Raw genomic sequence first — 106,405 nt, forward strand, 5'->3', positions numbered from 1 at the left:
AAACAGTGAATATCCTTCTTCTCCTCTCAAAAAAGACTTGAAATGATGAAAAAGTCTTGTTCTAGACTTTTATTTGTACTCTCACGTTATTTAATGGAATATTTATGTGCAATTGCCGCTACGGAGAGTGGATATTTGAAGAAAAAAACATTCCATTTTTAAGAGGAGGAGAAACAACACCCTTTGGTAAGGGACTGTGTCGTTCTCTAATGTTGTTGGTTGGATGTTTGTTGTTGTCCCAAGAGTGAACCAAACAGAAATGTTGCACACTATGGTGTATGTGAAGTCGTTCTCAATCTATCCCTATCTCTGTTTCTATCTCCATCTATCTCTCTTTGGATATAAATATCAATGGTGTTTGGCTGATGTCGTGGTTGCAGTTCAAGCAAATGTTTTATTTGAAAAAAAGTAATGAAGTGTTATGTTGTAATTTTTGTGGTCGTATACAGTATTTGATAGTGTTTTAAACAACTGTTTAGTCCACTCAATTGCACTTCCGTCCAGAGACGTGGAATTTAAATAATATTTGAGATGTAAACAATGTAATTAATTCAATAAACCACTGTTTTTTTTAAAACAAAGACAACCATCTTGTTGCATAATTAAAGTGAAAATACGAGGCAGACTTTAAAGGGTTTATTCTATACAAAACTCATTCAATGTAAAATATTTCGCTTGCAAGGTATGACATAGCCTACAAAAAACATTTGGGTCTTAGTAGACAAGTAGCTTTTTCCCTCGAATAGAAGTAAAAAGTAATATATAGTAAAAATGAAATGATGCATGTTCTCTTTGATCAGAGGTAGCCTAGGCCTGAATAATATTTCAAACTAAGGCCTATAGGATTGCCTAGGCTATTCCTTCCCTAGTCCTGTCAAACAGCACTCATGCGATACATCCACGACAGCTCCTCAAGTAGAAACAGAAACATTCACACGCGCAGGAGAAACTGTCTATCTCGTGTTTGTAGGCTATTAGAACATGCGGGTTCTGATATAGGTGATCGTGTAGGAGATAAACATAGTCTAAGAAATAGCTTACAATGAAACTAAATATCTATTTGTGTAGACGAATAATTACTTTGTGGTCTTTTCGGTTAGCAATAAGCTGCCATAAGGGTAAATTATATTATTGTTTACATCAAACTTATGTTCATGGGGGCTATGACCAATTCAACAGAATCACCAGGAAATGTATCCATGCGTCAACAACATGCAACATGCTCATTGTTGACATTTCCCTCCTTGATTATAGGCCTCGTATTATTATCATGACGAGTATTATGATGGACAATATTATTAGTAGACTATTGTTACATACTATTATCATTAGCCCAATCATTTAGATTATGGTTATTACATGGTAATTCCTCATTTACAGCCCTGCTAGTAGTGTAATACTGGTACCTATAGGCTAGTATCGGTGTTGTTGTCATTCAATATCACCAGGAAGAAATAAAGAAATAGACTAACACTACTAGGCTGCACTATCTTGGTTATAAGAATTGAAGACCTACTAATAGGCTAGTATAGTGGAATAATTCCTCAACATTGAGACCACCGAGTTAACCACAATTGTTATATATTAAACAATAACAATGTGTATTATTTCTTGCTGCTAGTGACTCCACTTTCCATGTTATGAAGTTATTTCCTATTTCAAAACATTTTCTATTAACTGCATAATAGCTATAGACTACTCATACTTGATGGTCTAAGTAACAAACCATCCTATTTCTTTAGGCTCCATGACCAACCCTTGTAAAGATGTAAACATGGTGGCAGAAAAAGGCTATATAGGCTTGAAATTCCATTGGTTAATTATGGCATTCCACTCTTCTCGCCCAAATCACAAGAGGACGAGACAGAGCGGAGCCGGGAAAAAATGTGGATTTTGACGTTAAAAGCTGGTTGGTCCATGGAAGGTAGATTGTCGAGGCACGAGAGAGGGCCCAGCTATCGGATGTTCGTGTGATTGATAGCGTGCCTATCAAAATGCGGCGCTGAAGTGCCTTTTTAGGGTTGGGGGTTGAGAGCGGACGATGAAACCTGTAGCCTATGCATAAAATCATTTTGGATATGACTAATATCCTACTTCTGGTAGAAAATTATAGCCTATTGTTCTATAAAAAGGCTAGATATTTTTTTTTTGAAATGCACGTCACTAATCAAACATTACAACAAAACCAAAAAAAACATTACGTCTACAGCCTACTTCACTTATCAATGTGTGTCAGCTGCGCAATTATAGACTAGGCCTGCAACATAAAAGCCTGTAACATAACATTTTGTATTTCACATGTCTATTTCACACTTTTGCCCACTGCATCACAGCTTGGTATATGTTTATTAGAGAGTAGACTGGACTTAAACTGTTTGTCCTAAGAATAATCGTTACTTGTCCTTTGAATGCATGGTTGGTGAGTAAACAGACCTCGGATAGGCTACAACAGACCAAATGATTCTTCACGAGAAGCTATGCAATTAAAGTGACATCTACAGCAACGTAAATCAGAAGAGGATTGGACACGCCGAAGATTTACAGTCCATCCGATTGCATTAGATAATTGTAACACGAAATTGGCTTGTTTCACGAGTCCGAAGTATGATAATTATGGATAATTTGTTGTCTGCCCGTGTCAAGATGGCGTCCGAAATAGTATCAACTGGCTTGACAAATAGATGACCTGAAACGGACCTGCTGCTGTTTTATTGATAGAAGGATAAAACTCATAGGCCAACTCATTGACCTATAGGCTACATACATTGTTTTCAGCCGGTTGAGCTCACCATTCTCAAATCAATGCAAATGCAGTAGGAAGCAATAACCTGGTCCAATGTGCCAATCAAATGTGCCAAATGTTGATTCATCCACTGTGCTCTCCCAAAATAATATCGTTTGCAGGATGGCTGGTATGCATAGGCCTACAATAGAAAAGCTGTAATGTATTAATTGCACACTGCATACGATCAAAATTAGTGTGAATGGGCCAATAATGTCCTTTGTTCTCTTGTTTAATTCCCTCTAATAACGGCAGTGGACTGGACTTACAACATGATAGACTTCTCGAAGTGTGGAATAAGATTTTTCCCTGGTATTACAAACATCTGCGAACGATTAGTTCATAAGACCCTCCTACCCATTTTTTTCTCTCTCCCTGCAGTCTCAACGTGGGCCGGTAGACATGTTGACGTCGGATCAGACGGTTCGAAGCTATCCTGCTGCAACACTGAACGTAATGACGCGGTGCGTTCCACTCGCAATCTGGAAAAAGGATCAATCTTAAGGCATATTTTCTATCAAGCCCATATAGGGAAACTATGGCATCAATTAATTGACAAAGGAGTATGTATGGTTATGCATGTGTTGGTATTTTAAAGGGAGACACAGGCCTAGCCTATTTAAATGCTGCAAAAAAACAACTCTTGCAGAACTATAAAAGCGCACACGGTGCACTCATAACAGACTGCAAACGTACTATATATAACCCACGTGAGTCAAAATCTTTCCATGATGAAGTTATAGATCGCGTTCCTCTGTTCAGACGTTGCCTGCATAAAGCAATGGTTGCGTGCGCCACATCATCGATTGACAGATTGCAACAACATATGATGTGGTTAGCTGATAGGTAAAATACCTATCCAGGCGTTGTAAGATCAGCGCCTGGACAGAGGAACTAGCTCACTATCTACTGAGCTAGGCCTATGATTTGTTATGGTCTACCACTAAAACAAAGGCCTATGAAACTTTGAATCATTGTAAACAAAGGTTATATTCCAACAGTGCAACTTTTGATTAAAAATAAGATATTGCGCTGCAGTGGGGATATATTTTAATATAGCTGGGACAAATATCTGATTACAAAGAGGATAGGGCACAATTAACAAATGATCTAAGAGGCACAGACCGAGTGACATATTCATGCGTACATTTTTGTTTTACACACAATGAGAGTTATTACGCATACGGTTAGAATTTGGCCGCACAAAAAAAACATATGGCCACATCTTTATTGATCATTTAAAAAACACATTATGTAGGTAACAGGACCAACAGAAAAAATAAGTTTAATAATATGCCAGGACAACACATAAGAGCATTTTCCGCCAATACAACCCACTGGGCACAGACATCAGTTCAACGTCTAGTTTTGATTTACATCTGGTTTAGTTGTTAACTAACGTGAATTCAACGTGAAATCAACAACAAAAATGTCACCAAGTCATTGGATTTAGGTTAAAGGTTGGGTGAAAAAAATACGAAAATCCCTATTGTTGATGACTTCTTTCAAATCCAATCAGTTTTCCACGGGATTCAACTTCATCAAATTGAATGTTTTTGTTGAAATTACGTGGACATAACGTGGATTCAACCAGTTTTTGCCCAGTGGGGAGTTAGATGAAATCATGTTTATGTCTCAAGTTTAGTGCCATAAGACTGAGTGGCACGGGTTATCAGTGTTTTCAAAAGCATCAACTGGCACTACATATTGACTTTCAACAATGCATCGCCGTTAAAAAATAACTCAAATTTAGGCAAGATAAAGGACGCATGTCTAGGCTCCAAGTGGAAATATTACTAGGTCGAGATAATTACTTTATTCACCATGATAATTAAATGAAGGATGAGTAAAATCATGGCCTATATGCAACAACTAATGAAAAAAATATATATAAATTCAGTGTGCAACAGCATTGCGAATGTTTTTACTTCACGTTTGCCGCGCATAAAGATGATGCTAGCTTTTTAGAGATCATGAAATCAGTTCGAGTCCAGGAACATCTCTTGACCTGTGTGACCAGAATATTCCGCGACACTTATCTGTGTGCCATCTCCAATCATTGCGAATAATACGTAAAATATATCCCCAAAACCAGACAACGGACCTGACATCAATCGACTTTTATGCGAAACCTCTTATTGGCATACTTTTACGCGCAATGTTGTGCGGAAGATCAGGCCTGTGCCCTGTGTTGCTGTCAGTTGTGACAGTTCCCAGATGGGACCTGCTACTGTATGTGAGATTGAGTTTCTCACCAAAAAAAAAACTCCCTCTCCATCCAAACCGTCCTCAAAAACCTTCTCCAGGCACAGGTCGGTGCGTCGGCTCCCAGGGCTGAAGCTGGCTCGTAGAAAAGCCGGGAGTGCTTGGCATGAAAGGAGCCGCTCCGGGTCTCTGTATAGCGGAGGCCATTATCAGGGGATGGGGAATCGACACGGGCTGTTTGAACACTGATATTTCTTCCTATTGGAGGTCGTGGATATAACGAACCTTATCGAATCCATGGTAAGTAGCCTAAGCTACGCGGATTTCATCATACGTTTTGAAGAAATTTAATGGGACACTTGAATTAATTGTGAATATATAATATGTACCTTTTTATTTTTGTTATAGAGGCTATTTCCTGTCTTGCCTACATGTGATGCACAGTTTTCAATAATGGTGTTGATGGAAGTCAGTCGAAGTTGACTACAACGATGTAACTCCAGAGTTATTGCATAGGCTACCATGTGGAGCGTTGTGCGCTTATTTGCTCGTGGTAAGCCGCTTAGCAGTTGCCTTGTTACCTTGTTATTATCATGCAAAGTAGGCTACACTGGAGTACCAATTTGACACGCTATAACACTGTAATAATAATAGCCTAATAATAATCATTATCATAATAATAACCACAATAATAATAATAACAATGCATTGTCATTATCATTATAGGCGTGATGATTATAATACATAGTCACCTGACAAATCAGAAATATATGGTTACTGAAATTCATGCAGTATAAAGGCCCATATGTGTGTGTGTGTGCTAGCTATAGCCTATATGTTGATGGTGCAGATATTTCGACTTACACAAAATGAACAACGTTGGCATTCAATAGACTACTATAGACCTTTTTAACAGATTTTTTAGGCGGAGCAGAAGTGCACATATAACCTGTTATTGTTTTGACAGTTGAAAAGATCTATGGACAATGAAATAGAAAATATAATTGATCTAAATGATGTTCAATGTAGGGTAGAAATATTACAAATGTGTGTTTTCACATGGGTTCTCTTTTTACATGATAGGCTACACCAACTGCTATATACACAATGTATATTAGGCAAATGACTATCCTAAAATATCGATCTGAAACTCTCTACTCATACTGCATCCTCTATTCGCCTGTGGCGCGCGGCACTACGAGATCAAGTGCGAAGAGAGGATGAGAGGCAGACCTCCCAAGTGGCTGGGGGCATGCGTGTCATTTTAGGGGACTCGGCTGACACTCCATTCATCCCGGCGAGCAGGAGGCGACTGTTCTGTTTTGTCGGTGATAAACATTTAAAACATTTAATAGAGAGCATAAATCCAGTTGGGACTGCTGCACACAAAAACATTGACGGGAAAATGGCTGTGTTTACTCATATACTACCATGTGCGCCTCGCGTCAACACCGTTATTCTGATCTTGTGGGTTTAACAAAATATATAACAATACATAACCCTACCTGCAACCTTTAAACAATGTAGGTAGCACTTATTATGTGTTTCACAATAGGGTACAGTGCAATATATTAGCCTACATTTAACCAAATATGTAGGCTAGGCCTACTGCTACGAATAAGATTCAGTGAGGGAACATATAGATTTGCATGGATTGAGAGAGTTTGAAATGTAAATCTACCCAACCTCTCTGCTTGTAAAACTACTTATTCACGATTGATTGTTCACAGTGCACTGAGGAATGTAGGTCTATCATATCAAGGTGTGTGTGTGTGTGTGTGTGTGCCTGCGCTCAAAGATGCATTTTAGAAAGGTTGCTTTGCGTAAAGTTTGTTAGGCTATGCTGAAGTTGATGTCATTTATGCGTAAAGTTGATGTCATTTAAAACAATGTGCTCGTGTTTGTCTTTATTATAGGCTAAGGTGATATGCGTTGCATTAGTGCTTCCCAATTCTCTAGAGCACTGTGTCTTCGTTCTAAAATTACAACATGTCTTACTTAGGTCTAATTCAATGTTCCCAGTTGGGTTTGTAAAGAACTGGTGTCCAAATAATTAAGGCTGGATACCGTCTATTAGCCATAATAGTAATGTTTTGTTAGCTAAACGCTGTGGATTGACACTGACTGACCTTGGCCAGATTCGAGACATTTTATGCCATTTATTTAAGTGGAAGGCGCGTCGCCGCGGCATGATGAACGGCAGCGGTAGTAGTGTAATATTTCTTCACTGAGAAATAAACAGACCAGGGACATCACAGACACGAGTTACACACAGTATTAACCTTTTAAACTAACCAATTAAACAAAGGAATAGACAGTGCCCGAAAGCTGTTAGATAGGCCTAACCATGGCCAGCACTTCTAAGCATACTTCTTAGATTTGATATAAGCCTGCCTATAATTCTTCAATCCATAATGTAGGCCTAATATAAAAAACGTGCGGTGGTGCGTGTCTGGTCAACTTGGCTGGAATATCAATTCAGACCCATATGGAATGGGAGGCGTATTAATTATACACCCTTCATCAAATCGATATCATAGTTGCAAAAGGACTAACGGTTAAATATTATTCGTTCAGGTTAATGCGTTAATATAGGACAAAATGATCAAATAATCACTATAGTGCTTTGTAGGCTACTCTGCAAATCAGTGGATTTATTTGCTTTATCACACCATTGAATGCAGCATGCATGCATTATTGTCCAAAATGTGGTGTTGAAGGCATATTTGGAAGTACTTTGAAATCACACAAAAAATATTGTCATTTCGATGTGACAACACACAACAACAACTGAATACCTAAAATGCTCATATACCGAAATGCTCATAGGCCCAAGTTATTGAACTCTACATTTTATATCAAACCTTCCAAATCAATGTCCATGCATTTCACATCACTGTACTTCAAGAAACCGATACAAATCCAGCCTAGATTAGAATTATATAGCCTACATCATTCACAATTTTAAACATATTTTGAACACAAACCAATTAATAACATAATGTTGTAATGACGGTGCTTTAGGCCTACCAAATAATTGATAAGAGCGACAGGGACTCGTTCGTAGGCCTATAGCCTACTAACTGTTAATATTATTGCCACTTTATCCCCATATGGGAGTCTTTTAAGTAATTAAAATAAAAACAATTACACATTTCAAAGATGTTCTTCGGTTAACGTTTTTCTAGATGTCTTTCTAAAATTAGGCCTAAAATGGAAAACGGAAACTAGATTTAAAATATAAACATTTTTGACACATTACATGCTTATATAATGTTTTTAATGTGACGTAATAATAAGTCAGGCAACATTTTAGAAAATGTACCACTAGTATGACCCAGTTTTTTAATTAAGCAGACAAAATGTATACGTCTAACCTACCTGTAGCCAAAGGACTATGATTGCATTTGCAAAATCCTGTTAAATTACATGCAACATGCATGAGATAATACATCATATTGCAAATGCTTTTCAGGCCTATTGCTCTTCATTTTGGGTCCAGGGACTGCAGGGGATTTTCTCTTGCTTGCTGTATGAGTGATGGCGAAGCAGCGGTCAAAAGACACCTAGATTATTAGGCTACCCCAAGAGGATATGATGTCATCCCTATTCGGACGAGGTTAATTGACTTCTTAAAGATGGTTCGATTACTCTCAGCATTTATCTCTGCCGACGCAGCTGCAGCAACGCAGATGTCGCCACAGGGTTTAGCCAACAACAGAGAACAAATAATTAAAGTCAGTATTTGGTTGATAACTAACGCGCCTGGGGGTTAAAAACGAAAATGTACAAAGACCTGAACTCTTTCTGACTAGCCTCGACAATTGATGGCAATCAATAGAACTAGGTATTATAATTTTGCTAATATGAATCCTGCATCACTTTCGAATACAGACAAAGCCCTAATCGGTTTGACCAGTTGAAAATGTGATAGAGCATATTATCGCCCTGATACTTACGTCAAACACTGTCCCCCGGTGACCCGTTCCCATGCATGGTATGTCAGTGCGTTGCTGACCGGGAGGGAGTTCAGCTATTTCCTTATCTGTCCAGTGGAAGTGTCCGGGATAACTAGGTCGAGATGACGGCATCAAGCTGTGTAGGTCACAGCGTGTTTCCAGCCTGTGATGCAATACAATAAATATTTACACCCTGTGCCACCTTCCTCTGAAGATTAGGAAAGGGAATTCAGCAAAAAACGAAATCAAAGATGTCCCCTATCTTTCTCTCTAAGTGTTATGATCAAGTGCATAAAGTCTAAACCTTGAATTCAAAAAGCAGAATAGTTTCCTTACTGATAACATTTATTTTTAGGACCAAAATTCTGCATATCAATGTATGTTATTTTTCAGAGGCCCCCATGACATCTTGCCATGCAAGACATTAAAGTGTGACAGAGGGTCAATCCATAAGGTCAATCAACTGATTTTGTTCAACGCCTAACAAAGATCTTTATGCTTATATCAACAGAGGCCATGCTGTGTCCTCTTAAAAACATGGAAAATTAGATCTCTGTAATCTAACACCATTGTTCTGTGCCATAGCTGACCTGAGTTGCTACGCTTTGGTGTTACACATCAGATTGTCTCCCCAAACATCAGAAATAGAACATTGTTTTCATAGGACACAGCGTGGGACCATAGGCTGTGCCTCCCACGAATTCATGTGAGAAAGCGGGTGCACGAGCGCACAGATGCACACACACACACACACACACACTTTCTCATTTTCTCACTCTCTCTCTTTCTCTCTCTCCTGGATCATTAATGAGCATCAGGTCAGAGTGGAGCAGTGTTGTGATGGTGATGGTATAACCCCTGGATGGGTCCCTCCAGCCCCCCTGTCAGTCAGTCAGTTAGGGCCCCGTGAGGAGAGGAGAGGACGCTGCATCCGGGGCCAGGTTCCTCTGTCATCCATCATGGGCAGTAATGGAGAGTTTCTGGAGAAGTCTGTGGCTAGCCTGCGTTAAACCACAGCGATGACAACCATCCACTTTCTACCCCCTCTCACGCCATCTCTCTCTCTCTCTCCCTCTCTCCCTCTCTCCCTCTCTCCCTCCCTCTCTTCACATGTGTTGCTAAGCTTTCCGAAAGGGTTCCCCCTATCCGGTGCAGAGCCGGTGAACCCATATGCAATCTGCCATATTGAACGGGCACTAAGTTAGATCTATGAGTCCCCTTTATTTTCTGTGCACGCCAGTGAGAAACCAAATAACTGTTTTCGAGGCGAGGGTACACAAACGCACACATCAGACACCCACTATGTGTCAACAGGCTACGGCCCGGGTTGATTAATGAGTATGCGGCCCAATGAATGCTTCCTTGTTTTAATTAGGCTGATGACGACGTCACCGTGTTATTTTGACTCTCCCAGAGTCCTAGAGCACTCCTATCAGCCATCACAAGCACATAGGGACCTGTCATACATCAGACAGAAATATATATAGCCCTCTTCAAAATTCTTCAAGCTCTGTCAAATTGGTTGTTGATCATTGCTAGACAACCATTTTCAAGTCTTGCCATAGATATTCAAGCATATTAAAGTCAAAACTGTAACTCGGCCACTCAGGAACATTCATTTTCTTCTTGGTAAGCAACTCCAGTGTAGATTTGGCCTTATGTTTTAGGTTATTGTCCTGCTGAAAGGTGCATTCATCTCCCAGTGTCTGGTGGAAAGCAGACTGAACCAGGTTTTCCTCTTTTTTATACTGAAAAACTCCACAGTCCTTAACAACTACAAGTATACCCATAACATGATGCAGCCACCACTATGCTTGTAAATATGGAGAGTGGTACTCAGCAATGTGTTGTGTTGGATTTGCCCCAAACGTAACACTTTTTATTCTATCTTTTCACTCTGTCATTTAAGTTAGTATTGTGGAGTAACTACAATGTTGTTCCTCCATCCTCAGTTTTCTCCTATCACAGCTATTACACTCTGTAACTGTTTAAAAGTTACCATTGGCCTCATGGTGAAATCCCTGAACGGTTTCATTCCTCTCCGGCAACTGAGTTAGGAACCATGCTCAAAGGGATATTCAATGTCTGCTTTTTATTTTACCCATCTACCAATAGGTGCCCTTCGTTTCGAGGCATTAGAAAACCTCCCTGGTCTTTGCGGTTGAATCTGTGTTTGAAATTCACTGCTTGACTGAGGGACCTTACAATTACAGTGCCTTCAGAAAGTATTCACACCCATTGACTTCAGCCTGAATTTAAAATGGATCAAATTTGTGTCACTGGCCTATACACAATACCACATAATGTCAATGTGGAATTATGTTTAGAGAATTTTTTACAAATTAATTCAAAATTAAAAGCAGAAATGTCTTGAGTCAATAAGAATTCAACCCCTTTGTTATGGCAAGCCTAAATAAGTTAAGGACTAAAACAGTCACATGATATGTTGCATGGACTCACTCTATGTGCAATAACAGTGTTTAACATTATTTTTAAATGACTACCTCATCTCTGTACCCCACACATACAATTATCTGTAAGGTCCCTCAGTCGAGCAGTGAATTTCAAACACAGATTCAACTACAAAGACCAGGGAGGTTTTCCAATGCATCGCAGAGAATGGCACCTATTGGTAGATGGGTAAAAACAAAAACAAAAAAGACACTGAATATCCCTTTGAGCATGGTTCCTAACTCAGTTGCCGGAGAGGAGGGAAACCGCTCAGGGATTTCACCATGAGGCCAATGGTGACTTTAAAACCATTTACAGAGTTTAATGGCTGCGATAGGAGAAAACTGAGGATGGATCCACAACATTGTAGTTGGTCCTCTGTAGCTCAGCTGGTAGAGCACGTCGCTTGTAACGCCAAGGTAGTGGGTTCGATCCCCGGGACCACCCATACACAAAAAAAAATTATGCACGCATGACTGTAAGTCGCTTTGGATAAAAGCGTCTGCTAAATGGCTTATTATTATTATAGTTCCTCCACAATACTAACCTAATTGACAGAGAGAAAAGAAGGAAGCCTGTAAAGAACAGAGATATTGCAAAGCAATTCACTTTTTGTCCTGAATACAAAGTGTTATGTTTGGGACAAATCCAATACAACACATTACTGAGTACCACTCTCCATATGTTCAAGCATAGTGGTGGCTTCATCATGTTATGGGTATGCTTGTAATCATTAAGGACTGGGGAGTTTTTCAGGATAAAAAATAAATGGAGTGGAGCTAAGCACAGGCAAAATCCTAGAGGAAAACCTGGTTCAGTCTGCTTTCCAACAAACACTGGGAGACAAATTCACCTTTCAGCAGGACAATAACCTAAAACATAAGGCCAAATATACACTGGAGTTGCTTACCAAGACGACATTGAATGTTCCTGAGTGGCCTAGTTACTTAAATCGGCTTGAAAATCTACGGCAAGACTTGAAAATGGCCGTCTAGAAATGACCAACAACCAACTTGACAGAGCTTGAAGAATTGAAAAAAATAATAATATGCAAGTATTGTACAATCCAGGTGTGCAAAGCTCTTAGAGACTTACCCAGAAAGACTCACAGCAGTAATCACTGCCAAAGTGATTCTAAAATGTATTGACTCAGAGGTGTGAATACCTACAGTATGTAAATGAGATATTTCTGTGTTTCATTTTTTTTTAATGTGCTAAAATGTCTAAAAACATGTTTTCACTTTGTCATTATGGGGTATTGTGTTCAGATGGGTGAGAGAGAAAACAAATATTGAACCCATTTTCAATTCAGGCTGTAACACAACAACATGTGGAATAAGTCAAGGGGTATGAATACTTTCTCAAGGCACTGTATCTGTATGTGTGGGGTACATAGATGAGGTAGTCATTCAAAAATCATGATAAACACTATTATTGCACACAGAGTGAGTCCATGCAACTTATTATGTGACTTGTTAAGCAAATGTTTATTCCTGAACTTATTAAGGCTTGCCATAACAAAGGGGTTGAATACTTATTGACTCAAGACATTTCAGCGTTTCATTTTTTATTAATTTGTAAAAATGTTTTAAAAAACATAATTCCACTTTGACATTATGGGGTATCAGTGGCCAGGTTTGTAGGTCAGTGGCCAAAAATCTCAATTTAATCCATTTTAAATTCAGGCTGTAACACAACAAAATGTGGAAAAAGTCAAGGGGTGTGAATACTTTCTGAAGGCACTGTATAACCTATGACCCCGATCGTAATCCCCCAGCTACCAGGCATTTGTCTCCGGCAGTTTGACGCCAGTGCAGTAGTGAAGTCCAAACCACACAGGTTAAGCCTGTATAATGCCTCACATTAGATATTGTTCTCTTTTTACTCAGATCAAACGAGGGCTATGAAGGTTCTCTATGGCTCGGCCAATCACTGGTCTCATGAGTTTCAGGTTTCCCTTTCATCAAATCACAGAGCTGGAAAATCCACTCGGGTCTCTCGGGCTGGTCAATGACACAGAGGCTGCTGCCAAGCTGGCCAATGGGAGAGAGGCTATTGTATTGTGAGTATGTTTCCCAGAGTCAGCTGCTTCAGCACCAGTCTACACTTGCTTTCCCTTATGATACATGAGATAATAATTTGGCGTAGTATTGCACTTCAGCTTTGCTTGGCCGCAGTGCTGTTCAAACATGTGTGGAGAACCAGCAGAGTAGGTGTCCATTTTAACCTGTCTAGTTTATTAATGATCTCAAAGTTTGAAGAGATGGAGAGCTTGAGGAACTGTTCCAAATTGCTGGACTGCAACAAGATCTCACGGTTTAATCAATTTGACTTCAGATTCTGAAGTTTATCCACGTTTATCTAAACATCAAATATTGAAGTGTCTCCAAACATCAAATTTCGAAGTTAAGGTTAAGGTTTTGGATAGGGTTAAAACATTATGTTTAGCCATTTATTCTGAATGGTTAAATGAATGGTTAAGGTTTGGGATAGGGTTAAAACAAAAGTGTGTGTCTTCCACTGGGATTGAACATGCTACCTTTGGATCTGGAGTCATGGGATTACCGTTACTACTTGATGGTTGGAAGGCATTCCCCAATAGCCTCAGGACATGGACAGACGTCCAATTTCGAAGTCAATCTTGAGCGATCTGGCTGTCCAATGACGTGGTCCTGGTCCTTTCTAAGTAGTCTGTCTGTCCATGTTGTCATTTGATTTATAAGTGCTACTGATGAATCTAATTTCCACATTTCCTCTCATTTGAAACAAGTTAAGATGTCATGGTCTGTGCATGCCATGATTGTTCATCGATAGGTTTCCTCGCAATTGGCGTCCTTGAAATTAGGCCTATGCTATAGTACCCTAGTGTGCTGCTTGACACAAAAAGTGATTTTGCTAAATTGAATACAGTACAAGTTGAACTGCTAATAATATGTATAGTGCCATGTAATTATACAATGTATTACAATATGTATAAAGTTGAAGGGAGATACTGTATTATGCATTGACATGATGAATAATGGTATTTGTATTACATGCCCAGATTACCATTTTAACAAATAAACAATTGAATCAATTCCACAAATAGAAAATACATTTTATATATACACACAATACAATTGGATGAATAAATACATAATTGAATGAATAAACAAGCTTAGATACATGTTTGGTGCATCCTCACTTAAATGTAGCAGATCTTTCGTTATAAATGATCACACTTGAGTGTGTTTCAAGGCATAATTTATTAGCCTGAATTCTCTCATTTCGATGAGGCTATAGTTTATGTAGGGCAAAATCTATAGGCTAATCAACTATATGGAAATTATAGGCTTTTAATTTTGGAATCATTGTGAGTAGCGGTAGCGTACTTTTTTGATAGGCAATAGGCTATATGTTTAGGGCTATATATTATTTATAATTAGATCTAATATCCTCCATGAAATTAACCATAGGTATATTATGAATTAGGTTAACAATGGTTAGGGTTTTATGTTTTTATTTGGGGACAGAGATGTAGGCTAATCATTTTTGGAGACAAAGTTACAATTTTTAAGTCAAACAACATCTTCGCTTGAGAAGACGATATTTTATTTATATTTTTAGATAATTGAACTCAATTGTGAGTTTAAGATATGGCCTATAGGCTACTATAACCTGACGGACAACAACAATTCGCAACATTTATGATTTCGATAGCTAATTCCTACATGCAACTCACCACTTTTTCCAAAATGTTTCCTTTTTAAGCGCTCATAGACTACATAGCGTATTGATTTAATGAGTGGGTGGCAGATTGATCTGCGACGGAGTGGCCCCACGTTTATTGGTCGTCTTGTCCGCAGGGCTGAGAACCTGAAGTCTCTCCCGGGTGGCCCAAATTCCAGGTGCCCTTACACTTCCACAACACCCCACTGCTTTCATTACTTGCTACAGAATGGTTTTGATCATGTTTGCAACTAACATAAACCCTGACCACACAATTTTGGCGCCCTTTGGGTAAAAGGAAGGGGGCATTTTTACGCTGCCGGGAGAGGGAGAGGGGTTAAAGAACACCAAGAAGTTGACCGTTGGTCGCCATCGCCTCAAGACTGTCAGACATGAACATAACGGATTTTATTGTTTGTGCTTGCCATGTCGTATTTAATAATTCGATGACCAAATGTCATACCAAAATAAATAATTGGTATCCCCCTTGTGTAGTAATACATTCTTAGGCTGTTTAATCTCCCGAAGCTCATGAAGTCATGAAGCTCCCCACATTTAGTGGCAATTTTACACTTATGTATAGTTTCTGCATTATGCACTAGTCACACATAGGCTATAATAGGTTGCACTGGAATGACCAGAAAATTGCACAGAAAGTACAGAACGTTTCATTAGGTTACTCCATGCAAGACATTGCTAAAATACAGGTAACTACCAAAATAAAGGAAACACCAACATAAAGTATCTTAATAGGGTGTTGGTCCACCACTGGCCGCCAGAACAGCTTTAATGTGCCTTGGCTTAGATTCTACAAGTGTCTGAAACTCTATTAGAGGGATGCGACACCATTCTTCCACGACAAATTCCATCATTTGGTGTTTTGTTGATGGTGCTGGAAAACTCTGTCTCAGGCACCACTGCAGAATCTCCCATAAGTGTTCAATTGAGTTGAGATCTGGGTACTGAGACGGCCATTGCATATGGTTTACATCGTTTTTATGCTAATCAAACCATTCAGTGACCACTCGTGCCCTGTGGATGGGGGCATTGTCATCCAATGTGATCATAGCCATGGTAGCCAAAATAATGGCCTGACAAGCGTTTTTATACATGACGCTAAGCATGACTGATGTTAATTTCTTAATTAACTCAGGAACCACACCTGTGTGGAAGCACCTGCTTTCAATATACTTTGTATTCCTCATTTACTCAAGTGTTTCTATTATTTTGGCAGTTACCTGTATGTGCCAGTAAGCTGTGTACAACATATTGTAGGATAGGATACAAACGGGACAGTAGCTATATCCCAATCTCCAATAGAAAACAAAATGCTGTTTGTGTAAGTATGTGGTGGAGGATGAAGGCGTTGGCACAGCACCTTGTTTTGGTGCAGTGACATGAAGTCATAAACATACTGGCTAGACCTCCACCCCCCACTCGCACACCCCAGCTCTACTACTACTCCATCCCATAGACCAGCCAGTGCTCAACCCCCACATAGACACATCTAACCCTATCCCACCCCCATCCCCTCCCAGACAGCTGATAACCAGTGTTTTAAGATTCCTGACAATTTATCAGCAGCACTGGCCAGCTCTCTCTCTCTCTCTCTCTCTCTCTCTCTCTCTCTCTCTCTCTCTCTCTCTCTCTCTCTCTCTCTCTCTCTCTCTCTCTCTCTCTCTCTCTCTCTCTCTCTCTCTCTCTCTCTGTCTCTCTCTCTCTCTCTCTCTCTCTCTCTCTCTCTCTCTCTCTCTCTCTCTCTCCCTCTCTCTCTCTCTCTCTCTCCGGCTCTCAGTTCTGAGTGCATTTAAAAGGGAGAGTTAGAGGGGAGTCTGCATGTGAAAACATGAATGTTGGGGCGACTTGTTTTTAAAATATGAAACACTCTTCTGTTGAGGGTAACCCTACCCTACTTCCATTTTTGATTTAATGTGTCTGCTCTGCTAGAACCCCCTCTCTCGTTTGACATCTGCCTTCTGGTACACTTCCTTTTCAGAAATCAATAACAAAAAAAGACATACAGTATTCTATAGAGCTGGTGTTACACACACCCATGCACACACACACACACACATGCACACACACACACACACACACACACACACACACACACACACACACACACTTTCTCACTCTCTCTCTCTCTCTCTCTCTCTCTCTCTCTCTCTCTCTCTCTCTCTCTCTCTCTCTCTCTCTCTATCTATCTCTCTCTCTCTCTCTCTCTCTCTCTCTCTCTCTCTCTCTCTCTCTCTCTCTCTCTCTCTCTCTCTCTCTCTCTCTCTCTATTATGGAGCCATGTTAGCTACAGTAGCTTTAGCGCTCACATCCAAATATACTCACAGCCTCATAATGAGAGGAAGTATACAGCTAAGCCCTGCTTGTAAAGGGAATCTCCTCTCTTTTGACTGTTGCAGCCATGCAGCCTCTTGCCAGACCATCAGTAACAGGTTATTGGGTTACACCACTAGATTACACTATCACTGGAGCTAGGGCTCCATGTCAACTCTGCTCAAATGGGATGGGACCAGACCTGGGTTCAAATACTATGAGAAATCTTTCAATATTTTGAGTGTTTGCTTAAGCCTATCTGGAGTGCCAGGTGGGCTGGGTTTGCACTTTTGGGACTTTTCTATTGGTTTTGTTGCAACAGGCAAGCTCAATAAATCACACCTAGTTTTTTTTGTTGTTGATTATTTCAAATGGTATTTGAACCGATGGGTTTGCGAGACTCCCTCACTTCAGCAGCCCTATTATAGCAGATGTAATAAACAGGTGGTCGTTTTTATGACATTGACTCCAACGTGCTGCTGATAGCAAAGGTGCTCCCGGGAAGACAACTTTAGATCGCCATGTCGGATAGCAGCTCCTCTATTTCAACTAACTGTACTACTACAGCCTGTTGTGCTCGTTTTAACGTGTTTCTGAGTGGTAAATTGAGCAATGAGAGAGAGAGCGGCCTGGTCATATTGGTCTCATATTACAATATGACTCAGTCATAATGTAGTACTTTGGGTGTTGATATCCACATAAATCAACCAATACACGATATACAATACAAGCTTTGCTAAGACTTTCAAGTACACCCAAATCCTACAACTGCGTTTGGCTACAGTTGTAAATGAAATTGCTGCTCTATGAAATTTAAGAGCCATGAGCACTGTTTGCTGTCACTATGGAAACAAGAGTGGCCCCTGTCGTAATTCATAACTATACATTGCCATAGGTTGCTGATGTATAAACTAGTTTACACACGCAATGCAGCATGTAGGAAATCATCATAATCAATTGCATTTTCTGTCTATGATGTTTTGTGTAAATTAAAATTGATTGATTCTGTATTTCTTTATACACTGATTTTACTCTGAAATGTAGAAGCATATTTCAAAATTCTGGTCTATAAAAAATAAACCACACTATGTTGAGCTTTTTCAATATAATTTACACGGTTTTCCTGGCGTTGGCTGTCCAAAACTCAATAGAACAGATTGAAACAAAACCAAACAAAAGTCAGGAAAGAAATGACATTTTCCAAGTAAACCACAACGATACAACTGTGTTTCACTGTAATCCTAAATTTGAAGGACTTTGACAGTTGTATCGTTGTGGTTTACTTGGAAAATGTCATCTCTTTCCTGACTTTTGTTTGGGTCAGGAAAGAGATGACATTTTCCAAGTAAACCACAACGATACAACTGTCAAAGTCCTTCAAATTTAGGATTACAGTGAAACACAAATCAAATTCACTACAGCCTCTGGGAAGACTCTTATCTTTCTCTGTTACTGTTCAAGACCTCTATTTCCTCTGCTGACTGGAACTGTAAGGAAATGTGAATGGTCTCATTTCAAGGACAGGCTCACTTGATGGAACTTGTAATATAAGTCAATGTGATATGTGACTGCTTAGGCCCTGAATAACATAAAGCCCATTTAGAAACTGAGGGAGAAATCTTGGAGACCTGCATATAGGGTATACAGGCTGTGCCCCTGGATAACAGACAACTCTGTAGTAAAAGTTACATTGACGCCTATAGAAAATGTAATATAAGGGCACACCTGTGGATAGAGGAATTTATTCTTAGGAATAACATTTATTCTAACCACAAAAGTGGGGTGTAGTTTCCTTCTCCACAAAGTGTTGTGGAGATTATTTTATTTTTTCATGCAGGATGAGGTGTAAGCAAATGTAACTAAATACTGACCTCTTGTGGTTAAGAAATGGCTTCAATCCACACAAACCTACTGACAAAGATGGATCTATTGGAGTTTTTGGCACTGGCAGTAAAATTATTATCTTATCATTTTTGATGGATTACATTGTATAGCACTTTTTTGCCTAGGGCTTAACGTTTTTTCTAAACCTATCAATATTTCCAATTTCCCATAGACCAAACAACAATAATCTTGCATTTCTTATCATTTTCTCCTCTCTCCCTCTACACTACAGTCAACCAACCAACCAGTCATTTACATTTACGTCATTTAGCAGACGCTCTTATCCAGAGCGATTTACAGAGCGATCAAACTGAAGACTATGGAACCATGGAGATGGCACCAAGACCAGCATATCACCACTCTGCCCTTAATAATCAATTTCAATATGTAGGCTACATATTGTTTGAGAAATTCATTTGTGAGTTAAAGGGACAATCTGCAGTTGAAACAATTACAAAGCAGGTACCCCGCATCTGTTTTGGCAAAAAGCTGAGGGATGGGCCTGGAGAAATGTAACCACTCTAAAATGCATAGATTTAATAGCAATTTTTTTGTCAACGATCTACACAAAATACTCTAATATATATTTTTAAATGTATGGAAAATAAAACACAAATGTATCTTGATTAGATACGTATTCAACCCCTGAGTCAATACATGTTAGAATCACCTTTGACAGCGATTACAGCTGTGAGTCTTTCTGGGTAAGTCTCTAACAGCTTTGCACACCTGGATTGTACAATATTTGCCCATTGTTCTTTTCAAAATACTTCAAGCTCTGTCAAGTTGATTGTTATCATTTCTAGACAGCCATTTTCAAGTCTTGCCATATATTTTCAAGCAGATTTAAGTCAAAACTGTAACTAGGCCACTGTCTGTTGGAAAGCAGACTGAACCAAGTTTTCCTCTATGATTTTGCTTGTGCTTAGCTCTATTCCGTTTCTTAGTCCTTGCCGATGACAAGCATACTAATAACATGATGCAGCCACCACAATGCTTGAAAATATGAAGAGTGGTACTCAGTGATGTGTTGTGTTGGATTTGCCCCAAACATACAGTAATGCTTTGTATTCAGAATCAAAAGTTAATTTCTTTGTCACATTTCTTTGCAGTATTACTTTAGTGCCTTATTGCAAGCAGGATGCATGAGCTTGGATTATTTTTTATAATGTACAGGCTTCCTTCTTTTCACTGCCATTTAGCATTTAGGTTAGTATTGTAGAGTAACTACAATGTTGTTGATCCATCCTCAGTTTTCTCCTATCACAGCCATTAAACTCGGTAACTATTTTAAAGTCACCTTTCACCATGGTGAAATCCCTGAGCGGTTTCCTTCCTCTCCGGCAACTGAGTTAGGAAGGATGCCTGTATCTTTGTAGTGACTGGATGCATTGACACACCATCCAAAGTGTAATTAATAACTGCACCATGCTCAAAGGGATATTCAATGTCTGCCTATTTTGTTTTACCCATCTACCAATAGGAGCCCTTCTTTGCAAACCATTGGAAAACCTCCCTGGTCTTTGTGGTTGAATCTGAGCTTGAAATTCACTGCTAGACAAAGGGGCCTTACAGACAATTGTATGTGTGGGGTACAGAGATGAGGTAGTCATTTAAAAATAATGTTAAACACTATTATTGCACACAGAGTGAGTCCATGCAACATATCATGTGACATTTTTAGTCCTTAACTTATTTAGGCTTGCCATAACAAAGGGGTTGAATACTTATTGACTCAAGACATTTCTGCTTTACATTTTTTATTCATTTGTAAACATTTCTAAAAACATAATTCCACTTTGACATTATGGGGTGTTGTGTGTAGATCAGTGACAAAAAATCTAAATGTAATCCATTTTACATTCAGGCTGTAACACAACAAAATGTGGAAAAAGTCAAGGGGTGTGAATACTTTCATTTAGAAATCCACAAATTGATGTACAGCTGTAGGATCTCAATTTGAACCAGTTATCTACTGCAGAAATGTGAATTATGTGGATTATAATTAACAGACATTTTTTTAGGGGTTGATAGATTTTTCTTAGGGCAAATGAAGTCTGAAATTTCAAAGTGGAAATTACTAACTTTAGAAGCCTTTTTAAAACTCTAATATACTAAAAGTTTAAAGTTTCCTGCTGTGCAGGAAATGCTCAGCAACAAAAGATTGATCATGCAACATCTGTAGCAACTGCAGATTGCCACTTAAACTTATCATGTATAATCATGCATAACGAAAAATTACTGAAGGTGACAACATAATAAAGGCATTCAACTTTTGATTCTAATCCATAATGTGTGAGCATTTTCCCTAATGAACGTGACAAACTTTCAGTGAGAAGTTGCCAGTGTGAGAATGTACCACAAGATGGTGCTATATCACCAACAATCACTTGTAGAGTACCGGTAGCCTCAATCAATACCATTTCCACTGAACAAAAATATAAATGCAACATGTAAAGTGCTGGTCCCATGTTTCATGAGCTGAAATAAAAAATCCCAGAAATGTTCCATATGCACAAAAAGATTATTTCTCTCAAATTTTGTGTACAAATTAGTTTACATCCCTGTAGGTGAGCATTTCTCCTTTGCCAAGATAATCCATCCCCCTGACAGGTGTGGCATATCAAGAAGCTGATTACACATGTGCACCTTGTGCTAGGGACTATAAAAGGCCGCTTTAAAATCTGCAGTTTTGTCACACAACACAATGCCACAGATGTCTCAAGTTTTGAGGGAGCGTGCAATTGACATGCTGACTGCAGGAATGTTCACCTGTCTGTCTGTAATAAAGCCCGTTTGTGGGGAAAAACACATTCTCATTGGCTAGGCCTGGCTTCCCAGTGGGTGGGATTATGCCCTCCAAGGGCCACTCATGGCTGCACCCCTGCTCAGTCATGTGAAATCCATAGATTAGGGCCTAATTTATTTATTTCAATTGACTGATTTCCTTAAATGAACTGTACCTCATTAAAATTGTTGCATGTTGCGTTTATATTTTTGTTCAGTATATATACAGTGGGGAGAACAAGTATTTGATACACTGCCGATTTTGCAGGTTTTCCTACTTACAAAGCATGTAGAGGTCTGTAATTTTTATCATAGGTACACTTCAACTGTGAGAGACAGAATCTAAAACAAAAATCAAGAAAATCACATTATATGATTTTTAAGTAATTAATTTGCAGTATTTGATCACCTACCAACCAGTAAGAATTCCGGCTCTCACAGACCTGTTAGTTTTTCTTTAAGAAGCCCTCCTGTTCTCCACTCATTACCTGTATTAACTGCACCTGTTTGAACTCGTTACCTGTATAAAAGACACCTGTCCACACACTCAATCAAACAGACTCCAACCTCTCCACAATGGCCAAGACCAGAGAGCTGTGTAAGGACATCAGGGATAAAATGGTAGACCTGCACAAGGCTGGGATGGGCTACAGGACAATAGGCAAGCAGCTTGGTGAGAAGGCAACAACTGTTGCCGCAATTATTAGAAAATGGAAGAAGTTCAAGATGACGGTCAATCACTCTCGGTCTGGGGCTCCATGCAAATCTCACCTCGTGGGGCATCAATGATCATGAGGAAGGTGAGGGATCAGCCCAGAACTACACGGCAGGACCTGGTCAATGACCTGAAGAGAGCTGGGACCACAGTCTCAAAGAAAACCATTAGTAACACACTACGCCGTCATGGATTAAAATCCTGCAGCGCACGCAAGGTCCCCCTGCTCAAGCCAGCACATGTCCAGGCCCGTCTGAAGTTTGCCAATGACCATCTGGATGATCCAGAGGAGGAATGGGAGAAGGTCATGTGGTCTGATGAGACAAAAATAGAGCTTTTTGGTCTAAACTCCACTCGCCGTGTTTGGAGGAAGAAGAAGGATGAGTACAACCCCAAGAACACCATCCCAACCGTGAAGCATGGAGGTGGAAACATCATTCTTTGGGGATGCTTTTCTGCAAAGGGGACAGGATGACTGCACCACATTGAGGGGAGGATGGATGGGGCCATGTATCGCGAGATCTTGGCCAACAACCTCCTTCCCTCAGTAAGAGCATTGAAGATGGGTCGTGGCTGGGTCTTCCAGCATGACAACGACCCGAAACACACAGCCAGGGCAACTAAGGAGTGGCTCCGTAAGAAGCATCTCAAGGTCCTGGAGTGGCCTAGCCAGTCTCCAGACCTGAACACAATAGAAAATCTTTGGAGGGAGCTGAAAGTCCGTATTGCCCAGCGACAGCCCCGAAACCTGAAGGATCTGGAGAAGGTCTGTATGGAGGAGTGGGCCAAAATCCCTGCTGCAGTGTGTGCAAACCTGGTCAAGACCTACAGGAAACATATGATCTCTGTAATTACAAACAAAGGTTTCTGTACCAAATATTAAGTTCTGCTTTTCTGATGTATCAAATACTTATGTCATGCAATAAAATGCAAATTAATTACTTTAAAATCATACAATGTGATTTTCTGGATTTTTGTTTTAGATTCCGTCTCTCACAGTTGAAGTGTACCTATGATAAAAAAATTACAGACCTCTACATGCTTTGTAAGTAGGAAAACCTGCAAAATCGGCAGTGTATCAAATACTTGTTCTCCCCACTGTAGATTTTACACAGAATGCAGTTTGTTGTCAAGAAAGAGTACGGGAGACGAGGGATGGTTGTAACACTTTTTGCATTTTTGTCAATTTCTCAGAGATTGTTTGAGCTACAACATTTAAAATGTGATACAAACAACTTCCATTTGTCTGCTGCAAATTGTTATAGGTATCATCTCACCAAATCAAACAGACAGGGTGTGACTTTGTCTCAAATACATGGAGTGGAATGTTACAATTTACCCCACCTCCCAGGTCAGTTGTAACAGAGATTGTGGTGAAATATAACAGTTTGAAAATATAGATAAATCATGACACGCAACAAAATATTGAAGGTCTTTATTGAGAACATGAGAACAACCTTGCCATGTTTAACATTTTGTGTGGCAGAAATAATTTCATAATAATACAAATATTTTTTTTATTTTTTTATCCTTATTCTAAAATTGATTAAATCGTTTTTTTCCCTCATCAATCTACACACAATACCCCATAATGACAAACCAAAAACAGGTTTTTAGACATTTTTGCACATGTATTAAAATTAAAAAACAGAAATATCACATTTACATAAGTATTCAGACCCTTTACTCAGTACTTTGTTGAAGCACCTTTGGCAGCGATTACAGCCTCGAGTCCTCTTGGGTATGACGCTACAAGCTTGGCACACCTGTATTTGGGGAGTTTCTCCCATTCTTCTCTGCAGATCCTCTCAAGCTCTGTCAGGTTGGATGGGGAGTTTCGCTGCACAGCTATTTTCAGGTCTCACCAGAGACGTTCGATCAGGTTCAAGTTCGGGCTCTGGCATGCACTGTCAACTGTGGGACCTTATATAGACAGGTGTGTGCCTTTCCAAATCATGTCCAATCAATTGAATGTACCAAAGGTCGACTCCAATCATGTTGTAGAAACATCTCAAGGATGATCAATGGAAGCATGATGCACCTGAGCTCAATTTCGAGTCTCGTATGTAAATAAGGTATTTCTGTTTTTTATTTTTTTTATAAATTTGCAAAAAAAATCTAAAAACCTGTTTTTGCTTTGTCATTATGGGTTATTGTGTGTAGATTGATGAGGAAAAATGTTTATTTTGTCAATTTTAGAATAAGGCTGTAAAGTAACAAAATGTCTATCACAGGTTCTTGCTTCTTCACCAGGGCTGAAGACTAAACTGAGCATGTGCACAGTGAGTCACATGATTCTAGCTTGTTCCTGATTGGAGATATTGAAAGTGTTACAACTATCCTGTGTTACAACCATCCTTGGTCTCCCCTACTTATTGAGCTACTATAGGCCAATCAAAATATCAAATTTGTCTAAATAAACTATTCTTGGCATCAACCCATCTGATGCTCCTACAATGAAACAAGGCCCATCCATAGAAGAGTATGAAACACCCACTACAGTGTCAATTACGTCACTGAGAGTCAACTGCTAAATACTATATTTTATGGAGTATGATATGCTTTCAGAGCCCAGAAAGGCCATTTCTCAATTTTCTGTAGCCACATAATACAAAGTAAATATAGATTTGTTTAAAGTGGAAACTGCAATGGATAAAACTGTGCTGCCATACAATAAGAAGCCATTGATTTAACACATTAAGTAGATTATTAAAGTTGGCTGTGTCGAAGACTTTAACAGCCAACCAGCTCTATCAGCAGTCAGTGGAGCTCCTTTGTGTGTCAACAAGGAAAGGAGCCAAGTCCAGCTAAAGGCTATAGAGAAACTTGCATTTCCCTTCCAACTGGTTCATTTACTGCATGCATCACTTGCATATTATTCTACCAGGACAAAAAAAGAAACGGTTATTTTCAGCAAACTTCACATGTTTAAATATTTGTATGAACATAACAAGATTCAACAACTGAGACATAAACTGAACAAGTTCCACAGACATGTGACTAACAGAAATGGAATAATGTGTCCCTGAACAAAGGGGGGTCAAAATCAAAAGTAACAGTCAGTATCTGGTGTGGCCACCAGCTGCATTAAGTACTGCAGTGCATCTCCTCCTCATGTACTGCACCATATTTGCCAGTTCTTGCTGTGAGATGTTACCCCACTCTTCCACCAAGGCACCTGCAAGTTCCCTGACATTTCTGGGGGGAATGGCCCTAGCTCTCACCCTCCGATCCAACAGGTCCCAGACGTGCACAATGGGATTGAGATCTGGCCTCTTCGCTGGCCATGGCAGAACACTGACATTCCTGACTTGCAGGAAATCACGCACAGAACGAGCAGTATGGCTGGTGGCATTATCATGCTGGAGGGTCATGTCAGGATGAGCCTGCAGGAAGGGTACCACATGAGGGAGGAGGATGTCTTCCCTGTAACGCACAGCGTTGAGATTGCCTGCAATGACAACAAGCTCGGTCCGATGATGCTGTGACACACCGCCCCAGACCATGACGGACCCTCCACCTCCAAATCGATCCCGCTCCAGAGTACAGGCCTCGGTGTAACGCTCATTCCTTCGACGATAAACGCAAATCCGACCATCACCCCTGGTGAGACAAAACCGCGACTCGTCAGTGAAGAGCACTTTTTGCCAGTCCTGTCTGGTCCAGCGATGGTGGGTTTGTGCCCATAGGCGACGTTGTTGCCGGGGATGTCTGGTGAGGACCTGCCTTACAACAGGCCTACAAGCCCTCAGTCCAGCCTCTCCCAGCCTATTGCGGACAGTCCGAGCACTGACGGAGGGATTGTGCGTTCCTGGTGTAACTCGGGCAGTTGTTGTTGCCATCCTGTACCTGTCCCGCAGGTGTGATGTTCGGATGTAACGATCCTGTGCAGATGTTGTTACACGTGGTCTGCCACTGCGAGGACGATCAGCTGTCCGTCCTGTCTTCCTGTAGCGCTGTCTTAGGCTTCTCACAGTACGGACATTGCAATTTATTGCCCTGGCCACATCTGCAGTCCTCATGCCTCCTTGCAGCATGCCTAAGGCACGTTCACGCAGATGAGCAGGGGCCTTGGGCATCTTTCTTTTGGTGTTTTTCAGAGTCAGTAGAAAGGCCTCTTTAGTGTCCTAAGTTTTCATAACTGTGACCTTAATTGCCTACCGTCTGTAAGCTGTTAGTGTCTTAACGACCGTTCCACAAGTGCATGTTCATTAATTGTTTATGGTTCATTGAACAAGCATGGGAAACAGTGTTTCAACCCTTTACAATGAAGATCTGTGAAGTTATTTTGATTTTTATGAATTATCTTTGAAAGATAGGGTCCTGAAAAAGGGACGTTTCTTTTTTTGCTGAGTTTAGCATCCAACACGTCTGATTGCAACACTCACAGCAATTCAGATGCTTTAGAGAGTTTCAGTGAATGGCAACATTCAGTATCAGGCATTCATTCATTCGCTCTTGGACGGTTTTCTATTGAAATGCAAAATGGCTGATTTACAACCAACTAAAATTCAAAAACACATTGAAAAACATACATACTAAAAATGTAGCCTACTACTTCAAGGATGCTAAATTGGTATTATACGTTAATCTGGATGTGAACAAACGCTGCTTGTCCGCTAAACTGTAAAAACCATGATTCAGACCCCGTTGATGTACTTTTCCACAGCATATATGAACTAAATCTGTCTGAGACTGAGGGTTTTGGTTTGGATCATTCCCCAATGCTGGCCTCCTCTCTTCACCCTCTACAGTACTTGCATGTAACCATGGTGTTATTTTCGTGAGTGCAGAGTGTGGACTTAATCAATGCCCTTGGTTATTTCTCTGGTTTACAGGGTGAGAGGAGAGAGGGCAGAGATGGTCATACTCTTAGCATGGGGTAGAGTAGGAACAAGGACTCCTCTGTTTTCTGTTTTATACTTACTAAATGTACCCAATGAAAACGGTTTAGAAGCTACTGCCTTTCCTGAGGAGAGCACTTCATGAGGTAGGGGCTAATTTAATCAGCAGATAATGTTATGCAGTTGGAAATATAATAATGATGAGGAGTTATAAGTAAATTAAGATGAGTGCTTTTTGAGGTCGGTTCGATAATAAAAAAATTATAGTGGTTTTCGATTTCGGTTTCGAAATCTTTGCAATAATTGGGTTATGGTAATATAATTGAAATGCAAATAATACTGAATCTATTTAAAGCACAATGTTTAATTTAGTGGCATAAACTGCATAGCAAATAGGCTGAATATCCACCAATCTTTAAAATAACAGATGAATGCAATATTTATTTGGATGGGGAAATTTAAATGAGTGATTCTGTAAAAAAAAAAAAAGATGTCCAGTATCAATTTTGTTGCAAATTGAAAAATGTTATACCCTGAGAGGACGTCCTAATTATGCTAGGATCAAATTCTACAATCAACAACATCATAACACTATGTGATTCAGGGCCGTAGTTAAGTTAAAGTGCCTTCAGAAAGTATATACACCCCTAGACTTTTTCCACATGTTGTCGCGTTACAGCCTGACTTTAAAATGGATTAAATTGAGATTATTTTGTCAGTAGCCTTCAGAAAATACCTTATAATGTAAAAGTGGAATTATACAAATTAATTTTTAAAAAGTCATAAAATATTTAAAGTTGAAATGTCTTGAGTCAATAAATATTCAACCCCTTTGTTATGGCAAGCCTAAATAAGTTCAGGAGTAAAAATGTGCTTAAAAAGTCACATAATAAGTTGCATGGACTCACCCTGTGTACAATAATAGTGTTTAGAATTATTTTTGAATGAGTACCTAATTTCTGTAACCCACACATACAATTAACTGTAAGGTCCCTCAGTCGAGCAGTGAATTTCAAACACAGATTCATCCACAAAGAGCAGGGAGGTTTTCCAATGCCTCGCAAAGAAGGGCACCATTTAGTAGATACAATTAAAGCAGACATTGAATATCCATTTGAGCATGGTGAACTTATTAATTACACTTTCAATGGTTTATCAATACACCCAGTCACTACAAAGATACAGGCGTCCTTCCTAACTCAGTTGCCGGAGGGGAAGGAAACCACTCAGGAATTTCAACATTAAAACAGTTACAGAGTTTAATGGCTGTGATAGGAGAAAATTGAGGATGGATCAACAACATTGTAGTTACTCCACAATACTAACCTAATTGACAGAGTGAAAAGAAGGACATCTGTACGGAATGAAAATATTCCAAAACATGCATCCTGTTTGCAACAACACACTAAAGTAATACTGCAAAAAAATGTGGCAAAGCAATTCACTTTTTGTCCTGAATACAAAGTGTTATGTTTGGGGCAAATCCAATACAACACATTACTGAGTACCACTCTACCTATTTCCAAGCATAGTGGTGGCTGGTTTCAGGATAAAAAGAAACGTAATGGAGCTAAGCACAGGCAAAATCCTAGAGGAAAACCTGGTTCTGTTTGCTTTCCACCAGACACTGGGATATGAATTCACTGTTCAGCAGGACAATAACCTAAAACACAAGGTCAAATCTACACTGGAGTTGATTGCCAAGAAGACAGTGAATGTTCCTGAGTGAAAAATCTATGGCAAAATCTGAAAATGGTTGTCTAGCAATGATCAACAACCAGCAGCTTGAAGAATTTTGAAAAGAATAATGGGCAAATGTTGCACAATCCAGGTGTGGAAAGCTCTTAGAGACTTACCCAGAAAAACTCACAGCTGTAATCACTGCCAATAGTGTTTATACCAAGTATTGACTCAGGTGTGTGAATACTTAGTAAATGAAATATTTCTGTTTTTAATTTTCAATAAACTTGCTAAAATGTCTAAAAACTTTTTCACTTCATCATTTTGGGGTATTGTGTGTAGATTGGTGTTTAATCCATGTTGAATTCAGGCTGTAACACAACACAATGTGGAATAAGTCAAGGGGTATGAATACTTTCTGAAGGAATAGTGAGGACACCGTGGTCTGGACCTCTGTAATTTTTTCTAATTAAAAATATATATATATAAATGAGTCTAGTTAGTTTAGCCAGCTATCTGAACTTTTAGTAATCATGGCCGAATTACGTGCCCAGGGACCCTGACCTCCAGGGGGCCCCCATTGATTTTATTAGTCACTCTCACTCAGATATCATATCTCTTAAATGTAATCTAAAATGTAATCTATGTAATCTCCAAAAGTAATTATTTATCATTAGAGGGCTATAAACAATAACTAGTAATGATGCATACTCCAAGAACGGTTAAAATATCACCTTTCTGATAAAAATAGTTATAAATTGCTGAGGTGTAATCACTTTTGAGGACATAAGCTCAAGTACACAATAGAAATATGATAAAAATATGATTCTTATTTTGTCTGTATTTCCTATTCAACAAAACTGTGTGATAAGGCTTGAAATATAGTATAATTAAATTATAAAACGAATAACTATAAGATTTCACCTTCCTTATTAGTGTAAAAATATATATTTGTATGTCTAGTGTTAGAGAAAATGTGCAGGACTCTCTTGATCAAAACGTCTGCCCCCTCCGCTGTGAACGTCACACGAGAGAGCTCTAGCTTGGCTTCCTAAACTCGTTAGGAACTCGCCTTTTATCTTATTATTGTCTGTCTAGGACAAACAGAAAGTGTTTTTTGTTTAAAAACTATTCATATTTTTAGATTACTGTGATAAAGTTGGTTATAAATCGATCTCTGAATGTGCTCGAGCGACGAAACCTCTCTATCCTGCTGCGCTACGATTTAAGGATTTTAAGGCATGTGCTTTGTTAGCGGCTGTGATGTATGGTCTAGCTAGGAGTTGCTGGACAGTCAGAAGAGCGAATAATGGTAGGAGGGACGGCTCATCTTCAAGTGGTGTCAGATTTCACATCTTAAACAAAGATTATGGATATACTGACAAGATACATGTCTCTCCGCCCTAACAGTGGGAGTCGTTGTCCACAAAGCTACGCGGTGGGCTGGCTAGATCCCGCCTATCCTTTCTTTGGATTGGTGGATACATCTCATTATTGTAATCTCGTTTTAAATTCGATTAGGGTTGCTGACGTCACCGTCTGTATTCAATGGAGACAGATACTACGCTACTAGCCTCATGCAATGAATATGCATAGCCAGCTCGAGACAATTCCCATATAAGGTGCTTTTTCTCAAAATTGCCGGGATGTCACGTGTCCTACTTATATCAATACACTCATAACAACTTAAGCATTAGGAAACTATTATTCGATTAAATAAAACTCACGTATCAAATAAGCCATTATTTTTTTGGGTTGACCAAATTCGACACTCTTGGTGGGCGAAACAACGTAAAACGCCACCTGCTGAAGGGAGACAGATTTTCCGCCGAGTTGGGCCTCTCTATTCCTCTTCATCTCTGTCCTAAATTACACAAGCGGAAGAGATACACTCATAAATCCTTGATAACCAGGGCTACCGCTCGATGCAAGACATTTCGATTAAAATTTCCTCAGATCCATTTTATAAGCGAAAATGTCGAAACGGTACCAGAACCACGCAGATCCTATATACAGGGGATTTATATCTTTAACATGGCATAAATCATGTCAAAATGTGTAAAATTACAGGAAATTAGCTTTTAAAACTGCAAACACTTCTCCCCACCCCATGGCAAAATGTGTAGAATTGCAGGAAATTAGCTGTAAAACTGCAACAAAAAGTTCTGTAAAGCAAAACATATTTGTTTACCTTTTGTTAATAAAATAACAAATATTCTAACAGATCCCTCAGTACATATTTACGTTTTTAATCCCGGTGCTGTTAATGTGAGTTAATGTAGTGGCTAATTGTATAGCTAATAGGCTATGTGTTTGTCGATCAACTGAGGTAAATGAAGCTACAGTAACCAATGTGATAATGGCTGGGTTCATTTTTGCCTGTAGTTGCTGTTCTCCAAATAGCATTTTAGATTTTTTTAAAATTGTATAGAAATGCAATAAATTCACTTAAACTTTCAAAAAAATATCCATCCACCCCCTCTTGACCTCACTCAAACTCAGACCCTGCCTACGGCCCTGATGGGAATATATTTTTATGGTTTGGATTTGTATTTAAGGTTCAAATGTATTTATATATTAATGATTGGGGTGCCCTTGGAGACATTATAACTAATTATATACATTATTTATTTCGTCCTATTTACAGCTTGATCAAAATGAAGGCACTTCTCATTGCTGCTATTCTCTTGGTTGGACTATTGGCAATGGGCAGCGAGGCCATTCCATCAAACCGCTGGTCCTGCTACAAGAAAGTCTTGAAGGACAGGGACTGTCGCAATATCGGCATCACCAACGGAGTTGCGACCATGCGACCCATCGATTCCCTGCAGAACCATTTCTGGGAGGGGAACAAATGCGACATGGTGTGCTACTGTAACTTCAGTGAGCTTCTCTGCTGCCCAAGGTACAGAAATTCCATTCTCCGCCAGTAGGCGGCGCCCATCATCAGCACACATACACAGTCTATGTTAATACCGTTCTGGGACAGTGGATGGCTCTGTGGTACTGTTATGTGCACTGGAGGCCGAATCGAGGCCGGCGGGCAGTTAGGCGCCAATTATAGTTGGGAACGAATTGGATCCAGTCACAGGCTGCCCAGTGAACACTGCCTACATTGTGGTTATCATAAGCCACCTATTAATACAGTCAGGCACGTGTGCCTGCTGCCCTGCAGTGAGCTGTGGTGTGGAGTTGACTTCTGTTTCTTTCACTGGTCAGTTAAAAGGTCGTTCATGCTGTTTTTACGTCATCTCCTTTGCTCATGTAATGCAAATACACTATGGCTAGGCCTATACATGTTGGCTCTGTTTTTAGTCAGCTGTTGAGTACAGAGAAGTGTTTTTCCTTTAAAAGGCACTATATGCTTGGAATCCAAACTCGGAGTTAATCAGTTTGCGAACACAGTTTATCCGTTTATCAAAGAATGCCATTCTTGACTAGATGCTTCCTTCATTAACTAGGCCATTTTCTCCTGAACCGCATGGTCCATCCACTAGAAACTCATGGACAGCTTACCATAGCCTTGGATTCCAGGCTAATAGGGCAATATACTAAACACATGTTTTTTATTTTTATGTTGTTCCAGGGATGTCTTCTTTGGACCCAAAATCTCCTTTATAATTCCATGCAAACCCATCTGAGCCATCACTCGTTTGAATGGACAGTGAACACGGATGGTGCAATCTTCTGAATGGAAACAATGAGAGTAAATGGGGCCAAGGGTGATGGGCCCATCCAATCCAGACTACAGGGTTACATGCATTTCATTCTTCACTTCAAGACAGCTACACAACTACAGATTCAGAAGGCTGGACCTAAAGCAAAAGCACAAGCTTTGAAGCTGGAAAAAATGAGCCCCCCCTTTCACAATACTTGGGCCTACAAATAAAATGCATTATTTTCAGTTTCAAATACAGCAGCTAGTATATTTATTATCTGTGAAGACAATTCAATAAATGCAGCCTGTGTCCCTCCTTTGCCAGGGCTACAGTTCAACACTTGTATATCTGACTTGGCAGACCCTTACTTTGGCATTCGCAATGATGTGACACTCCCCCATTATCTACGCCCAAACGTAAACAGATCTCACTATTTGGCAATAGTAGTAGTTATTGTACATCTAAAACTATTATTCAATAGTAAATACTATGCCATTCATGAGAGACATTCCATTTTATATTCAAGGCTATTAAATGCAGTAAATGTCCGCAGGATCATAAAATGTGATGTTGTGATTTACATTTACATTTTAGTCATTTAGCAGCCGCTTTTATCCAGAGCGACTTACAGTTAGTGAGTGCATACATTTTCATACTGGCCCCCCGTGGGAAACGAACCCACAACACTGGCGTTGCAAGCGCCATGCTCTACCAACTGAGCATGATTTTATATGGATGAAACATGTAGGCTGTACAACTGTATTGTAAATGTGTTTGCAAAAAGATTATAGTATTGTGTGTGTTAAATGTCTTACTAGGCCTAACTAACATAGCACTATAGATAACCTAGACCGGTGGAGCTGTTTTAACAAGTTGTTCTACTGCTCCATGACATCTCCTTGTACTTATCCAATGATTTTGTATCAATTACAACACTGTATGTGAGAATATTAATAAACAGATCGGTTTGAGTGTTATTTTGCCTGCAGGCCTTACTTGGCATATTATGAAACCACCTTTGGAACTGAATTAAGGCTCTTGAGTGGGTAAGATTTATTTACGGATTCACTGTTATTCTCCTATTCTATACAGTCACTGATAATAGAGTCCAGTGACTGTAGAATAGGCCCATAGTGAAGGATGTCAAATCGCACAAGGGGTACAATGCATCTAATCATACTTCAGCCCTCAGTTCAAAGTAAACACACATAAACCACCCATTAAACCACCCATAAACTGCTATACTGTGGTCCTCTGTAGCTCAGCTGGTAGAGCACGGCGCTTGTAACGCCAAGGTAGTGGGTTCGATCCCCGGGACCACCCATACACAAAAATGTATGCACGCACGACTGTAAGTCGCTTTGGATAAAAGCGTCTGCTAAATGGCATATTATTATTATTATTATTATTTTCCCTATGTCTAAAATCATATACAAGTTGAGACAAATCAATCCACTGTTTGCATTGTAACTCGTGCGAAAAACTTGGTACTCAGGATGGTAATTAGAGAGGAATCGAGCCTGCACTCTCCTGCCACCTTTAACACCTATGTTTGACACCCCGTGGATAAAGTCATCTGCTTCCCACAATGAGGATCCAGTATGAATGGGCTCTCGGGCCCAGCGGGTATGTGAAAGGGTGTTTTGTCAGTTGGGCCCATTGGTAAACAACTGGGGGGCTTACAGTTTTATGCTAATGCTGATTGTTTTGTGGTCTCCTTTTGCTTGTGAGGCTATGTGCTTTTACTATGGGGCTGGGTGAGAAGGGCGGTGTTGGTGAGGCTAGAAAGGAAACTTGAGCGTCTACTTTACATCTTTTGTCTTGTTGTGGCCTTTCTTTCATTTGGTATATAACCATTTGGTATGCTATTTGTCCACATTTACTATAGTTTAGCAGCAAATTCAACTCTGACAATTGTTTACAGTGCTTAATTGTGACTTTCCAATTTGCCCAGCTACTGTGTAGGCCTCTGGGGTGGCAGGTAGCCTAGGGGTTAAGAGTGTTGGGCTAGTAACCAAATCCCTGTGCCGACTAGGTGAAAAATCTGTCGACGTGCCCTTGAGCAAGACACTTCACCCTAATTACTCCAGGGTTGCTGTCAATAATGGCTAATCCTTGGCTGTGACCCCACTCGCTAAGGGTGACTCAGGGGGAGTGGGATATGCACATTTCCAATTCACATGTGTATAATACACACTTGTACATGTGTGAAATAGGACAAATGTAAGCACCAACCTAATGGGCAAGTGTAAACAATGGCCTACTATATCATAACAGAAGCCTACTACTATTTGGTGCTATGAAATGAGAATAAAAAACATTACTGTACTGGAAGCTCCTTGCACCTTCTAGGAATCTTCCCCTCCAAGTGCAGCTGCTATGGTGGCCTTCAACATAGTGACAACATGGACGCTCAGGCACATTGACACTGGAGCAGCTGAGGCCTGCAGGAGAAAAGACACTCACAATAAATCTTGACATACAACCCCAACAACACTGTTTACTTTTTTCTCCTCCTGACACACTAAAACCGGTTTGAGCTGAACAGCTCCAGTTCCACTGAGGCCCTGGCTGTGAGAAAGCATTACAGAACAGGAGGAATGAAGCAGGGTTGTGACTTGATGGAGTACAGCTACGACCGGAAGTTACTTTTCGAAAACATAACCGGTTAGGAGAGCATTATAGCTAACCCTAACCCTTTTCCTAAATCTCCTAACCTGCTATGTTAATTCTCCTGACCTGCTGCGTAAATTCTCCTAACCTCCTACGAAAAAAGTAACTTCAGGTTGTAGCTGTATAGGCTACCACCTAGTTTCTACTATGAAGCAGCCTGACTGAGAGAACAATATAATATAATATGCCATTTAGCAGACGCTTTTATCCAAAGCGACTTACAGTCATTTGTGCATACATTTTTACATATGGGTGGTCCCAGGGTTCGAACCCACTACCCTGGCGTCACAAGCGCCATGCTCTACTAATGGAGCTACAGAGGACAACAGTGAAGACGGCTGAAAATTGCTAATGCTAGCCACAAAGTAGGCCCTTTTCATTTTTCAATAGAAGCGCCATAGGTTTCCTTTGGGGGTACACTCTTAGAAAAAAGGGTTCCAAAAGGGTTCTTCGGCTGTCCCCATTCGAGAACCCTTTTTGGTTCCGGGTAGAACCCCTTTTGGTTCCAGGTAGAACTCTTTTGGGTTCCGTGTAGAACCCTTTACACAGAGGGTTATACATGGAACCAAAAAGAGTTCTACCTGGAACCAAAAAGGGTTCTTCAAAGGGTTCTCCTATGGGGACAGCCGAAGAACCCTTTTAGGTTCTAGATAGCACCTTTTTTTTCTAAGAGTGGGTACAATAAAATGGGTACATGTATTGCTGATGCATCAAAATAGCTCAGGAATGTTGCCTAGTAGGTCTATCTGAGAGTGCAGCTAAGGACATGGGGACAGTAGCTAGCAAACACACATTGATGCTGCAATAATGTACATCAATTTGTGAGAATATACATATTTGTCTGTAGTATTGATTGCTGCACTGATTGATTAGGGGAAAATGATCATGCTGGCTGCAACCTGGTCTCAGAGCATTTCATATGATTATGTATGTAAATTCGATACCCCCCATTTACATTTCACATTTTAGTATGATATGTTTAGTTTTGTATAGTATGGTATGCATTAATTTGTGGATGTCCATCACCCATTTCGTATTTACATTTAAGTCATTTAGCAGACGCTCTTATCCAGAGCGACTTACAGTTAGTGAGTGCATAATTTTTTTTTCATACTGGCCCCCCCCCCCGTGGGAAACGAACCCACAACCTTGCCATTGCAAGCGCCATGCTCTACCAACTGAGCCACAGGTGACTATGATATGTTATGCTTTACAATTAATATTATATGCAACGAATTTTCAAAATGTACAATATGTTAAGAATTTTCTTTAGCTAGCTGGCTAACATTAGCTAGGTTAGGGGTTAGGGTTATGTTTAGGAGTTAGGTTAAAGGGTTAAGGTTAGGGGAAGGGTTAGTTAAAAGGGTTAACGTTAGGTTTAGGGGAAGGGTGAGCTGCAAAGTAGCCAAAAAGTAGTAAGTGGTTGAAAATATGCTAATTAGCTAAAATAATAAAGTTGTCCACGATGAGATTCAAACTCACAACCTTTGGGTTGCTAGACATTCGCATTATACCCTACCCGTTTTTGCCTTAAGTAAAAATTTGTCTTATGTAAACATACCAAAAGTAACATATCATACTAATTTGAGTGACCCGGATTTACTTTACTATGTTACGTCTAGTCTATGAGACCAGGCTGCAACAATAGGCTAGGCTAGGCTATAGGCTTAACTAGGCTATATAAAGCTACCACTAGTCCAATATTGCAATGATATCCTGATTTAAGACTGCTTGAAAACAAAAGCTTCAGTCGCGTGGCGTGGCTTTATTTTGCAGAGACATGGCTACAATGTCTGCTGCTCGGTAGTACAACACAAGGCGTGGGAGCACATTGGGGTCGCATCCGCACGCAGCTGACAGCTGTTCCCCTGCTGCGCCTTTGTGCTCGGGCTCTACGGTTATGGTGGAGCTTGCTGTTACATTTCTGACTGGCTAGACTGCACACTTGCACATGGAAACATTTGAGCACATATAAGAGCTCAGGCAAAACGTATCAATGGCTGTGTGGGGTCAATCTGTAGTAACATTGGTAACACTATGTCTGAAATATCGAAAACGTTTTACACCTTTACATGCATACATACATGTTATTTGCTTTGCATGTTGAAATCTAGCTCAAATATCTGCGCATGTTGTTGCAATCTAGCTCAAATCTGATTGGCTTAATTTTAGTTTCATTTCATGATCATTCACTTTGACTACTGGCATCGGTTTATCTCGCAGCTCAAGCATTTTATCGTGTTGTTATTTTCATCAATAACTGTTCATTTCCATTGTTTCCTAAATTATCTGATGGGCTAGCAGTGGCAACGGTCCGTGTTATTATGGATCCTTGGGACGCCCCCCCCCCCCCCCATTGAAATTAACATTTTAAATGGTTACGGTAGGCTAAGGGTTAAGGTTAGGGTAAGGTAAGGGTTATGGTTAAAGTCTGGGTAAGGGTTAAGATTAGGGAAGGGACGTCCCAATGATCCCAGATAGCACTGACCCAGTGGGAACGGGCATCCGACACACAACCCCCATTAAAGCGTTTAGGCTTTTGGCGCCATCTATTTTAAATCCCCACTCCGGCCAATCACAGGGGTTTTCCATTAAGCTGCCACAGACAACCTTGACAGTCTCAAAATATAGACATTCAGCCAATCCAAACGCCGTTCATGGCCTGCGTCCCAGATTCAAATGTAAATGCATAATTTCAGCCAACCGTATGACAAGTGGGAGGAGCTGAAAAAACATTTAATCAAGTTTGTGCGGACTGTCTCCCACTCACAAAACAGTGCGAAGGACTTTGCATTGGCACTCATTGTACTTGTGTGGCTGGATAATAGGTGAGTAAGGGAAATTCTACGCTTCTCAAAATCCTTAGCGTTTTTCTACATGTAAAGTTTGTTTTTAGAATGGTTTTGAACTTCAGGCAAAACCCCTCAAATGCTTACTGAAGGATATCTGTGGTTTTCTATTTTACTCAACTAGCCAGCGAAGTTTGGAAGCGCGCGCTGTGATGCAGTTGCTATTTAGCTAGCTAAAACTTGATGCAATCAAACAAATTTAAATATACTTTATTTTTGTGGTCGTAGCAAGGCACTTAGATTGTTCGGTATGATAAGGAACATTTCCGCCCAGAAAATACTTTTTGGGTACTTCTTTCAGACATAACATGCTAAAATGTAACATCGTGCTAGCTAGTTGGCTATGTTGCACGATGCATTCCATACTTGCAGCCATTGACTGCGCTAGCCTAGCTAACGTCGTTACTAAACTCTTAACTTCGATCAGCCTGGCAGAAATAGTTTAAGTAACCTTTCGGTGTTTTATTTATGACTAACAGGTTTCGTATCATTCTGATGACAAATGTATCAATGTTTAAATGGTTTTCTCGTACTTATGGACAACATTTGTTGGGGGATTTGGTTTAGGCGGGAAACAAAATGGAGGGATGCTTATTGTCCGGGCGGTATGGCCACAATGAAGCAGGAACTCAATCGGATTAGCGCGGTTTCGCGTCCTTGGGCTGTCCGTGGATTGGTTTGCCGGCTTGTTTACTCAGTGGTACCATCCGAATACATTATATATTTTTAGAGGTTTTATTCAATTTTTGCTTAATATTGTTTTTACTTATTTTTCAGAATATAGCAGCCATGCCGGGTAAAGATCCTAATAAGCCGAAAGGAAAGACTTCTTCCTATGCGTTCTTTGTTGCGACGTGCCGGGAAGAACACAAGAAAAAACACCCAGGAACTTCAGTGAACTTTTCCGAGTTCTCAAAGAAATGCTCAGAGAGGTGGAGGGTAAGTTCTGACTGAGCCGCCGCCATGTAAAAGTTGTTTTTCCGGGGGGAGGGGGGCGGGGCAAAGCGTGCCTACGAAACAGTTAGCAAATCGATGTATCAAATGGTGGGGATTTGGAGCAACATGGAGGCTTACGCATTTTTCTGTTTTCCAGACCATGTCTGCAAAAGAGAAGGTCAAGTTTGAGGACATGGCCAAGGGTGACAAAGTCCGTTATGACAAGGACATGAAGGGTTATGTGCCCCCCAAGGGCTCTAAGGCAGCAGGAAAGAGAAAGAAGGACCCCAATGCCCCCAAGAGGCCGCCGTAAGTACTTCACTTAGAACTCTACAGAAATCAATACAGTTGTATATGTTCAGATTTTGGAACTAAATGTGTTCTCAACATTCTATCCCCAATAGATCTGCATTTTTTGTGTTCTGCGCTGAACACCGCGGCAGAATCAAGGCCGATAACCCAGGCATGGGCATTGGAGACATCGCCAAGCAGCTGGGTCTGCTGTGGGGCAAGCAGACTCCCAAAGACAAGCAGCCACACGAGGCAAAGGCTGCCAAGCTGAAGGAGAAGTATGAAAAGGTAAGGTCCACTTCAACTACCACTTATAGAACACTTATCATGGCTGACTAGAACCGGTGTAGAACACATGTCATAAAACATCCAAGTCCATTTTTGTTAACTGAAGTGTTTGTTGTAGGATGTTGCTGCCTACAAGGCTAAGGGAGGCGCAGGTGCAACTGCTAAGAGTGGACCCGGCAGGCCAGTAGTTGGCAAGAAGGCAGCGCCCATGGATGATGATGATGACGACGATGAGGAGGATGATGACGAGGAAGATGAGGAAGATGACGAGGATGATGACTAAACTGCCTGGAAACTTGAGCTGGAGTATTTGCAAAACAATGTGAACCTTACAATGTAACATTTATAGCATTTTGGATTTTTCAGAACATGTACAGTGATGTGCAATGGCTGCAATAATGCATACAGGGGTCATATTGTGCTGTCTTGTAAATTTAACAGCTCTTATTCTCAAAGCACTGCTTGTTTTGTCTTTGGATGGTGGCATGTTCTTTTCCGCCCTATATTGATATCGTTTCCACTGCCGTTTTAAGAAATACAAGGAACAATGTGTAGACGTTTGCAACCCATTTTTAACGTGGAGCTTAAATTGTTTCAGTGTAGAATGATTTCTTTTTATAATAAAATTTTGTTTTGTATATTATGATTAACTCTTGCCTCGTTGATGACTACAAGTTAGACACAGGCTGCGTTTAGACAAGCAGCCCAACTCTGATAATATGCAATTTAGCAGACTCAGTCATGTGTGCATACGTTTTTAGGTATGGGTGGTCCCGGGGATCGAACCCACTACCCATTGAGCCCCCCCCCCATGAGGTTTGGCTATCCTAAGTTGAATGCACCAATTTAAGTCGCTCTGGATAAGAGTGTCTGCTAAATGACAACTCTTTCTGATCAGTCAAAAGCCCACTTGGTGGGAGGAATTCTTTACCAAGAATCCATCCACCTGACAAGTGTGGCATATCTAGAAGCTGACTACACAGGTGCACCTTGTGCTGGGTACAAAAGGCCAATTTCGTCAACAAAATGGCATGTCAAGTTGAGGGAGTGCAATTGCTGACAGCTGGAATGTCAAAGGCCTGCATAGGCACCCCCCATTGAGCATGTTTGGGATGCTCTGGATTGATCAAGTTCCTGCCAATATCCAGCCATTGAAGAGCGGGACAGCCTGATCAACTCTATGCGAAAGACATGATGCAAATGGTGGTTACACCAGACAGACTGGTTTTCTGATCCACGCCCCTACCTTAAAATGTGAACAACCGATGCATATCTGTATTCCCAGTCATGTGAAATCCATGTAGAAGGGAGGCTTTGGTCATGTTGATCAGACTAGCTCGCTGTAAGGTTGACGTTCACCTTATGTGGTAACAAGGTCTACAACCAAACAAGTGAATAGCGTATAGATGGTCTGAGGGAAATGCATGTCTATAATCCTGTAGGTAAGAATCCAACCTCAAATCCACTGCAGTTGGAGTGTTGAGGTATTTGCTTTTGAATAGATAACCATGGTCTCATTTGCATGTTATCTGGGGGAGGGGTGAGGACCCCAAAATCTGGGGGATTTAGTGTAATCAGACCTTAACAAGGTTCAAAAGAGGCATGAATATAATAGGCCTATCACAATTGAGCACAATAAAAAGCCCCTATTGTACAACTTGGATAAATAAAATTGTCATTTCAAGGAAGAGGGGCAAAAGTAGTTGGTAAAAAGGTTCAATTTATTGCCATCAGTACAGTTCCAGACAATGTTTTTTATAAGTTAGATATTTACACCTTCATCCAAGGCCCACTGCATAGCTCAATGTTTTAGAAATACATATATTTACATTATTTAAAAAATGCATACTAATCACATCATACCCCAAATAAAAATATTTCTTAATTTTGCTTTGAACAAATTGGTGTCTGATTCTGGTTGCTTTGTAGTCATCATTCAACAACATTTACATACCAAGCTGGAAATATATAAAAACAATAAAATAAAAAATAAAAACCTTTCTTTATATACCCATTTGAAATTCACCAGTTAGAGCCGATGTGTTAAAAAAACATCCAGTGTTCATACTTGACCATGATTCATGAGTGGACTTATCCATCTAGCCTGGTCCCAGATTGGTTTGTGCTTTCTTGCCAATTAAACACCTATGGGTCATTGTACAAACAGATCTGGGACCAGGTTATAATCCATTGCAGCTTTCAAAAACATAAGATTCTTAGGAACCTAGCTTGAGTGGGCAGTTTATTACACGACTACTAGAAGTGGTTTTGAATTGTTGAAATGTTCAATTCTGCACATTGATTAATGAATCCTCCACCAATGTTAAGTTAGAAAAATTCTCAGACCCCTCAGTAATATCCCAAAGACCCCAGTAAGATGTAAAGATCGAGAGAAGAGAGCAAGAATGTGTAAACATCTACAACTGAAAAAAAGTCAATTCTCCAAGTGTGTACGGAGAAGTATCTTTCGTGGGACATAGTTGAGAGAGCACATTATCCCCTATATAGTGCATTGCTTTTGACCAGGGCCCTTACGTAGGGGTGTCATTTCAGCTAAACCTACACAATTTAAGAACTCTAAAAAGCTATTTGGAGACAGCGAAAACAAGCAGAATTGACTCCAGCCACTATCATCTTAGTTGTAGCTTCATTCCCCTCAGTAAATAAGGGACTTCACTTTCTACAAACATGTCATACAGCAATTAGCTGCTAAGCACTAGCTCAGCACCGGCATTAAAAACGAGTTAAATTTCATGTGAAGTCAAGCGGCAGTTACTTAGCCATCTTCCACCTCTGCACTGTTTTAAGACAAAAGTCATGCTGTTCATTACAGCTGCCTCAGCTCAATGTGCTCTAGCCAGGCAAACAGTCTTTCCACCCACTCTGAGGCCTGCCAGCTATTACCACTAAAACTGCATTTGCCTTTTAATGGGGATTGGAATGATTTTAGTAGCCCATTTAAAAATAGTTGGTGGTGAGCTAGGGTATGGTGATTGCCATACACAATTGACACACCTGCCCATAGGGCTCTGGTGAAAAGTAGTGCACTATATAGGGAAATCGGGTGCCATTTTGGACACAAACAACCTCTCAATGCTGCAGACAGTTGAAGTGCAGTGTTTGACACCCTATCCTGTTGAGTGAGTTCCAGTAGGAGTTAAGTACCCTCTGTGGGGCCGTAGCTTTAAACCGCTACAATATTGTTCATCTCCCACTTTTGTGTGCTCTTGCTGGTGTCACAGTCTGCGATGAAGACCTTGTGGAGAACGTCCGACCGATCCAGGCACCTCCCCGTGGGGACGTGGGTGAATCTGTGGAGGTCCTGGGAGGGAAATGAAAAGGTGAGTTCACTTACAGTACATATATCCTCACATACAGTACCAGTCAAAAGTTTGGACACCTACTCATTCCAGGATTTTTCTTTATTTGGACTATTTTCTACATTGTAGAATAGTGAAGATATCAAAACTATGAAATAACACATATGGAATCATGTAGTAACCAAAGTGTTAAATCAAAATATATTTTATATTTGAGATTCTTCAAATAGCCAACCTTTGCCTTGATGACAGATTTGCACACTCTGCTAATGTAAAAAATAGTAAAAATAAAGCAAAACCCTTGAATGAGTAGGTGTGTCCAAACCTTTGACTGGTAGTGTACATGCTAATAAGCTTTGTTCAGCAGTACCATCTCAAGATGTAGCGCGATAGGAAAACCTCATAATACTGTATTGGTAACAAGGATGGATTCTCTTTCCAACTGTTTACCACACTTTATGAAGCAATCATATATTGAAACTATGGCACCAACCTGAGGTGGTTCATATCTCAGGATTACACTTTGTATAGGACGTTAGCTGCAACGGCATACCTTGAAGTATCTCCATTCTGTGTTCTCGTTCATGTTACAGTGTGTAATGATCACCGCCGACCCGTCTGGTCCTTTCGTCAAGCACTGGTCATACTGCATGAGCTGGTTCACTTCATTTATCCTGAAAAGCTACAAGAGATGTTTTATCAGTAAAAGACGAATAATGTTTATGAATAAATAGTGAGATATATAATCCCAAATGACACAAAGGGCTTTCTGACCTGGTTCCCGCCCATTCTGTGACAGGGTCCAATCTCCACGTTGCCTCCGTTGGTGTGGCCCATACTGTCAATGCAGTAGCTGGTCTCATATCCACGGACCTGGAACAAAGCAATAATGTTCACTATACAGTCCAAATGCACATACACTACATATAAACAAAAGTATGTGGACACCCATTCAAATGAGTGGATTTGTCTTTTTCAGCCACCCCCATTGCTGACAAGTGTATAAAAGCACACTGCCATGTACTCTCCATAGACAAACATTGGCAGTAGAATGGCCTTACTGAAGAGCTCAGTGACTTTCAACATGGCACCGTCATAGGATGCCACCTTTCCAACAAGTCAGTTCGTCAAATGTCTGCCCTGCTAGAGCTGCCCCGGTCAACTGTATGAATGAATGACATTTTATTTTCGTGTCAAATTGCCATTTGGCAACCCATCCCTTATGGGATTAATTGACACATAAACAAACATTACAATAATTCACTGTGGTAATTAAATGATAATTCTTCTGGTGTTCTCTGCATTGCACATCGCATAAAGAGTGAAAAAATGTAATGTAAAAATCAATACATAATAGTAAATAAGGTTATCCAAACATTCATACTGTATATATACACACATACAGAAATACAGTAAAAAAAGAAACAGAAGGCATTTGAAGCCAGTCTGGGAGAAAGAGAAGATTCATGTGGGAGACAAGCCTATACACAATGTATATACACACACACGTGCATTTACCACATAGAAGCTAAATATTTGTACAATGTAATTATAGGTAGCCCTTTTTCTTTGATTCCAGGCTTTACCTAAATATTCCGCAAACAGAAATACACAATGGACAAAAAACCATTTGAGTTCCTCCTCATGGCTCAGCCACATAATGCCAGGGTATATCTGGTGTGCTTTCTGGAATAAGAGAAAGCGTATATCGTGGTAGAAAGGGCCATAGAGGATAAAATGAGTTTCATTCTCTATTTTTTCCAGGTCACAATAGTTACATAGTCTTTCCTCTTCCATTTCACCACAATACCGACCTGTTTCAATACGCAGAGGCAATATCCCTGATCTTACCTGTGCACATAGCGGTCTCTTGCTTTTAGGTAAGTTATACATAATATATCTCACACACAAATTCACCCTTAATTCAACAAAAGGTTCTCAATTTAGGTTTATGATTAATCTCCTCCACCCATTTTTTTCTTCATATTGCATCAACATTTGTATTTTAATCATATCTATGTCTCCCTTAATTTGGTTTTCATACAGATGTTCACAGTCAGACATTTCAGTTGCCCAGGCTCCCCCTATGGATAGATCCCATTAAAAAACTTTCCTAGCTATTCTGGCAGTTGGCATATCCAACAGTCTATTCCAAAGTCTCGGCATACATGCGACCTCCCGAGTGGCGCAGTGGTCTAAAGCACTGCATCGCAGCGCTAGCTGTGGCACTAGAGATCCTGGTTCGAATCCAGGCTCTGTCGTAGCCGGTCGCGACCGGGAGACCCATGGGGCGGAGCACAATTGGCCCAGCGTCGTCCAGGGTAGGGGAGGGAATGGCCGGCAGGGATGTAGCTCAGTTGGTAGAGCATGGCGTTTGCAACGCCAGGGTTGTGGGTTCGATTCCCACGGGGGGCCAGTATGAAAAATAAAAAAATCTATGTATGCACTCACTAACTGTAAGTCGCTCTGGATAAGAGCGTCTGCTAAAATGACTAAAAAATACACGCTTTCCATCTCACCTCACTGGGTTCCCTGCCCATGTCCCCTGTTATTGCAAGTATAGGTGCAAACTTGTGGACACATAAAAAGTAACGTACTGCTCTGCTATGGACATGTTCGTTTTTTAAATACCTCTTAGCACACCACACTCTGGCTGAATAGTCCAGAACAGGACACACGCATGTCTGATACAGTTTTGAATACGTAGCATAACCAATATCTTTGAGTGTTTTTGTTTTTCCTATAACTCCCCCAAGAGCTCTACTTGCGGAGTCGGCCAGGGCAGATGTTCTGTATAGAAAGGTAATATGATCATCAATAAAAATTCCCAAATAAGTAAGTGCTGTTAAATTATTATATATTTTTTTACTTTGACCCCTTTTTCTCCCAAATTGCTGATATCCAAATTGGTAGTTACAGTCTTGTCCCATCGCTGCAACTCTCCTACGGACTCGGGAGAGGCGAAGGTTGGGATCGAACCCGGGTCTGTAGTGACGCCTCAAGCACTACCTTAGACTGCTGCGCCACTCGGGAGGCCAACTGTAAGTGCTGTTATTGTGAAGTAGAAACGTCTAGGAGCAACAACGCCTCAGCTGACAGAACGGGACCGGCGAGTGCTGAAGCGCGTACAAATGGTATTTCCTAGGTTGCAACACCCACTACCGAGTTCCAAACTGCCCCTGGAAGCAACGTCAGCACAATAACTGTTCGCCGGGAGCTTCATGAAATGGGTTTCCATGGCCGAGCAGCCACACACAAGCCTAAGATCACCATGCGCAATGCCAAGCGTTGGCTAGAGTGGTGTAAAGCTTGCCGCCATTGGACTCTGGAGCAGTGGAAACGCGTTTTCTGGAGCGATGAATGACGCTAGGAGAACGCTTCCTGCCCAAATGCATAGTGCCAACTGTCAAGTTTGGTGGAGGAGGAGAAATGGTCTGGGGCTGTTTTTCATGGGTTCGGGCTAGGCCCCTTAGTTCCAGTGAAGGGAAATCTTAACGCTACAGCATACAAATACATTCTAGACTATTCTGTGCTTCTGACTTCGTGGCAACAGTTTGGGGCAGGCCCTTTCCTGTTTCAGCATGATGGGGAAGGCCCTTTCCTGTTTCAGCATGACAATGCCCCCGTGCACAAAGCAAGGTCCATACAGAAATGGTTTGTCGAGATTGGTGGAAGAACTTGACTGGCCTACACAGAGCCCTGACCTCAACCCCATCGAACACCTTTAGATTAATTGAAACACCGACTGCAAGCCAGGTCTAATTACCCAACATCAGTGCCCGACCTCCCTAATGCTCGTGGCTGAATGGAAGCAAGTCCCCGCAGTAATGTTCCAACATCTAGTTGAAAGAATTCCCAGAAGAGTGGAGGCTGTTATAGCAGCAAAGGGGGGGACCAACTCCATATTAATGCCCATGATTTTGGAATGAGATGTTCGACGAGCAGGTGTCCACATACTTTTGGTCATGTAGTGGACAGTAACACTACTCTTCAACAGATGCATATGATGATATTTTAACGAAGTAAGACTGCAATTCAGCTCTTACAGTGGGGAAAAAAAGTATTTAGTCAGCCACCAATTGTGCAAGTTCTCCCACTTAAAAATATGAGAGAGGCCTGTAATTTTCATCATAGGTACACGTCAACTATGACAGACAAATTGAGAAAAAAAAATCCAGAAAATCACATTGTAGGATTTTTAATGAATTTATTTGCAAATTATGGTGGAAAATAAGTATTTGGTCACCTACAAACAAGCAAGATTTCTGGCTCTCACAGACCTGTAACTTCTTCTTTAAGAGGCTCCTCTGTCCTCCACTTGTTACCTGTATTAATGGCACCTGTTTGAACTTGTTATCAGTATAAAAGACACCTGTTCACAACCTCAAACAGTCACACTCCAAACTCCACTATGGCCAAGACCAAAGAGCTGTCAAAGGACACCAGAAACAAAATTGTAGACCTGCACCAGGCTGGGAAGACTGAATCTGCAATAGGTAAGCAGCTTGGTTTGAAGAAATCAACTGTGGGAGCAATTATTAGGAAATGGAAGACATACAAGACCACTGATAATCTCCCTCGATCTGGGGCTCCACGCAAGATCTCACCCCGTGGGGTCAAAATGATCACAAGAACGGTGAGAAAAAATCCCAGAACCACACGGGGGGACCTAGTGAATGACCTGCAGAGAGCTGGGACCAAAGTAACAAAGCCTACCATCAGTAACACACTACGCCGCCAGGGACTCAAATCCTGCAGTGCCAGACGTGTCCCCCTGCTTAAGCCAGTACATGTCCAGGCCCGTCTGAAGTTTGCTAGAGTGCATTTGGATGATCCAGAAGAGGATTGGGAGAATGTCATATGAAACCAAAATATAACTTTTTGGTAAAAACTCAACTCGTCGTGTTTGGAGGACAAATAATGCTGAGTTGCATCCAAAGAACACCATACCTACTGTGAAGCATGGGGGTGGAAACATCATGCTTTGGGGCTGTTTTTCTGCAAAGGGACCAGGACGACTGATCCGTGTAAAGGAAAGAATGAATGGGGCCATGTATCGTGAGATTTTGAGTGAAAACCTCCTTCCGTCAGCAAGGGCATTGAAGATGAAACGTGGCTGGGTCTTTCAGCATGACAAATGATCCCAAACACACCGCCCGGGCAACGAAGGAGTGGCTTCGTACGAAGCATTTCAAGGTCCTGGAGTGGCCTAGCCAGTCTCCAGATCTCAACCCCATAGAAAATCTTTGGAGGGAGTTGAAAGTCTGTGTTGCCCAGCGACAGCCCCAAAACATCACTGCTCTAGAGGAGATCTGCATGGAGGAATGGGCCAAAATACCAGCAACAGTGTGTGACAACCTTGTGAAGACTTACAGAAAACGTTTGACCTGTGTCATTGCCAACAAAGGGTATATAACAAAGTATTGAGAAACTTTTGTTATTGACCAAATACTTATTTTCCACCATAATTTGCAAATAAATTCATAAAAAAATCCTACAATGTGATTTTCTGGATTTTTGTTCCTCATTTTGTCTGTCCTAGTTGACTTGTTCCTATGATGAAAATTACAGGCCTCTCTCATCTTTTTAAGTGGGAGAACTTGCACAATTGGTGGCTGACTAAATACTTTTTTTCCCCACTGTAGCTACTATTGTGTAGTATGAATAAACTAAAATACTCTAGCCTACCTCTCCCCACTCCACGTTTTTGGGGGGCAGTGGGTAGTTAATGGGGATGTCGTAGGCGATTTCTTCCATGAACCACTTGAAGCTCTTGCAGCGGTGCTCCTCTCTGAACTTCTTGAGCTGGCTGATGTCCCCGTAGGCCAGGGTGAGGGTCTCCGGCCGGCTTGCGTAGAAGTAGTCCTTGTAGTCATCCCACCAAACCTCCACCACACGCACATAGTTCTGGAGCAGGGAGGATCAGAATAAAACACCAAATGATGGACAATTATTACTTTCAATGAATGATGTCCTTCAAGAGGAGTTGTCAATCAGTCAGTCAATCCATATGCTACTTCTCATATGGTGTTTTTTCCATAAGATGCTTTATGAGACAAGACAGATACCAGATACATATGATATCCATACAATGAATCCCTATTGACCATTTGATAAACGGCTGTAGGCCTACATGAACTGTGCTTAGCACAATATATCATTACATAATCTAGTCACCCTTGTAGACATTTGAAACTGGCTGAACCATATTGCTTTACAAGGATGAATCCAAGTAAATAAGCAGATGCCAGGTCAGCTCAAATTAGCAAAGTTAAGCTGCCAAGGATTTGCCATAGTGGGCTAGCCTGGTCCCAGATCTGTTTGTGTTGACCTGCCAACTCTTATGGTCATTATGACAATCACCATAGGAGTTGGAAAGAGATTGAAAGCAGATCTGGGAGCAGGCTAAGAGGGGCATCCTGGGTGCTTAGTTTGGCAGACTTGGCACACTGACCTTAAGTGTGGGCGAGGAGCCGATGTGGGCAGGGGGTGGGTTGCCATGCCAGCCCTGTAGGCGGTAGATGTGTCCCACACGGGAGCACGGCACGAAGAGCAGCTGGCCACCACACTGCCAGATCTGGGATCAGATCAGGACAATAGAACATGCTGGAGTTACAGAGATGGTACATACAAAGCAGAAAATACGATAGCATACCAGTACAATAGAGAGATAACATAGTTGAAATCCACAGGAAATAAATAACAGCTACTAATCAATATGAATGACACATAACAGTATCAATAAAGGAACAAACAACAGCCTAAGTACTTTATAATGATGTGAAATCTTTCGATAGGTGATTGAGAGGTGGTGGTCGTAGTGTTTACCTTGTAGGATATCTCAAAGTTCTCCCCTCCCCAGATCTGCAGTCCTGGGTCATAGAGGCCCAGCTCGAAGAAGAAGTCCCTCTCAATGGCAAACAGCCCCCCAGCCATGGCAGGAGACCTGAGAAAGGCCCAAAACTACATTACCCACAATCCACAGGTGTCTCATCCAGAGAGAGGGACAAGAGCTAAAATGTAGCAGGGAAGAAGGTGGATACATGATGAAATGGGGAGAAACATAAGCATTATGACAAAAAGAGTGAACAAGAACATTGACCCAAAGAGTGCGCCCATACAATCCCTATTACCAAATATCATGCTAGCCACCGAAGGTGAAACATTACGGACTTAACTCGTTAAAAAATAGAATAACGTGATAGGATACCGAGTTGTGGAGAAGCCAGAAGAGATTATTGGTGAGGAAATCACACCAAGAGAAACTGAGAAGGAGAATGCAGGACATTAGTGAGAGATTTCAAAGAGTTTAATTTCAAAGGCAAGCAGTGGCAACTGTCAAAAGTGCGATTCTTCCTTCTAGGTATCAGACTGCTAGCAGTTAGTGTTATGCCAAAATGATACCTTTAATTGGTCCAGGCCATAGGCGTTTCCTCAATAGCATGAACTTCGGCACTAATTTACCAGGGCTAATTTCCATTTAGAGCAATTAATAAACCACATTGAGCGCTACAGCTAGTAGTTAATGGGTATTACATAGCTTTCAGAGTATTGTTACATCTACAGACTATTATGAGGTAGCACTTGTGTTTCATAGTTAAAGTTTGCAGATCACTAGTAGTTCAGCATACAATTATACACTATAAAGAAGTGCCAAGCAGTAGTGAGTAAGCCAAGCAAATAGTAATGTACATGCAGACAGCATATACAACATGCCATATCGTATGCTCAACTGTATCATTTGTGCCTCAGTTAGGGGTTGATGTTGCTAGCAGGATAGATTTTTTAGTGCAGATTAATTACCGATAGGGCTCAGTTTTAGTTAATCTCTTCTCCTTCTCCCTGCTACTGAGGGGCACACGCTTCCAGAGCATGCTCCAGTCCCATGCTCCGCGGGCAAAACCATCCTCGTCCCCTCCCCCTTGTGGGTCAATGTGGAATGTCTGGCCATGTATGGAGTCTATGAGAGGGACCGTGCACACCGTTCTAGGTAGGGACAGCCGGTGGGGAGATGGAGGGTTTCATGCATAACACACACACACACACACACACACACACACACACACACACACAAAGAGGGGGGAAAAAACAATACATCTGGGTTTTAGATGGGCATGCATGGCATGAGGATGTTTACCGATAAGGCTCAGTCCTATGCTTTCGCTTAGCCTTCTCCCTGCTGGAGAGAGGGACTCTCTTCCACAGCAGGCTCCAGTCCCAGGCTCCACGGGCCAGCCCGTCCTCATCACCACCTTGCTGGGGCTCTATGGTATAGTCACTGCCGTCTATGTAATCTATCAGAGGTACAGTGCATACCGTTCTGGAAACAGGCAATGAGAACACACAAACACGATGTTACAGTGGGGCAGACCAAATCAAATTGTATTTGTCACATGCGCCGAATACAACAGGTGTAGACTTACTTACAAGCCATTAACCAACAATGCAGTACAAGAAAGGGTTAAGAAAATATTTACTAAATAAACTAATGTAAAAAAATAAAATAAAAAGTAACACAATAAAATAACGAGGCTATATACAGGGGGTACCTGTACAGAGTCAATGTGCGGGGGTACATGTTAGTCGAGGTAGTATGTACATGTAGGTAGGGGTAAAGTGACTATGCATAGATAATAAACGGCGTGTAGCAGCAGTGTAATAACAAAGGGAGGGGGTGTCAATGTAAATAGTCCGGGTGGCCATTTGATTAATTGTTCAGCAGTCTTATGGCTTGGGGGTAGAAGCTGTTAAGGAGCCTTTTGGTTCTAGACTTGGCGCTCCGGTACCGCTTGCCGTGCGGTAGCAGAGAGAACAGTTTATGACAATTTTTTAGGCCTTCCACTACACTAAATGCATATTAATTACTAATCTATATTTAGCATAGATAAACAGTTTACTAAATATGTCCAGGCATTGCATATTCAGCATGGATGGATACACCTATATATACACACACATTTTGAATACAATCTGCACATTAATTAGGTTGTATTAACTTCAATGTATGTCACTAGTTATGTTGTGGCTCTGCTGTGACATAATACAGAGATGTTTCTGGTAGAGACGATTCATGACCTGCACCATTCATTGATGGATGGATCAGAATCTTTTTCATTATTACAGTTCAACAAGTCATCATATACGAAGTAGAAATATTCAAAAATCACAGCCGCAGACCACTCATACCTGTCCTTGGATATGGGGGCCACCAGAGGGGCGTACCAGTTGGCAGAGACTTCACAGTGAGCATCTAAATAGACCAAAACCTATAGACAGGACACACAGCAGCCAAACACGTCACACACTGGAGAGAACAGCTGCTTGACACAAGAGTTGTTACCATTCCCCATCTTTCCATCTATATGGATATCAATCTATATTAGTGGCTCCAGATCAATCCATTCATTCCCCCTTTCCCTTGGTCTCATCCATACACACAGTAAGTGTAGATGTGATGGAGTAGCTGGAACCTACCTGTCCCAGAGTTGCTACATGGGCTCCTATACTCCTGGCCTGGATGAGGCCCTCCCTCTTCTCATTGCGGTGCAGTTTGACCAGGCCGTTCCACTGCTTAATGTACTCTTCTAGTCTCTCCTTCAGGTGCACTGGAGACCGACAGGGAGATTAAATCTAGTTTTATTTGTCCGGTACACAGTTTACCAGGAAGTACAAAAGGTGCAGTGAAACGCTTGTGTGCTAGGCCCCATAACATTGCAGTACAATAAATCAATAAGAGTCTAATCAATAACAAGTAATAGAAGAGGTAGTATGCCTAGTAATAGCCTGATATGTACACAATAGGATATACAGGTAAAAGTCAGTAAATTAGAATATTTTGAAAAACTTGATTTATTTCAGTAATTGCATTCAAAAGGTGTAACTTGTACATTATATTTATTCATTGCACACAGACTGATGCATTCAAATGTTTATTTCATTTAATTTTGATGATTTGAAGTGGCAACAAATGAAAATCCAAAATTCCGTGTGTCACAAAATTAGAATATTACTTAAGGCTAATACAAAAAAGGGATTTTTTAGAAATGTTGGCCAACTGAAAAGTATGAAAATGAAAAATATGAGCATGTACAATACTCAATACTTGGTTGGAGCTCCTTTTGCCTCAATTACTGCATTAATGCGGCGTGGCATGGAGTCGATGAGTTTCTGGCACTGCTCAGGTGTTATGAGAGCCCAGGTTGCTCTGATAGTGGCCTTCAACTCTTCTGCGTTGTTGGGTCTGGCATTCTGCATCTTCCTTTTCACAATACCCCACAGATTTTCTATGGGGCTAAGGTCAGGGGAGTTGGCTGGCCAATTTAGAACAGAAATACCATGGTCCGTAAACCAGGCACGGGTAGATTTTGCGCTGTGTGCAGGCGCCAAGTCCTGTTGGAACCTGAAATCTCCATCTCCATAGAGCAGGTCAGCAGCAGGAAGCATGAAGTGCTCTAAAACTTGCTGGTAGACGGCTGCGTTGACCCTTGATCTCAGGAAACAGAGTGGACCGACACCAGCAGATGACATGGCACCCCAAACCATCACTGATGGTGGAAACTTTACACTAGACTTCAGGCAACGTGGATCCTGTGCCTCTCCTGTCTTCCTCCAGACTCTGGGACCTCGATTTCCAAAGGAAATGCAAAATTTGCTTTCGTCAGAAAACATGACTTTAGACCACTCAGCAGCAGTCCAGCTCTTTTTTTCCTTAGCCCAGGTGAGACGCTTTTCGCGCTGTTTCTTGGTCAACAGTGGCTTGACACGAGGTATGCGGCAGTTGAAACCCATGTCTTTCAAGCGTCTCTTGGTGGTGGATCTTGAAGCCCTGACTCCAGCAGCTGTCCACTCCTTGTGAATCTCCCCCACATTTTTGAATGGGTTTTTTTTCACAATCTTGACTAGGGCGCGGTGATCCCTATCGCTTGTACACTTTTTCTGACCACAGTTTTTCCTTCCCTTTGCCTCTCTATTAATGTGTTTGGACACAGAGCTCTGAGAACAGCCAGCCTCTTCTGCAATAACCTTTTGTGTCTTTCCCTCCTTGTGCAATGTGTCGATGGTCGCCTTTTGGACAGCTGTCAAATCTGAAGTCTTCCCCATGTTTGTGTAGGCTTCAGAACTGGACTGAGAGACCATTTAAAGCCCTTTGCAGGTGTTTTGAGTTAATCAGCTGATTATTTTGTGGCACCAGGTGTCTTCAAAATGTAACCCTTACACAATATTCTAATTTTGTGACACACGGAATTTTGGATTTTCATTTGTTGCCACTTCAAATCATCAAAATTAAATGAAATAAACATTTGAATGCATCAGTCTGTGTGCAATGAATAAATATAATGTACAAGTTACACCTTTTGAATGCAATTACTGAAATAAATCAAGTTTTTCAAAATATTCTAATTTACTGACTTTTACCTGTATACAGTGGGGAAAAAAAGTATTTAGTCAGCCACCAATTGTGCAAGTTCTCCCACTTAAAAAGATGAGAGAGGCCTGTAATTTTCATCATAGGTACACGTCAAATATGACTGACAAAATAAGAAAAAAAAATCCAGAAAATCACATTGTAGGATTTTTTATGAATTTATTTGCAAATTATGGTGGAAAATAAGTATTTGGTCAATAACAAAAGTTTCTCAATATTTTGTTATATACCCTTTGTTGGCAATGACACAGGTCAAACGTTTTCTGTAAGTCTTCACAAGGTTTTCACACACTGTTGCTGGTATTTTGGCCCATTCCTCCATGCAGATCTCCTCTAGAGCAGTGATGTTTTGGGGCTGTCGCTGGGCAACACGGACTTTCAACTCCCTCCAAAGATTTTCTATGGGGTTGAGATCTGGAGACTGGCTAGGCCACACCAGGACCTTGAAATGCTTCTTACGAAGCCACTCCTTCGTTGCCCGGGCGGTGTGTTTGGGATCATTGTCATTCTGAAAGACCCAGCCACGTTTCATCTTCAATGCCCTTGCTGATGGAAGGAGGTTTTCACTCAAAATCTCACGATACATGGCCCCATTCATTCTTTCCTTTACACGGATCAGTCGTCCTGGTCCCTTTGCAGAAAAACAGCCCCAAAGCATGATGTTTCCACCCCCATGCTTCACAGTAGGTATGGTGTTCTTTGGATGCAACTCAGCATTCTTTGTCCTCCAAACACGACGAGTTGAGTTTTGACCAAAAAGTTCTATTTTGGTTTCATCTGACCATATGACATTCTCCCAATCCTCTTCTGGATCATCCAAATGCACACTAGCAAACTTCAGACGGGCCTGGACATGTACTGGCTTAAGCAGGGGGACACGTCTGGCACTGCAGGATTTGAGTCCCTGGCGGCGTAGTGTGTTACTGATGGTAGGCTTTGTTACTTTGGTCCCAGCTCTCTGCAGGTCATTCACTAGGTCCCCCCGTGTGGTTCTGGGATTTTTGCTCACCGTTCTTGTGATCATTTTGACCCCACGGGGTGAGATCTTGCGTGGTGCCCCAGATCGAGAGAGATTATCAGTGGTCTTGTATGTCTTCCATTTCCTAATAATTGCTCCCACAGTTGATTTCTTCAAACCAAGCTGCTTACCTATTGCAGATTCAGTCTTCCCAGCCTGGTGCAGGTCTACAATTTTGTTTCTGGTGTCCTTTGACAGCTCTTTGGTCTTGGCCATAGTGGAGTTTGGAGTGTGACTGTTTGAGGTTGTGGACAGGTGTATTTTATACTGATAACAAGTGCAAACAGGTGCCATTAATACAGGTAACGAGTGGAGGACAGAGGAGCATCTTAAAGAAGAAGTTACAGGTCTGTGAGAGCCAGAAATCTTGCTTATTTGTAGGTAACCAAATACTTATTTTCCACCATAATTTGCAAATAAATTCATAAAAAATTCTACAATGTGATTTTCTGGATTTTTTTTCTAAATTTGTCTGTCATAGTTGACGTGTACCTATGATGAAAATTACAGGCCTCTCTCATCTTTTTAAGTGGGAGAACATGCACAATTGGTGGCTGACTAAATACTTTTTTTCCCCACTGTACTACAGTATTAGATCATTATTGTGCTATGTAAAGTATGACTGTATTTACATATATAAATGCCCCGGTGCACAAAATTGTCCATACAGAAATGGTTTGTCGAGATCGGTGTGGAAGAACTTGACTGGCCTGCACAGAGCCCTGACCTCAACCCCATCGCACACCTTTGGGATGAATTGGAATGCCGACTGCGAGCCAGGCCTAATTACCCAACATCAGTGCCCGACCTCACTAATGCACATGGCTGAATGGAAGCAAGTCCCCGCAGCAATGTTCCAAATCTAGTGGAAAGCCTTCCCAGAAGAGTGGAGGCTGTTATAGCATCAAAAGGTGGGACCAACTCCATATTAATGCCCATGATTTTGGAATGAGATGTTCGACGAGCAGGTGTCCATATACTTTTGGTCATGTAGTGCAGCTAGCTAAGGACACTCAGCAGTTAACACAGACAGCGGTTTCATGGAAACTAATCCATTGGGATTGCATTATGTCAATATTTGCTACAGTGGTTAGCTAGCTTGCAGGAAGTATTGTGTTGTGTGCATTGCGTCTGTGCACTTAGCTAACATCCCATAGCCTACATTGCATATGAAGTGTGACTGGCTCATGACATTTAACTGTGGATGTACGGAGAAAACGCCCTCTTTCCATTTTTGTTGTCACTCCTGTTGGCTCGCCCACGTGGGGGGGTTGGTGCTCTCTGATTGGCTCAAAGTGAAGTTGTTGGTTACTGATGAGAATTGCAATTCTACAAGTAGAAAAAGGTAGGTTCGTCGCTACCGGGTTAGCACGCAGCAGGTACCGCTTTTTTTGAAGCAAGAAAAAGCACGGCCTCCCACTGTGATAAGTACCTATCGGAAGTGAGTGTTTCATGCTTTAACTATAGAGAGAGATTTTTCTGTAACGACCCTAGAATACTATTTTATAAACCATAACCTTGAGTTTAATTCCACAACATCAGTGCAACGATGATGAGCCCCTGACAGAGCTCTATATCGCTTGCAGTCTGTGAGCTAGTCACAACCTTTAGAATTACTTGTGTAATGTTTGGCTGTGGCTGCCTGCTGTAGAACAAAAATGTGCAACAACTGATGTGAAATCTGAGAAATAATGTGACGTCTTTCTCATTCAAAACCCTGTTTCCAACTGCCAGATTATAGCTTTATTGGCCAAACAGTGAAGTGCTAGTGATAGCATGCAGATGGTTTATAATGTTGTAACAGGCTTTGGTAATAGCATTCAGTGGCAGGCTGCATGCTTAATGAGATGAATTCCCCGAGCTCTTGATGTTCTCATGAAGTCAGTGTCCGTTACGTCTCTTTTGTGTTGTGGTGCCCCCTCTTCGGGTGAATTACTCAGCCAGCTTTTCACAATGGTGGACTAGGCTCACACACAGTGCTACTGAGTGGTGGACTAGGCTCTCACACAGTACTACTGAACGGTGGACTAGGCTCTCACAGTACTACTGAACGGTGGACTAGGCTCACACACAGTACTACTGAACGGTGGACTAGGCTCTCACAGTACTACTGAACGGTGGACTAGGCTCACACACAGTGCTACTGAGTGGTGGACTAGGCTCTCACACAGTACTACTGAGTGGTGGACTAGGCTCTCACACAGTACTACTGAATGGTGGACTAGGCTCTCAGTACTACTGAACGGTGGACTAGGCTCTCACACAGTACTACTGAGTGGTGGACTAGGCTCTCACAGTACTACTGAACGGTGGACTAGGCTCTCACACAGTACTACTGAGTGGTGGACTAGGCTCTCACACAGTACTACTGAGTGGTGGACTAGGCTCTCACACAGTACTACTGAATGGTGGACTAGGCTCTCACAGTACTACTGAACGGTGGACTAGGCTCTCACACAGTACTACTGAGTGGTGGACTAGGCTCTCACAGTACTACTGAACGGTGGACTAGGCTCTCACACAGTACTACTGAGTGGTGGACTAGGCTCTCACACAGTACTACTGAGTGGTGGACTACGCTCTCACACAGTACTACTGAATGGTGGACTAGGCTCTCACAGTACTACTGAACGGTGGACTAGGCTCTCACACAGTACTACTGAGTGGTGGACTAGGCTCTCACAGTACTACTGAACGGTGGACTAGGCTCTCACACAGTACTACTGAGTGGTGGACTAGGCTCTCACACAGTACTACTGAATGGTGGACTAGGCTCTCACAGTACTACTGAACGGTGGACTAGGCTCTCACAGTACTACTGAACGGTGGACTAGGCTCTCACAGTACTACTGAACGGTGGACTAGGCTCACACACAGTGCTACTGAGTGGTGGACTAGGCTCTCACACAGTACTACTGAATGGTGGACTAGGCTCTCACAGTACTACTGAACGGTGGACTAGGCTCTCACACAGTACTACTGAGTGGTGGACTCTCACACAGTACTACTGAGTGGTGGACTAGGCTCTCACAGTACTACTGAACGGTGGACTAGGCTCTCACACAGTACTACTGAGTGGTGGACTAGGCTCTCACAGTACTACTGAACGGTGGACTAGGCTCTCACAGTACTACTGAGTGGTGGACTAGGCTCTCACAGTACTACTGAGTGGTGGACTAGGCTCTCACAGTACTACTGAGTGGTGGACTAGGCTCTCACAGTACTACTGAGTGGTGGACTAGGCTCTCACACAGTGCTACTGAATGGTGGACTAGGCTCTCACAGTACTACTGAACGGTGGACTAGGCTCTCACACAGTACTACTGAGTGGTGGACTAGGCTCTCACAGTACTACTGAACGGTGGACTAGGCTCTCACACAGTGCTACTGAGTGGTGGACTAGGCTCTCACACAGTACTACTGAACGGTGGACTAGGCTCTCACACAGTACTACTGAATGGTGGACTAGGCTCTCACACAGTACTACTGAATGGTGGACTAGGCTCGCAGTTCTACTGAATGGTGTTGCATTGCTTGGGCAGGGCCTCACAATGCAAGACTGAGGGAAACACTGGGGGGGGGGGGGGAAGGGTGTTCCACTCCAATGCTTTTCAGTGCCAGTGATAATTTAGCATGACAATGGCACAGTGCTGTTGCAGAGCGCTGGTTCAATTGCTGGACTCTTTACTTGGTAATTGGAGTGGGGGTCCCCTGCTTACTGCCAACTGTAGTCATCTACTAGCCTAGCTGAAACAAAGCAGGGTGCTATTAACCAAGAATAGACATGTTATGCATTTAGGCTTATATCTGAGAAAGTACAGCAGTGAAGTCCTGGTACTCTGCAGCAGAGTGATGTCATGAAGCCTTCTAGTCTAACCTGATTGGCTAATTCAAAATAGAACAAACAAGTCATTTAGCAGACACTCTTATCCAGAGTGACTTAGTTAGTGCATTGATCTTAAGATAGTTAGGTGGGACAACCACATATCACAGTAAGTACATCTCAATAAAGTAGCTGTCAGCAAAGTCAGAGCTAGTAAGGGGTGGGGGAGTCAAGTGTGAGCATTAGTTCAAAACGTTTTTTTATACTTTTTTTACAATGACAAGAAAAAAATACAATATTGGTACAAAAACAAAACCCTATCAGCCTTCTGTTGTATAACTTGTATACCCCATTATAAACCTCCATTGAAAAGTTTGAGGCTCAAACCAAGGCTACCTTTGTTGCTGAAGTCGTCAATCATGACAATCTCGGCCAGGTATCGTCTGGGCGTTCTCTTGATGACGCTGTGGACCGTCCTCATCAGGGTGGACCAGCCCTCGTTGTGGAACACGATGATGACACTGGACGTCAACAGGTTCTCGTCGTAGTGCCAGTACTTACACCTAGGAGGAGTGGGGGAGGAAGATTTCAATCAAATGGCTGTAGGCATACATACATACTGCACATGTAGTGGATAACAGGGAATATTTATATAGATTAGGCTATGTTCAGTAGCTGGAAAGTATTCTTTTTTTTTTTACCAAGTTTGTATAGCATTTCATACATTTAGAAAATACTGCTTTGGAGTGATATAGGACTGTTTACAAAAAGGGGCCAAAGGCGCAACAGATTCCACTATGCAATCTGAAGACGTCAGAATAGACAGCGATTGCTGCTAGCTAGCGCCATTCCAACACATAGCCCCAAGCTCAGCTGCCTAGCTCTCTTGTATCCACCCAGAGCTCTCTGCTAGGCCTCTGTCACAACCCCCATTCCCCTCCCCCTCCACAGGCATGCCATCTGTGAGGCAGGAAGGCAGCCCTGCTTTGTGTGGTTTCCTCTGGCAGAGTGCGCTGTGTGTGTGTCCTGGACTCCACTTCCTCATTCTGAGCGTACTCCCTCACTAGAAGTCCCTGCTGCTCTTCTACCGCAACAACAGCACTCACTACCTCCCATTGCCACATGCCATTGCCTACGTATGGATTTCAAGCCAGCCAACTGCCCTATTAATACAGCTGTGAGTGTGAGAGAGCGAGTGAGTGAGAGATGAGGGGCCGGGCCAGACACTGGAGTGGCATACTGAGGGTCTATTTTTAGCCTTGGTTTGAGCCTTGGCAGATTCCTTTGCTAGTGCCTCTGGGACAACCTGAATGGAAAAGACGGAGCGTCGAGGCGTCTGAGGTCACCGTGCGGAATTCAGTACGGAGTGAGCAGTAAGAGGTTGGTCAGGTCTGGGCTGAACAGAGAACAGTTTACAGCACAGCAGATCTGGAGTATCTGGGAGGGGTTGTTTAGGCTTAGAGACTGAACTGAGAACAGTTTATAGAGCTGGATAGTGTGTCTCAGGGAGGGTTCATTTATGGTGAATCACACAGGGTTTGCCTACCTGTCCAGGATGATTATAACATGAGACATATAAACGGTCTCTTTCTAAGAAGCCTGGCTGGTTTGTGTGCACTGTGACGCATGTATGTTTTGCATTGCAAATGTACATCTGTGCGTTAGTGTGTGTGTGTGTGTTGCTCCCGTCGCATCTCCCCTTTCTCCCCTGCAGTAACATGCGGAACGGCTCCTGTTCTGGTCTGCCCTCCTGGTTCTCACCCACCAACACTGACATGAACACCTCAGATTACAGTCCTGTTGGACCAAACCTTTTATATAAGGTGAGAGCTCACAGCTCCATTAAAGGGAAAGTGTCTTAGCCTCTCCAGGCCTCATAAAACAGATAAAGATCCTCATGTACCTCAAGTCATTCCCTTTTACAGCCAGGGAGGTTTTGGACTGCCACTTTATTATGACCGGCGCAAAAAAGCTTTAACAGTAAATAAAAGGCCCGGAGAGGTCAAAAGAGGGAGGCACTAATGACAGACTGGCAGCATCTGAAATGGCACCCTATTCCCTATATAGTACACTACTTTTAAACAGGACCCATAGGGCTCTGGCCAAAAGTAGCGCACTATATAGGGAATAGGGTGCTACTTAAGAAGTCTCCCTGGAGAGGCTTATATAATGTTGTGAAAGTAAAGATTATTAGAGGGGATCTTATACTGAACTGGGATTCAGTGCTCTTCCCACCCCCAACCCATCCCTGTCTTTAACAGTGTAACTGACGGCTTATCCTTCAGCTACAGTATGCTGGCTTGTGTTTTGAGTTGAGGCGTCGATGAGTTAGAAGGGCAGGGGAGGAAAGCATTAGTCATATCAGCTTCTTGTAAACACTGCAATAGTCTACACATGGGGTAAGCTCTATGGCCGTATTCAAATCTACTGCATTTGAGAACAATTTTGAAGTTGCTGAACTACATTTTATGAATATTCACAAGGCCTATGGGTAATTTGCTCTGACAGTGTGGAGTGTCCTCTGGAAAAAAGTCCAACAAGGATCCATTGCAGAACAGCAGTTAGCCTACATGAGTTTCCACGAAAGCCTCCCTCAGTCCCATCTGAAAACGACACAAATAGAAACATATCCAGTGATGTGCTTGGACCTGGTGTTAATTAACTCAAGGGAGCGTGCACAGTTGAACGGTTTGGGTTGCTGCGGTTGTGTATGAGGGAAGGTCTATTCCAAAGACTGGAGTTCTCAGCATGACAACGCACTGAACTCACTACACTTGGTAAAGGTAATGCATTTCTCCACATGGCACTACAAATCGCAAAACCTCCATACGGATTTTGCAAGCATTTCGCCAACTAATCTCGTGGACAGACTATGTAAACATAAAATTACGCAACATTTTAGTTCTGGGTTAGCTAAGATTATTAGCTAACAAAATCAGTCAGGATGCAGACTGGAGGCTTGGAGAGTGATAGTTGTGTGTGGAAACATTCATCATGTGTCTATAAAGACAACAGTTCTCTCTGTGCTGAGCTCTATGGGGAGGAAGATCAGCCCAACACTAATGAATAACACTGGTGCCTTCACTCCAACAGTCCGTGGAGGTTACTTGTCGCTCTAGGGGCATCATGTGAGTTTCAGTACGTGTGTGTGTGTGTGTGTGTGTGTGTGTGTGTGTGTGTGTGTGTGTGTGTGTGTGTGTGTGTGCGCGCGCGCCTGACAGAGTACAGGAAGGAGATAGAGATAAAACAAGTGTATGCGCGTGTGTAGAGGGCCCTGTGCTGAGCGAAGGTCAGCCATCTTCCTGTGTTTAAAAAAACGCTGCCTGTTGGCAGGATCCTTCCAGACTAGGCAGCTCTAACCCAGTCAGTCACACCCTACCAGAGAAACACTGTGTAATGTATGACAAATAGGCTAGGCTAGTAGCTACCTGTCAACCACACACAACCAGGAAGCCTGGAACATGTAGGCCTAAATCATATGTACAGTACCACACAGACCCTAAATAAACAGGCCTATGCTCTGTCAACAGAAAAATGTATGAAAATCACATCACTAAAAACAATTTAAAAGTGTTTAAAGAAGTGATTTGAAGAGGAGGCTAAGGGTGTAACGTCAATGTTTTCATAAGGCTTACGTAGATTCTGGCAGTGAATAACTTTTAACAGTGTTGTAGTGCTAGTGTCATGGGTGGATATTGGATACATTCAGATATGATATTTTGCGATAACACGATATGGACTGTTCAGGACGGAAAACGCTCAACCGGTTGACTAGTTATCCCAGTCTGACATCAACTAGTCCTATCTATAGACCTACGGCCGTGTCTCGGGACTAGTCTAATTGATACAGGCTTGCTCTTCATCAGAGAATTGTTTTTGTTTACTTACAGAGCCCCTGGAGGCCAGCTGAGCCTGATCTGTGGTGAAAATACTGAACATCCTTGGCTCCTTCCCACAGTTTTATGGGACTGGGGTCAAGCATGCACACATAAACAACACAACTCAGCCCCTCGGCAGAGAGGTGAGCGAGTGTCTGATATTATCTGCCATGAAACTCAAACGAGAGAGTTCCTGCCACTGAATTGCAGTCTTACCCAATGTCCTGAACGGGCCAAAATGAAGTGTAACGGACAAGGCTGCTCAATAGTGACTGCAGTGGGCCATCTGGTGGTCAAAACCGGAACTAAAGATCCTGTTGGGATTATTAACATCCTGATTGCACAACTAAAGTACAACCAATCCACCTCAGCCACATGGGTTTTATGTAATCAAACACAGATTAAGCAAAATCAATATTGACAAATGATTGAGAAAATCGATTAAAAGGGGTAAATATGTTCATATTGACCAAACAGCTCTATTCCAGATAAATATCTTCCAATGTTTGATAATCAGTTTGCAAAATATATACGTGGCAAAGCCTCTGTTCAATAATGGAGTGAGTGACACCTTTGCCTACATCTGCTGTGCCCTGATCCACATAAAGGCTTGTATAGCAGTGTGCCAAATCAGGACACTCTTTGTCTAGAGCAGCTCAAGCCACAGCAAGTGATACACTTTGTCAGTAACTGGTTAGTCCACATGAGTTCTATTTTCCAACGCGGTGCAGTTGACATGCCTGTCAACAACCTCAAACTGACAGAATAATGTACAGGTGCCTATATATATATATATATATATATATATATATATATATATATATATCATGGAACGGTTTACATATGTAGACCAACTAGGCAATGCAGTCTAGACTAGTCTACACATGCATTCTAATATCAACAGTTAGTTCTGGGGCAGTGATGTAGTGGTTCAAATGTGTAAATGCCATCTCACAAATAGAATGTTGCGAAAAAGGTGTTTATCCTGCTCTACAGCCCTGGTCTGGGTGCAGCAACAGTCTCACACCTACTACAGTCCACGTAATCAAATAAAAGCAGACAGTATGTGGGCCTACATTCCTAGGAAGCGCATAACCAAAGTGGGCCCAGCCAGAATCACTCATTATGTTCTTTAGTCTATCATCCATGATCTCCCATACTGACTAGGCTATAGTTAAGTCCACATGGATGTCAGCAGCCCAGCCACAGAACCTAAAGCCGGTACTGTAGCATCCAGCCAGGGATGCCGGCCCTGTACAGTCTCATGCGGACTGTTCAAACAAGAGTGTTCAACAAAAGGTGCCCTTTGTGTTCCTACTGGGCCCACAGCCAGATGAAAAGGACAGAGCAAGGCACCTTCGCCTGTTTGTTCTCCACACAGTATTGGTTCATTGTGTGTTAGCCAGTGCCGGTGTGTGTAGCCCAATGTGCGCACACACACACGGACAAAGCGTTGATGAGGTGACGCCATTCATTCCTATGTATAGACTCAATAGTGCATTGAAGCCAATTGAAATCTGTTTAGATGGCGTCTCATGGAGACATTACGTGCAAAGTTTGAGCTACTCCAGGAAGTGATGCTGCCCCTCTCATTGAGTAAGTCAAGTTGAAGATCGACCGGGGTACTGCAGGCTGCCATTAGCAACTAAATTATCCTTATATTATTATAAATAAATCACTGGTAGCATGATTGTCTTCCCAAAATGTTTTTACACAAAGATTGCAATTTTTCCACATTCACTAGATTGCCTGCAGTACCACGGTCGGCCTTGAACTTCCGTGGCTTCAATGAGAGGGGGCAGTCTTCTTCCCTGGTTTGGCCATATGTTAATGAAGAAATTTAAGATGACTAAAGTTCATATTTAGTTTAGTGTGATTAACACAATGTTTAGCATATTTCTGTAATACACATTTCCAGTGTTCTAGTTGTGACACTCAAGGTGGGGGTTGATGGTCACTAGACTTGTTATGGATTATGCTCATATCTGTTGATAGTGATTGACGCCAGACTGGAGGTACAAGGACATTGTATTGATGACCTTCTGTGGACACTGATTCTGTAGCAGCTGACAAAGCCACTTACTTTTTGAACTGCGAGCCTCTCGGGCTGGTGTTTACAGAACATTTGGTGCTATCTGATTAGAATATGAAGGGCCTGTTTCCAAGAGGCCAGTCAGACATTCTCTGCTCTGTGCTGAAGGCGTCTCCCTGTTACAACTTGGAATAAACCTGATTGATTTGATTAACTTAACCTACGACTGCTCATTTTTGTTCAGCTATATATTCCCATTATACCAAACTTCACTCAGTACCTGAAATGTACTGCTACACAACTCTACACTAGCTAATTACAGTATACTGTACAGTAATAAAACCTATATAACAGTCTTGACAAGAACCAGACCACTGGCAACATGTCCCTATCCCAATAGCATCGGCTATCAGTCATGCATCTCCAGTAATGAATATATCTGTAGCTGCATTCTACTTCTAGGGTTAGGAGGACTAGGCGATCTGATACATTCGTTTATACAATGAATCCAAACAACTCCATGCAAATGAAACCCCAAAAGGTTTCCCCTCAGCCTGAGAACCTTGGGTTGACCTCGCCTCCTATCCTCCATTCCTCATTTGTTCTGCTATGACTGGTTTCTAATCTGCTCTGATATAAACTAAAGCCATAATGCAGGTCAATTGGATTTGTGTTGTTGCATGTGTTATTATGGCTGGCTGGACTTCTGGATTCTAAGCTGATGTTCTATCGTGGGGCTCCCATTGGCACAGAGGTCTCGCAGACTGCCCCTCATGTTATTACATCGTCGCCTGACCTTAAGAGTTCCATCAATGCATACTAACCAGTGTTACAGGGATTCCCATCACTTCGCATAGCATTGGCAAGACTATGACATACACTGAACCAAAATATAAAAATGCAACAATTTCAAAGATTTTACAGAGTTACAGTACATAAGGAAATCAGTCAATTGAAATAAGAGGCCCTAATCTATGGATTTCACATGACTGGGAATACAGATATGCATCCGTTGGTCACAGATCAATAAAAAAAAAGTAGGGGCGTGGATCAGAAAACTAGTCAGTATCTGGTGTGACCACTATTTGCCTCATGCACGACATCTTCGCATAGAGTTGGATTAGACTGTTGAGTGTGGCCTGTGGAATGTTGTCCCACCCCTCAATGGCTGTGCGAAGTTGCTGGATATTAGCGGGAACTGGAACACGCTGTTGTATACGTTGATCCAGAGCATCCCAAACATGCTCAATGGGTGACATGTCTGGGGAGTATGCAGGCCATGGAAGAACAGACATTTCCAGCTTCCAGGAATTGTGTAGAAATCCTTGCGACATGGGGCTGTGCATCATCATGCTGAAACATGAGGTGATGTCGACGGATGAATGGCACTACAATGGGTCTCAGGAGCTCATCACGGTATCTCTGTGCATTCAAACAGCCATCAATAAAATGCAATTGTGTTAGTTGTCCGTAGCTTATGCCTGTCCATACCATAACCTCACCGCCACCATGGGGCGGGCACGCTGTTCACAACGTTGACATCAGCAAACCACTTGCCCACATGACGCCATACACTGTCTGCCATCTGCCTGGTACAGTTGAAACCGGGATTAATCCATGAAGACCATTCTCCTCTAGCGTGTCAGTGGCCATCGAAGGTGAGCATTTGGCCACTCTAGTCGGTTACGACGCCGAACTGCAGTCAGGTCAAGACCCTGGTGAGGACAACAGGCACACAGATGAGCTTCCCGGAGACTGTTTGACAGTTTGTACAGAAATTCTTCAGTTGTACAAACCCACAATTTCATCATCTGTCCGGGTGGCTGGTCTCAGATTAACCCACAGGTGAAGAAGCCGGATATGAAGGTCCTGGGCTGGTGTGGTTACACGTGGTCTGCGGTTGTGAGGCTGATTGGACATACTGCCAAATTCTCCAAAATGACGTTGGAGGCGGCTTACAGTAACAGCTCTGGTGGACATTCCTGCATTCAGCATTCCAATTGCACGCTCCCTCAAAACTTCAGACATCTGTGGCATTGTGTTGTGTGACAAAACTGCACATTTTAGAGTGGCCTTTTATTGTCACCAGCACAAGGTGCACCTGTGTAATGATCATGCTGTTTAATCAGCTTCTTGATATGCTACACCAGTCAGGTGGATGGATTATCTTGGCAAAGGAGAAATGCTCACTAAGAGGGATGTAAACAAATTTGTGCACAACATTTTAGTGAAATAAGCTTTTTGTGCAAATGGGATTTTTCTGGGATCTTTTATTTCAGCTCATGAAACATGGGACCAACACTTTATATGTTGCATTTATATTTTTGTTCAGTATACATAGGCCTATTGTGATAGAGCTGGAACGGTAAACCGAAAATGATCGAGGGCATTTTACTGATAATTACAATAAGTACTCTACATTTCAGAAATAAGTTTGAAATGAAATAATGCCGCTAATAGGATTAGTTACTTGAAAAAGCAATATTACTCATTACATTAAAACAAAAGTAATGAGTCACTTTACAATATTGCTTTGTGTGGAAAGTAACGCGTTATTACTATACTACTTTGCGTTACTTAAACATTGTGGGGTTTTTTGACAGTCATAGGGAGCAAGGCGAGCACTCTACCAAAGATGGGCTGCTGCTCCTACCTAGAGTGCATTCGGAAAGTATTCAGACCCATCCACTTTTCCACATCTTGTTACTTTACAGCCTTATTCTAAAATGGATTAAATATATGTTTGTCCTCAATGTTCACACAATACCCCATAATGACAAAGCAAAACCGGTTTAGATTTTTTTGCAAATTTATAAAAACAGAAATACCTTATATACACGTAAGTATTCAGACCCTTTGCAATATTTTTACAACTTGGAGTCCATTTGTGGTAAATTCAATTGACTGGACATGATTTGGAAAGGCGCACACACCTGTCTATGTAAAGTCCCACAGTTGACAGTGCATGTCAAAGCAAAAACCAAGCCATGAGGTCAAAGGAATTGTCCGTAGAGCTCCGAGACAGAATTGTGTCGAGGAACAGATGTGGGGAAGGGTACCAAAACATTTCTACAGCATTGAAGGGCCCCAAGAACACTGTGGCCTCCATCATTCTTAAATGGAAGAAGTTTGGAACCACCAAGATCTTCCTAGAGCTGGCCGCCCAGCCAAACTGAGCAATCGGGAGAGAAGGGCCTTGGTCAGGGAGGTGACCAAGAACCTGATGGTCACTATGACAGACCTCCAGAATGCCTGTGGAGATGGGAGAACCTTCCAGAAGGACAACCATCTCTGCAGCACTCCACCAATCGGGCCTTTATGGTAGAGTGGCCAGACGGAAGCCTCTCCTCAGTAAAAGGCACAGCCTGCTTGGAGTTTGCCAAAAGGCACCTAAAGGACTCTCAGACCATAAGAAAAAAGATTATCTGGTCTGATGAAACCAAGATTAAATTATTTGGCCTGAATGCCAAACGTCATGTCTGGAGGAAACCAGGCACTGCTCATCACCTGGTCAATACCATCCCTACTGTGAAGCATGCTGGTGGCAGCATCATGCTGTGGGAATGTTTTTCAGTGGCAGGGACTGGGAGACTAGTCAGGATGGAGGGAAAGATGAACGGAGCAAAGTCCAGAGAGATCCTTGATGAAAACCTGCTCCAGAGCGGGACCTCAGACTGGGGTGAAGGTTCACCTTCCAACAGGACAACGACCCTAAAGCATACAGCCAAGATAACGCAGGAGTGGCTTCGGGACAAGTCTCTGAATGTCCTTGAGTGGCACAGCCAGAGCCCGGACTTAAACCCAATAAAACATCTGAGAGACCTGAAAATACCTGTGCAGCGATGCTAAACATCCAACCTGACAGAGCTTGAGATGATCTACAGAGAGGAATGGGAGAAACTCCCAAAAGACAGGTGTGCCAAGCTTGTAGCGTCATACCCAAGAAGACTTAAGGCTGTAATCGCTGCCAAAGGTGCTTCAACAAAGTACTGAGTAAAGGGTCTGAATACATATGTAAATGTTATATTTCAGTTTATTTGTAGTAAATTTGCCAACATTTCTAAAAACCTGTTTTTGCTTTGTCATTATGGGGTATTGTGTGTAGATTGATGGAGGAAAAAATACAATTTAATCCATTTTAGAATAAGGCTCTAATGTAACAAAATGTGGAAAAAGTCAAGGGGTCTGAATACTTTCCGAATGCCCTGTAAATACATTCAGAATCTTGCGAGCTGCCAGTTCTGGTTATAGACCATTTCCACTAGACAGGAAAACCCTATGGGCTTTGCTATCACAGAAGCGATCAATGGCAAATAGAGGTGCACCCTCTATACAATTCTATGGACAGCAGCTGTCATGACATTTCTCCAAACAGCCTCTCAGCTTGCATGAGAATTGAGGAAGCAAGTCGAGATCGGTTCATGGAAACACACCCGGTAGAGGTATGATTCTGAAAGTAACGCAGGAATCGTTTGACAAATTAACTAACAATATTACGCAATTTATGCGTTACTTCACTCCGTTACTCATAAAAAGCAGTCTGATTACATAACGTGTTACTTTTGTAACGCATTACCCCAACACTGGTGATTGCTAAAACGTGACAATTGATAGCTACAGCATTCAAAGTAGTAGTTAATGGTAATGTAAAAATGTTATACATTTATCGTTCAACTTATTGTTAGTGATAATTCAGACAATTTATAGTGATATGGATTTGTGTCCATGTTGCCTAGCTCCTTCGATATATTTTACCCTCATTCTTTAGACGGGTTGGTTTTTTAGCAACAAAACCGACAAGTGCGCAACTAATGGGGCAAAACAGACCGGTTGGCTTAGATGACATGTTAAACTATTTAGTCTCCAATGTTTATTGAAAACAAATACATTTGCACAATGAGCACTTGTCTCAAATACATTGTTACAGTTGTTGGTTTGCTAGCTAGCTAAATCTTGGCATTAAATCAGTCAAAACAAGACATGGTATAAAACTAGCAGTGTTCATTTTGGTACTCTTATATTTAGTCTAGTCTTAGTCAATGTTGTCTAAAATGTAAAGTTTGTTAAATTGTCATTTGAATAATAATTTAGTCTAGTTACTGTCAAAAAGACAACAGTGGGCCATTAGTCACATTACATTTGGATTGCCTCATTAACCTATAGCAAACAAATCACTGACTTTCATGTGCACGAACATACATACCCTTGTTCTACCAACATCCTATTCCCTTCCCAACAGCAGAAATGACAAACATACACAGCAAGAATAATATAAGAATTATCTGCCCATGTAAATAACCAATTCAGCATGCGTAGATGTTGCACATCACATCCAAAAACAGACAAGTGCAGAGAGCGAGAGCTATAGCCTTGCTATTGAGCGAGGCCGCCGTAGGCAGACCTGGCTCTTGAGAAGATAGGCTATGTGCACACTGCCCACAAAATGAGGAGGAAACTGTGCTGCACTTCATGACCTCCTGCCAAATGTATGACCAAAGACATTTCCCCTCAGATTACACAGACCCACAAACTCACAGATCTATTAGGTGAAATACCAGCGTGCCATCACAGCAGCTAGAATTATGACCGGTTGCCACAAGAAAAGGGCAACCAGTGAACAAACACCACGGTAAATACAACCTGTTTTTGTTTATTTCTTTTCCCTTTTGTACATTGTTACACTGTACATAGCCATAATATAACATTTGAAATGTCTATTGTTGAAACCTTTGTAAATGTAATGTTAACTGTTCAATTCATAGGGCTTTATTGCCAAAGCTAGTGAAATGGATAATATACACAAGTGAAATGAATTGCGATTGTGCTTCGCTCTCACACTCTCGAGATGGTGCCGCAAAGTAGGCTATTGGCAAAGTAGTATCGGTTGCACACCTCCATCACACGGTCATGTCATTGCCATCGTTTTCAATGTTCCAGACGCCACACTGACATCCAGAAGTAGAACGGGGGATAATGACTTTCACCCAGGGATGTAGTCGAATCACTAAACCTAGAGTCTGAATCGAGTCCCAAGCGCTCAAGTCACCAATTGTCGAGTCACGAGTCCCTATGGCTGAAGTCCGAGTCCCAGTGCTCGCGTCCTGGTCCAAGTGCTCAAGTCTGAGTCACTGGGTCCACATGAACTCAAAATACAAGTTATTTACCCAGTCAGATAGAGCGTAGTGGGAAGAGGAATTTAGTCAAGTTGTTTGCTATCCCTTTTTCTTTCTGTGCCACCAAATGTTTGCATATAGGCTACTGGTGATGTTATTAGCATATTTCTAAGAAACAAATTGAACTGAAATATCACATTTAGATAAGTATTCAGACCCTTTGCTCAGTACTTTGTTGAAGCACCTTTGACAACGATTACAGCCTCGAGTCTTCTTGGGTATGATGCTACAAGCTTGGTACACCTGTATTTGGGGAGTTTCTCCGATTATTCTCTGCAGATCCTCTCAAGCTCTGTCAAGTTGGATGGGGAGCGTCGCTGCACAGCTATATTCAGGTCTCTCCAGAGACGTTCGATTGGGTTCAACTCCGGGCTCTGGCTGGGCCCCTCAAGGACATTCGGAGGCTTGTCCCAAAGCCACTCCTGCGTTGTCTTGGCTGTGTGCTTATGGTCATTGTTCTGTTGGAAGGTGAACCGTCGCCCCAGTCTGAGGTCCTGAGCACTCTGGAGCAGCTTGTCATCAAGGATCTCTGTACTTTGCTCCGTTCATCTTTCCCTCAATCCTGACTAGTCTCCCAGTCCCTGCCACTGAAAAACATCCCCACAGCATGATGCTGCCACCACAGGGATGGTGCCAGGTTTCCTCCAGACGTGACGCTTGGCATTCAGGCCAAAGAGTTCAATCTTGGTTTCATCAGACCAGAGAATCTTGTTTCTCATGGTCTGAGAGTCTTTAGGTGCCTTTTGGCAAACTCCAAGTAGGCTGTTAAGTGCCTTTTACTGAGGAGTGGCTTCCTCTGGCCACCCTACCATAAAGGCCTGATTGGTGGTGTGCTGCAGAGATGGTTGTCCTTCTGGAAGGTTCTCCCATCTCCACAGAGGAACTCTAGAGCTCTGTCAGAGTGACCATCGGGTTCTTGGTCACCTCCCTGACCAAGGCCCTTCTACCCCGATTGCTCAGTTTGGCCGGGCGGACAGCTCTATGAAGAGTCTTGGTGGTTCCAAACTTCTTCCTTTTAAGAATGATGGAGGCCACTGTGTTCTTGGGGACCTTCAATGCTGCAGACATTTTTTGGTACCCTTCCCCAGACAATTCCTTCGACCTCAGGGCTTGGTTTTTGCTCTGACATGCACGGTCAACAGTGGGACCTTACATAGACAGGTGTGTGCCTTTCCAAATCATGTCCAATCAATTGAATTTACCACAGGTGGAATCCAATCAAGTTGTAGAAACTCAAGGATAATCAATGGAAACAGGATGCACCTGAGCTCAATTTCGAGTCTCATAGCAAAGGGTCTGAATACTTAAGTAAATGTAATATGTTTTTTTATTTTTAATAAATGTGTAAACATTTCTAAAAAAACATATCGCTTTGTCATTATGGTGTGTAGGTTGATGAGGAAAACATGCATTTAATCCTTTTTGGAATAATTCTGTAACGTAACAAAATGTGCAAAAAGTGAAGGGTTCTGAATACTTCCCGAATGCACTGTATGTACATTAAGGCACGGTAATACGCACAAAAAGCTTCTCAAATTATGCGCACAAATTTGTTTACATCCATCCACCTGACAGGTGTGGCATATCAAGTTGCTTAAACAGCATGATTATTACACAGGTGCACCTTGTGCTGGGGACAATAAAAGGACACTAAAATGTGCAGTTTTGTCACAACACAATGCCACAGATGTCTCAAGTTGAGGGAATGTGCAATTGGCACACTGACCACAGGAATGTCCACCAGAGCTGTTGCCAGATAATTGAAGTTAATTTCTCTGCCATAAGCCGCCTCTCCAACGTTGTTTGAGAGAATTTCGCAGTACGTCAAACCGGCCTCACAACCGCAGAACTCGTGTAACCACGCCAGCCCAGGACTTCCACATCCGGCTTCGTCACCTGCAGGATCGTCGGAGACCAGCCACCCTGACAGCTGATGAAACATAACTATTTATGTCTGTAATAACGCCCTTTTGTGGGGAGTAAGTCATTCTGATTGACTGGGTCTGGCTTCCCAGTGGGTGGGCTTATGCCCTTCCAGGTCCACCCATGGCAGCGCCCCTGCCCAGTCATGTGAAATCCATAGAATAGGGCCTAATGAATTTATTTATAGTGACTGATTTCCTTATATGAACTGTAACTCAGTAAAATCGTTGAAATTGTTGCGTGTAAGTATTTTTGTTCGGCCCCAGTGATGTGCTGGGCTGGGCTGTCCGCACCACCCTTTGTAGCGCTTTGCGGTCAAGGTCGGTGCAATTGCCATAACAAGCGGTGAGGCAGACTGTCAAGATGCTCTCGATGGTGCAGCTGTAGAATTGAGGATCTGTGGGCCCATGCCAAATCTTTTCAGCCTCCTGAGGGGGAAGAGGCGCTGCCGTGCCCTCTTCATGACTGTCCGGATGTGTGATCCATGCTAAGTATTTAGTGATTTGGCCGCCAAGGAACTTAAAGCTCTCAACCCACTCCACAACAGCCCTGCTGATGTGGACGGGGGTGTGCTCCCTCGCGCTTTCTCCTATAGTCCACGATCAGATCCTTGGTCTTACTGACGTTGAGGGAGAGGTTGTTGTACTGGCACCACACTGTTAAGTCTGACTTCCTCCCTGTAGGCTGACCCATCGCCGTCAGTGATCAGGCCTAACACAGTCGTATCGTCAGCAAACTTGGTGTTGGAGTCGTGCACGGCCACACAGTCGTGGGTGAACAGGGAGTACAGAAGGGGACTAAGCACACACCCCTGAGGGGTCCCTGTGTTGAGGGTCAGCGTGGTGGAGGGGTTATTGCCTACCCTCACCACCTGGGGCCGACCCGTCAGGAAGTTCAGGATCCAGTTACAGAACGGAGGGGTTCAGTCCCAGGGTCCCTAGCTTGGTGATGAGTTTGGAGGGGACTATGTTGTTGAACACTGAGCTATAGTCTATGAACAGCATTCTCACAGTTATTTCCCCTCTTGTAAAGGTGGGAGAGGGCAGTGTGAAATGCAAATTGAGAATGCGTCATCTGTGGATCTGTTGGGGAGGTATGAGAATTGGAATGGGGCTAGGGTGTATATGAAATGCAGTGGGAGGGTTGAGCAAGACTACAAATTCAAAGACAGACTACTTTTCTATAGCCTACTCAAGGGAGAGAAAAACATAGGAAACCATTTTATTATTAAACTCTACTGTTTTTTTTTTTTGTAAAGCTGGTGGTGACTGCTTAGCTAAGGTGAAGCAATCTCTCCAAAACTCTTGTCCCTCCACTTAGAAGTCAGAGAATTTTGTCTCGTCTCATTTCAGTCAACTGAAATGAAATAATTTGTTAATTTTTGTTCTGGGTCCATTTGGTCAGTTATAGTTTGGTCAATTGCCACTGAAAAATAGGTGTTTGACAAATATTTCAGTCACAATTTGTTCCCAAAATTAACACTAGTAGAAACAAACATTGTTGCTAGCCATCAGACCGTTCAGAATCATAACGCACAGTTTCCGGCCCTGTCGATGTGCGCGCATCATTTGTGACATTGTCAGCCAACCCATCTATAGGCTTACCTCGTCATAAATTGAGTAGCACATTTCAGACAATGAGTCTTACAGAGCGCATAACTAAATCAAGGTGTTGCATGGAAAGCCAGCATTCTACCTACCAGTATACAAGAATGATGCTAAATTTCCACATTCTAAGTGGATAGAATGTGGCCTATAGAGACATGACTTAAAAAAAAAAAATCCTACTGCCTCGGAGCAGGTTCAACTTGCGTGACTGTTCAGAGTTCACTTGCCCCAAGGCAATAGGGCAAAAAATAACTTTATATTGAGTCACAAACTCACACCCTGAGCTCTTACCTTTTGATAGTCATCGAGGCGTGGCTTCGCTATTTTGGTTGTAGCGTTTGTGTCATATTTACATTTATTTTTGAAAGAGTTACACATGCTTGCATTTACTCACCAATTAGACTATAGGCCTAAGTGTTATTGAATATTTAATTATTAACAGTTTTGGTTTAAACTGCCTCGGAGCAGGCTCAACTTGCCAGACTTAAACAATGTGGGGGGGCTATTGGATTTTTTTCCAGTTTTGGTTTCAATAGCCTAACTGATCTTTCTGCCCCCCCCCCATTTTTTAAGTGAAACACAGACCATTTATTTTACTGATAACCAAAATTCTTTAGATTTGAGTTATCAGATCTTTCTGATTCCTCCCCTGTGCATAGGTAAAAGGGCAACTAATACTGTGTATGGCATGTGTGTCAATAGCTCATTTCGGGCAAGTGATCATAATCTTTAGGCAACCAAAAAAAACACTCCTGACTTCCCTGATGGGCAAGTGCCTTTCAGACCTTAATATCAATCCATGCATATATTATGATATTTTAAAATACATTTGTGAGAGGAATGATATAAGATTATATGGGACATCCAGTGAGATATTTAGAAGAGCCAAAAAACATGAGGCTGATGACAGTTCCTTTCCACATGTACCATTCCGATAGGCCTAGCTACATCTTTATTGGGACGACTACTAGTCTATTTAACACAGTACCACAAATCCATACAGTAGCCATCTACCTGGGCTCTAAGCCTCCTACTATAATTACACAAACCATTCCAATAGGCCTATGTCGAAAATAAAAAAGGTATACTATGACCCAGCACTATGTCTATCTGCCTGGATTGGGCTCAGGCCTTAATACTACTTACTCTTCATGGCGAATGTCGCTGATGGTCCTGTCTAGGGAGATCATGTCGCTGGCCACCATGTTGAAGCCAAATTCCTTGATGCTGGCCTGGGCTGCCTCGTGGTACTCCGCTCCAAGGACGAAGGGCTTTGCCCCCTCCCCAGGCCCATCCTGCATCCCGTGGGGCTCCGGCTCCTTGAGCTCAAAGTTCCCCAGGGTCCCCTTCCTTAGGATGGGTGCTGAGTAAACGTTGGTGTGCGGCTTAAAGGTGACATACTGTTTCTGGATGACGTTCTGCTGGTTCTGAGCACCGCCGGCTGGTTTGCCAGGATCCAGCTTGTCATCTCCTCTGTTCTTCTGTCGGATGGAGTCCAGGTTCACCTCAACCCCTTCGACGTGGGGCCAGGGGACCACGGGTTTGAACTGGTCAGCAATGTCATTCTTAGGCAAGAGGTTAGGGGCATCGCCCTCCTACATAGAATCAGAAAGAGGTTAGCTAGGCCTATTGCTTTTCCAAGGCCTAAAATGGAGGGTGTGATAGACTAAGATTATCAAGCAAGTTTAGTTTACAGCTGTAGCTACTAGCCTTTACAAGGCGTAAAAGGGTTAAACAGATGATCATGCTCTTCATCTAGGTTTGCAGGATCAGCAAAGGTCTTAATCTGCCCTACTTAACAGCTCAATTGGGTATCTAGTCCCCCAGCAATTAGTTTACAGTAGAATTCCTTTTCTGGCCACATTACGGTATGCACATGCGTTTATGTTCATGAGGTTCACATAAAACATAGCTAGCAACATTGCATAGTTAAACAAGATAAACAAACAATGCCGTGGAATTTAACATAGTATCACTTATTTGACAGAGGCAATATAAAGCTTCTGTGCGGGTCTTTACAGGTGAGTTTAGCTTTAGGCATGCATTATTAACGTAACTAGCTAGCTTTCCAGGCATTCGTTTTGGCTACGTGTCATTTCAACACTAAACGTTTTTACAAGCTTGGTGGTGTATTTTCATACAATGATAGCTATTGCGAATTCGTGAGTAATAGTAGACAATGTGAACGAGAGACAGCTAGCAGGCTAAAGCCTTCCGGGTATGTTTGATATTATTGTCGTCAAAGCATTTTAAATATGACCTAACGCAAGCGGAAATTCAAGAATGAGTGGGGTTCAATGCAGGAACGCTAGCCAGCTGTAGCTAACGTTAACTGTCTGATTAACTATTTAACGTTAGAGACCAAAATGCACAAGCAAATGGTAGCTAGCAAGACTGTCATGAAGTCCAAATGACATTTTTGCACTCAACGTTACAGTGGCTAGCTAAAATAGACCCAAACGCTAACAATCTCCATGACAACGACTCAGACTGGCTTGCTAACTAGCGACTTTAGCAACATGGTTAGCTAACGTTAGCCAGAATGACATGCCAAAAATGTTATAGCATGCATAGCTACAACAAAACACATAAAAAATGTAATGGTAACGTTAGACCAATAGAAAAGTGGTTGTAATTGAAAACCTACCCGTTTAGCAAAGGGATTTTCGTCGTGCTCTTTCGGTGAAAGGGAAGACCAAAGCGCCACAAGACCTAAGAATGTGCCAATAACTATTACACTACGAAGAATAAATCCAACTCTTAACCTCATTTTGAAAATAAGACCATCTACGAGGTGCTAGCTAACCCCGTTACTCCGTGGCACCCCTGCCTGCCAAAGCCAGTTCCAACCCCAAATCGAGCCAACCGTGCGCCTCTCTTGATCGAATCCCTCGTCAGCATGGAGCTGCTCTCTCTCTGTCAATCACACCGCGCTAATGCGAGCAAAAGTTGTAATATAAGGCATGCCTATGATTTCTAGAACCATGCAATCTTATCGAAATTGGAATGCAGGTTGAAAAGGTAGACGGACACACGGATGTGGACCAATCAAAACCAGGAAACCGCAGGCTTGTTCGTTTAGCTGATCGTATTTGCATAACAATAAAACATTGCCACATTTCGGTAGGTTATCACCACATATACAAGTCTTTGCTATTACAGATAGGTCCTTGATATCCGGGATCCTGGGACGTCCCAACTCTTACGTCAACCCATTGAAGTTGAAATGTAAATGTTTAAGGGTTGGGGTTGTTTGGTAAGGGTTATGGTTTAAGGTAGGGACGTCCCAGGATCCCGGATTGCACTAACATTACAGATTGTTCCATCATGCGCGGAGCCAACCAGGGGCAACATAACTGAACATTTTGTGAATGCCAACCTCACAGATATGTCACCTAGCTTACCGTCACCATGTTTTCAACAGTGCTGCCTTTTGAATATGTTTTGGTACCTCTGGGGCCTAATGCTGGTTTCAAGTATTGACATGTGTATTTCAGTCACATACTGTATGTGATTTTCCATTTTATGCACAAAATAACATGAATCAATTTGAGATGTAAAACATTTTAAAAGCATACTGTAGGCCTCTGCTACTTAAATATCCTGGAGGTGTCAAACTGTTGACTCAAGTGTGTTCCAGAGATATAGGTCAGTGGAGGCTGCTGAGGGGAGGACGGCTCATAATAATGGCTGGAACGGAGTAAATGGAATGGCATCAAACACATGGAAACCATTGATTTATTTGATACCATTCCACTCCAGCTATTACCATGGGGCGGCGCACAATTGGCCCAGCGTCGTCCAGGGTAGGGGAGGGAATGGCCGGCAGGGATGTAGCTCAGTTGGTAGAACATGGCGTTTGCAATGCCAGGGTTGTGGGTTCGATTCCCACGGGGGGCCAGTATGAAAAATTAAAAATAATAATGTATGCACTCACTAACTAAGTCGCTCTGGATAAGAGCGTCGACTAAAATGTAAAATGTAATGATCCCATCCTCCCCAATTAAGGTGCCACCAACCTCCTGTATAGACACACACAACTGACTGGTTCTGATACACGCCCCTACTTTTATTTTTTAAAGTTCTGACCAACAGATGCACATCTGTATTCCAAGTCATGTGAAATCCATAGATTAGGGCCTAACAAATTTATTTGAATGATTTCCTTATATGAACTGTAACTCAGTTCATATAACTGTAAATCGTTGAATATTTTTTGTTCAATATACAATACTCTTAGATATGGAATGAGAGGGTACTAAATGCCAAAATGCTAAATGTTAAAATGTATATTCTATTCTGCACGGCACTTGTAACGCCAAGGTAGTGGGTTCGATCCCCGGGACCACCCATACACAAAAATGTATGCACGCATGACTGTAAGTCGCTTTGGATAAAAGCGTCCGCTAAATGGCATATTATTATTATACTGCCATTTACATTGTTCATATTCTTATCTTTTATTATTCTTATTGTTGTAGCATTGTGGAGAAGGACCATGGAAGTAAGCATTTTGTTGGAATACGTATACCATGTACCTAATACAACTTGAAACCAGATTGAAATGATAGTAAAATGTTACATTTATTGAAAATGTGCATCTGAAAATACTTTACTGATTGTATTTTTAATACCACCCATGGGATATTCCCTTTTTGGCAATGTTTGAATCGCTTAATAGCAATACCCTATATCAGAGATGGGCAACTTTGATGGGGGTGGGGGCCACAAGAAACAGAACTCACGAGGGGCCGCAGTGGCTCGTGGGTCTGCTGCCTCCCTCATGACAGCAAAGAGAACATTTAAGTTTAAAGTACATTTTCTGCAATTCTGCACATTTTGCTATGGGGCGGAGAGAAATTAGCATTTCTATAGCTAATTTCCTGCATTTCTACACATTTTGCCATAGGGTGGAGGCAAACGTTTGCAGTTTTTAATATGATAACCGATGATCAATGGACCCCACCCTGGTTGGTAATTCAACAATGTTTACAAGGTTAGATAGCTGGCCGCTAGACTAACTTACCCATCTAAAAACATTTAGCTGACATGGGCTAATTGACTGACTGCTGAGACACCCAAATTTCGAAATTCTATTATTCTAACTCTCAAAAGGGAGGCCACAAGTTGCCCATTTCTGCCCTATATTAACATAAGGTGTGTTGCAGACAGCATTGAGGTGACTTGACATTCCACATCAGCCTCCTACAAAGAAGCAAAACGTGTTTCATAAAATAAAGTGGGATAGTGATGCGAGGCATGATTTGAAAGACAGTAGAAGGGAGGGGAGATTTGATGGCATGTAAGGTCGGTAAAGTTGTGTGGTACAAGTTGTGATAAAATGTGGTTCCGGAGGATACAAAATGGGAGCTACAACATACATGACTGACCAGTGCCATAACTAACATGATAATATAAAAAGGTAGCCTATACAATATACATAAACAAGCTAAAATAAACAAGGATATGGAACATGCTGCACTGCAGGAAATATACTAGGCCTGAGCAGACGTCAGGTCAAACTATGGGCTTGCAAACAATCTATATATAGGTTCTACATTACTATTAAACATTATACGCCACTTACTTTTAGTAAGGCCACGCTCACCAACCCAATGGCCCCAATAAAGGAATTGTCTGCCACCACAAACACTGAGGTACAAACAAGCTGCTTATATACCAGAGGAATGGTGATTAGCAGAGTGAGTTCAGGTGTGGTGAATTGGAAGAAGAGGGGGCATGTCCAGATGGTAATTTAATGGTTGGAGAGATGGTGTGATCCTTCAGAACAGTTATTATTATGAATCATATAATAACTGCTCATTTACAGAGTATCTTATCGCTTTCTCACTTTTGGCAAGGTCTCCGTATCAAGAGCAATCTATGTAATATCTAAATAGACTAACACATTTATGTGAATTATAGCCTATGTTATGTTTTATATCAGTTTTGGAGCAAAATAGTAGAATCACAAGAGAGAAGATGCAGTGGTGAATACATGGACACAGCTGACCTCTAGTGTCCATTTATGGTAACTACAGAACGATTAGTTACCGGAGTGTAACTCCAGTTCTATGAGTGGAGCGGAGCCCCATAGGGGAGCTCTGCTCCTAGTGGTTTACCCTCTGCCCTAAGGCAGCAACAGCCTGAAACAAATTTATGCACACACCTGCAGCCAATGGGAGCACAGGTGTCCCTATAAGAGGGGATGCCTCCCCTCAATCAGCCTCCCGAGATATTATCTTCAGCGAGACTAGAGAGGGTCGGCAGGGCCTTAAGTCCTATGGGGCTCCGCTCCACTCATAGAACTGGAGTTACACTCCGGTAACTAATCGTTCTATATCGTGGAGCTCCGCCCCATAGGGGAGCTCTGCTCCTAGTGGTTTACGGCGGAGCGTAGCGCTCCAAAATGTACTCCCTGCCGAGCATAACACTTCCCATTAAAAAATGAAAAGGTCAAGCCTAGCAATGGCTGCAACCAATTCCCGCAGTACTGCAACTAAGAACCCATACGGGCGTCACAATATACCGTGTCATCGGTTAAAGACCCGCCCCACCTAGTTCAATGGCAATGCCACTGACTAGTGGGCAGATCACCAGAATAGAAGCTATACTAATCTGTACTAGCAGATAGACGTGCCTCAATATCCTGTGAAAACACTACCGACCACTAATGGAATGACACCAATTGTCACTCTACATTGTGTATACGGTAGACCGCCTCACTCACTCAATGGAATCCCAGAGATTAGTGGGCAGGAACAAAACATAGGTCATACTAAACTGAACAATCAGATAGATGACCTCACATTCTGTCAAGTCAATACATGCCTCTACTGTACTGAACCTGTCAGTCAAGAGTCATGCCACAAGATATGCTTTCCTATCCAAAGCGGACCTGATAGAAACCTGTGTCCATCGTCCTGCTTTTTCTCTCTTTCTAGCTCAAGATTCCCCTTCAGCTATGCTGAGTACAAATCGAACCAGAGAGATAGAAAGCCTATCTATCAAAAAAACATGTTTTCCTAACCAAAGCGGACCTGATGGAAACCTGTGTCCACTGTCCTGCTTTATCCTCTCTTCCTGGCTCAAAATCTCCTTTCAGCTTTGCTGAGTACAGACCGAGCCAAAGAGTTAGAAAACATATCTATCAAAAATACGTCTTCCTAACCAAAGCGGACCTGATGGAAACCTACATCCACTGTCCTGCTTTTTTCCTCTCTTTCTTGCTCAAGATCTCCCTTCAGCCACGCTGAGTACAGATCGAGCCAAAGAGTTAGAAGACATATCTAAGAGATAGAAACGGATAAATGGAGACGGTGTTGACCATGACGCTGCTCTACAAATATCCTCTACCCCTGTTCCTCTGAAAAGGGCAGTAGAAGCTGCTACTCCACGAGTGGAGTGAGCTCTGATACCCTGAGGCAATTGTCGCCCCGCTGCCTCGTAAGCTGTCTCAATGCCTTCACAAAGCCAATGAGACAATCGCTGTTTTGAAAGTGGTCTACCAAATGCAGCCGCACCGTGACACACAAACAGCTGAGGCGATGACCTAATCGCTGCTGTGCGCTCAACGTAACACGCCAAAGCGCGCACTGGGCACAGACAATGAAGCTTTTCCTCACTCCTCTCCCCATGAGGAGGGGGAGAAAAAGCCCACAACTCCACGGTCTGTGATCTATATGCACTGCTAATAACCTTCGGCACAAATGCCGGGTTAGGACGTAACACCGCTCTGCTCAGATCGCCATTAATGGCAAGGCAGTCGGGTCTCGTCGACAGAGCACACAAATCACTGACACGCTTAGCGGTAGTCAAAGCGAGCAACAGTGCCGTCTTGATAGACAGCATCTTGAGGGGTATTTGATTCAATGGCTCGAACGGCGACTTACATAGCGCTTCGAGTACCAAAGCCAAAGCCCACTGGGGCAGCGTGGCTCTAGGCATTGGCCTAAGCCGCCGCGTTCCCAATAAGAGACGTTTCACTAGAGGGTGGCTGAACACATTCGTTCCGCCAAACCCCTCATGACCAGCTGAAATCGCCGCTGCAAACACTCTAATGGTGGAGGGCGATTTCTGCTTATCAAACATAAACTGCAGAAAAGAGAGCACACTCTCAACCTGACAGTTCATGGGGTCCACACCCTGTGTGTCACACCATCGTGAAAAAACGTTCCATCTGCTGGTATACATCCTAGAAGTGGAACCGGCTCGTGCACCCTGTATGGTTCTGATCACTGCATCAGATAACCCATGGCGCCTCAACCTGTCCCATTCAGGAACCAAGCCTTCAGTGGTTGGCCGATTATGGGCCACTGCCCTATCGAGCCTCCCGCCTGGGTCAACGCGTCCCGTCGATGTGGAATTGGCCAAGGTGGCGCAATCAACATCTGACTCATCTCCGCAAACCACGGAGCCCCTGATCGATCGGGGGCTATCAATATTATTGACAGCCCTCCTGATCTCACCCTGGCTAGCAGTGGGAGAATGAAAGACAGCGGAGGGAATGCATACATGAGAACTTTCGGCCACGGGTAGTGCGCGAATGCGTCTCTTCCCAGTGGTGGTTCGTCCTGTTCCCTCAGGGAGAACCATAGGGGACATTGCGCGTTCACGCGTGACGCGAATATATCCACCTCGGCTCTCCCGAACTGTCCCCAAATTTGGAGAACAATGTCCGGATGCAGACACCACTCATCGTCTCGAGGACCCCCTCTTGACATGAGGTCTGCTCCTACATTCAAGTAGCCCGGAATGTGTGCTGCTCTCAACGAGCGAAGGTGCTTGTGAGCCCACAGCCACAATTCCTCTGCCGCCCTGTGGAGAGCAGGAGACCTGACTCCCCCCTGGCGATTTATGTGAGCTACTGTGGTCCGGTTGTCTGACCAGACCAACACATCGCGACCCCGAAGGGTAGGCGCGAAGTGGGTCAGAACCAGTCGAACCGTTTCCAACTCCAAGAGGTTTATGTGACGACCTGATTGAGGCCACACACCTCCTATCGCTTGAGTCTGACATGTCCCTCCCCATCCAGTCAGAGAGGCATCTGTAAACACTGGAATGTAGGATGACACCTTGCCCATCGGGACTCCGTGCGTGAGAACGCTCGGATTCCTCCAATAGTCCAGGTCTGCTCTTAGCGAGAGAGGAACCACCACCAACCGATGACGTTGACGCACTGGGTCTAGTCTTAGTTGGGCGAACCATCGCTGTATTCTGCGCATGTGCAGAAGTCCCAGCGGAACCACAGAGTGGGCTGATGACATGAGACCCAAAAGTGACATGATCGACAGCGCCGTCACTGTGCGATTCGGACGACACTTCCTCAGGGCTAGCAACAATGCTACCCTTCGAGGGTCCGAAATTCGAGGCCCTCATCATTACAGTGTCTAGCTGTAGCCCCAGGTAGACAATCTGATGACTGGGCCAGGGCGCGCTCTTTTTCCAATTCACAGCGAACCCCAGACCTGTGAGATGAATCACCGTCTGTGTTGTGTGAGTGAACGCCAGCTCTGCTGACGGGGCGAGAACCAGCAGGTCGTCTAGGTAGGCTAATAGCCGTATCCCTTGACGACGCAACGGTTCTAATGCCGCCTCTACACATTTGGAAAACGTTCGAGGTGCCAGGGCGTACCCGAATGGCATCCTCGTGAACTCGTACGCCACCCCTTGAAAGGCGAACCGCAGAAACTTCCTGTGACGCGATTGTATCGGCACATGGAAGTACGCGTCCTTTAGGTCTATGCTTGTACAAAAGTCTCCTTTCTGGACTCATTCCAGTAGACGTTTTGTCGTCAGCATTCGGAAGAGCCGTTTGGTTATGCTCTCGTTGAGAATGCGTAAATCCAAAATCGGCCTCACTCCCCCCGTCTTTTTGGGCACTAGGAAATAAGGCGAATATAGCCCTTTGTTCCTTTGCTCCCGGGGAACTACTGTGACCGCCTCCTTCGCCAAAAGTTCCGTAATCTCTGACATCAGAGCGGCCACTTTGTCTGGCGTTTTCATCACCGTCTCCACCACTCCCCTGAACGGGGGTGGGGTCCGATGGAATTGGAGGGCATAACCCTTCTGCAACGTCTGTTCTAGCCAGCGTGAGAGGGTACAGCTTCGCTGCCACTGCCCGCAATGCAGAGAAAGCGGGCGCGCACGAAGCTGTGGTGCATCCAGTAGGAAGGACCTGTATTCCTCTATGGCCCTCGCCGCCGCTATTTCCCAACACTGGGTTGGTGGAATAGCCCAAGGCGGGCCCCCCTCGAAAGGGAGAGGAAACATCAGCACGTTCTGAGAGAATCGGAGGCCTTGATACGTCAGTTACGTCTGTAACTCTAGTATTCCGGCCCTCCGTGAACGTAGCACGGGCTTGAGCTGCACTGACTGAGGTATTAACCTGAGACAGAGCGCCCTCCCCGGATAGCAATTGCGTCATCATGTCATTGTCTGACTGAGACTGCTGCTTGCCATGAGATCCGTCCACTGCAGTACTCAACAGTCTGAAAAGTGTGGTCTCTAACTGGTACCACAAGGTGGCGCCACAATACCTCTTTTTCACTGGTCTCATGAGGTTGCTCAACTGCACACTCTAGGTGTGGTGAGCTGTACTCAGAGTAGTGAGTATTGTTACGTTCTGAATTAACCGGGGGCGCCCATACATTGGTTACACCTGTAACTCTAGTATTTCGGCCCTCCGTGAACGTCGCACGGGTCTGAACTGCGCTGGCTGAGGCGTTAGCCTGAAGCAAGGCGTCATTCCCAGCTAGCGGCTGCGTCTTCATGTCATACCTAGACTGAGACAGCTGCCTGCTATGTGATACCTTTACTACAGAGCTCCTAGGAGTCTGTAGTAAAAGGTCTTTATTAGGTGAGCTAAGGCTACGCCTTGCTACCCTTTTCTCCTTCCTCTCCTGTGTGTGTTCAACTACGCACCCTCGGTGGGTTGAGCTACACTCAGGATGGTGGGAGAAATACATAGGACGTGAAGTACTCTGCAATGTGTCATGGAAAAAGGGCTCTTTTGTGACAATGTCAGTGGGAGCCAACTCTTTATTCACATAACAATAAACATTTCCCTCCATGCCCTGAACAATAGGGTGGGGGGGAACAGTGGGCTCTGTCGCGTCCAGCGCCGAGCCGCCATCCGTCCTCTCCCCCTCGTCCCGTCATTGGCGCTGTCGTTTCTGGCTGACCTTCTGGTGCTGCCAGGACGGTTTCGTGACGACCTCTCTCGCCGGCGGAATCGTCGCCACCACTGTCGTCGCTGGGGGGGCCAAGCCCGCTCGCCTGCTGTCGGTGGTCGGCGCCTGTCGCCTGGCCCGTCGCCTCCCTGTAGTTTTACTGGGGGCGTTAGAGGTTGACGGGTTAGTTGAAGCCCGACTAGACTTGCCTGCCAACGGCAGGTGTTTAGCCAGGTGCTTCCTCTCCTCGTCTAGCTTGCCGAAACGCTCCGTTGCCTCTTTAACGGCGACCCCAAAGAGGCCCTCGCTAGAGACGGGAGCGTTCAGCAGCGAGGCTCTGTCCGTCTCCTTCATGGCCATCATTGACAGCCAGAGGTGACATTCCATGACCACCGAGGTGGCCATGGACCGGCCTGCGCATATCGCTGACGCCTGTGTCAGGTGAAGAATAGCGCCAGAAATCCTGGACGCCTCTTCAACCTCCTCGCTGGTCAACTCAGACCTACCCGTTGTTAGACGGGATAGGGAGGCCGCGAGGAGGGCAATGTTGTTAGCCGCTGACACAGCCTGGGCTCCCAGCGTAAAGGACTTCTCAGCCAGCTGTGCTGTGAGTCTGTCCTTTTGTGCTGGTAAGGTGGCTTTCTTGGAGGCCGCCCAGAGACTCGAACCCGGCACTAGATACGCCGCCATGGCGCTCTCGAGCCTAGGGATTCCCTTGGCAGCCCACTCATGTCCAGCCACTCTCGTGAATGGGGTGTACACTCTGGCCGGCGAACGCGCCGCCAGGGGTGTATCCCACGAGCCCTCGACATATTTCCCGAGAGAAGGCATAGCAGGAGCCATTGGCTCAGCTGCCTTTCTCGGTCGAGAATAAGGGCCGCCCTCCATCATGTCGACCTCCACGGGGGGGGAACAGGGGGCAGCGCTATCTCAAGTCGATTCGCGGCTCTCTCAATGAGTCCGGGGAAGTCCGAACGCAGAGAGGCCGCTGCGAAGGACAGGGCTGCTGACGTAACAGAGCCCGTGTCGTCATCGCACAAGGAGCCATAAGACCTCTCACTCCCCAAAGGGAAGGGGGTCTTGAAGGTTGGCGCCAGAGGGTCGGATTGTTCCATTGGAACATCCATCTCTGCGTCTTTCTCCTTGTCATCCCCTGAGTCAGCACTGTCCGTCGACGCCTCTGAAGCAGAGGCGAGAAGAGACAGTACATCCTCTAGGGGGATATCCTCCCTAAAAAACGCCCAACGCTGCTTCCTCACCTTCATAGGAAGGAGGGCGCAGGAGGCGCAATTAGGGGGATTGCCGGTCCCTTCCTTGGCATGCTGTGGCCCCAAACACACAAAACAGAGGTCGTGGGGGTCCGCAGATGCCATAGAGGTACATCGGCACTGAGCCCTGAAAAGGGCTTTTGGGGGTGGAAAATCTCCTGGTGTGCTCATATTAGAAGACGTCGATGGCTGGCTCATCGACGGCGATTTCTTCCTGAGTCTTCTCTTCATCTCTTCTTGGCTTCTTCAGTCTAGTCGTCCAGTCGCTGAAGATAATGGGAGGCTGATTGAGGGGAGGCATCTCCTCTTATAGGGACACCTGTGCTCCCATTGGCTGCAGGTGTGTGCATAATTTTGTTTCAGGCTGTTGCTACCTTAGGGCAGAGGGTAAACCACTAGGAGCAGAGCTCCCCTATGGGGCGGAGCTCCACGATATAGAACAAATTACTAAAGCTGACTGACTGACAATTATGAATACCTTCAATAGATTAGATTCATAAACAGGGAATTAAGACCCAAGTTAATGGCGAGTAAATGGAACTGAATTCCATTTTGATGCATTTTTCTCTTTACTCGTATTCTGACCTTGAACTAATGCTGCATTCGTAAACAAGTTGGAATTGGGAATTTACCAGAAACGACTGGGAAAAATCCACTTGAATGCCAACCGGTAATTCATTACTAGTGGGAAACTCATCTATCATTCTGAGTTCCCACTTCTCCCACATGCTGACCTCTGATGTCACCTGCTACCGATTGGCAAACGTACTGCAAATTGAGAAATCATAGACTAAACTTAATAAAAATAAGAAACTATACTATGAAACAAAGATAAATGATATAAAGAATGATAGTAAAAAGCTTTGGAGCACCTTAAATGACATTTTGGGCAAATTTCAGCTCCATTATTTATTGAATCAGATGGTTCTTTCATCAAAAAACCCACTGATATTGCCAACTACTTGAATTAGTTATTTTTCCATTGGCAAGATTAGCAAACTTAGGCATGACATGCCAGCAACAAACGCCGACACTACACATCCAAGTATAATTGACCAAATTATTAAAGACAAGCATTGTAACTTTGAATTCCGTAAAGTGAGTGTGGAAGGGGTGAAAAAAGTATTGTTGTCTATCAACAATGACAAGCTACTGGGGTCTGACAACTTAGATGGAAATTTACTAAGGATAATAGCGGACGATATTGCCACTCCTATTTGCCATATCTTCAGGCCTGGAGGGAAGTAAAAGTAATTCAGCTACCTAAGAATAGTAACGCACCATTTATTGTCTCAAATAGCTGACCAATCAGCCTGTTACCAACCCTTAGTAAACCTTTGGAAAAAATGGTGTTTGACCAGATACAATGCTATTTTACAGTAAACAAATTGACAACAGACTTTCAACACGCTTATAGGGAAGGACTTCAACAAGCTCAGCACTTCCACAAATGACTGATGATTGGCTGTGAGAAATTGATGATAAAAAGATTGTGGGGGCTGTTTTGTTATTCAGTGCAGCTTTTGACATTATCGATCATAGTCTGCTGCTGGAAAAACTGATGTGTTATAGCTTTACACCCCCTGCGATATAGTGGATAAAGAGTTACCTGTCTAACAGAAAACAGAGGGTGTTCTTTAATGGAAGCCTCTCCAACATAATCCAGATAGAATCAGGCATTCCCCAGGGCAGCTGTCTAGGCCCCTTACTTTTTAAAATCTTTACTAAGGACTTTGAGTTAAGCCAGTGTGTCTATGTATGCGGATGACTCAACACTATGCACGTCAGCTACTACAGTGACTGAAATTACTGAAACACTCAACAAAGAGCTGCAGTTAGTTTCAGAATGGATGGCAAGGAATAAGTTAGGCCTATATATATTTCAAAAACTAAAAGCATTGTATTTGGGACAAATCATTCACTAAACCCTAAACCTCAACTAAATCTTGTAATGAATAATATGGAAATTGAGCAAGTTGAGGTGACTAAACTGCTTGGAGTAACCCTGGATTGTAAACTGTCATGGTCAAAACATGTAGATACAACAGTAGCTAAGTGTCACACCCTGGCCTTAGTTATCTTTTCCATCCAGGATTTCCTCCCAAGTCCAAGACCCTTTACCTTCCAAAATCTCCTCCCATGTCCAGACCCTTGGCTCCTGGACACGCCGCTTGGTCCTTTGATGGTGGGTAATTCTGTCACGATCGTCAAGCATAGAGGAGGACCAAGGCGCAGCGTGTGCAAAATACATCTCTTTATTTTGGAAGAGAGAAAAACACGAAACCGAACACTATCCAAAACTTACAAAACAACAAACGACCGTGAAGCTAAATAACGTAAGTGCACACGCTGCGCCTTGGTCCTCCTCTATGCTTGACGATCGTGACACTAAGATGGGGAGAAGTCTGTCAATAATAAAGCGCTGCTCTGCCTTCTTAACAACACTATCAACAAGGCATGTCCTACAGGCCCTAATTTTGTCTCACCTGGACTACTGTTCAGTCATGTGGTCAGGTGCCACAAAGAGGGACTTAGGAAAATTACAATTGGCTCAGAACAGGGCAGCACGGCTGGCCCTTAAATGTACACGGAGAGCTAACATTAATGATATGCATGTAAATGGCTCAAAGTGGAGGAGAGATTTACTTCTTCACTACTTGTTTTTCTAAGAAGCGATGACAAGCTGAATCGGGCAGCCATGCATACCCCACAAGACATGCCACCAGAGGTCTCTTCACAATCCCCAAGTCCAGAACAGATTATGGGAGGCGCACAGTACTACATATAGCCATCACTACATGGAACTCTATTCCACATCAGGTAACTGATGCAAGCAGTAGAATCATATTTAAAAAACAGATAAAAATACACCTTATGGAACAGCGGGGACTGTGAAGAGACACACACACAGGTACAGACACACGCATACACACACAAACGCTAGTACATGCACTCTACACACACATACACTACCGGTCAAAAGTTTTAGAACACCTACTCATTCAAGGTTTTTTCTTTGTTTTTACTATTTTCTACATTGTAACTACATCAAAACTATGATATAACACATATGGAATCATCTAGTAACCAAAAAAGTGTTAAACAAATCAAAATATATTTTATATTTGAGATTCTTCAAATAGCCACCCTTTGCCTTGATGACAGCTTTGCACACTCTTGGCATTCTCTCAACCAGCTTCAGGAGGAAGTCACCTGGATTGCATTTCAATTAACAGGTGTGCCTTCTTAAAAGTTAATTTGTGGAATTTATTTCCTTAATGCGTTTGAGCCAATCAGTTGTGTTGTGACAAGGTAGGGGGGTATACAGAAGATAGCCCTATTTGGTAAAATACCAAGTTCATATTATGGCAAGAACAGCTCAAATGAGCAAAGAGAAACGACAGTCCATCATTACTTTAAGACTTGAAGGTCAGTCACCAGAGGAGACTGTGTGAATCAGGCCTTCATGGTCGAATTGCTGCAAAGAAACCACTACTAAAGGACACCAATAAGAAGAAGAGACTTGCTTGGGCCAAGAAACACGAGCAATGGACATTAGACCGGTGGAAATCTGTCCTTTGGTTTGGAGTCCAAATTTGAGATTTTTGGTTCCAACCGCTGTGTCTTTGTGAGACGCGGTGTGGGTGAACGGATTATCTCCACATGTGTATTTCCCACCGTAAAGCATGGAGGAGGAGGTGTTATGGTGTGGGGGTGCTTTGCTGGTGACAATGTATGTGATTTATTTAGAATTCAAGGCACACTTAACCAGCATGGCTACCACAGCATTCTGCAGCGATACGCCATCCCATCTGGTTTGGGCTTAGTGGGACTATCATTTGTTTTTAAACAGGACAATGACCCAACACACCTCCAGGCTGTGTAAGGGCTATTTTACCAAGAAGGAGAGTGATGGAATGCTGCATCAGATGACCTGGCCTCCACAATCCCCCGACCTCATCCAAATTGAGATGGTGTGGGATGAGTCAGACCACAGAGTGAAGGAAAAGCAGCCAACAAGTGCTCAGCATATGTGGGAACTTCTTCAAGACTGTTGGAAAAGCATTCCAGGTGAAGCTGGTTGAGAGAATGCCAAGAGTGTGCAAAATTGTCATCAAGGGTGGCTATTTGAAGAATCTCAAATATATTTGGATTTGTTTAAAACTTTTTGGGTTACTACATGATTCCATATGTGTTATTTCATAGTTTTGATGTCTTCACTATTATTCTACAATGTAAAAATAGTAAAAATAAAGAAAAACCCTTGAATGAGTAGGTGTTCTAAAACTTTTGACCGGTAGTGTACATTGTAATATTGTTGTATGGTGGTATTATACATTTTGTATTGTAGATACAGTGGGGGAAAAAAGTATTTAGTCAGCCACCAATTGTGCAAGTTCTCCCACTTAAAAAGATGAGAGAGGCCTGTAATTTTCATCATAGGTACACGTCAACTATGACAGACATAATGAGGAAAAAAAATCCAGAAAATCACATTGTAGGATTTTTAATGAATTTATTTGCAAATTATGGTGGAAAATAAGTATTTGGTCAATAACAAAAGTTTCTCAATACTTTGTTATATACCCTTTGTAGGCAATGACACAGGTCAAACGTTTTCTGTAAGTCTTCACAAGATTTTCACACACTGTTGATGGTATTTTGGCCCATTCTTCCATGCAGATCTCCTCTAGAGCAGTGATGTTTTGGGGCTGTCGCTGGGCAACACGGACTTTCAACTCCCTCCAAAGATTTTCTATGGGGTTGAGATCTGGAGACTGGCTAGGCCACTCCAGGACCTTGAAATGCTTCTTACGAAGCCACTCCTTCGTTGCCCGGGCGGTGTGTTTGGGATCATTGTCCTGCTGAAAGACCCAGCCACATTTCATCTTCAATGCCCTTGCTGATGGAAGGAGGTTTTCACTCAAAATCTCACGATACATGGCCCCATTCATTCTTTCCTTTACACGGATCAGTCGTCCTGGTCCCTTTGCAGAAAAACAGCCCCAAAGCATGATGTTTCCACCCCCATGCTTCACAGTAGGTATGGTGTTCTTTGGATGCAACTCAGCATTCTTTGTCCTCCAAACACGACGAGTTGAGTTTTTACCAAAAAGTTATATTTTGGTTTCATCTGACCATATGACATTCTCCCAATCCTCTTCTGGATCATCCAAATGCACTCTAGCAAACTTCAGACGGGCCTGGACATGTACTGGCTTAAGCAGGGGGACACGTCTGGCACTGCAGGATTTGAGTCCCTGGCGGCGTAGTGTGTTACTGATGGTAGGCTTTGTTACTTTGGTCCCAGCTCTCTGCAGGTCATTCACTAGGTCCCCCCGTGTGGTTCTGGGATTTTTGCTCACCGTTCTTGTGATCATTTTGACCCCACGGGGTGAGATCTTGCGTGGAGCCCCAGATCGAGGGAGATTATCAGTGGTCTTGTATGTCTTCCATTTCCTAATAATTGCTCCCACAGTTGATTTCTTCAAACCAAGCTGCTTACCTATTGCAGATTCAGTCTTCCCAGCCTGGTGCAGGTCTACAATTTTGTTTCTCGTGTCCTTTGACAGCTCTTTGGTCTTGGCCATAGTGGAGTTTGGAGTGTGACTGTTTGAGGTTGTGGACAGGTGTCTTTTATACTGATAACAAGTTCAAACAGGTGCCATTAATACAGGTAACGAGTGGAGGACAGAGGAGCCTCTTAAAGAAGAAGTTACAGGTCTGTGAGAGCCAGAAATCTTGCTTGTTTGTAGGTGACCAAATACTTATTTTCCACCATAATTTGCAAATAAATTCATAAAAAATCCTACAATGTGATTTTCTGGATTTTTTTTTCTCAATTTGTCTGTCATAGTTGACGTGTACCTATGATGAAAATTACAGGCCTCTCTCATCTTTTTAAGTGGGAGAACTTGCACAATTGGTGGCTGGAAAACAGCGCCGGAGAAGATGGCTGCCGTTTTACAGCCCTCTAACCAATTGTACTATTATGTGTGTTTTTCCGCATTATTTGTAATTTATTTTGTACATAATGTTTCTGCCATCGTCTCTTATAACCAAAAAGAGCTTCTGGATATCAGGACAGCGATTACTCACCTCATATTGGACGAAGATTTTTTCTTCAACGAGGCGGCTGCGAAGGATATCATACAGACACCCGACAAGGCCCAAATCCCCGTCATTCGCGTGAGGAAGAGACGGAGATATCGAGGACGGAGATCGGGGTGCCTTGTAAGGATCCGACGGCGAGCGAGTAAACTGCCTCTTCCATCAATCCTATTAGCCAACGTTCAATCTTTTGAAAATAAAGTGGACGACTTAAGATTACGGTTATCCTACCAACGGGACATTAAAAACGGTAATATATTATGTTTCACCAAGTCGTGGCTGAACGACGACAATGATAACATTCAGCTAGCAGGCTATACGCTACATCGGCAGGACAGAACGGCTGACTCCGGTAAGACAAGGGGTGGCGGTCTGTGTATATTTGTAAACAACAGCTGGTGCACAAAATCAAATACTAAGGAAGTCTCAAGGTTTTGCTCGCCTGAGGTAGAGTATCTTATGATAAGCTGTAGACCACACTATTTACCAAGAGAGTTTTCATCTATATTCTTCATAGCTGTCTATTTACCACCACAAACCAATGCTGGCATTAAGATTGCACTGAATGAGTTGTACAAGGCCATTAATCAACAGGAAAACGCTCATCCAGATGCAGCGCTCCTAGTGGCCGGGGACTTTAATGCAGGGAAACTTAAATCCGTTCTCCCTAATTTCTACCAGCATGTTAAATGTGCAACCAGAGGGAAAAAAACTCTAGACCACCTTTACTCCACACACAGAGACGCATACAAAGCTCTCCCTCGCCCTCCATTTGGCAAATCTGACCATAACTCTATCCTCCTGATTCCTGCTTATAAGCAAAAACTAAAGCAGGAAGCACCAGTGACTCGGTTAATAAAAAAGTGGTCAGATGACGCAGATGCTAAGCTACAGGACTGTTTTGCTAGCACAGACTGGAACATGTTCCGGGATTCTTCAGACAGCATTGAGGAGTACACCACATCAGTCACTGGCTTCATCAATAAGTGCATCGATGATGTCGTCCCCACAGTGACCGTACGTACATACCCCAACCAGAAGCCATGGATTACAGGAAACATCCGCACTGAGCTAAAGGGTAGAGCTGCCGCTTTCAAGGAACGGGACTCTAACCCGTTTCTTAATCCAAGACAAAGGAGATGATTGTGGACTACAGGAAAAAAAAGAGGACTGAGCACGCCCCCATTCTCATCGACGGGGCTGTAGTGGAACACGTTGAGAGCTTCAAGTTCCTTGGTGTCCACATCAACAACGAACTATCATGGTCCAAACACACCAAGACAGTCGTGAAGAGGGAACGACAAAGCCTATTCCCCCTCAGGAGACTAAAAAGATTTGGCATGGGTCCTCAGATCCTAAAAAAATTCTACAGCTGCACCATCGAGAGCATCCTGACTGGTTGCATCACCGCCTGGTATGGCAACTGCTTGGCCTCTGACCGCAAGGCACTACAGAGGGTAGTGCGTACGGCCCAGTACATCACTGGGGCAAAGCTTCCTGCCATCCAGGACCTCTATACCAGGCGGTGTCAGAGGAAGGCCCTCAAAATTGTCAAAGACTCCAGCCACCCTAGTCATAGACTGTTCTCTCTGCTACCGCACGGCAAGCGGTACCGGAGTGCCAAGTCTAGGTCCAAAAGACTTCTCAACAGCTTCTACCCCCAAGCCATAAGACTCCTGAACAGCTAATCATGGCTACCCGGACTATTTGCACTGCCCCCCCACCCCATCCTTTTTACGCTGCTGCTACTCTGTTAAGTATTTATGCATAGTCACTTTAACTCTACCCACATGTACATATTACCTCAACTACCTCAACTAGCCGGTGCCCCCGCACATTGACTCTGCAACGGTACCCCCCTGTATATATAGCCTCCCTACTGTCACTTTATTTTACTTCTGCTCTTTTTTTTTTGTTTTTTTTTTGTTGTTGTTTTATTTTTTTATTAAAATAAATGCACTGTTGGTTAAGGGCTGTAAGTAAGCATTTCACTGTAATGTCTGCACCTGTTGTATTCGGCGCATGTGACCAATAAAATTTTATTTTATTTTATTTTATTTGACTAAATACTTTTTTCCCCCACTGTATGTAGTGGTGTAATAATGTTATATGATGTACTGTTTTATATTTTGTTTTATGTGTAATGTAAGTGCCTTAATGTGTTTGGACCACAGAAAGAGTAGCTGCTGCCTTGGCAGCAGCTAATGGGGATCCCTAATAAATACAAATACAAATACCTACTAAGGAAATTACCTCGATAACAGCATTTCCGGCAGTTAAATGCAACAACAAAAACCTATTAGTATGTTTTTGGAACAGTATAATTTGTTTACAGGCATGATAGCTGTACTTCTAGTTTATGGTTTATGCAGCTTGTTTGTCATTAGCCAAGCTGCGTTTATCAACGAGTTCAAAGCACGTGAACGCATCCAACTGGTATTTATGACTTCACAACTGGTACATTTCCACCTCCCACTTGGTTACGAACGCAGCATTAAGCATGGGGAAACGCATGAGCCAGCTGTCATATCTGTCGTGGATGTGGTGGAGGAGTCAAGCGCAGGAAGCAGAGGTAGTCCAACAAGACTTTAATAATGTCCCAAAACAAGAGTACAAGCCCCGACCTCGAAAACACGGAGAGGTGAGGAACAATACGCACACGCGTAAAACACTCCAAAAGGGAAAAATGACACGGAAACACAAACACGTATCAAAACCACGGAGCAACGGACAACCACACACAACTACCCTAGAATAATGCATGGAACTTATAAGACAAGTAATCAACTCTAAAACAAACACAGGTGTGACAGACAGACAAAAGCAATGGAACACAGAAACATAGAGCGGTGGCAGCTAGTACTCCGGGGACGGCGAACGCCGAAGCCTGCCCGAACCAGGAGGAGGAGCAGCCTCGGCCGAAACCGTGACAGTACCCCCCCCTTGACGCGCGGCTCCAGCCGCGCGCCGACCCCGGCCTCGGGGACGGCCAGGAGGACACGGACCCGGGCGCGTGGGATGCCCATGGTGAAACTCCGTCAGGAGGGATGGATCTAGTATGTCCCTCCTGGGCACCCAGCACCGTTCCTCCGGACCGTACCCCTCCCACTCCACGAGATACTGGAGACCACTCCTCCGGCGTCTCGAGTCCAAGATGGTCCGGACTCTGTACGCCGGGACCCCCTCGATGTCCAAAGGGGGCGGAGGGGTCTCTCCTATCTCCTCCTCTTGGAGTGGGCCAGCTACCACCGGCCTGAGAAGAGACACATGGAACGAGGGGTTAATATTTTTATACTCTATAGGCAGTTGTAATCTGTAACACACCTCGTTCAATCTTCTCAGGACTTTGAAGGGCCCCACAAACCGCCGACCCAGCTTCCGGCAGGGCAGGCGGAGGGGCAGGTTTCGAGTCGAGAGCCAGACTCGATCTCCCGGTGCGTACACCGGTGCCTCACTGCGGTGACGGTCGGCGCTCGCCTTTTGGTGACGGATGGCACGCTGCAGATGGACATGGGCAGCGTCCCACGTCTCCTCCGAGCGCCGAATCCACTCGTCCACCGCAGGGGCCTCGGTCTGGCTCTCGTGCCACGGTGCCAGGACCGGCTGATACCCTAAAATACACTGGAAAGGTGTTAATCCGGTGGAGGAGTGGCGGAGAGAGTTCTGGGCCATCTCTGCCCAGGGGATATACCTCGACCACTCCTCCGGCCGGTCCCGGCAGTAGGACCTCAAAAACCTACCCACATCCTGGTTCACACGTTCAACCTGCCCATTGCTCTCTGGGTGGTACCCCGAGGTAAGGCTAACCGAGACCCCCAGGCGTTCCATGAAAGCCCCCCAGACTCTGGAGGTGAACTGGGGACCTCGGTCAGACACAATATCCTCGGGGACCCCATAGTGCCGGAACACATGGGTAAAGAGAGCCTCAGCGGTTTGTAGGGCAGTAGGGAGACCCGGCATGGGAAGGAGACGACAGGCTTTAGAAAACCGATCCACAACGACCAATATGGTGGTACTCCCCTGGGAGGGAGGTAGGTCAGTTACGAAATCTACCGAGAGGTGGGACCATGGTCGTTGTGGAACGGGCAGGGGATGTAGCTTACCCCTGGGCAAATGTCTAGGCGCCTTATACTGGGCACACACAGAGCAGGAGGAGACATAAACCCTCACATCCCTAGCTAACGTTGGCCACCAGTATTTCATGCTAAGACAGTGCACGGTCCGGCCAATACCTGGATGTCCAGAGGAGGGTGATGTATGAGCCCAATAAATAAGACGATCGCGGACCTCGAGCGGAACGTACGTCCGCCCCACAGGACACTCGGGGGGAGTAGGGTCGGTACGCAGTGCCCGCTCGATTTCCGTATCGACCTCCCATACTACCGGAGCCACCAAACAAGATTCCGGCAATATGGAAGTAGGCTCGTTGGACCTCTCCTCCGTGTCATACCGCCGGGACAGTGCGTCTGCCTTAACATTCTGGGACCCTGGGATGTATGTGATTTTAAAGACAAACCTGGTTAGGAACATATTCCACCTAGCCTGACGAGGGTTCAATCTCCTAGCTGCCCGGATGTATTCCAGGTTACGGTGATCAGTCAGAATGAGAAAAGGGTGTTGAGCCCCCTCAAGCCAATGCCTCCACACCTTTAGGGCTTGGACTATGGCTAACAACTCCCTGTCCCCGACATCATAGTTACGCTCCGCCGAGCTGAGCTTCTTCGAGTAGAAAGCACAGGGGCGGAGTTTAGGTGGCGCGCCGGACCGCTGTGAGAGGACTGCCCCAATACCGGTCTCGGACGCGTCTACCTCAACCTGGAATGGTAAAGAGGGATCCGGATGCGCCAGCACCGGAGCCGAGGTGAACAGGTTCTTAAGCTTGATAAATGCCCTGTCCGCCTCAGCCGACCACCGCAAGCGAACCGGACCCCCCTTTAGCAGGGACGTAATGGGAGCTGCAACCTGTCCAAAACCCCGAATAAACCTCCGGTAGTAATTAGCAAAACCCAAGAACTGCTGCACCTCTTTTACAGTGGTTGGAGTTTGCCAATTACGCACGGCCGATACCCGGTCTACCTCTATCTCCACACCAGCTGAAGACAACCGATAACCCAAAAAGGAGACGGACTCCTGGAAGAACAGGCATTTCTCTGCCTTGACATACAGGTCATGCTCCAACAGTCGTCTCAATACTCGGCGCACCTGGGCTACATGCTCGGCTCGTGTAGAAGAGTACACCAGGATGTCGTCGATGTACACTACTACACCCTGCCCATGCATGTCCCGGAAAATCTCGTCAACAAAGGATTGGAAGACTGACGGAGCATTCATTAACCCGTATGGCATGACGAGATACTCGTAATGACCCGAGGTGGTGCTAAATGCTGTCTTCCATTCATCCCCCTCCCTAATGCGCACCAGATTGTACGCGCTCCTGAGATCCAACTTTGTGAAGAATCGCGCTCCGCGTAATGACTCCGTCATCGTCGCAATCAGTGGCAGTGGGTAGCTGTATTTAACTGTAATCTGATTGAGACTACGATAATCAATACACGGGCGCAATCCCCCGTCCTTCTTCTTCACAAAGAAGAAACTCGAGGAGACTGGGGAAGTAGAGGGCCGTATGTATCCCTGTGCCAAGGACTCGGCTATGTATGTCTCCATAGTCGCTGTCTCCTCTTGAGACAGGGGATACACATGACTCCGAGGAAGAGCCGCTCCTGTTTGGAGATTTATCGCACAGTCCCCCTGTCTATGAGGAGGTAGCCGTGCTGCCCTCGATTTGCTAAACACGAGTGCTAAATCCTCATACTCGGGGGGAATGCGCAGTGCGGGCACTTGGTTCGGACTCTCTACCGAGGTCGCCCCTACGGAAACACCTAGACATCTCCCTACACACTGAGCAGACCACTCCATAAGAGCCCTCTGTTGCCACGCTATAGTAGGATCATGGGTGCTTAACCAGGGAAGTCCCAACACCACGGGATACGCAGGAGAGTCAATCAGATAAAACTGAATGCTCTCCTCATGACCCCCCTGCGTCGTCATAGTCAGTGGTGCTGTGACCTCCCTGATCAGACCCGACCCCAACGGCCGGCTGTCTAGTGCGTGGACAGGAAATGGATTGTCTACCGGCAGAAGGGGAATCCTTAACCTATTACAAAATGCCCGATCAATAAAATTCCCAGCTGCGCCTGAATCTACTAGCGCCTTATGCTGGGAATGAGGTGCCACCTGTGGAAACCTCACAGGAATACTCATGTGACCAACAGAGAGCTCTGGGTGAGTGGGGCGTCTACTCACCTGAAATGACTCCCCAGTGCGTTGCCTGTTGTCACCTCCCCTAGGAGACCCTCCCCAGCACCTGGCCGCAGTGTGTCCTCCACGACCGCAGGTGGTGCAGTGGATGGCCCCCCTCGGGTTCCCCCTCCTCCTCTCTCTAGCGCCAGCACCCCCTAGCTCCATGGGAATCGGCTCGGGGGCGCTGGAGGGTGGACTGGACGACCCCCACTCGGGACGTCCGCGGGTAGCCAGCAGGGTATCCAGACGGATGGAAACGTCCACCAACTGGTCGAAGTTTAGGTTGGTGTCCCTGCAGGCCAGCTCCCTACGAACGTCCTCGCGTAGACTACATCGGTACTGGTCGATGAGGGCCCTCTCATTCCACCCCGCATCCGCTGCTAGTGTCCGGAACTCCAGTGAGAACTCCTGTGCGCTCCTCTTCCCCTGTCGGAGGTGGAATAGACGCTCTCCCGCCGCTTTCCCCTCAGGAGGATGATCGAAAACAGTCCGGAAGCGGCGAGAGAACTCCGCGTAGGTGATGGTAGCGGCGTCTATTCCCCTCCATTCAGCGTTGGCCCATTCCAACGCTTTGCCGGAGAGACAGGAGATGAGGGCGGAGACGCTCTCGTATCCCGAGGGCGCCGGGTGTATAGTGGCAAGGTACAGTTCTACCTGCAGGAGAAATCCCTGACACCCGGCTGCAGAACCGTCATATGCCCTCGGGAGTGAGAGCCGAATGCCACTGGGTTCCGGTACTGAGAGAGGAGGACTGGCCGTTGGTGATGTGATGTTGTAAAAGTCCTCAGTGTTCACCAAACGGCGCAGGGTGTTGGACACCTTGTCCATAGCGGTCCCGATTTGCTGGATCATGGCGTCCTGGAAATTTAGCCGTTCCAGCAGCGATTCGGGAGATGCCGCTGATCCTGCTGACTCCATGATGGTGTGTGGTTCTGTCATATCTGTCGTGGATGTGGTGGAGGAGTCAAGCGCAGGAAGCAGAGGTAGTCCAACAAGACTTTAATAATGTCCCAAAACAAGAGTACAAGCCCCGACCTCGAAAACACGGAGAGGTGAGGAACAATACGCACACGCGTAAAACACTCCAAAAGGGAAAAATGACACGGAAACACAAACACGTATCAAAACCACGGAGCAACGGACAACCACACACAACTACCCTAGAATAATGCATGGAACTTATAAGACAAGTAATCAACTCTAAAACAAACACAGGTGTGACAGACAGACAAAAGCAATGGAACACAGAAACATAGAGCGGTGGCAGCTAGTACTCCGGGGACGGCGAACGCCGAAGCCTGCCCGAACCAGGAGGAGGAGCAGCCTCGGCCGAAACCGTGACACCAGCCAAGTATTTATTTGGGGTGGAGATCACAGAAATAGAGGTGTGTCTACAGATACACGTATTCTGACTTTGACTTAATTCCCTCATAACTCCATCACCTTTGCGCGCGAAGAAACCATGAATAAGGTTGAGCAAACCTTTCGTTTCCAAGTGAAAAACATATACTTTCTCTTTTCCGATAGAAATAACACCATTCTCCATGCACAGTAATTTAGAAATTGATAAGAGCTATTGATAATAGCTAGGTAAATTAGTAATCTGTTTGGAGAAGGGGATTGTAAATAATAATTGCAATTGTTTTAGATTATTTTTCCTTCTGATCACTGGAGATAAATGTGATACCAGTCATGGAAGCAAACTATAAAGCATACAAAAAAATAATAATGACAGATTAACTCACTCATTATCCATATCACAGTTTACTCACTTATTTATGGCGCTGCCTACTATTGATGAATCATTCTTCATATCACATGAGCAAAAAACATTTCGCCTTATCTGGGACGCTAAACTAGGTAGCCTAGCGATTAAGAGCGTTGGGCTAGTAACCGATAGGTCGCTGATTTGTATCACCGAGCCGACTAGGTGAAATATCTGTAGATGTGCCCATGAGCAAGGCACTTAACCCTAATTGCTCCTTTAAGAGCGTCTGCTAAATTACTAAAGGTATAAAGCCTGCGTATCTATATAATTAATATGAATTTGGTGGGCGGAGATGATTAAATATTAAAGCACTAAACCTCTCACTAAAAGCTTCACTTATACAACATTTTTACTTAAACCAAAAATGGTTCTCAAGTAGATTACTAAGAAAAGCCCTGTTAAAGACTAAGAAAAGCCCTGTTAAAAAAAGCCCATTTTACCTTTATGCAGATTGCCACTTTTTCGGATAATTGAAAATGAAACCTTGTTCAAAATATCTCTCGTTCTCAAACAGGCAATACAAAGCTGTTTACAATTTCAATTTCATCCTCAAGAAAAGACAGAACAAATATTATGGTTGATAAAATACCTGTATTTATGGGAAATATGTTTGAGAAGGTACTGTATTATGCTTTTAAATGATATTGTAAATTGGAAGGGTAGAGCTATCGGAAATGTATGGCAAGGTCTGCTCAATCCAAGATCACAACCAATTGATTACAGCACTACCCCAAAAATGGAAGAGGTAAGTGGCAGTGGGAGGAGGCAGGGAACTGGTCTGTCTGCCCAATATAAAGGATGAAAACTGGCAGAGGAATAAAAATGGCATAAATAGGAAAGTATACCAGTTTCATTTGAGGACCAGGATGTTGACAGCTGCGCCATACAGATTGCAAAATAGCTGGGAAGAGATTTTGATGTACAGATTCCATGGCATAGGGTGTATGAGCTGATATATAAAACGCAAGATTCAACACTTCCTGCTTTTCAGATGAAATTATTGTACAGAATTCTTGCCACCAACAAAATGTTGAACATTTGGATATACAACCATCGCGGCTGCAGATTTTGTTTTGCGAGGATACAGAATCAATAGACCATTTGTTCTGGTATTGTCCTCAGGTAGCCTGCTTCTGATCTCAGGTTCAGGAATGGCTGAAAAAGCATACAATTAATCTAAAATTAACCCTAGAAATAGCATTGTTGGGAGATTTGGAGAGACCTGTTCAGTCAGTCACTCAATAATATATTAATACTCTTAGCAAAAGTATTTATCTTCCAACTCGCAATCCGTTGATTTGATTAGATAGATTCAAAATGTATGTTAAACATCACAGCATAGTTGAAAGTAACACTGCTCAAAAAAATAAAGGGAACACTTAAACAACACAACGTAACTCCAAGTCAATCACACTTCTGTGAAATCAAACTGTCCACTTAGGAAGCAACACTGATTGACAATACATTTCACATGCTGTTGCGCAAATGGAATAGACAACAGGTGGAAATTATAGGCAATTAGCAAGACACCCCCCAATAAAGGACTGGTTTTGCAGGTGGTGACCACAGACCACTTCTCAGTTCCTATGCTTCCTGGCTGATGTTTTGGTCACTTTTGAATGCTGGCGGTGCTTTCACTCTAGTGGTAGCATGAGATGGAGTCTACAACCCACACAAGTGGCTCAGGTAGTGCAGCTCATCCAGGATGGCACATCAATGCGAGCTGTGGCAAGAAGGTTTGCTGTGTCTGTCAGCGTAGTGTCCAGAGCATGGAGGCGCTACCAGGAGACAGGCCAGTACATCAGGAGACGTGGAGGAGGCCATAGGAGGGCAACAACCCAGCAGCAGGACTGCTACCTCCGCCTTTGTGCAAGTAGGAGCAGGAGGAGCACTGCCAGAGCCCTGCAAAATGACCTCCAGCAGGCCACAAATGTGCATGTGTCTGCTCAAACAGTCAAAAAAAGACTCCATGAGGGTGGTATGAGGGCCTGACGTCCACAGGTGGGGGTTGTGCTTACAGCCCAACACCGTGCAGGACGTTTGGCATTTGCCAGAGAACACCAAGATTGGCAAATTCGCCACTGGCACCCTGTGCTCTTCACAGATGAAAACAGGTTCACACTGAGCACATGTGACAGACGTGACAGAGTCTGGAGACGCTGTGGAGAACGTTCTGCTGCCTGCAACATCCTCCAGCATGACCGGTTTGGCGGTGGGTCAGTCATGGTGTGGTGTGGCATTTCTTTGGGGGGCCGCACAGCCCTCCATGTGCTCGCCAGAGGTAGCCTGACTGCCATTAGGTACCGAGATGAGATCCTCAGACCCCTTGTGAGACCATATGCTGGTGCGGTTGGCCCTGGGTTCCTCCTAATGCAAGACAATGCTAGACCTCATGTGGCTGGAGTGTGTCAGCAGTTCCTGCAAGAGGAAGGCATTGACGCTATGGACTGGCCCGCCCGTTCCCCAGACCTGAATCCAATTGAGCACATCTGGGACATCATGTCTCGCTCCATCCACCAACGCCACGTTGCACCACAGACTGTCCAGGAGTTGGCGGATGCTTTAGTCCAGGTCTGGGAGGAGATCCCTCAGGAGACCATCCGCCACCTCATCAGGAGCATGCCCAGGCATTTGTAGGGAGGTCATACAGGCACGTGGAGGCCACACACACTACTGAGCCTCATTTTGACTTGTTTTAAGGACATTACATCAAAGTTGGATCAGCCTGTAGTGTGGTTCTCCACTTTAATTTTGAGGGTGACTCCAAATCCAGACCTCCATGGGTTGATACATTTGATTTCCATTGATAATTTTTGTGTGATTTTGTTGTCAGCACATTCAACTATGTAAAGTAAAAAGTATTTAATAAGATTATTTCATTCATTCAGATCTAGGATGATAGGCTACAATGACTTTGCTCATGCACGCCACATAACATAACATGACTATACATTTCTTGAATTTTCTTTCGCAGGTGCCTTTTCATGATCTGAATAGACACTTGTGGTTTCTAGCTAACGTTACACCAATCAAAGCAATGGAGCGTGTAGTGAAGCAAAACTTTAGTGGTCAAAAACATTCATCTTGGGGCGACGGGGGGAGCGGGTTTGCAAAATGCTATCATATGACGCAATTATACAATTTATTTAATATATATATATATATATTAATACAGACTAGATAAAAAATCTGTGAAAATGTACAAATTATCCAATGGATAATGATCATTTTCTGGTAAGAAAAAAGGAGGTGCAAAAACCTTTTAATTTGCTCCTATTTTAATTTGCTCCTATTTTAATTTGCTCCTATTTTAATTTGCTCCATGGCTCAAGTGGAACAAAGGCTGTCATCTCAGTAGCGAAGAGGAATAACATTGCAGCTGTTTCTGATTAATAAACAATGCCATGCTGGTGGGTGGTAACAGTAAAATAAAACCCAGCACTGAAACGAAACGTAGGCTGAAAATAATCTGTATATCATATCATAAGAAATGACACTGCATTCACAAGGATTTGCACAAAGTGGGCAGTTCTGATTTTTTCACTTCAAGCCCAAATATATCATACTTTAATAATAATAATAATATGCCATTTAGCAGACGCTTTTATCCAAAGCGACTTACAGTCATGTGTGCAGACTAGATAAACTTTGACTAAAACAATGATTTATTGAATTAAATCGTTGTGCAACATCATGGGTAAACTCTGGCCATCATCATCTTTCAGCTCGAAAAAGTGGATTTCTACTGGTGTGGGCGATTACAGGGATTGCTTTAGATAAATGAACAGAAAAACGATTTGGAGAAAAACTCCCTGATCAAATTAGTAGGCCACCCAGTGGGTGTGCTTTCTGGAATTTTATAAAATGTATACATTGTGCGCAAGGGAGCCACAACCGCAAACCTCGTTACGCACGTGCATAGGGTAAGTCTGAATAGCAAATACTGAGAAGTGCTTGAATCAAAACGTGTAAAAAAGGCATACATTTCCTAAGTCTGAATTGTTCCATTAGTGCACATGTACATGAGTTATGAAAACTCTTCAAAAGAGGGCACACAATCATCACTTTTGAACGAGCACCCACAGCCATAACCATAAGTCCATGGGCATCTTCTTGGCTGCTATCTACATGTAATATCATTGTGAGATGTTTCATCATATAAATGCTCACACAGTCCATACAATTGCAATACCTCATGTACTTTTTTCAAATTTTATTCATGTTTACTTACTTTTATTGAAATAAAAAAAAGACTGAACAAAACTAGATTCCAAAGTTGACAGCTACATAATTTTCATTGGCAGAACTTCACAACTTCAAATTGTACAATCACGGGGACCAGAAATCTGAAAAACCCATTCAAGTATACGCTTAATAAGTTACTATTCTTCAAAAATAATACCAAATAAATAAATACAAAATAAATACTAATAAAACAATCATGGAAAATAAATAGTCATACAAAAATGAGAAAAATCATTTCATGAGCCTCCGATATAGTACAAATCCACCATGCGATCTTGAGAGAGTGACAGTTGGAACATTCCTT

The 106,405-nt window shown here is 43.2% G+C and overlaps 4 protein-coding genes across 10 annotated transcripts in view; 3 read left to right on the forward strand and 1 right to left on the reverse strand.

Moving 5' to 3' along the window:
- hand2 (heart and neural crest derivatives expressed 2) overlaps positions 1 to 577 on the forward strand; it is a 2,187-nt gene extending 1,610 nt beyond the window's left edge. Inside the window, exon 2 of the mRNA XM_084188444.1 lies at positions 1 to 577. This exon is cut by the window's left edge and continues 90 nt beyond it. Coding sequence (XP_084044570.1) covers positions 1 to 9 — 9 coding nt within the window. The 3' untranslated portion in view covers positions 10 to 577.
- A 4,508-nt stretch (positions 578 to 5,085) lies between these two features.
- Positions 5,086 to 33,973, forward strand: LOC311109933 (scrapie-responsive protein 1-like). 3 transcript variants are annotated; one of them, XM_084188443.1, is made up of 4 exons: positions 5,086 to 5,287; positions 5,396 to 5,540; positions 31,991 to 32,248; positions 32,930 to 33,973. In XM_084188443.1, the coding sequence occupies exons 3-4, from the start codon at positions 32,001 to 32,003 to the stop codon at positions 32,982 to 32,984; spliced, it is 303 nt and encodes a 100-aa protein (XP_084044569.1). In that variant the 5' UTR covers positions 5,086 to 5,287; positions 5,396 to 5,540; positions 31,991 to 32,000; the 3' UTR covers positions 32,985 to 33,973. The 3 variants fall into 3 exon arrangements, with proteins under 3 accessions (XP_084044569.1, XP_084044568.1, XP_084044567.1); XM_084188442.1 differs by lacking the exon at positions 5,396 to 5,540; XM_084188441.1 differs by lacking the exons at positions 5,086 to 5,287; positions 5,396 to 5,540 and adding an exon at positions 27,656 to 27,809.
- Positions 33,974 to 38,426: 4,453 nt separating this feature from the next.
- On the forward strand, positions 38,427 to 40,689 carry hmgb2a (high mobility group box 2a). Its single transcript, XM_084188520.1, has 5 exons — positions 38,427 to 38,503; positions 39,302 to 39,463; positions 39,618 to 39,769; positions 39,865 to 40,039; positions 40,158 to 40,689. The coding sequence occupies exons 2-5, from the start codon at positions 39,314 to 39,316 to the stop codon at positions 40,320 to 40,322; spliced, it is 642 nt and encodes a 213-aa protein (XP_084044646.1). The 5' UTR covers positions 38,427 to 38,503; positions 39,302 to 39,313; the 3' UTR covers positions 40,323 to 40,689.
- On the reverse strand, positions 40,414 to 78,327 carry galnt7 (UDP-N-acetyl-alpha-D-galactosamine: polypeptide N-acetylgalactosaminyltransferase 7). Of its 5 annotated transcripts, XM_084188518.1 has the most exons (13): positions 77,886 to 78,327; positions 76,385 to 76,833; positions 60,022 to 60,188; positions 52,834 to 52,964; positions 52,546 to 52,625; positions 51,497 to 51,679; positions 51,163 to 51,345; positions 50,188 to 50,305; positions 49,814 to 49,936; positions 49,048 to 49,266; positions 44,134 to 44,232; positions 43,913 to 44,041; positions 40,414 to 43,361 (listed from the first exon to the last, which is right to left on the reverse strand). In XM_084188518.1, exons 1-13 carry the CDS (start codon positions 78,006 to 78,008, stop codon positions 43,224 to 43,226), a joined length of 2,142 nt encoding a protein of 713 aa, XP_084044644.1. In that variant the 5' UTR covers positions 78,009 to 78,327; the 3' UTR covers positions 40,414 to 43,223. The 5 variants fall into 5 exon arrangements, with proteins under 5 accessions (XP_084044644.1, XP_084044643.1, XP_084044642.1 ...); XM_084188517.1 differs by lacking the exon at positions 51,497 to 51,679 and having other exon boundaries at positions 40,414 to 42,143; positions 44,016 to 44,041; XM_084188516.1 differs by lacking the exon at positions 51,497 to 51,679 and having other exon boundaries at positions 40,414 to 42,143; positions 43,998 to 44,041.
- Positions 78,328 to 106,405: the final 28,078 nt, after the last annotated feature.

The sequence above is a fragment of the Coregonus lavaretus genome, assembly GCF_964263955.1.
Source record: "Coregonus lavaretus genome assembly, contig: SUPER_35_unloc_1, whole genome shotgun sequence".
In the NCBI taxonomy this organism is placed as follows: domain Eukaryota; kingdom Metazoa; phylum Chordata; class Actinopteri; order Salmoniformes; family Salmonidae; genus Coregonus; species Coregonus lavaretus.

Excerpts from the sequence above, each read along its gene's own strand:
- LOC311109933 (XM_084188441.1), top strand. Across the intron at positions 32,249-32,929 it reads GAGCTTCTCTGCTGCCCAAG|GGATGTCTTCTTTGGACCCA; the intron begins GTACAGAAATTC and ends ATGTTGTTCCAG.
- hmgb2a (XM_084188520.1), top strand. The coding sequence starts at position 39,314 with ATGCCGGGTAAAGATCCTAATAAGCCGAAAGGAAAGACTTCTTCCTAT. Across the intron at positions 39,770-39,864 it reads AATGCCCCCAAGAGGCCGCC|ATCTGCATTTTTTGTGTTCT; the intron begins GTAAGTACTTCA and ends TATCCCCAATAG. Across the intron at positions 40,040-40,157 it reads TGAAGGAGAAGTATGAAAAG|GATGTTGCTGCCTACAAGGC; the intron begins GTAAGGTCCACT and ends TGTTTGTTGTAG.
- galnt7 (XM_084188518.1), bottom strand. The coding sequence starts at position 78,008 with ATGAGGTTAAGAGTTGGATTTATTCTTCGTAGTGTAATAGTTATTGGC. Across the intron at positions 60,189-76,384 it reads AGCGACATTCGCCATGAAGA|GTGTAAGTACTGGCACTACG; the intron begins GTAAGTAGTATT and ends CACTCCTCCTAG. Across the intron at positions 51,680-52,545 it reads GCCCCCATATCCAAGGACAG|AACGGTATGCACTGTACCTC; the intron begins GTATGAGTGGTC and ends GCCTGTTTCCAG.